This window comes from Buteo buteo, chromosome 1 (assembly GCF_964188355.1).
Source record: "Buteo buteo chromosome 1, bButBut1.hap1.1, whole genome shotgun sequence".
Classification (NCBI taxonomy): domain Eukaryota; kingdom Metazoa; phylum Chordata; class Aves; order Accipitriformes; family Accipitridae; genus Buteo; species Buteo buteo.
The window spans coordinates 72,700,603-72,844,781 of NC_134171.1; the positions used below are offsets into that span (position 1 = coordinate 72,700,603).

The 144,179-nt window shown below is 40.5% G+C and overlaps 1 protein-coding gene across 1 annotated transcript; it reads left to right on the plus strand.

Moving 5' to 3' along the window:
- The first annotated feature begins 59,054 nt into the window (after nt 1–59,054).
- On the plus strand, nt 59,055–120,796 carry SLC7A11 (solute carrier family 7 member 11). Its single transcript, XM_075036384.1, has 12 exons — nt 59,055–60,364; nt 63,299–63,425; nt 67,533–67,648; nt 75,450–75,575; nt 77,781–77,880; nt 80,995–81,039; nt 106,436–106,559; nt 107,741–107,844; nt 108,343–108,439; nt 111,453–111,602; nt 113,299–113,476; nt 118,585–120,796. Exons 1-12 carry the CDS (start codon nt 60,088–60,090, stop codon nt 118,650–118,652), a joined length of 1,512 nt encoding a protein of 503 aa, XP_074892485.1. The 5' UTR covers nt 59,055–60,087; the 3' UTR covers nt 118,653–120,796.
- Nucleotides 120,797–144,179: the final 23,383 nt, after the last annotated feature.

Below are 144,179 nucleotides of genomic sequence, written 5' to 3' on the forward strand. Positions count from 1 at the left end.
TTAAAATTTTGTCCTTTCAAACTGTAATCAAAGATAGGAATGTTTCATTCTTAGCTGGGACATAATTTAGGGCCAAAAGGGACCATTATGATAATCTTATCTAATCTCCTTAATAATTACTATTTGCTGCTGTGGAATGAAAAAAAAAAAAGAAAAAAAAAAAGAAAAAAGCAAGCTGTAGTTTCTTTTAGAAAGATCAGTATAAGCCAAACACATGTTAAACTAATTACAAATGCTGTGTGAAATACTTACCACAAAGCTGAAAACATGAATGTGCTCTGTTCTGGGCTTCATTACAAAAAATATTTCAGATGAGTCTTGACATTTTTTGAGATTTCATCAGATTTGTGTATAAAATTATCAAAGAAAGGGGAAGGGAAGGCAGAAGAAGATTGACATTTTCATCTCCTTTTTGCTGCTAATATTTTAGGCTTTTTGAAACATCAAGCTCTATAAAAAGGTAAAGATTGTGCACCCATTTGGGCCAAAAAGAGAAGAACATGAGGTTTGTGTGATATGAACTGATGCCGAATCATACACACTGGTGGTTGTACCTCATTCTAAACACTGTACAGAATAGTATTTCTCTGAGGAAGAGTATTTTTAACTTGCAAAATGTTGCAACAGAACATTTCAGAGCAACAGAACAGAAGATTTCTGTTGCTAAATGCTCGTTATAAAATTGATCTTTTTATGTATCATTTTCATTGGGAAAATATTAAAATAAATGTCCATCCAAAATTCTTAATGCCTTACCCTATAACTATTGGTTTATATACCATCAATTACAATGGAATGTGTATTCCACAGTAACACAGAAAGTGCCTTAAGATAATTCTTATGTGTATCATGTGCACATAGTGTCAAGTAGCAGAGATTAAATTTACATGCATGCAGTAGAATGTATGAAGTAATGCAATGTCACTAAATAAAATTAGGGTAAAGATTTATTCTAGGCCATCATCTTCTCTTACAATGTTTTCAGTGAGCTGATTTTCATTAAGGTAAGATTTTTGGCTAGGTCCTCTGAATTTGAGGAATACAATAAATGATTTCTTGTCATCCATACAAACCACTTAACTTTTAGCACACCTTTAGATGGCTGTTTTCTGACAATGCAATAAAGGCACATTCATTCATTTCCCACAAGATCTATAGATATGAGTTGCATTTGTGGGCAGAAGATTTCCAGTGGAAATATAAAAAGAAAATACGAGATTTTCTTGGTTATCTCAAGGCGTGGTGTCAAAGGACTATTTCTCTGTGAAGTTAATATCCAGGTGAAAGTTCAGTGGCGTCTGCACTAGGGACTGTATTTCATTAAAATTAATCAAACTGTTCCTTTTCAGATGCAAATCCTCATTTGGCAGTGTCACCCATCATAGGAAATTTTACGTCATTAGGGTTACTATCAGTTCTTTTTAAATTTTTTTTCCTGGCCATGTCCTCTTTTTCTGGAGCTCTGTTCGAGCAGATTTACGGGAGACTTGGTGCAATTGGGTATTTTACAATTCTCGTCAAAGGAAGGAGCCAAACTATAGCTTCTGTGGAGACAGCCAGAAAGCTGTCGGGTTTGTCGGGCTGTGGCACCCAATGTGAGGGCGAGAGGGTCAGCAGAAGGCTGTTGCTGTGTACGTGGAGCAGTGATACGGAGCTAAGCAGAAAGTACCTCCGGGAAGTCTGGTTGGAGAGGCACGGTGGGGAACAAGGAGAGGTGTAAGAGAGCCCTGTATTGAGGGCTGGGTAAACCATGCATTGTAACCTGACTGACAGTGAATTTTCAATTTGCTGACCTTTTCTTTTTACCTTAGTGAAGTCCAGTCCCCATGTAGTGTTCCTTCAGTTCTTGAAGCTTCCAGTCTCAGGTAGGTCAATGCTGGGTTTCATACACCCATTCTTGGAAACCATAACTGTGACCAGTGTTCCCAGGCTATGCTGGGTACAAGGCCACCCATCGCTCTCCATGGACCTGATGAGAGGGGGAAGATGGTGGTGTGAGGTAGTTAGTCATGGTAATTGTCACAGATGGCAATGGGGCAGTAGGGGACAAAGAGGGACTAGAGTGTTTCTACCAAGCTTTCAAAACCCTGCTCTTTACAGAAGGGTGAGAAAAAGTACAACAATGTGATTTAGAGCAGAAAATCACATATAATGTGAACGCAGAGGAAAGAAGCAGAAGGCTAGGAGTCACTACTGTGCTCAGAAGAGCAGAAACAGAGGAACACCACGGAGACACTGTGGGAAGGACTGATTTACTTGGATCCCAGTTAAGGGGTGGTTTGTCTTGATAGTCTAAGAATTGGTTGTATTATGTCTAGTTGACTTAGATCCATATTTTCAGATCCAAGCAAGCAGTCTTTCATCCTACTTTCACTCAGTTTTATTGTAAGGATGTCTCTTGAAATGTAGCTCGAAAAGTGAGTCCCTTTTTTCCTGCTGGTGGTTTCCACCTTCTCTTTTATGAAAGCCCACCTGATCAGTAGCTGGCCTGCATTTGTGTATGCAGTTACCTCCGCCAAAGATAGATCCCTGGCAGCCTTCAAATCCCTTCTTTCCTGAGTTGTCTCTGGTGAAGTTATTGAAATCCTGACAACTGTAGGCCTGACTCAAAGCCTCTTGCAAATGGTGTGGGTCAATAGGCTTGGGATCAGTATCCTAGAAATATCAGTTCAAAACCTCTTAGATGGGCTTATCTTCTAACTGTAGGTCTATGATTTAAAACAAAGTTGTAAGTCTAGGTTTAATTATCCCAAATACAATCCGTTATAAGTCATATAGATATAAGGTTAAATGATGTAACTTAAGATACAATATAAATGAAATCTGAGGTTAAAAACCACTGTAGATGGATCCACACAGCCTTAATTCTGGTCTATGGTGGCAACAGAAATAGCCACAATGTCCTTGTCATTCAGCAAGTATTGTGATAATTTAAGGAACTTGTAAGCAAAGATGCACAGTAAAACAGTCACCCTGTAATCCCTGTGTATGGGTCTCTGTGGAAAGGGAAGCTTCTGAGCTCATTTTATTCACCCAGACAGCATCATCTGCCAGCATTCAGGACAATAAGCATGAACTGGTATATGCAACACTGAATGTTTTTTAAAAATTGCCCTATTAAATAGTAAGTAGTTTTGTATATCATGCTGCCTGTGTCTACATCTTCATGTGTTCTCCAGCCTGAAATTAATTTTCTTTTCAATGTCATCCCAAGATTTATTTTGCAGGTATATATTTGTATATGTGGGCACACCGATTAAGAAAATATTTCCCCCACTGGAAATTAAGCTATTGAATACTTTCAAAATGTACAGTCAAGCATCTGAAAAACAGAGTAATTTGTTTTGACTTATTTATTAGAGAAATTGATAGAGTGTAAGTGAAGCATTTTAGCTTAAGCAGTTTCTTTAACACTGAAATGTGAACAAAGTACAACTCATTGCACTTGAATTCGGCATCCAGGTGTTAACTAGAATTGGAATTAGCCTTTATGCTGCTTTTTTGATATTACTGGAGAGCAGAGGGAATGGATTTTTTTTTAATTTATTTAATTCTGTTTTTCCTGTGGAGAGCTACACAGAGGCTTTCTGTCAAGCTTCACTACCGCAGCAATATTCTGAGGCACTGTCACAGTATCTGAAAATATGCCTTGGTCTAGGAAATAAGTGATGATTAACTCACTGGCATCAAGTTAGTCAGGAACTAGGCTACAAGGTCCATGAAAAGCATCCTTGGCATTTGTGTTTCTAATGGCTAAAGTGACGTAGATCAAGGAGTAGAGGAAACAGCAGGGTAAAGCAGAGGAAGGAATGGAGTGGAGAGCGTGGTACACTACTTGTACTTTCTTTGGAAAGTTATTTGCATTGGCTGTAAAACTATTTGGTTAGATGAGAAACTAAATGGACTGCTGAGAAATCTATGCAGCAGTGAAATTCGCTAGAATCTTTCCTGGAAAGATTGGAAATGCAGGACAAAAAGGGATCTTAAGAACTATCCAGTAAAGTTCCCTGTCATCACAGGCTCTGTCACTTAATCCTTTCTAATCCCATAATTAGTTTTCTTTTGTATTTAGAGCTTTCATTTTTCCACTAATTTGCTTAATTCATTGTTTGTCTCCCTGTCCCCAACACATTTATTACCATCTCTAATATCATAGGCACATTTTACTTGTAACTGGTATTGGGCTGCTGGGATTTATCCTTGAAGGTCTACAGTTAATTTTTATTCAGTATTTTTATTTCTGTAGCGTAACAGTCATTGCTAGGAAGTATATAGAGAAGAATTCTGATGTCAAATGGAAAAACTGATTCAAACAGGAGTTCTTTGTGCTCTGTAAGTTCTAAATTCTGTATATTATGAAGCAATTCTGTTTATGATACCTACCATGTGATGTGCTGAATTGCTTTAGAGAAAATTTAAATTTATAATATTATCTCTTGATACTTAGAGCTTCTATATTATGTCTATCAGTTACTGCTTCATCACCATCACAAAGTTGAGTGTATTTTCCAAACTCTTTTATTCTGTTGGCTGTCATTTTAAGGGCACTTAACCACAAAGCTATAATGTGTAAGACAGTATCTAGAAAATCTTTTTTCTGTTTTTCTACTTAGCAGAAATAATTGCCCCTTGATAACAAGTGCTGCACTCACACCCACAATAGCACAGGAAAGGAAGCTGTCTGCAACAGAAGATGAAGCAAAGCAATCGGTGACTGTGGTCTGTCCTTTTGTCATGGGTCAGGGATGCTGCCAGGACTGGAATCACAGATACCGTTTCCCCTTCGGTAACGTCTCTGTTCTAATTACTGACTTACTGTTGAGCAAAAGTTATGACACCATTTCCACTCGTTACCATTTCCACTTGTGGTTACTATTGGGCGAGCAAAGATAATTTCCATTTTTTGCTACTTGAAACTTAAAATTGCTTTCTGGCCACTTTTCTACTCAGCCTGCGCTGATTTTTAATATTGTAGCAAATTCAGAGTATGAGCAGAAAAATATCCCTGTTGAAAGCTCTTTTATCTTTTTTTTCAGTTTTTTTTGTTCTTCAGTCAGTGAGCGGAGAGGCACTAATTATTTGATGATGGGTGATGACTGGTAGGACAATTGTCAAAAGGAACAGAGTATCACAGGAAAGTGTCCACCAGTAAGGAAAGAAAGGAAAGAAGCAAGCAGCGAGGCTGATGTAGGGTTCAGAAGGGTAAACCATAATCTGAACTGGCTGAGGCAAGGTCAGATGTCTCTGCTTAGTGATGTCGTAATTAGTAAAGCTACTGATGAACTATGAGAGCAATACTGCCAGTCTGATGTTAATCACATGAACCTAACTCACTTAATTGGATTGTGTTTTGCCACTTTGCAAATCCTAATTATACAAAGAGGCAATTTAGCAGCAAGCATGCTTTAACTCTACAAAGGATTTTTTTTTTTCTCTGTCATGCTGATCTTCAATAAAATAAGTCTCTCAAGAAGTATGCTTCTGCTCAGGTTAGATGGCTTAAATGACAATGGCTATTGGGATTTTATTTTTTCATCTTAAATCAATATTTACTGGTAAAATCTGGCCAATGGAGTTTCTACAGTTTCTAAAGAGGTGAGATGTAAATGGAAGAATATTGTCACAAGGTAATGGTCTCCTGCCAGTTCAGAAAAACCAAAGCAGAGCAAAGTTATCGATTGCAAAGCAGGGAGAGATTGATTGTAAGACAGTGGTTGTAAGATACTCTTTGTTTCTGTTAGTTCAAATGAATAATATAGATTTATCCATTTTGTTATGGGGGTGTTTGTGCAGAAGTGATTACTGCACCATTACTATTTATATTCTTTTGGGGCTATAAAATAGACTGACTGACTTGGATTTGTAAAAGTAGAGGACCTAAGATGCTCCATTTCCACTGTGTCATTCAGCAAATCAGGCTACCTCCTTCATAAGGTTGTGTTAAGAAATTTATTACCATCATATCTCTTTAGGTTGTACATTTCTGTGGCATTCGAGGATCAGAGAAAGTTTAGTGGACTCTGTCTCTTCTGGGTTCCTGAGCTGGTTTTCTCTCTCGCTTTTGCTTTCTTACCTATCTGGGTATCTTGACTTCCAGTTTTCGGTCATCCTGGCCAGCATCTCTTATGTGGCAACAGCCCCAGGGGCAGGCTGTGAACTTTCTCTTCTTGATGATGAATAAAGCAATTTGGAGGGTATTCCCGGTGCCAGCTGTGTAGAAGAGATTACCTTTCTGACAGTCAACATGAAATCTTGTCTTGCAAATGACTGCAATTGTTTGTTCAAACAAATGTCCTGCTTGGTTGTTGCTACCTGCAGGGTGGCTGAGTTGGAGCTGTCCTTCCCATCTTCTATTTCTTTTTAAATTTTTATTTGCTCACGCTGACAGTGTTTGGTCCTAAATGTTTATATCTGTAGGGTGGGCTGATTAAAAGCTGCAAGTATTGGCGTAAACTGGCTCCCACTGAAACTAGTGATGAAGCTCCCATAGTGGCACCGGTGGGAATAGTTAAACTGCTTGGTAAATCATGCTAGTGCAGCTGCTCCCACAAACGTTTCCTCAGAAGTGACTACCTCATGCAATGCACCAGTGAGCAGAGTTCCCTTGAAGAACTATAGGCAGGTATGCCTAGTGCTGAACCAGAACTCATTAGCTCAGCTTATGGACACCATTTCACTGTGCTCATATGATTTTAAGGAAACCTCTACACAACTCTTGCTATGTCATTTGGTGCACTAAGTTACTTAGTACTTGCCTGGATGTCTGTAATGCAATACAGTGTGAGCTTGCCCCAGAAAGCTAGGTTTCATCACTTCAATATCCGTTTGTTTCTGGACAGCAACTGTATGTTTATTTCCACAAAAGGCAAATGTCTTTTTTTCTTTCCCAGAAACAAAAATGAAGATGACAGCTGCCATAGACAGCAGCTCTGATAGGCTGCTGCTGTTCTCAGTAGTATCCAAATCTATTTTTTTCATACACAAACCCTGGAATTCCTCTCTTAGATCTACAAAGAGGACTTGAGTGGATTGTGAATATTTATGAAAGAAATCCAGCAACAGTCAGCAGGTAGAGAACCACAAAAAGACTTCTGTTTCATTCCTGTCTGGTCAACACACTTTTTTTTTTTTTTCCAAAAGAAAAATGGTTCTATGAGTTCAGAAAGTTTCTTTTGTATTTTAAAACAAAATTGTTAAAAGTAATCTGAGGATTTTTCTAGAACAGATACTGGAAGAGTTCTGCATAAAAACAATAAAAGTTAGTAAAACAAACAAAAAAAATCAAGAATTCCACCCTTTCCTTTATTAATGGTTTAGCTTCACTCTTCATTTTTAAAGAAGGCCAGAAATGCTGCTTTTGAAAAACCACATTGAATGTGGTTCTTTTTCTATACAGAAAGTGGCCCTATACACACCTGCCTGCTGTTGCTTAGGTTCCTCTTTACTCTGGTCCTTGCCCACTGAGCTGCTTCTAATGGGGTTGTTCATCCTTTTGCTGCTGGAGATCTATAGCCTTAGACACATACATAACTGTACCCTCTAAGTACCTTAGGCTGGAACAAAACTGTAAGTAATATAGGGGAGGAGGAAAAACAGTGTGAATGGTGGATCCCCAGTGCACTCTGAATCTCTATCTCTTTCCTGACTATGTGTGTTGCCAATCTGGCCAGGGAATGCTGCTGCTCATTCCTAATTGAAGTGCCTTGATTTCCTGTCCCCGAAACCTGAGCAAAGTGAGGGCGTGGGAGGGAAGAAAAAGTGTCTGTTTGGTGCAGGAAGCCATCCACATCTCATCCTGGTGGAGGGGCTTAGATGTTGCCTTGCTGTCTACTGCCCCAATTATATATCCCCTCACTCCTCAGACAGCTGCTGGGCACCTGTGTCTAATTGCATTTTCTTCTCTTCGGGTATCTACCTTTCATTTTTCATCACCCATTATAAATCTAATCCAGTCCATGATATTTCAAAAGAATTTCTCGCTGAAGTGTTTGAAACGCCTTACAAAACTAGATGTGAGGAAGGGCCATGAGAGGTAATAATGGAACGAGGTCAATGACTTTGCACTTCCTTTTCTCTTTTTTTCATGTTATATTCAGCTTGCTATTTCTGGGGAAGGTTTCCTCAAAAACAGTGTGTGGATTTTGGTCTCTGAGAATGAAGTGCAATAGAGCCAAGTGTGATTTCTCTTGGCAGATTGCTTTGTAGCTAGGGTCCTGCTTTTGCAAATGATCTGTCATCAGATCATGAACATCTGATCATTTCCAGCTGTGGGATCTCTGAGATAAGTATGATGGTGTGTCTGAAATGCAGTGGATTAGCTGCTTTTGAGTTACTGATGAGCAAAAATACCAGAATATGCCCCCCTCACAAATCCCCCCCAACCCCATCCTGAAGAGAGGAATTTTTTTAAAAAAAGCGGGGTTAAAATTAAAAAAATAATAATATTTTTATGTAACAGTTTTATTGTAATATTGCTTAGAAAATCTGGCATTTTGAGAACTGTCCAGTCTCAAGGAACTTCAAGTCCACACGTACCAGATGAGAGCAGCCATGAATGCGGTGGGTAGGCTGGGGGGCAGCTGCTACTGATGACACCATTTCCGTCCTTAAGTTTAGTGCTGGGCTTGCTGCTAGAGGTCAATATGAGACAGACTTTACTGAGCCTTTAGGCTATGCCTTAAACTCTGGAGCAGGTTTAAGGGCAGTGGTGTGCTGAATGTAAATACTATATCATAATATTTTTAGCAGAGGGCAGCAAAGGAGTTAAACATAGCATACTACATATATTTCTGCATTAATCTGCTAGACTGCGGGAAACAAGATATGAATCAAAAGCAAATAAAGAATTCAAGCACGTTGAGAAAACAGTGTCTTAACCTAAAAGTAAACACTCCTAAATAAAACTATAAATAATTCTGCATTTTCCAATACTGTAAGAGTATTGGAATATTTTTTTTTATATAAATCTGTGTTGAAAACTACTGACGTGACCATACGCTTGCTCCTTCATTAGGTAAACAACCCTTTTTCGCTATCCCCAAAGCAAACAGGCTCTTGAAAGCGATGAATAATTTATGGCAGAAAAGCTGTAATTGTAGGTAACATTTTTGCCTTGTTAGTGTGAAAAAGGTAACCTGTATGTTAAGAGAAATGGGCACCCACAAAATAGAAATAACCAGTACCTTAGGAATTGTTGCAAATAGACCAGATACCACATACCAAGCATAGGAATAGGTACTTGAAAATTGTGGAACAGAAATAAATATGACCCTCACCCTGGCAGGCTTCTGGGCACAGGTGTAACTTCGTTCTGGTGAACATGTATGTGTAGAAGCACTTGCCTGGGTGGGGTCTGGGTTTGCAGTGCCTCCAGGGTGAAATATTTGCTATTCTTTGTATGGTGATGGCTAGGGACCACAGCCAGAGCCGTGGGCTCTCTGTGGGTGGGGTGGTAAAACACGAGCTGTAGAAGGCAGTCCAAGCTGGAGCGTTTTGTTGTTAAGTTTTCATCTCTTGACTGAATTCACTAAAATATGTTGACTTACAGAAGTGTGACATAGGATTACGAGGCACCTAGGGTCAGTTCAGTAGGGGTGGGGACAGGGTTTGCCCTAGCAGTCGGAGCAAGCAAAGTAGGGGGATGTGTTAGACAGTGACACAAAATAGCTCAGGAAATATTTAATTGGCGTTATCTAAACAGAAGCATATCTTTCTCCTAACCTTGAATGCTATGTTCAGTTCTAGTTGCATTACAGCAGAAGGACATGGCAGAAACAGAAGAGATTCAGAGGGCAATGGAAATTATTAGAGGCAGAGGGGCTACCAAGCAAAGAGATATTTATAAGGCTTGCCTGACCTAGTAAAGGAAGGAGGATGCAGTAAAAGATGTTAGCTGTGTATGAAATATGAACTGGTATGTAGACGCTCAATCAAATGCCTAGCTTTTACTCTTTCTCATAACAAAAGAACAAAGGGATATTGAAATTAAAAGACAACAAATTTAAAACAGATAAAGAGAACCACATTTTCATGCAACGTTTATTTAATCTATAGAAATTGCTGAGGCAGGATGATGCTGTTGCCAATAGCTCAGGTAATAAAAATGAGGAGACACACATGAAAAGGAGTTCACTTATACAAGCCAGGAAAAAAGTTACATTATATGAGCAATTAATCAGGCTTCAAGGGAAAACTAATGATCAACTGCTGGGTGTGGGAAGAAATATCTGAGCCTTGAGTTCTTAAAGAGGCAAAACTCTTAAATTCAGTAGAATTTGGTCTAATTAAGGCCTGCGTGACTGGCTTCATCATTCTGCCTTCTCCACATGATTGTATAATTAGGAAAAAGTATATTTCAATAAATACAGCTTGGTGCCTAAGCACAGGACTTAATGCTAAAATCTCTTTTGTTTCCATTCTTTGGGAAAATGTTCTTGTGAAAAAGTCAGCTAATGCTTGGCTTGACATACCACAGTTAACCTGCCCTGTGATGTTAAAGCCAGTTTACGCTAATAGCTTTGATGGGGCCATACTTTTACAGAACAGTTTTGGGCAAGGATCTGGGTATAAAGTCCTGTGTAGAGTCATGCTAATAGATGAGGCTTCCTGCAGGAATGCAAAGCCACAGGGGTTGTATGGTAAAAGCAGAATATTTATTAGCTTATTTTTGCTCCTGGGCTGCACAAGCTCTGTCATGTTGATATGATACCAACATTTTAATTAGAAAATTCCAGAATGGAGGCTTTTAGCAGTTATATGCTGTGGTATTATCCTTTCATTAATATATAAAAAAAAAGCATTTACAATTACATGCCCGTGATGTGAAATCCAGTGAAATTATATTGGATGAATATAGACCTGCCTGCCTGCAATGTGTTATTAATAGGTAGTGTTAAAAATGATTTTGAAAGGAAAGCCACAATATTCCAGTTTTTCACAATATACTTGGAATAAACCATTAAGTCAAAAAGACTCTGTCTCCTCTTGTCTCAGATCTCCTTTATATTACCCTGCCTAAAATTTGTTTAGAACATAATTGCTTCATACGGTAAGTATTTTTGAAGCTAAGCTTATATCGGTAAATCATCTTTAAAGTTTTTAAGCATTTTTCTTGTGATGATGTTATGCTGGCTGTTTTGCATGCCATGATGGTCAGTAGCAATTCAGCTTTCTTCCTCTAAAAGGACTTCTCAGGATCTCATTTTACATATACTTGTGAAATGAATGGATATGAAAGTTGATGTGACTGCTTGTGTGTGAACATATCTCAAAGGTAAAAGAGTCGCCACTGGATTTTCTTTGTAACACAAGAAGTCTCATATTTGACAGGCTGCTTACTTGCATCTGACAACAGATGGTTTCTTTTCCCAGCTCAGTCATGTCCCGAAGCCTTTATTATCCTGCTACTGTCTTGCAGGTCAGAGGCTACAGAACAAATTATTGTGATAAATGTCAATAGTTAATTTAACTCCTATTAAAATTTTCTGTGTCGTAAACCTTAAATTAAAGACTAATGGCATCTCTTTTATTATTCTCCATGGCAGTAAAACCAGTATTACAGCTGGCTTTGGCTCACAGGGAAAGGATGAAGTGACTTGGAAAACTACTGCAAAAATATAGGGACAGAGAGCGGTGGCTTGCTGCTTTTTGTGATTACCTGACACTCTGCCTAGCGCTTTCTGTAAGAAGACAACTGATCTGCTCAGCCGGATCCTGACACTGCCCATTGGCCTTGCAGCACAGCTGGTCTCCTTTGACACAGGGTGTTGTGCAGCAGTCAGACCTCTCAGAGCTGTTTGAAATTCCTGAAGGTATCGCTATTAATTGCAGTCAGCTATAGTGAACCACGCTGGAAGTTTCCCCCCCCGTTCCCACATTGAGAAGGAAAAGAGAACTAAATTTTTAATTTTTTTTTTTTTTAAATGACATGCACAAGCAGAATGGGCATCCCATTTTACAGATAACACAAAAACTCTAATTCATATTGGAGCTACTTAATTCCTTGTGAAATTCTAACTCCATTCACTGAGGCTGGACTGGAATCCATTTAAAAAATAATTTTTAGGCATTGCCTTTGTGCAGTACCTGCCTCTGTTTTGAAGAAGTATATTTTCAAGCTCTTTCCTTCTTAAAAGGAAAGATGCTCGAAAAGGGTGATCCCAAAAAACTGTGTAGAATATGGACTAGAATGCTTGTGTAGAGGGAAGAAATCTGCGAAAAAAACCCCAGACTAAGGGAGCTGGAGGAGATGGACAGGAAACCTATTTTCCCACTAGCACCTCTGATTTTGTGACCTCCCAGTAACTATAGCAAATTTGGAGTTTCCAATAGAATAGGAGGTGCTTTTCTCAGTTTAATAGGTAATTTTTTAAATCATAACATGAGGGTCTATCTAATTTTATTGTTAGTCACTTAGAAAATGTGAGTCTAAGCATGTGAGCAAGGCATTGTCTAGTAATATGCGCTTATTTTTCACTAATGGTTTCACTCACAGTAGGTACTGTGGAAGAGCCATAAGTCCATGATTCAGACTGAAGTCATGAGGTATGACCATAGGTCACTCTCTTTGATTAGGAAAGTGCTATGTGCTACTGAAAATACAAGCATATAGTGATGGATATTTGCGTGACTTGCCCTCCCACAAACTTTATGCAAACAGGCTGACAGTGCTGTTAGCAACTACAGTCAGCAACTACAGATACTAATGTTCTCTATCATAAGTATGTAAAAAAACAACCAAAAAACCACCAAAAAAGAAAAATCTTGAAAATTAAACGTTTACGAAAGAACAACAGAGGCATTCCCTGTCTTTGCAGACGGCAAACCCTGACCTGGCACTAGATGTCACACCAAGCAGATCATGCTACATGTCCCGTTATAACATTGCACCTGTACTGTCAAACCAGCTTTTGCCACCTATGTGGTCTGTAGTGGTGGTCATCTGTCACAAAATGGCTGGTTTATGCAAGCGTTTGTCCATCATCTCTTGATTATGTCATTAGGTTAGAGATGAATTATCTTGTGGTTAAGGTTTTAAGGAGTTATATTCAGCTAGTTGTTGACAGATGCAGATATTTTTGTTAGTAATTAACTGTCATTCAAAAGGAAATTTTAAGTTATCTTAGAGTTATCTATTTTTTTTAATGGGAAAGTGTTTTTTTTTTTTTTTTTTTTTTAGTTATTAAAGGTTTTAGGTTAGCTACATTGGCTTAAGGTCCAGCTGGTTATTATGTATTTTATTTTTCTGCCTATCTTGAGAAATAAATATTAGGCATAGCTGAAATCTTCTTAAGCTTTCTGTGTTTAATGTCACCCATGGCTAAGAACTTTGAGGATCCTTTGAATCTTTACTGAGTTTTTTAGAGTATAATAATTAAAACAAATGGTTGAAAGCTAAGCAATGTTCTGCATTAATCCATCTGTCATATTAGCCTTTAAAGTGTGTTTTATTTTTTACCGGGGAGATAATTTTAGTAGAACTGTCACTCTGTACTAATAATCTGTGAAAAGTCTTTACAAAGTTTGATTATCTCCTTGAGGAAATCATAAATATTTGATGATACTAGGTTTAACTCAGTGTCATGGAATCTTGATTTTTCTTCTCTGTTGAGATAGCATACTTGATAAAGCACATGAGTTCAAAGATAAAGGTTGAGCAAAAAGGCAGGAATAGTGTTGTGAATGGTTTTAATGCCACAACTTTACTATAACTGGAGTTATACCATTTTCTCGTTGCTTCTGCAAGTGCCCTGTGACAATGTGAGGTTTCATTTTTCTATTTTCCAAACCCACACATTCTTTTTTTTTGTCAGACTGCAGCACGTTCGTGAAATGAGGACAAAGCTCTCAGTGGAGTGTTGGAGCAAATTTGTTTTGTGAATCTGAAAGGTCTGAAAGAGAGGAGCTTTATTTGGCTCCCTCCAATGTGTCTCTATTGAGTTGCCAGCAGGTCTTTAGTCGGTGTTTTTCTATGTCTTTTTCCACCTTCAGTCTGTTCAGAGGTTCAGAGTACCCAGAGTGCTCCACTGGTGTAATTGATTTGTTGTAGAGTCCAGGAAGAGTTGAAGAAAATATGAGCAAAAAATCCATCCAAGAAAAATAATTATGGGATTTGGAGGAGACAGGTAGGGGACCTTGATTCCTATATGTGTGCATCCCATTGGCACCTCTGCTTTCTGTATTTTTTCCCTGCTATAAAGGGAGAGCCTCATCAGCTGAGGCTCTTTAACTTTTGGAAAGTTTGAGTTCTCGAGTATATTATCTGTGTAGCCCCTGTGTCATATAGCAGAACTGCTCTCAAACTGGTAACCTGGTCAGCTGGCTGTGGTTTGGGATTTTATTTTATTTTTTTTTTATTGGAATACAGGAAGAATTCTTACAAGGTGGAAAAAATATCAGTGGATTGAATCGTATTTTTTTCTGTTTGTTTTAAAATACAGTATTATGGTGCTATTAAATTTTCAGGATGCTTTGAATGTTTGATCTGAAAATGAGAAAACCTCATAGGCTTTGAAATGAAAGCAACTGATACTGGAAGGGGATGAAAAAATAACTACTACAGAAATTTTCTAAAATATTTTAATATTGTGGATGAAATATTTTTGTGAGTAGTAAGTAGGACTAGGGTTCTCTTGGGGTTTCAGCCTTTCATTTCTAGTGTATCAATTCTTTCTTCTTTTGAAATATACAGGGAAAGTGCTAAGGTAGCCACCTTACTGCACAATCTATTATTTGAAAATAGGCAATTAGGAGAGCAAATAATTTAATATTAGTTGACAGATCATTAGCCTGTAATACAAAAAGTGAGAAAAGGTAGGAGCCTAAGGAAGCAGTAGCTATATTTGGAGTTCAGGAAGAAAAAAGATCTTAATAGAGAAGCATGGTAATTGCTAGAGGATAGGCACAAGAAAGCAGAAAATTGCTGGTACACAAAAAATCTGGACTGTGTCTTGCCACTGAAGCTGAGTCAGCTTGAATCTGAACACTAATTGGCACTCATAGGCTGCTCTCTGTACTTCTTCATGACCTGGACCTGTCTCGGGTGATGGTATGCGCTGAGTACCTGAGTGAATGACAGCTGCGATGGGCAAATTTGGGCCTCATTTCCCAGAGGGCTGGGTCTTCATTAGGAAAAATGTGTTTTGAATGACTGAAAATAGAGTCAAGTCCTGGTGAAGATAAAATAGCTGGAAGATTTAATCTGCTAAGATTAGATTCATATGTTCTCCCATTTCAGGAGGGAGGAAATGGGAGGATGTGTTGCAGTGAGGGGGTACAGCCTGGAGCATGAAAGTGAAATGGGAATTTCATGATATTGAAATAGGAAACTGGACAGTCCCATGAGTAGCCTTCTAAAATAGAGATTTTCTTTTAAAGAGTGAGTTAGGGCCATCCCAAACCCACAGTCAAACTTCTTGGCTTTCTAGATCACGTAATTCATAATATGGGAACAAACCTTATTACAGATCTTTCATAATGAAGAAGGAAAGTATAGGGAATACCTACCCTACTTGTCAAATTGCTGCTAGGCCTGTGCGTGGTACTACACATACCACCTGTGTGAAAACCATTCCAGTAGATAACAGCAGTGGCAGCAACAGTAGATGAATGCCCTAAGACAGGGAAGAGTGCATTCAGCGGGAAAAAAAGGATATATGTTTTTCTTTCAGGCATTTATAATGAAATCACAGCAAAGACTCATCTGGAACTAATAACTAATCTTTCACTCTAGGCAAATCAGTAAAATGCATTCTATTATTCATTTTGGGGGCTTTAATTTTATGTATGATAAATCTCCGGCTGAACACTCACTACCTGAAATGCAATTTGCTAAATACTGCGTTGTGATTTTGGATGGCTTTTAATTATAACTAACTATAGTTAGAACAATAATTTTTCAAAGTATTTTTCTTTTCTTTCACTTTTTAAAGGAAAAAGCAAAAAACTTTTTAATTAAATTAAAATAGAAGAAAGTTTGTTCTTCCCTTTTTAGTGTTCATTCAGAATGTTTACCTTTTGTTAAATTTTCTTCTCTTCTCTCCCAATATTAAAGGTTGTCTTTAATTACTCTCCATTTCTTCATGGCAAATTATTAGGAAGTAGAATCTGGAGTGGTGATTAAAACAAATGTGAAGTTTTCTGTATTCTTTCAGAAACTTGGATTCTGAATAGCTTAGAATAATATGCAGTTCTTGAATATTATCCAATTATATGTGGGGCTTTTCTGTCTTTTTTTTTTAACAAATCCCTAGGAGAATAGAATCACTGGTCTCTTTCTAGTTTAAATTCCCCATCCTGCAAAGACATTTATATGCCAGTTCAGTAGCTACTCACAGTTTATGAACTATATACCGTTCTGAGTTTGAAGTGCATTTTTAGAGAGGCCATAGATTGCTGGTTAGATATCTAGGTATCTGAGACTATTCTATAGACACAGTTTAGTATAAATTTCATTAAAAATTATATGTATAACTCACATCCTTCATTTAAAAGAAGGACATGGAATTTCAATGACATGTTTGTACTGACTTTGCATTGAAAAATGGAGATAAATAATAAACATAGATTTATGGAGGAAAGACATCTTAGCTGGAGAATCAATGAAACAAACTTGATTATTAATGGAGCCCCTCCCTCCAAAATCTGAATATAGTGTAAATACAATACGGCATTTGCGGGGAAAAAAATGGGAGTGATTTTTTGAGTCAAATGGTAGCCAACAAGGCTAGGAGCTCTCAGCAAGACTATTCCCTCTGGTTATTCTGATTTCTTCTTTTGCTTTATAATCTCCGTGTGCACATTTGTGATTGTATCGGAGAAGTCCCAGATTCCAGCAACACCTTCTGGCAAGGTTCTCCTTCAGGCACTTATCTGTCCCTCCTCTCGGTCAGATGAGGTCCCTGCTTGTGGAGTGCATACAGGTGCTCTCAGGAAACCCCTTGTGCTGGGATTCGCCTCGCCTGGCTTCAGACACCTCTGGGGTCGATGCCTGAATCAGAGGCAGTCACCTTAAACTCTCTGTGTAGTCAAAGGAGAGAAATGTGTATTTTTAGTACATGATTCCCCCAATCCATTTTCAGTTCATTCTGACCTATGCCCTGTTCCTTTTCATTGACTCTAACAGAAGTCCAGGAGGGTATGGGATACCGGATGGAGGTATATCCCCCTTGTCAGGAATGATGCATTTCTGTATAGTAATTGATGTTTTTAGTGGGTGTTGTTCATGCGTATTTCATGAACCACTTTCTTTCGCTAATACAGGAGGGTGGAGTAGAGGAGGAGGGATTTTATAACACTGATTTTGGAGGAAATGAGATCATCTAAATAGATAGGTATACAAGTGGTTTCCCCTAGAATTTAATTTGAAATTGAAGTTTTCAAACACAACTTCCTTGGCTTGTGCTGTTTCTCAATGAAGAACTGCTTCTGTGCCCACGTACAAACTCTTTAATGCATAGAAAATGGCTTAGGCCCCAGTGAAATCCTACAAGTTCATTCTACAACTTTATTTTCTATGTGTTTGTCTGGGCCAGATTTTCTACATTATTTTGGGTTGCTCAGCTACACAGCACAAGTTCAGAGAAGTTTTGGAGTTCAAGGTACCCTACAGATATGAACTATAGCCACAAAACAGGGAACTGAGCTGGGATTACAGATGACTGGAACTTTCTAGTGAGTGGAGATGAACAGGGATGCTTTGTACTTTTAGTTTCAATTAAAGGTAATCAAAACTTCCCTGTCTGTTAATTTGTGAGCTAGAGAATTATATTTTTTATCTTTTTTTTGTTTTTTTAAAAGTTAAACAACTCTGCTGAAATACTGTCTCAGTGCTGGAACTTCCTGAGCTAGTCTATATGGAAAACATTAATCACAATTTTTTTAATTATAAAACTGATATTTCAGGCTGCAGAGGTTTACCCTTTGTGCCTAGAGTGAGCTCAATAGTTTATGCTTGAATTAGTGGCACCTGGTTTGGTACAAAACTCTGTTGTGGATCGTTCTGACTGGCTTATGCCAGACTCTTTGAGAGATGCAATTCTCTAGAGTTCTCCACTTTTTCTCTGTCATACATAAAAATTGATTTATTGTGTTTTAATTGTATCATGGATTTATACAAAAACTTTACAAAACTACAAGATAATTTCATGCTTATTGTAAATGTCATGGTACTCTTGTGTCCAAATTAGCTTCACCACTGGTTTCTTTCCACCACATCAGAGAAGTCTATGAGCTGTTGACGAGCACCAACATTTCTTCAGAGACCTTTGCAGTTTTCTGGAAGCCCTGACTTCTGGAGGGGAAACCCTCATCTTTTATTAGAAAAAGAGGAGAGTGTGTTTTAGATCTCTTGGCTCAGATCTTCTGCAGGGAAAAGCCTGAAAATCTGAGTTTAATTCCTCTTCACTGTCCAGACACCACAAGAAAAAGGGATCCATCACGAGAAAGATATTTTTAAAAAACATTTGAGGTAGGGGATTGTTTCAGGAGGGGTAAAGGCTGACTGATGAATTTATAATGCCAGGAATTGGCAAGACTGGCTGTGTTCTGGAACTGAATTTAGCCTGTGCAACTGGAGGCACAGAAATGACTTCTCCCTTTTATCTTCTGTGTGACAGCTAACAATTTAATCTGCTCTGTTTGTTGTGCAGGTCAGGTGCTCTTCCTGGTTAGTGGATTACAGGAACAAAAAAAGCCTGTGCTTGCGAAACAATTACTCTGATCCTCTGATTGTTCATGTGTTATAAAGCAAGATAATCTTTCAGATATTAAACAGATGCATTTAGATTCTCAATAATTTGATGCTCAGCAGTGTGCTGGGTGTTCTGATCACACAGTTGAGGAGGCCCACGTTTCATTTGGAGGTCACCTTAACACAAGGAGGTGTCACATGAACTATAACTCGGAATGCCTCTTTGATCAGTCACTTATGCAAAGTTTACTTCCCTTTCAAAGAAAATTCTTGCCGAAGTACGAGATGTGAGGTTTGCAGGAGACTTGGCTGATTCACAGTTAGTGATTGCGTAAAACAGCATTGGGCATGGCCACAGTCTCTTCTGATCGTTTTATCTCTTATACCAGCTTGTAAAACTTAAGTAGGAATGTGTGAGCGGGTGGGAGCGGACTGGAAGGGATGGGAGCTGGATTTTCTTCAGTGTTTGTTTGTCCCCGGTGGGCGGCTGTTTGCAAAATGAGCAGTATCTTCTCGCCTTTGACAAAGGGGAGATAAGTCTGTCTGTAATAAACGTTTGTTTCCTTTGAACTCATCCTCTTTGTCACTTCAGCTGGACCCTTCTCATCACATCCATCATTTTACAAGAGTTTTGTTTCAGTTTGGTGGTTGGCGGACAGAGGAGAGGAAATGAGCTCTCGTGTCAGGGAGGGAGGACCAGGCTGGCAGATGTGCAGCACCGCTGGTGGTGCAGGTTGTCCACACACTGTCAGCTGCTGCTGGCACAGCTGGAAGTTTTAGAGGGGCTGGTGCTGGTGGCGTTTCACTTCAGTCCAGTTGAAGGCTTAATCCTCATTGAGATGTGTGCGAGAACGGCAGCTGAGGCTGTTCCTCATCTGCCCTCCTCCTTCTCGAAGAGCCCTAAGGGCTGCTGCCATGTGAACCAAAGCCTTCCCTGATTACCCCCACTACTCGCTGATCCCCAGCACAGAACAGCTGCTCACGTTGGCTTGTACAGATGTGTGCTTGTGAAGAAGTGCAGGCCTCCTTCGTACCCTGTCATACTCTTTGTTTGGGCTAGGTGCTTTAAAGCTAAGTGCTTCGGTATTCATTCACTGGCTCATCCTTTCTGCATCTCTTTTTCTTGCTTTTTTTAAGGGTATCAGCTTGTATGAGAAGAGGAAATGGACAACTGGCCCTGTTAGAATTGCTGCACAAATTGGCACCGTATCATTTCCTTGTTTATGCTCAGGTAAACTTTGATTTCTGTCAGTTTTATTATTCAGATGGTGTGAATAAAATCTGACAGTGTAACAGAGCACTTGAGACATGAATAGTGTGCTTTAACACTAGCTTGAATTCACTGGTTCATTAAGTAAAGGATAAAAAGAGTGTGCCAGTCCAGAATCAGATTGTCATGTTTGCAGTGACTTGGATGCTCTGTTGCCTCTGTCTCTCTGTGCTTTTCAGGGAGTCTTTAAGTCACAGGAAAACCACTTTTACTTGCCCACACCTTGGCTTCCCCATTGCTCCGGATTTCTAACCCCAAGGTAGTTGGAGCTCATACACTCAAAGCCTAGCAAAACTCATTGCCTTTGTACCCTCATTTGTTCTTATTAGTATGTCTCTGATATACAGATTAGATAGTCACATAATTAGAAAGAGTCTCAGCTTTATGCAAAAATATTCCTTCTCCTTGAAGGGTGGTGGATTAGTGTTGTCTAGTTCCTTGGCTGGCACCATCTCTTTCTCCATCTTGTCTCGTCAGATATTGCACTGTGAGAAAAGGGAGTGCAGTGGGAACATCACCAGTTGAGAACACTTAGTCCGGATAATTTTGATTTTGTGGCTTAACATACAGTGGTTTTAGGGCTATGTATAAAACCAGTGAGGCATATAGACTGTCAGAGGTTCCGAAGGTCTTAGGATGTGGCTTAATTGTTCTCGAGATGAATCAGTTGGGATATGAGTGTAAATCTGTCTTCTTGTCAGTCTCTATAGTATAGTCCTTGTGCTTCTGAGGAAAATGTTTGACATTTCAGAGGGGAAAGAAGTCATGCAAAATGCAGGAAAGCTTGTTCGTCATATCAACTAGGGGATGTTGCAGATAAAGAAGGAACATGTTGTCATATTCATGTCAATTTGTTATAATTTTTGAAGTGGTAATATCCTTAAAATAAGTATAGTTGTTTCTAATTGGTTTATTTTCAAAAAGCTGTGTTCAGTTTCTCTCTTCAGCTTTCATGCTTACACCTCAGACACACTGCAGTGAAGAAACTTGGTTTGTTCTTCTAGACATCATCAATTATAGCCAGGATAGGATTCTGACCTAATACAGCATATATGCTAGTTCTTGATGAAATAGGTAACACTTAGCTATTTTTAGTAAGCCCCACTCATAGGCCCATTAAGTCTTTATTTCAGTAGTCTGTAATGAGGATCGGCTGAAATCACAAGACTAGGAGCAGAATTAGAAAGAGTATTAGGGAACTGAAACTTTTCTTATCTCCCTCAGTCGTACAGGGCTTACAAGGGAAGGATACCATGCTGAGGCTTTTTCTACCTACCTCACCAAAAGCAGTTCTGAAATTATTTTTATTGCGTTGTACTTGAAGACAGTGATTGAAAGCCTCTTTGCAAGTACATTTTGTTAAGCAGGCAAAAGGCAACACAAGGACACTCTGAAACTGCTTTCCATTTTGCCATTGGTAGGAAATGGGGTTGTTTAGCAATACAGGCAACTTACCTACACACTGTCTCTATCTTTCCACTACAATTACATACTCCCCCCGCCCATCTTGTCCAGAAGAACTGTCTGCATACAAATAAACTACAAAACCACTTCCAAAGCTATTGTAAGAAAGAAAAACAGTATTCACGTTTTATCTTGTAACTCCTTCATATCAATCACTGGCTTGCACCTCATGTTTATTATTCATACGAGAGGTTGTAAGGTAGACCATCTTTCCTTTTTTATGCAGGACAGATTCATTTTCTCGTCATGGATTATAGATATGAAGGGCTTTTGTTTATAAACCCATTATGTAAACTTTTTGCCCTGCTTGTAGTTTATAGAGCGTAGACAGCATGATTCTCTTCCCACTTATGTAAACCTTAGACTGCTGTAACTCATGGGAATTCACTTACGTTATTCCTGGTTTACAGTACTGTAAGGGAAGAGTCAGAGAATACTTAGCTTTAAGAAAATGGAACAGGTTTGCAGTTCACTAATAGCTGGCATTATGCATTCCTGGAACCTTAAAATTACGTATGTCTTGTAGGAAGGCATTTTCTTTGTCAGAACGCTGCTAATGGAATTTGTTTTGGAAATTTGGAATCTACACCATCCAAATGGTAACCTTCCAAGTCCCTGCTACATTGGATTTGAATCACAATGATGTCTGGAGAAGAGCACATTTATTTTTTCAGCCTGTACTGCTTGCTTTTGGAGCTTTTGGATTTCTACTACCAAGGTTTGCACCCCAGTGTTCATAGAAAGGAAACCTAGTCATGCAGACTATATCCAAATTAGATGCAAAGTTGTTATGTGCCAATAGTGTTTATAAGAATGCTGCTGTGAAATTATATGTGTTTTGTACAGGGCTCAGTTCTTCATAAGTCTGGAAACGGTGGGATATAGAGTGTTTTCTCAACTACCTCTGAAGCTGACTTGGCCAGTGGACATTAGTTTCTTTCAGAAATCCTTTATGAATCTTTTTGGCAATATCAGTATCTATTTGTTAGACCAAAGATTGCATTAGTGTGCAGACTGGAGAAACTGTTAGGGATGACTACAGGGTATGGGTGGCATCATCTGACTGACTCGCCGCTGCTTGTGCTGTCATTGCCATGTACAGGGAATCCTCTACTCCAGATCTGCCTGAATGGCACCATTCACATGCTCCCCTTCCTTTTCTCTTTTCCTTTCTCTCGAGTTGTCTGTTTTGACTGCGCAAGTCAGGGGTCCTTAAGGAAGGTCACCTAGCAAGATCATCAAAGCACTGATTTATGTTAATAATAAAGTAAGAACATTAGTTGATCTACTCTGCATTTTCTACCTCTGAAGGAAATACACGGGGAGCAGAAGTTACTGAACACTTGGAAGGATGTTTAGCTAACAACACTGCATCCTTTTCAGAAAAACGCTTCTCTGACTAGTGTCTCATCATTTCTTGCATGACCCCTGAATCCTACTGGTCGTCTTGGTATGTTTTTCCTACGTTATGAGTCTACACAGTGCTCTTCTGTTGCATTATTAATGGTAACCTTTTCCCTGCATGCTGTCTTGTTAGTCAGCCATTGTTTTGACCTTCTGGCCTGAGTTATCCAGGAGGAAAATGTCAGTGGACAAACTTGTAGCTTGTTTGGTGCCCCTTCAAGAATGCTGCTGTTGTTTTGTGAGGTTTTTTTCTACCTGTGGTAATTTATAGCAACTGCCACCCTTGAAAGCGCAGAGCACAGAGGTGAGCCTATAATTATGGCTAAAGGCAGATCCGATCCCTGAAATGTTGAGCGTTGCCTTTAGTGCTGTGGTTTGCATCAGAATTTCCAACAAGGCGAGTCCGTGATCTAGGAGAAATAAAACAGGAACAGAAACCCATAATCAACTAACCGACCGACCGACCGACCAACGCAACCCCCTGCTTGACCCAATGTGTGATGATAGAAATGCAAACACAAAAGCTTTCTCTGGAGAAATGTTTGTGGATGGCAGTTAGTATTTGTCTTGTGCCATTGTATCTAAGCATAACTGGTTGTTTCAGGTTTGCTTTTTTCCATAGGAAGTGTATGATTGCCTGATGTTCACCAGTGTTTCTTGCAAGGTAGCTGTCAACTTGCTGGGAATTCCAGATCAGAATAGTAATTGCAGGATTATCCTAGCTCTGCTGGACGATATTACTTTCCTAATGCTTCCCCTGAGCATTGTTTGAAGTCTTTTGTGAGTCTTTTTCTTAGACGGAGAAATGGCAAGAAATACTTGGTTTGCTCTTCTAGCAATCCCTAGATGGGAGAAGGGTTATGAATATTAAATTTTCTATCTGGACATATTTTCACTCATTTACTGTTGCCATTTTCCAATAAACACTTCATTGTAGTGAATATTATTGAAGGCTCTGGCATATAATCACTGGAAGTGGCAATAAATATTTGGAGCTTAATGTTGAGCCGGTCTAACGGAAGACAGTGTTTCTTGTTGACTCCAGTACCTTTGGATCACACTCTAAGTACTCTCTCAGACTTTTGATGTCTGCTCATCTTTCCAATGAAATCTGATGATCTTAGTGTAACTGAGAGACTGAGAGTGTTTGAAGAGTGAGAGTAAAAGGAGGAACTGAGTTATTTGACAGTAGATCTGATAGAGAAGGAAAAGAATAATGTTGTAGGAAAGAAGATGTAATCTTAAATATTTACTGCTCTGTTGTCGATGTCTCTGGACTGATTTAATATGGCATTATAAAAAAAAAAATAAAAAAAAGTAAATTGTGCCAGACACACTTTCATTTTATATGAAAAAATAAATTTAGCTGCAATCCAGTAAATGTTTAGGAAAGTAACAGATATTGTCTTGTATAAAGAACCTAAGATCAATATCACTAACTTTTTAAAAGGACCTAAAGTTGTGCTTTTATTATATGTTATAAATAATATTGTCCTTAGTATTGTGTCCTCAGGCAAACAGATCAGGAACACTTTAAGTAGCAGAATTTGAGTTCAGTGTGCTCAGGTTTTTGCTGCCTAAGTTCCACATAGTTCTATACCCTTATTGTGTTTGGGTTTTTTTCCCCTAAAAAAGTTTCCCTCCTTTTTTGGGGGATGGCTGTCTTTTCTAGGGTTACTTCTTTGACCCTGGTTCAGATAGATATAGCTAAAGATCAAAATATTGCCTTTGGAGTATTCCTTTTAGAGCTAAGCAAGGGTACAGTACCTAGGATAGCTACAATACTGTAATTTTTCAGTTGTTTTGGTGGAAGAACAAAGTGTAGTAGCTCTTGAAATTTTATGTGTAAATGATATATTTTGTGAGTGAAGTTACGTGGAAGCCAGGCCTTTTCCTGCTAAGCATGCAGCTGTTGAAATGAATGGGAAGGTTGTAGTTTCTGTACTGCTCATGTAAAATTTGAAAGCATGTTTGTGACCCAGAACACTCCGTAACTCAGTACAGGATTTGTACTAAGGCACAAGTGGGTCCTGAGTAGTTTTATAGCCACTATGGCCTGTGGTTTTCTTCTGGCCAGTGAGTGGTGAAGAGCCCACAGCTGGTCAATACAGGCAGAGCCAAAGGAGTATGATGTTTTTCCCTGACTTTTGTTCCAATTTTCTTCCAAGGCCTAATACCATGCAAAATTTGCCCAAGCTCTCACACATCTAAAGAAGGTCTCATATGTACATACACACAAGTGCGAATTGAAAAAGAAGGCCCTCCTGAAGTAGTTATTTAAATAGCCTAATAATAATTTAAACAAACTGTGAAGTTATGAAGTTATACAGAAATATGCATCTCTAGAAGATTCTTATTGGGCCTCAATTGATGTGTGGATACAGATCAGTAAGCATTAAATTTATTATCTCTGGCTAGTCTTAGAAATCCACCGAAACACTGAATTATAGCATAAAAAGACACATGTTTAGGGTCGCGTTTGTGCTTAAAGCAAGGGCTCAGCTCGCTGCCCCTGTGAATTCTTCCCCAAATCGCTGTCCTTTTTGAAGCCCGGAGCAGATTTGCCGATAAAGGCGCAAGTCGGTCCTTGTGCAGACCAAGCCGAACCAGCCCTCTCCGCCAGGGCTTGCTCCCAGGAGGGACCACATCCATCCTGGTCCTCCGGCACGGCTGGCCGCTCAGCGGGCCGGCGGCTTTGTCAGGAATGCAGCAGTGAATTAGCATCAGATGGCTAAAACTGTTACTGCCCGTAGCTGTCTGCTCCATCCCGCCGGTGGTAAACCAACTTTGATGTCAGGTTACCTTAAAGCGCCAGGCTGAAAAGCGGGGTGAATTAGGAGTTGATTCATGAGTGGATCAGACATCCCTGCCTTGGGGGCAGCAACATCTGTTAGGCAGGTGGGGAGGAAGGCAGGGAGTGGTAACAGCTTCGGCTGTCCAATTTTCATCTGCTGCTGCATGTCTATCAGAGCCCTGCGGTCACAGGTTGCCCTTGATTAAAATGTCCTTCCCAGGCTGAGAGTTGCTGCTTGTTGTTCTCAATGGGATTGAGGTTTACGGGATCAAAGGTTCTGGCTTTGCTTGACATATGGCCACAGGCCTATTGCAAAAGCGAACTCTTCCTACCAGATGAGCCTGAGCTGCGTGATGCTTTCTCCGGCCCTCAGCGTGGGGAGAGGGAGGAGTGCAGTTTGAAACTCCAACAGCTGCCTTTTCCTCCTGCTTTTTCAATTTTTCTGACATCTTCTCCACCTTACACGCAGGTAGTGACAAATCCAGTAATTTTACAAAGCTCAGTCATTTTCTCTGCTTACATTGCGCTGTGGTTTTCTAATGTGTTTCAGGAAATCTTTTCCCCATTCAGACCTTAAAGACAGTGCTCGTTCAGCTGCAGGCAGCAGCCATCCAAATTCTACAGGATTAGCCTGGTCAACGGTGTACTCTCTTTTAAGTTATCCCAGTTGTTCTCAATCTAAGGACAACATATCCTGAACAAAAATCCATAGTCAGTCCTGGACGTTGCAGCCAAAATAGTTAATTTTAAAAACTTGGGTGTAAATTGAATTTTTTTCTCCTTTGTTTGGTGGCTTGTTTTTATCTGTAGGAGTGTCTATGTAGTTTTATTAAAAATGATAACTGTCATTTATGATTGATTTCCTGATGTCTTGCAGATGATAGGCTGAGGAATGTCAATCACCTGAAAAGTTTTGCCAGCCTCTGAGAAATTTCAGTCACTGCCAAAGTCTTTATTAGTAAAGCAGCAGTTGCTGAAAGTTGTCAATTATGCTTGTATTTTCTTGACCAACCTCCCAAATTCGAGTAAGTTGGAAGGAGTTGGTTTGCCTGATGAAATTTATCTGGTGATGTACTTTGGGACTTTACCTAAGCTACACCTACATGCCGGGGTCAACTATGGTGTATCCAGGTGTTCTCTGTAGAGAAACTAGATTTCAGGAGTAAAAGATGGCTTGGGATGCATGCAGATGCAGAATTGGGAGAGGGTATGCACTCCTGTCTTGGAGTGGAGTGCGTGCCAAGCCTGGTAATACAGATGTAGCTCAAACCTCTTCTGGTTTTGCTTATGATGACAAAAATAGCCTTGCTAAATAGTACTGCCTTTCCTCCTGGCATGAAATCCATTAAAAAGAAAAGACAGACACTTGTTCTTGTCTTTTATGCTGAAGAAACTAGTTGCATTGGAAGTGGTACTGAAAGAAGGAACCTCACTGTAGCGTGTTCCGGCAGTACTTACTCAGCAGAGCTGAATAAGGAGGGAGAGCATTAGAAAGCAGAGGATATATGGGTAAGTGGGACAAACCATGTAATGAAAGGTTTCATTAGAAACTGAAATTTTTCTCCTTAGTAATTTTTTTTTCAATTGTTTTCCAGCCATTGCCTCATATGTATTAGTGAGAAACGCAGGAGTAGTACTGCTGGTGTTCAGCCCCTGCCAAAGTGTAAAAGCTGGAGCGGATCTCCTTGCAACTCCCATTCACTCTGAGCACTGGAAAAATCAAAATGCAGATGCCTAGAACAGGAAGGAAAAAAAAAAAATCAGTAGTCCCAGTGAAACACATCCTTATACTCTCCAAAACTTTGTTCTGCCAAAATCCCTATGCTTTTCCTACAGCCAGTTCACATCCCATTATTTTACAGTTATGAGATTATTATTCTTCTAAGATGCTGAATCAGATATATACCTTAGAATAGGAAAATATTAAGCCTGATGTATCTCTTATTTTTAGTCTGCTGATAGTGAGCCAAGATTGACTTGGATTTGTAGAAGTACAGGGCTAGATTCAGATTAGTTATACACTAAATACATTTGCATGATTGATAGGAAAAATCTGTTCAAAACCCCTAAAAGAAGTTGCCAGTTCTCTGAAATAAAATGTTCCCCTTCTATATTTTCAGCTGCTCACTTTCTTCTTTTCCTTTTGCAGACCCCCTAAATGAAGGAAGTATTGTTTGTTTTCAGTTAATTTGAACTATTATTTCATTATCCCAAGTTTATTGAATCACTCTGCTTCTAGAGTGAGTAAGAAAGATTTGATCAGGTAAATACATATAGCTCAGGAAAGTATCCATTTAATGTGGGAGTTGGCATGGGTTTGTGCCAGATTTTATTTTAGATATATATTTTTTTTTTTAGTACAAAAGGCAAGATGTGAATAAAGGTCATCAGATATTTAATCTGTTTCTATCTCTCTGAAGTGAGTGCTAGTGTTGCATTAGTCAGGTATGGTGTTGGGTGTGTTCTTACTCCTTCCATTGCTTTCCTTACTCCTTCCAATCAGGGTCTCTCTTTTGTTAGACCTCAGATTAATGGATGAAGATAACTGAAACAGATGGCGTCTACCATGGGCTTGCATACGGGTTAGGGTAGAAAAGGCACCACAGACATGGACAGACTTGCACTAGACCCCTAGCAGACTCCCCTGAACTTCTTTTCCACATAGTCCTTGCTACACAGCATGTTCCAATGTGTCTAATAGCACTGTAACAAGGGATTAAAATCCACAACTATGACCTGACTCAGAAGGAGAGTGGGAAGAGGGAAGGGGTTGCCAGTCCCAAGTCCCGAAGTGTCTGGTGTTTCAGACTCGTTTCCTCCTAGCCAGACTTCCCTAACTCCTGTTTTCATAGGTACAGCTTTATGTTTTTTTCAGCTTCCGTGTAAGACCTGCTACTAAGGGGATGTAAGTGAAATTGTCAACCAAATGTTTTCATTATCACCTTTGAAGCTTTGCTATTTCTTACGCTCCATCATTTTTCTCATTCAGATCTGTTATTCTGAGCACGCGCCTCCGGGAAGTGTTAAAGTAACACATTGACTTCTGCAGCTCCCGCCTCTCTTCTTTCTCCAACAAGCACATACACGAGTTTGAGACCCAGGCAGGGTGCACGGAGCTGTCACACCGACGGCTGTTGAGCTGGGTTCCCCTCTTTGACTTTTAACCGTGTCTGCTAGAGCCTGCTCTTGGACTCTGCCTCGCCGGTGCCCAGAGCGCAGGCAGTGCCGGATGGCTGCCCGCACGCCTCTGCCTCACCTCTGGTCTTGGGTGGCCTTTTCCATCAGGTTCTCAATTTCCTTCCTAATAATTCCTGGTTTCAAACATTTTCTCTACATTGTGATGCTAAGCCAGCATTTTCTACAGCACGTCCTAGTGGTACTACCTGGTTTAGAGCCACAACTGCGTGTGTGTGTTGAGGATTACTGTTTCCACATGTACCGCGAGGCACTTGCCAATGTAGCACTTATCAAGTGACAGGGTTATAATAAGTTAACATGATTTTTTTTGCCATTCTTTGTAGCCAGCTTCGGTTTTATTCACCTGAATGATTTTGTGTCACGGACAGAGTTTGGCACTTTGCTGTCCTCTGTCTTCTCAGGTTATTGATTTATGCAGATGCTGGGGATGCAGAATGGGGTGTAGCACAGACCCTGCTGGTAGCCTCCCTCTGCTGCAAAAACTGGCCCTTTCTTTTCATATTTTTTAACTGGTTATTAACCTAGGAAGGGATATTCCCTTCTCTCCTGGGTACTTTTTTTGAAGTTAACTGGAAGTTTGGGTGTAATTGAGGACAGAATGTAAACCTTTGGGTTCAGAGCGGGGCCACAAAAACGGTCAGAGGGATGGAACACCTCTCCTATGAAGAAAAGCTGAGAGAGTTGGGGTTGTTCAGCCTGGAGAAGAGAAGGCTCCAGGGAGACCTTATTGTGGCCTTTCAATACTTAAAGGGGGCTTATAAGAAAGATGGGGACAGACTTTTTAGTAGGGCCTTGTGTTTGTCTTTGCTTCTTCAGGAAAGAAATTGTGAATGGGGTAGAGCTTTCAAAAATCGTGAAGGAACAAGATGATATCCTGTGCAGGCAGAAAAGCATGCCTCCTTCAGATGGTTCAGTCTTTGTTGTGGTGTCTTGGAAATAGCATGGGTATTTCTGCTAAGCACTCTGCATCATTAAATACTGTACGCTCTTTGCATTATTAATTGTTCTCACATTCTGTGAAGCAGGAAAACAGCCAAAGGTGCATAATCTTAATTCCCAGTCCCTTTATATAATTTAACTAGTGTTCAGTGACCTTTAGCTGGAGAATGATTTTTCAAAAGCCTTTTCAAAATCTATTTTTTACATGACATCCATACTTTCAGCTATGCCTGAGATTTTGCCAAGCTTAAGGGAAGGTCAGGACGTTATATAAAACAGATCATCTTGCTTCTAGCCACACTCCAATAAAGAAATAAAATAGATCAATAAAGCATGTTGAAGCCATTATAATCCAGATTTTGGAAATTCCTGTTAGCAGAGCACTTGTGGGTATTAACAGAAAATATGTTTTCTTTAAGGATGAGTGGCTGCAATAGCTGCTGTCACTCAGTGACTGAGAGCTTTTTCTGCATGCAGATATCATGCCCAGCTCAAAAATGTGTCATTCAGGTGGCAGTCTTGATATGTGCCTTATTATGGTCAGATTGGTAAAAGGAGAAAGACGTCAAAATTTTGATCACCCTTCAAACTGAGCTAACCCCTTTTTGGAAGCTTGGAAAATTTTCACTGAGATGTTTGTATCTATGTAGTCCTGATTGGGCAACGACCCTCCTTCCCCTCTCCTGAGATAAAATGTCAAATTATTTAAACTTTGTTTGCTTGAAGATACCGATGGACAAATAACAGATACATAAATAATAACAAAATCATCAAATTCGGTAATCACCAGTGATCTGAACAGCAGAATTCATTGCTCTTTAAATAAAAGCAACCCCAAATCCTTCGTGTATTCCAGAGGAAGGCATTCCCCAGGAAAAAAGAAAATCCAAAAAGTGCTTAATGCTTGACTTGCTGTGGCATATTTCCTGTTATTATAATGAAAAATTCCAATTGTCACCTGCTGTATTTTCCAGCTATTCACCTTTTATATACATAAATCTTCAAGGGTAAGTTCAGGAAATTAAGATAAAGCAACAAGAAGAGATCAATGTTTGCTATCTATTTTAAAAAAAAGTTTTACTTGGTTTGAATGGATTGTGTTATAAAATATGGTCCATATGTTGCACATTTTGAACTACATCTTCCTAGGTTGATCATTGGTATTTCAAAGAAATGGAGAAGAGAACAGAAATGTGGGCAGGAGTGATTGATTTATTAATTTTTAGGGAAACTATTCTATCATACATTGTTCATGTAAGAAAGAAAACCCTAAGTGTGAAACAGTTGCAATACAGTGAAATTTCTTATCTAAAAAAAAATTCAGGTTTTAAACCAGCTTAATTTTTCTATAGAAGATATTCTTCCAATTTCTTTCCTTGTGATGCTCATAGAAATGTAGGCAAAACTGAATTACTCTATCCTGAGAAGGCCAGGACAGAGTAATCAGCAAAACAAATGACTAAAGTCTGATTAATTCTAAAATAGCTGAGATAAAGCTTCTGTAGGACTATGTATTTATTTGTTTATAATGTTCCTAGCCAAAAGTGTTTTGCTGAGCACTGACACGTTGGGTAACTTGAGTTGTAGGGCATGTGTTAGTTTCCTGTAGCTCTAGTAATTTTAAGTGCAAGAGATCTATAAAGCAGTAACGTTACTCCTTCTGCCAGGTGAGGATTGTTTTCCAGAGCAGATGTTACACTTTGTTATGGCATTTAGTATCTTAAGGGTTCAAGCTTCCAGAAGAGCATGTGAGTCCGTAACTGTGGTCACCCCCAGCTTCTCTGTGAGAGCTGAAGAAACTCAGCAAAACGAAAGAGAAGTCAACCAGCCCCCCTTGAGCATGTGGGCTGTGGGCAGGAAGTTTAATTCATTTTCCTGTTCTCCATTTTATCCCATTATTCTCAGTCTTATTTCTCATTACTTCTTGAAACTTAATCCTTACACATACGAGTAGTTAATCTTAATGGATGTCCAAAGGATGAAACATTATACGCCAATGTGTGGTGTCAGACCTTGAGGATATAAAGCGGGAGTATGATTCTGTCCTTCCTCAGGATACAATGAGCACTTGCAATCCTTTTTTTGTGTGGGAACAAAACACATAACTTTTATGTTTGAGTTCTAATGCCTAAGGCTAAATTTATAGGACTGACAGTTGCTATAGATGTAGTGCTGTTTGTGGAGTGATCAGACTTGTTCTGGAAACTGCTGACATGGATCTCTAGCTCAACAGTTTATGAAGTTAATTTTCTGAGTAAAGTCTCAACATAACTGCTAAAGCCATTAAGTAACTTCCAAAGAGATTTTAACTCACAACGAATCTGCTACAGTTTGGGGACATTCCTAAAGTAAACGCCATCTAGATTTTACATGATGTCACATCCAAAACATATTCCCTGGAAGTGGACACAATCTAACTTGAGGAAAAAAATACATAGAATGGACTTTTTGTTCGCCAGTTATTAATAACCTTAACCTCAAAACTCAAGCACTTTTTAAAAAGAAAAACACATGCCGCTCCAATAAAGAGCCTCAAGTAAGTCCTTCTTAATAACTATTGTTCCTACCCCCATTAGCACTTGAAGCGGATAGAAATGAAGCTTGTAAGTGCTGGAGAGAGAAGATCAACAAAACCTTTTCTGTTGAAGTCACCAGTTACAAAATGTTTCCCTTTTAAAGCACATCCAAGCATAACAGCAGTCTCTTTCTCAACAGATTACTTAATCTTTTTTCATTTGAAAAACTTTATTTAATTGTGTACTGTTAAAGGGTGATTTGTTGTTTTCCAATATTTGTTTATAGGGACTTCTATTGGATGAAAGTTTTTAGTTGTTGTTTTTTTTGTAGGATTTTTTTTATTATTATTATATTTTTTTATTCACTTCCAGAAAACTTTAAATGTGAGGTCTTGTAAACTAAGCTGTATTTTCATAAAGTGATACGTAGGATTACAGACTTCTATTTTAGAAGTGAGGTATAATGATCCAAGTTAACAAGCTGTCAAGCATTAGGCTTTTAAAAAAGTGAAACTATTGTTTACCCGTAGCTATCTAGAGGTACTGAAATACAGGCTTTGCACCAGTTTCCAAAAAGTCTAATTCTGCAGTACAAGGGGCATTTATTTACATTTTCTTGTCACATATTTTTTACTATCGTGAACAATATCTTTTTTTCTAGACACGTAAAATATAATTGAACCTCGAATATATGCCTGAAAGCATTCTGACAGCAAGTAGTCATTATGAATAGTGCATTAGTGGGCCTCACTTGAAGCTGAATAATATCAGATTGTTTATATTCAACAAATAGGAATAAGATTCTATATCCTGATACAGAGGAGCATTCCTTGTGAAGGTGGCTTTGCAAGCAGAGCTGTCTGGAAAGCAGAACTTACTGTCTTGAGTGCAGCACTCTGCCGCTCCTGGGTCCCAGACTAATTTTGCTGTGTGGCTTTCTGCCGCTGTCTGTCCGTACACCAGCTCGGTCACCTCCAGCTTGGGGATGTCCACCCAGCCCTCCAGCGGACAGCGGGAGCTTGCCCTTTACCTCTTTGACTGGGATTCATTTGCTCAAATGTAGACCTCTGTGGTGTGTCTCCATCTGAGGAAACTGCTAGACTCTATTTGCAGTCAATGGAAAAAAGGATGAATGTCTGCGGTATGACTGATCTCATTCTGAAGGTAGATATGTGAAATGGGTCAGGTGACCCCAGCCCTAAAAATGTCTTTGTCTCTGCTGTCTATTAACAGAGCCTATGGTGCAATCTACAGTTGAATATTATGAAGCCTACCTTACATGACCTGTCAAAGCTTAGTCATCTGAACCTAAATGTTGGCAGTTAAATATATATTTTCGGGAAATTCAGAATGGTCATAAACCCAGGAGAAGTAGTAGCCTGAGGAGCAGAAAGCTGTGCATGTGAATATTCACCTACCTGAGGTCAAGGCTTGCTTGAAAATGTTGGCCTTTCCCAGTTTACCATCTTGTAAAGTATAATAATACTCTTTTTTAATTGCAAATGATTTTTTACTCTCCATAAGGTAAACCAGGCCTACAGGCACAGTTATACAAGAAATATGACCATCAAGGTATGGCAAGTCTTACTCTCTTTGCACTGTCCATTAAAGATAACTTGATACAAAACCTGATATATTAATCCTGATTTTCATGTGTGTTATCATCTATACCTACCAGACCATAGGATATTAATTACTCCAATAGCTATTTCTGAATGTGCCCTCATTCTGTAAAAAGAATATTCGGTACCTCTTTCCTTTCACTTTCTTTGAAAGTGTGTGTATGGAATTGGTCATAAATAGCTCCATCTAAAGAAAAAGTCTGAGGGGTACTCTGTTTTAGGGTGTGTCAGTGCCTGTGGAATAAGATTTGCATCTGTGTGACATTTACGTTATAATGCAGCTCTTACGTATTGACGTTTTGGTTCTGGGCAATGTTAAAAATGCTGAATTGCCTCTTAGATGCAAAACAGCAGCAGTGTCTCAAATACAAGCTAAAAGCCCATCACTAATAAACAATCAACTGTTCTCTGTTAACAGAAAGAGTCTGAAGTGCTTCATCCAATTTAAGCTATACCTGTAATACGAGTTCTCAGTTTGGCCATTGGAATCTAAATCACGCAGGATGAAAGCATGTTAAAATGGCGAACTAATATAGCTGCTCGGGACTGTGAGAAGGAAAAATTAATAAGTGACCATGGGATCAAGGTTGGCTAGCTGTGATTAAAAATTAGAAGTGTTGAGCACTGTGTGATTTCTTTGGTGTAAATGGAATGAAAGCAATTTTGAAAGCTTAACAAATCTGTCTCCCTGTTGCTCTTTGTAATTCAAAGCAAGTGTCTTTGCTGGTAATTTCTGCCAGTCTCCTGAAACCCCAATAGTTAGGGAGAATTATTCTGTTTGTTTTCTAAATTCTAATCTTTCTTTCTTATTATTCCTTCTGAACACAGGAGTCAGGGTTAATTTTAGAGAGGAAATGCAATTTGAATGTTATAAGCAGTGGCATCTAGGTAACTTGCAGAAGAACTCTGCAGGATGCCCTGGAGTCAGGGAGCCCCTTTTGAGACGCCTGGGGGAATGTGCCACAGCTTCTGGCTAGTCCAGGTGCCTGGATTTTCTTTTGGTGGAGTTGGGATGCAGTTGGACCATGGGCATGGAAGCTGCAATTTGATTCTTTAAATTATGCCTTGTTCTGAAGCGCCTTGTAATGCAATCTGTCCCAGTCTTGTCCATTTGATACCTAAATTCGAGAATTAAATATACTCGATCTCAAGGGTGCTCTACCTTCCATCTGCTTAAATGCTGCATGCCTTTTTGGTATATTGTATTATACAAATGCAGGAAGAGGAAATCTGACCTTTTTCTAAGGTAAAATATTGAGTGTCCCTGTGCCAATGGGCTGTGATGGACAATGCAGTATCGGGGTAGTACTGCTATGAAGAATGGGTTTACAAACTTAGAGTTTGCAGGCAAAGACACATAAAAGAGAAACGATTCAGGTACTTAGTAGTAGTAGACACCTGTATCTGCTGATATAACTTCTATATGGTTAGCAGACGACATACAGGATCTATGGGATACCCATGCCTAGCTGGAACATCATCTGAGGAGGAAGGGTACCTGAAAGTCTTGCAAATGGACTAGACATCAGTCAGCGTCTAGGCAAGTGAATTCCTCTTAAAGTGGTGAGAATTTAACAGTGACCTTCTGGCCCTTCTACTTTATTAAGCTCCTTAGTATGACAGGTTCTGATCTCCTCTTCCCTTAATGGCGGAGTAGTACTTTATGTCTGCTAGCATTTGTTTTAAAAAATCAGCAAAGACAAATTTGGAAATAACGTTTTGGCTATCACCGTTACAAGGAAAGGATAGCTGGGTTGACACATTTTAACTGTAACATAACTCAGAACTCATAATTTCTGTAATAAATAGAAGGTTTTCATGTTGTATTGGTTTTCAGCTCACAAAGAGGGGCTATACGCTCTTTAAATTGTTCTGTGGCTTCTCTTAAGATGAGTATAAGTGAATAAATAGAAAAACATCACAGTAAGGTTTCCAGAAGTTGTTTAGACAAGCGCCTCTTTGGTTCCATGGTATATCAAATCTGCCTTATAAAATGACAGCTGCTACAGCTGATAAAAAAAAAGCTATGGTACAGAAAAAAGGTCATAAGTTACCTTAGTACCTGTACAATAGTTAACTACTGACCAAGAACTATGTCTGCTGCAGAGGGGTAGTAGTTTTTCCAGTGCATGGCCAACACAATCATTTACGACTTCGTGTAGTCAAAGCAAGTAATTCCATTTTATTTTCAGAGAAAAAGTGTAAATTTATGCCTATTTTCAAATTAATTATTTTATATTGAAATAAAACCAGCAAACATTGCTTCCCCAGATACAACATCGTCTTCTTCCTTAGGACAAGGTGAATGTACAGAAGTTGAGCTGCTGATGCATCACTTGATTTCCAGCAGTGTTTTAAGTGATAGTCTTGCAAGACTTTCTAAAGCTGGGTGAATTTTTTCATTGAAAATGGGGGAAGGAGGGGAATCTGGGACATAAATAATTCCTGGTTTTGGACAAACTCTTATCATGAGGACTCCTGTAAGGCACAACGTGGTCTAAAGTCATCACGCAGGAAATTTAGATGTGTGAGGGCCTCGTGAAAATACAGTTAGAAAAGTACTTCCAGACCTAGTAAGGAAAGGCAGAACTACTCAGGTAAAAGAATACTACTAGGACTAATACCTCAATAATTCTGGTTGATGATTAGCTGGGCATTTATTGGCAATTGTTGTTGTGCTGCATCCCCCCCTGCCCTGAACCTTCTTTGTACTTCCCAGTTTTTCTTTTTAATTAGTTCTCTTCTTTGGTCCTAACATGTAGGAGAATTAAACAAGGCTTTCCAGGCTGCTAGTAAGATCAAAATCTGTAAAATGAAATGGAAGATGGAAACAAAACTTTGTTTGAACATTAAACAAAGAAAAATAATTATGATGAAGATCATCATAATAACATGAGTCCTCAATTACCGCAGCAGTCTGGCCATGAAACTATAAAAAGGAAAAAGAAAAAAAAAATCTACCCTAGCATCTTTCATTTTAATTAATCTGTGTCATTTTTAAGTGCTGCCATAAATTTTACCACCAGCTTTATAAATTCTGACTTTGGGCCCAAGTCTGCTTTCAGATCAGGAGGTGCTATGTCCACGCAGGTTTCCATGGAGTTACTTCAGAATAACTTTGATGTAGGAAAGCACTTTTGCTTCTTGTGTAGACCAAAGCAAATATAATACAAAGAAAGCAGCTGCAGAACAACGAAGCGTCAGTGAGCCTGGATTTTAGCTGCTACAGTTAAACTTTTTCACTTTATGTGCCTTTCTTTAGCATGTCTATGCTGATGTTTAGTTGCTAGATAGGAGGGGGTGTGTAGACATGAATAATCTGTGAAGCCCACTGGAACTGGGTTGTGCTAGGAGCTTATAGGCTCTTCTGCCTGGAGCCCAGGAAAGGCTATTTGTAAAATGAGGTAGGCAATATTAAGAAAAACATACAGTAAAACTTGATGCAAGTTATCCTATTGGGAATTTTTCTTCTTTTATTGGAAAGTTTTGAATTTAGAAAGAAAAGAGATGTCCCCAGGACAGTCTAAAGATAATAAAGTCATTCCTTCAAGTGTTTATGGTGTCTTCTGAGAGAAAAACCTCATATTGATGTGCTTATTTTAACTTACTGAGTCTCCACAGCATATGGAAAGATGGTGCTATACAAAGTTAACTTTGACCACCCCTGAAATGCAATAGTCTCTTAAGAGTGTGCGACTGCATTGACAAGTTTCACAGAGGAAATGGAGAAGGTAGGGAGGGAGGAGAGCAGAGGGCCCGCAGGAGATGCCGGTCATTGAACTGCAATTACCTGAGCAGAAATTTAATTAGGGTGCTGTCACTGACACGGTTGATTTTATAAAGCTGCTACCTGATCTTTATTGATCCTAACTGGACTCTGAATTTATTGCTTCTTTGAAAGACCAGCTATTTTATGTAATGCCCATGATGTGCTTTTTGGAATAATCCTAGGTGGTGACTTTGGGATGGCGAAATGCACCTAAAGCATACGATGATCTTGGATTGTTCGTGTAGACAATAGACGGCTTCAGTTTTCTCTCTTAATAAGACACTGTCCTTTCCCTTATTTTCATGGTAGAAAACTGCCTCTGTGATAGTGAAGAGATGATGTCGGTAACTCTACAACAGGTTGGTGGAACGCAGGAAGGTTATCTCTTGGCTCACCACATCCCTCAGGTATGCAGGCAGTATTTTTTGAAAAATTGCTTCTGTGCTGCAATCAGCATGTTTGCGACCTTGCAGAATGAAAGAAGGCATACATACTTGTTCATCTTCAACAGACTTTCATTTCTGTGGTAAGAACAGCAGTCTTGCTGGGTCCAAATTACTGTTGCTGGGCACCATGAAAACTCTAGGGGATTCACTTTTTAAATCAACCCTTCAATGAATATACATGGAGGTTGCTTTTTTTCTCCAGGTATGAGACTAGCACATCCATTTAGACCAGTGAGAGACCTTTGTTTTAGGAAAATTCTTATTCTCCACAGGGATTTTGTTATATTTATGCCGTAACTTTTACTCACATAAAGCTACATTTAATTTTATGCTTTTTAAATTTTTGTCTTCTATTATAAGCCTGCTAATAGAAAGTACAGACCTGTACAGCTTCCTTTGTTTTTGTGCATTTGGGAATAATTGGAATTTTTCCATCTTTCTCTGTTGGATTTTAAGTGTGACACCATCTTTCCCTTGCATCAGTGCTGAAAAAGCATCTTATAACTGAGGTGCAACTGCAGATTTGAGTAATGACTTAATACCCACCCTCATCTCCTGTTACATTACCAGAAGAATAATGTAATTGAACTATAACATCATTTTGGAAACTTATCAGTGGGATTAAAGGGAGACCAGACATATTTTGGCTAGTGTGTGACTTTCAGAGATACTTCACACATTGCAGAAAGTTATTAACAGGTTATAGCAGCTATGGAATGTATTTTAAAGGAAAGCTAACTGTTTAATTATTTGGCTTTGATGAAGTTGCTGCTGGTGTCAACTGTCTAGCACTAATCTCAACACTACTTTGAAGCAGAATGTACATGGCTTTACAGTCTTCTGTTGTCCTACAGCTAGAAACACTGGTGCCAGTATTGCCTGATATCACTGTTAACACAAAAAAATCACTGTGTGCCATAGTAAAAATAATAATAATTAAAAAAAAAAAGCGCAGCCAAGTGTATTGGAGACTTCATTGTCAAAAGCTATCTGCAGGACAAAAGATCCAAAAAAGTTACTGCCATGTCCTCATGGCAGAGGTTGTCCTTTAGCAGTTTCCTATTTAACAAAAAAACCTAGCATTGGCATCCCCTGCCACAGCAGCAAGGTGACCGTGCAGCTTAGCCTTTTGCTCTGGTTATTCATACGTGGCTAAAGATTGCCCGGCACGATAGATTCTTCCATATTTTTTCTTACTGTACTTATTACAATTTTAGAGTTGCTGAATGTTTTGACCTCAGTTGCAGCCTAAGCTGATCCTCTTTCTTTGTGTGCTATTCTGATACTATTTTCCTCTTCTTTTGGCATACTGCTGAGTGTGGGGAGACGATTTTAAGTACCAAAAGATCAAGAGCTGGGAATGTGACTGTGACAATTAAATGTTCTTAAGATTCCCTCCTGCTATGCTATAAATTAGTGAAGACATTTCTATCAAAAAGGAAATATTAATCTTAACATGAAGCGGAGGTAGAACTAACAAACCCCATCTACAGTATTGTTTAATTACCTATAAGGATGATTAATAATTCTGTAATATCTTCATTTTTATTTTAAGTATGCTTGAGTTTGCAATGGACGAAGATAGTGCTAACAGCAAATTTGGAACATGTCGAAATGCTTCCTCATGGACCTCAAATCTTTTTGACTTGATGTTCACGACATGCAGTGAGATGAAATTTCCAGAAAGAAGACCTGAGTATGAGGCGGCTGTCGGGGGAGAGTGAGGAATGCAGGCATGTATTGTATTATGCTCCAACCTTCTAAAATGTCAGTCTCCCACACTTATTCATATAGAGAGTTTTCAGCAGAGGAGCAGTACAGAAGCTATTCATTGAACTGTAGACTTTAAATGGAAAAAGTTATCTGCTGGCCTGTTTTATGTGTTGTTGTTGAAGTAGACTTTAAACACAGGAAGAACCAAGCTTTAAGCAGCAGGTATATTCTGCAAAGTAATTCCGTAAAAACCTGAAGAATAAGGTGCTAGATTTGCCTCAGCTTCTGTTAGGTATTTGGAGTAATATGTGCTGTCCTTAGGGGAAAATGAAACATAAAATAACATAAAATTCTGCTAGCCCTGCACAAGTGACGAGTTGGGAAGGTGGGCTGTGTTGTACGGTGAAAATGGTCAACAGGTTTGTTTAACTCAGTGCTACTTGCTGTCCACATAGCACTGTTGTCGCAGATCTTACGTGGACTCGTGTAACTCCTCCAAAGTCAGTGATGTTTGCATTGACTTCCAATGTAATCAGTGGCATGTTTTGAGGTTAATGGGCTGGTGAGAGCAGAACTATTGAAAGAAACAGAGCCAAGGACTCTTTGCAAAGCTGGGAGCTGGGCTATGTGTGATTGCGTATACAAGATCAAAACGTTAGATGTAGAGTAGAAATGGAGCTCCAGGTCTTCATAAAGCTGCAAATGGTAATAAAAAGTGTATTTTTGGAGATGTTCAGGAAGTATATTCTAAAGCATGTTATTGAACATTTTTCCTCTGACCTCTTTTATGCATTGAATAGAAGTCCCTACTGTTGCTCTTCCTTAGTAACTGCATAATTTTTCTCATTTATTTTGTCCTGAGATGTTGCAAGTGTAGCAATTAATAACGTACCTCTGTTCATAGATAGCCTTTGCTTAGACTGTTTCATCCAGCACTGTATTGCCCCATGCTTTAGTATTGCCTTGACTTTAGAATTTTTTTTCTCATAATTCTTGCTGCTTCTGTGCCATCAGCAATTTTTCCCTGTTTTACCCCATTTCCCACTTTGCCAATAAACGCAGCAAAGAGCTTTTTTACGATTCCAGTGAGTGTATTGTAACTCAATGATTTTCTGCCTTAAAAAGCACTCTTTTTCAGTTTTTAATCTATAACAGAACTTACCTTTTATTTTTCTTAATTACTGAACTTACTTTATTGCACTGAATGTGAAAAATCTGTAAAAATCTTTTTGAAACTCTGAATCTGAATCTACCTTCCAGCTTCTGTTTCTGTTTTAGGAATTTCTTGCAGTTGTCTAGAGGAAAGGGATAAATCTCATGCTCAGAAATTTCCAGTGAAAATTCTCATGTAGGCATTTTCATGCTGTCTACAGCTCAAATGGTTATCATCCTACTAATCTTACCTCGTGTAGAGTTGTGTGATTATATATGCATCTATGTCCTATATAAAGTACCATGAATTGAACATTTTGGTAGAATTTTGTGCACACATTGTGTTCATACTCTAAAAACAAAACACAGAGGAGACTAACTGCAACAAATTTATTATCTCAGCATCTACCCACAGGGGTAAAAATGCTGCACTTTTCTGATACATTACAATGTTTCTCACTGTCACCTCTTGTTTTTCTGAATACATCTATGCACTATTGTGAAACCCATTAGAAAGCTGGGCTGTTTTTCAAACCTAGCTGCTCCCTTGCTTGACTGGGGCAAAGGCATGCTGCAGTAAGTTTTTTCTTCTGTGATTCTTTTTATGTTCCCAGGGTCTGCTAGTCCCAAGTGTGAGCAAATTGTGCCTAGCCATGCTTATATGAGTAATGACATATTTTTTGCCATCCAAGGGCAGCTCCTTGCATTTTTCTGCCTTAAACAAGCCTTTCTGCCAAATTTAGTCCATTGCGGTGTCATAATAATACATAGTGTTACATTTGTGTAGCTAGAGAGAAGCTTGCCGTAGGTTGGATCTAGCATAATAATGTCTTGACATACACTAGAGTACACACAAATACTTCAACTGATAGTTAACATCCATGGGAAAAGCTTTTGCTAGAGAGATGGAGCTTAAAAATAACCAGTGACCTCTGACTCTCCATCTGGCTACACTTGGTTTAAAGCTGGGCTGTGTAATGCTAGATAAGCAGAGGAACTACACCACCTTTTGTTGTGAGAGCCTTTTATGGCCCAGAAGGATTATATGGATGTGTCTGAAAAGCAGAGGAGCTCAGCGACAGGTCAGAAAGACAAGCACAGGAGGGGGAGATGATGCAATTTTTTCAAGATCCTCTTTTCCCTGTAATAGATGTGCCCTCCAAACCCTCTTTTCCACTTTTCCCGATGTTGTTTCCTCAGTTATCAGTATTTTCTCTGCCCAAAGATATGTCCATGCCAGTATACTTGGGAGACTACTGGCTTTACTTTAATGCTAGGTGTTGTTATGTGGATGGGTGGTCTCCTTTCTTGTTTTGTTATGCCGCCGTTATCTGACCCTGCAACATTATGAAGGGGCCTTGTAGCAGATATATTCTACTGTTAGTTTACCTCACCTCCCTTTACCCTCCTTGAGTGTTATGGGGTGGTTCATCTGGTAAAAACCTCATTCTGCCACTTCCTCTTCTGAAGGAGCTTGCAATTTATCCCTCTTGTTGATGCACATACACACACGTCTTAAATGGGTTGGTAGGTAATCATTATCTTGAAGTGGCAGGCGGTAATTGCTGTATTAAAATTCTATGTAGCTTATTTGCCATGCAGGACTGCAGCAGAATTGTACGTACCTCGCCAAGAAGTTGATTAGAGATGCCTTAGGCATCATCTTTTCCAATTTTTAAAAAATTAATCACACATAGTTTTCATATTAACTTAGAATAGGGCAAGGGGTGAAAACAAGGCAGTTCTTGCAGCACGCTCTGCATGTTCTGTGTCTTTTTATGAGCCCAGTCTAACCTCTGCCTGCCTCTGATGACCCATACCTGAAAGAAGAAAAGGAGAAGTATTGTAGTGAATCCATCTTCTCCAGGCAGGGTTTCTATTCCTCGTAGAAAAGAGGCAAATGAAAAAACACCAAAACATGGGGTGCTGGGCATTCATGCTGACCTTGCCAGCACTGGAATGGCTTTAGTAACATACGTTAGCATATGTCACAATGTTAAGGTGGCGAAGGTGAACACGGTGTCTAGCAGAGGTGCAGAGTATTTGCATAGTGCAAAAAATGACAAATGACATAACCTAAGCCTGCAAAAGTACTCAGCTGTTAATGAATCTGTTTCTACACCAGGGATTTTGCTATCTTTATTTACGTTGACAAAGTGATTTATTATCCTCTCCACTGCCAATGGGTGTAGTTGTAATGGCAAACCTTGTTGTATAGACAGTGTCCTCTCAAAAGAATAGGAATTCCTCTCAAAAGTATGGGAATTACAGCCGTCTAAAGAGCCGCTTTTGCGCATCTAACAATATCTGGGGGAAGAGACAGAGGCTAACACGGGCTTTCGTAGTCACCCATCATTACACAGTTGATTGCAACAATTTTAGTGAGGCAGTGATGATCTTGCTTAGCTTCCCGTGTTATGAGGAAGTCTTTGGTTCTGGTCCATCCATCGTTACAGCTGGACTAGGAGACACGTTGTACCACGTGGCTTTATTTTCCATGGCATTGGGTCCAGCTAGGTTTCGAGAACTGACCGAGTCTTGTTGATGTGTTTATACTACAGATGGGAGAGATGCCTGCCGCATCAGTGAACCGGTGTGGATGGACAGTGGCACCCAAGTAGGCACAGCAGCGTGAATACCTGGGAGGAGAAGATGCCTGCGTTTGCCCGTGTACAGAGTGGTCTGAGGAATTTCTGTTGTGTAGGTTGGTTTACATTTGTAAATTAAAGACCAAATCCCTGCCTCAAAGGGTTTGCAGCCTAAATCCTACTGAAATACATGGGACTACTTAGCAGATTAAAGTTAAGCATGGGAGCCACTGGGTAGGCAGTGGGACTCGTGCTGTTAGCTGTGAATACAAGAAAGGGGAAGTGGCAGGTGATGAAAACAGAAGTCCCAGTATTCTTCAATGTTTCACAGTCATTTGGAGGTTATAAATTGTTTTCCTCGTTTTTAAAAGCATAGTGAAAACTTCCCTCTTGTTTGTTACTCAGATGGGGGAAGTTTTGAGAAAATTACCAAAACTTTACGTTAGAAAACCTGACATCTACTCTAAAATAAGCCCATTTTGCTGTTTATACTTCACTAATCTGTAATGATTTTCTCAGCAAACAGTGATGCCACAAACACAAGATTATGATGAAAGTTATGAAAAAAGCAATAGAAGCAAATTACATATTAATAATGGATATACTGAACCCAACAGACAAAGGAGGGTGGACTGCTATCTATTTAAAACAAAATAAATTGCTTGATAGTGATGTAAAAAAAATGATCAGTACCATCAGCACCTCTGCAGTTACATGCTGAGATTAGTCAGCGAGTATTTCATTGGATGCGATTCTGGAATAAGTGTGGTTAAATCACATAGACTCAGCCATGCATTTCTTTCTGCACAGTAAATGCAACAATTGCTTCCTTTTTTCTTTCATGCAGTTTGTGTAGTACAATAAATAAATTTGTTGTGTTCTGGATTACTACTGCCAGCTGGTAGAGTTACTTTTGCAGTGGAGGTGGTTTATACTATAAGGTTCAGCATTTTCTTGATGGTTCATGACAAAGGTTGTCATGCAGCCAATGCACATTTCTTTGAACAAATGGATGCAAGAAGCTGCCTATGGACCTTCATCCCTGTCTCCTCCCAAGAGAACATGAAGCTGAATTTTTCTTCCTTTCAATTTGGTTTTTCTGTTTTTCACGTGTAACCTACGTACTGGCAGTAACAGTAGAGTTACCAATTTCAGTGTACAAATGTTATTTGGCTCAAAATGAGGATCTCCCAAACTTGCTCTGATCCTTGAAATCTGTCTGAATGCTTTTAAAAAAATAATTTATTTATTTTTAATTTGCTAGTGGATATATATTGAAAAAATTCAAGGCTGATAATCTGCTGAAGTGGTCCTTTTTATGCCTAGGAAACTCTACCTGAATAAGCAGGAGTTTAAGATGGCTCTGAGAACTGAATAACATTCAAATACTTAATAGCTTAAATACAGCAAAAAGGTATCTTTTGAAGGGTATTTTGTGCTCATTAAGGTCTGAAACATAGATAGACTCTCTGGTGTAAAGTAATTGAACGAAGAATATATGAATTATAAGAAATGAAACAACTACAGTGGAAAAAAATCCTCCTTATTTCATTCTGACATCCAAATTACCCTGTTTTTGGAGCAATATCTGAGAGTAAAGTTGGCCAAAATCAAATTCACTTGCAAAAGGGCATGAGAGGAAGATCCTGCACTAAAGCATTAATCTGTTGGTTTCTAAGTACGGGGAAATCAGTCTCTCATTGTACTAATGTATCACTTCTTCCTATCCACAGCTCAGATTGACTCAGCCAACTTCGTGCTTCAAAAGAGTTTTACTAAAAAAGTGAAATACTACTTGTTTGGGGTTTTTCTGGCAGAATGAGTTTGAAATATTTAAGCACTACAAAGGTTTCTGACCTAAATGAATAATGTAAGAGACCCAGGGGTCTCCTTTACCTTTGGCTTTTTTTCCACCTGGAGAAAACTTAATGTAATAGTTACAATGTGCTATAATCTGTCTCTCAGAGGTCCCATTCAGAAATTTATCTTCCTCGTCTTTTGGCATTTAAATCTGACCACTACTTCCTGAGGAATTTAAAAGGGAAATGTTGAGACGTTCATAGTTTAAGTGCGTACAGATGTCAAATTGCTTTGTGAATGATATTCAACAATGTTAATGGAAAAAAATCCTACGATAGCAATTAGTGAAGATCAAGATTTGTTGTTTTTTTTTTTTCTTTTTTCATACATTTCCTTAAAGTTGTTGAAAAATACATCATAGAAAACTTCTCTCTAAACTGAAAGCAAGGAATTTAAAGAGCACAGTGTGGTTTTGTTTTGGTTTTTTTTTTAGTATGAGTGGATGATCTAAAACAAAAGAAAACATTTCAAGCAGAAATATAGAAAACATCTTTTTTTTTTTTCCAGAGTTGAAGTATGTCTGAAAAGGGCTTATGCAAATTCATGGTGGAGATGTGTTTCGGCAAATAAAATAGTGATAATTCAGATGCAACATTTGTGTCAAGAAATCTTGGAACTGCAGCTGTAGTCAATTCTTCATGGCCCGGATGGTGTTTGTCGGTGAATCCAATTTGCCATGCCTTGAAGAACTGCTGTGGTGCTGGCATTGAGCTGGTATACGGCAGTTAATGAGGTAACCAGAAATGACTTCTTTGTTGTGAAAAGAACTGTTCCTAGAAGAGAAAGGTGAATAATACTGGCTCAGTATTAACCACAGATCTCTGGCCTCATTTTTTGCCACTAGAAAAAACCCTTTGTATTTTTTTCTTTCCCTTAACTTTTAGTTGAGAGTGCACTGAGGGAACACGTCAGGTTATCATGGAAAGGCTTCAACATGAAGTATATAACTAATTGATTAAACTATTCAAACCTGGAAAAATGGTAAGAGCTGTTAGTTACAATGTTTGTTTCTCTACTTTTCTTGCCATATCAGCCAACCTACTGTGTGTGAATAGTAATTCTAGAACTGGGCCAAACTGTGATGTCAGTAATGTTCTGGAGATGTAGATGAAGGTGAAAGCTGGCCAGCTGATGCGATGAGGCTGCACAACATCCAAAAGCAGCAGTGCTGCGTTCTGCCTTGGTGGAGGTGTCACTCCAAAGGCTGCCTTTTAGTGTGATTCACCCAAAGCATTTCTATTTTATTTCTGTCTGCAATGGCTTTGGATGCTAACCCAAAGGTGTTTTTCTGACTGAACAGGTTTTGTTGATATACACACTGGGGGCAGGAGAGAATGCAGAGATAAGCATGCAACAACTGAATTGTGTAAATGAACAGTTGTGATCCTGAGTTGTTCCAGTGGTTCTGTGATTTAATACTCTCTGCTTCAAGTAAGATTTACTACACGGTCTGCATCCTCAGAGTCTGTAGCACAGAATTTCGTTGTGCTAGATTCATCTGTTAAATGACTTCCAGCTTCCTTTATGCGTTATTCCAAAAGGGGGAAAATATATAGAAAAGGAGGAAAAAAAAAAAAAAAAGGTTTTATAGCAGGATAGAAAAAAAGGAGGATTAAAAAAATGGAAAGAAAGAAACTGGCATTTGCTAGTTGGCTGTTCATGTTAATCCTCTTTAACACACACGTGACTTCAGCTGGAAAACCTCTCACATTTTTCAATCTCTTGTGGAGCAGCAAGCTTAGTGACAGTCATATGAACCTTTAAAAATCTCTAAGCAGTTTCTAGCCCTTCTCGGTGTCACTCTCTGACTCTGTAGGCTGGCAGACTGGCACTGCTCAGAGACGTAAGATCAAATGATAAATACTAACCCTGTTTCTATATATTTCAAATAGTTTGTTGTACCATGACTAGTGGTTCAAAATGACATGTCAAAAATTGATGTGTGGATTTTAATGCCATTTTTTAAAAGGCACTTAAACAGAATTTTTAGCTTCAAAGTGGAATAAATGATTTGTAGCATGTGCCATAAAAAACATACCCTGGAATTCCTTGATTTCAGTTTCGAGATATTTTAGAGGAGCTACTACAAGTCCTGAAGGGACAAAGCAGAGCATAATTACGAAGGCTTTCCCTCTTCAATGACCATAAAGGTAAAAAATAAAATAAAATAAAAAGATCTAGTAAAATAGATCATTTTGTCTCTTGCGTTGTCAAAGTTGGAGTAGGTTCATACATTGTCATTTGCGGTACTTATCCAGATTAATTTAAGATGTCTCAAGGAGCTGGATTTTACTACCATATATGCCCAGAGCTACAGATACAGGTTTGTTTCAGTTGTTTTTTCTTTACTGGGAGATATCTTAAATGGGTTATCAGGAAATATGGGCTGACTGAGAACACTTTCACAAATAATAATGGCTCATATGGCCTGACAGTTTGGAGAAACCATATGACAACGGTATTAGACCTTAAAATAAAACTCTTACCTTTGACAATTCAGAAGAAAGTAAAAAAAAAAAATCTCAAAAAGAAAGAAAATGGTCAGGCTTGGGTTTTTTTCCCCACCATTAATTTTTCTGTATCATCTAAGCATAAGAACTGAAAAGAACAGCTGACTGCCTGAAATGCTACTGTCTGCTGAGCTTGAGCGGAGTTTATTTTTTTCTCTTTGGTGGAATCATACTGTTTATTTTGCCTAAATTTTTAACATAGTGATACTGATGAACTTTACTGATGATTCCTTTCATGTTGTAAGAAATGAGATATGTAACTGTCTGGAAACACCAAACAAGTCATTCAGGTCTTCACAGATCTCATCAATTACGAAAGTTTGGATTCTGCTGTGTATAAATATTTCCGTTAGATTGGTTGCCAATAAACATTGTAAACCTATAGAAACTGAATGAAAGGTGAAACATTGAGAATATATCTGAAAAGATCTATTTTGCATGATGATTGTGGGATGAGATGTCATGAATACGTATGAGGATGTATTTTGTCATACCAAGGTATTATCCTTAAATCAAATTTTGATTAATTGATGCTGACAGACTCTTCTTCCTACTTGATTTTCAGGTCCTAGCTAATATTAATGAGTGCAATGGCAATTTTAATGCTGTGTTTTATAAATATAAGTGTGTCAGTTACGGTTTCATGCACAGCTTCTTTGTTAACTCAAAAGGTCATCTGTAAAATTCACATGTGCATGAAAATTTAAAATAAATTTATTTTTTCCTTGTAAAATGATGCAGTGAGACTGATTAAAAAGCATCCTGGAAAGTGAGACATCATAAACAGAGGTAAAGCCCATTGGGAATGTGACCCTGAGAAGTCTGGGAGCCTGCTCCGCAAATCCTACTGCCACTAAAATTCTGATGGTAGGTAGTAAAACTCAGTGCAAATGTTGAATTGTATTTGAAATGATTTTTTTTAAATGAAGTAACAGTAAAGCAGTGTATGACCGCACTTAGATAAACCTTATGCCAGGTGATATTTGAAAGATAAAACTTATAAAGGGACAATATATGAATGGAAGCAGCAAGCCAGGCTGGGGGAGTGGCCATCAATTTATGCACACAACTGCATTTTCAACATAATTAGCTGTCTAATTGAGCATTATAATTTAACTGACACATTTAAACATGTAATTTATTTGAATGCACACTGCTTGTAATCTGTTTATAATGTTTTGCTCTTCAGGATGGTGTCAGACTCTAGAAGAAGAAAATATCCTTCTGATGAACAGAAGAACCAAAAAGAATATATTGAGGAGCCCTGAATGCAAATAAATTTCTGTAATTTCAAATCAGAAGAGTATGGAAGGAGAAAAGCCATGCAGATAAAGTCAAGTGCTGGGCATAACTGTAAGCAACATCTTAATTTTAAATACCAGAGATGATGTACTGCTTCTTGTCATAGGGCTATTGTGCAAAGCTGAGTAGTTTAGCTGGCAGCTAGGTAGGGAGGAGATTTTGGTAACCAGGGGGTTTAAACTGCATATCTGTCTTGTCTGGAGGAAAGAAGTGTCCATTTCTCAGCATGATAGATATTGCCAATAGGTCAATGTTTATGCAGGGGCAGATTCTGAACCTGAAGTTGATAGGCAACAGTATGAGGTAATCACCGAAATGGAGGTTGGGTTTTGTTTTTTTTTTTTTTTTTTTTTTTACTTCTGCACTAATCATGCTGGAGTGGTGCTGGTGCCTGCCTGCCATTTTGGCTTCTGTTTTTGTCTTGCAGTCCTGATAGCAACGCCTCAGGTTTGGCTGGCCCTTTTCATATCTGAACAGGGACAAGGGGATATAATCCCTAGGCTCTGTTAAAATACACACAGAGAGTAGCCTGTCAACTGGTCGCAGAGAAAGGAGCCAAAAGTGCCTTCATTCATGCTTGCATACTCCCTGGTGTGCCGAAATGTTCACTGTCTGGGTGAGAGCTGTACACCTGGACATTTATTTTCAAGGAAAAAACAAACCGATGCATACTTGGTTTTGTTCCCAGAATTTTTTTTTTTTTTTTTTTTTACTTTGAGGCTTTATTTGCTGAACAAAATAGTTGCAGGTTTCCTTTTAACCCAGTAAACTTTTGTACTGTTACACCTCATCATATATTTTGTGGTGCTGAGTTTTGAATCTGCTGCTTCGATTACAGAAACTGCCAACAGACATATGAAAATACAGAATATAGAGGCTGAAGCATTCCTGCTTTTTAGCTTTGGAATTACTTTTGCATACTCTGACAATTTTCCCTTATAAACTAAGTCAGCGATAGTTACAGTTATGGAATGCAAGAAAACTAATGCAAAATTTTACTGCCAAAATAGAGAAGAAAACAACTTTTTCAAACCAGAGGTTGGCACAATTCCTGGCTTTTCTCCCCACCTTTCCCTCTGTTCTCCACCCTCCCAAGTCAGTAATTATCAGAAGTGGAGAAGAGGAAGTAAATACAAGGCCATGTGAGAGGAAATAAAAATGTATGGGTCCTTTACCCCGAGGAGCTGCAGCTTGCTTTCTGACAAGACATACTGTGATTTCATGTCACTTGAGTTTCTTATGCTCAGTGTAGCATAAGAGGTGATGGAAGAAGTTCTGCCCCCTGATGTATGTGAGGTGAAGAGTTTTAGCTTCAGTCTCTAGCCTAAGTGATTGAAAATTGCGTTTATATTGTTTGTTTAAATCAAAAGAAAACGTACTGATTAAGTAGATGAAACATTGGACTGTTTGGAATGGGAAGATTACTTCATTTTCAGATTGAACAAGATGAATTCGCTTACTAGGAGATCCTGAAGCTTATGGAGGTGGATTTTGTATATCTGGATAGATAAGGCTGGGGTAGGACAAGCTCACAAGATAAAATTAAAACAGGGTATGTAAAAAGCTCTCCCGGATGTTGGAGAGACTCATCTGTCACTGTGGCTCCACTGTGTTGGTGCATAGCTTCCCAAATACATGGTTGCATGTGCGTGCCATGCAGAAGATAAGAGGAAAGGGAAGTCTTCCAGGAAAACTGGACTTGGTACCCTTCACGGGGAGACGCAGGGAGAGTTAGGAAGATGGACAGTGGCTCAGAGCACCGTTTCTTATTTCCAGTTCTCTGACAAAGTAATTGTCAGAGGTTGAATTTCTACTTTGTCGCCCAGTGTGTTCTGAATAACTTTTGTCAGGAGAAGCAATATTAGAAATATAATGCGAAATACATTCTATAAAATAAAATTCTTTACTGCTTTGACCTTTCAGTCCTTTGCACTGTGCTTCACGGTGATATCCTCCATGCTGTGGAGATTAGCAAGGCTGTCCATATGAAGAGGAGAGCCCATCAAAATACTCTGTACTCTGGCTACAGGATCCATTGGCACTTCTTGGTATTTTGACTGTTAGTGCCTCTTCTGTTCTTCCTTGATAAAGGAGCAATGAAGCCTTTCCCATCTGGGAGGGGAGGACCAGTGGAAGGGGAGAATCAGTGGAATTACTACCAAATTACCTGTAATAGAGTAGTTCCCATTTTAATGCTACTGTTCTTTCTTGCCGTGTTGTCTAGAGAAAACCAGAAATCCCTGTCTTTGAGTGGAATTGACTCTGCACTGAGGGGGAAGCAGATGTGGCAGCCCCCAGACTAGCTTAAGAAATGGCAGCAATGCTAAAAAGCAGTCTGGTGACTGCAGCTTCCCCACTGAGGTTTCTGCTTGGTTGTGCACTAGTGTGGACACACAAGGCTGGCTGGGCCTAAGGGGCAGACAGGGCAATGGAAAGCTCTGGATTAAACTGCTTTGTTTGGTGCAGGCTTACCTGAGCTGTCTGGGATAATGGTGCGTACTGGGATCAAAGAGTGAATTCCACATTATTCGTGGAGATTCACTGAGACTTGGACCTTCATTGCCCACTGGGAAGGGACATGGAAAAATAAGAGGAAATTCTGAATGGCTCCTACTTTAGCTCAGAATTTAGAGAGTGTGGTTTAAGTGGGAGAAAAGGTGAAAAGTAAAGATGAAAAATGAAAATGAAGCAACAACTAATGGCAAGATGTCCCTCACGTACCAAACTCATAACTTTCATGTCTGAGGCAGTGCCTTTAAATCTATGTTGTTTTCAGAAAACCAAATTGGGATATTTTCCCTAGTTTCTCTGAAAGGGTTTAATAAATGGAAGTTAAGGAATTATCGATAAAAAAATATACCTAGATGATTAGCATGATCCTTCTGCTTAGACTATACTCCTGTCCAAATAAACGCTTTTTTTTTAAATTTAAATTAAGAATAAATAAAAGCCTGCATTATGTAACCGGAATAGAAATTAATACAGGAGCAGGTCAAGTTTCCCCTGACTTAAATTTCTGTGGTACTTAGACCTATTCTTTGGTAAGTGTTCACATGATTTACAGTGCAGCATCTTTCTGTACTCCCTCTTTGAGCCTTCTGTTTGCAGAAGGAGTACCTTTTACAGGGAGGTATTGTGCTACTTGAAAATGACCATAGTTAACTTCATGTACTGTTTTTACTCAAGTACAACTTGTACTTTTACTTATAAAGCTGATGGGGTACCCTGTAATGGAGATATCTGTATACTCAGGTTTGTATACTTAAGGGGAAGGTCCCTTCTGTGTGTGACAGGTTATGCAGTGGGCAGGATTTGCTTTTGCTGTAGAGGCTGACTATGTATATTTTTTACTCTATATATTGGCTCAAAATTTCAGCAGTGTGTGTGTGTGAGAGAGGGGTAGGAGTCTTTCATCCCACTGAACCCCTCTCTGCCACCCTTCCTACAGTGAGGGGCCTGGACCTTCTGGAAAAGTGTGAGCAATACTGATTATATTGATTTATTTTAAGGCAGACAGTCCTCAAAGTGTGCTCTTAGAGAGTCCTCTCAACTCTCGTCCTTGAAGTGCAAGCAACATACCAACAAAGAATAAAACACTGTAGTTAAGCATCCATTTTATTGTAAAAGAGCCTATGATAGAAGTGGAGGCATTTGGTAGAAGAGATTTCTCTCTTAATCTTTGGACTAGATTAAATGTGGAAGGGATGGAAAAAGGCTAGAATTGGTGCGTTATACACAGAGGGGGTTGAGCTGTTGGCTGTAAGCTCGTATGTGAAGCATGAATTTGAAATGTACTTAGAATCCATGACACCACTTTCTGTTGTCCTGGAGACTTGACTTCTGACGCTCTGCATAACCTGTACCTCCCTGCAAATGTGGCGAAGGGGAAGAGGGCAGATTTCTGACATGGCAGCTGTGTTGCACAAAATTTTAAAGTCTAGAGTAGACAGAGATACCCTCATCATGCCCATGCACTGCATGCATCTGCTGTACATTGGCTTCATAATCATCTTAGTAAATGTCACAAAACATGATAAAATTACTATGCTTGAATAGAGGGTGTCTCTGAAGAATATAATGTGAATGTGGGAAAGAGGAACTTTGCTTTCAAAGAAGAAACAGAGGCTGACCTCAGTACTAAGATGCTCTTCTCTATTGAAATGTGGGAATAATATATGGAGCTGCACTAGTACAAACTGCTGAAGTGCCTTGGCGGTGCTCCAACGAGTGCCCTTTCTGGTGGAGTTTTTAGTACTTCAAGAAGACGTAGTATGCGCATTTAGATGCCAATAAAATGATTCCCTGTAGGATCCATAGGCTGCATTTCAAGGCTAAATTACGATGACAGTGTGAATGATTGACCACCACTCACCAGTGAACCATTTCTGCACACACGTGCTTTTGCTTTTCTGCAGTTTAATCCCTTCTTGTGGTAAACTCTGTCACCGCTTCAACCCTTAATTGAGATGTTTCTGTCCATCTCTCTCAATTCACATGTTGTGCCACTGCTGCTGAAGGCTAAAGAAGCCCTAACCACCTGGCAGTTTATTGACTGGAGTCTGACCTTATTGTGTTCGCGACCTGCAAGAGGCCACAGCCAAGACTTGTTTGGTCTCCAGACAAAAAGCTACATTAAATGAACCAAAAGAGAAATCCATAGATGCGACTATTGCTGCATCTGGCAATCGAGAGAGGAATGAGAAGGGAACTAAAAATCCCATTACAATTATTCTTGGGTAAGAGTGTAGTTTTCTGTTTCAGAAAAATCAAATAACTTTGAATGTATGCTCCATCTAGTCTAAGCTGTATGCAACAGGAGGGGAATGAGCTTGCTAAACCTAACAGGAAAGAAGGGTGACCTTCTGTTAAGGGTGAGAATAAGGAACTGGAGTTCAAATTAAGACGAGGGATCTAAAAGATTTCCCCGTAGGGTGGTCAATAAATTAAAACTTAAGCAAAGTTCTTGAAATTCCCTTTCCCAAGATTTTGGATAGATTATTTTGGTAACAGAATTCAGTGGCTGAATCTGTCTGTCACACCTGTGAATTGGGATAAGTATCCTTAACCCTTTTAAAAAAAGAAAGATTTGATTCATAGTGGAAAAACATGATTCACATGAAGTACAGCGCCTGGCCAAATAGTGGAGTAAGGCAAATGCCCCAGGAACCTGTTTCTTGTATACCTGATACTGTATAAATTGTATGAAAAATACAATGAAAGCAAACAGGGAGTAGTTCAACAGCCAAGCCTAAATTTGATAATCTAGGCAGCTGTTATACGATTTCTTCACATTATAAGCTTTTTATCTAGTGTGAAGAATTATCAGGAAAACAGAGAAATGAGCTAGGAAAGAAAATGTTCTTAGTGCTAATTCTGTCTCGATCTTGATTTTTTTTATTTTTTTTTTTTTAAGAAATCCTAATTTTTTTCAGAAGTGCTGATTAATTCTGTTCACATGCCCAGCCTAGCCTGAGACAGCTCAAGGAAAATCCTGACTCCCTGAAGCCGACAGCAATCTTGCCATTGTGCCAGGTATCTGGCACACGCAGTTTTGACGGAAATTTACCCTGAGGTCTTGATTTCTTGAAAGCCATGGGGTATTTCAATGTTTGCATCCAAAAGCTGAAGAACAGTGACATAGTAACTCTGCAAATTGTTGTCATTCTGCTGATGAGAAATGCAAACACAGAAAACTCAAGAATAATATTTATGCACAGCATTGCTTAGGTTATAATTGCATATATCCTGAATATGAAAAATGTGATGGTATAAAACACATACACAGGGCTTCAGTAAGAATTGGTTTGCTTTCATGTGGAGCTTTCTTACTTGGTACCAGGCATTAATGATTCTTGTCCACTTAAAAAAAAAAAAAAATCATTAAAATGTCAAACTGTTCAGCTGAAGTGATCATGCCTTTTGAAATAGAGCTTTAATAGTGAGAAAAATAGGAGGGATTTCTGAAATCTTTTTTTTTCTTTTTTTTTTTTTCTTTTCCAGCTGAAAATTGACTGGCAGCTATCAGCAAATTGGAGACAGGGAAACTTTCTGAAGTATTTGCCTTCTAAACTGTTATCGTTGTCTGCAGTCTTCTTGGAACCAGATTTCTATTTGCTGACTGCATAGCATTTTGTTGGAAGCTTTTTACTGAAAATACAAGAAAAAACATTTGAATTGCTTTTGGATTTCTTATAGGATTTTGTCTTATTTTTAAAGCCTCTGAGCTGGATGGGTATTTCATTCCTTCTCATTTTTTGTTTTTCTTCTAAATATCTTCTTTGTTGTCCTGCACAAAGTGGAATGTAAAATAATTAAGCAAGTAATTTGTGAGTCTCTGACTACAAAATAACACTCCCCCCTGACATTCTCAGTAATTCCATTTTTAACTAAAGTTTTGACCTGTAGTAGAGGCAATAACAAATTGTTTTAGTCTTCTCGTAGTTCTAGGTTTGCATTATAACCTAAAAACCTGTCCCAATCTACTGAGATTTTTGTATACTTCATGATGATACTATTCTCACTTAAATCCCAATGACACCTTAGTTCTTAAATTGCTTACAGTTTATTGTTCCCACGCCCGCTAATTAATCTATTTCTCAACGCTACAAAAGGAGCAGAAAATCCCCAGTCGAAAATTATCAATGCTATATTATCTACATGAAACAAATACTTTTAGGTATTTTGCCCTCCTTTGACATTTGAAACCAGACTACTGCCTTCCTACAGGGCTGCTTTCCGAGGCTCACAAACAGCTCGGCATTATACAGAGAAGACTCAGCTCGGTTTTCTAAACAACTTTTTCATGCCATGCCACCCACACAAAAGAGTTTGGGGCTTTCCTCGCCTCTTCAGTCTTGATATACTTCCTTTTTTATTCCCGTATCTCCAGTCAGTGTGGCAACCCGTGGCCTGGAGGCTTGGCTTGTGACTCTTTGGATTTGCTCGATGCAATAAGCTGATATACAGATGCCTGGAAGGATTGTCAAGGTATGCTTGCTACACCTAGAAATTAAGGAGTTTTTGTGGGCTTGAGAAGTGGAAACTCAAGTCCAGGCTTGAATTTTAGGTCCTTCACTTTGCTGTGGGTGTGTTTTAGCATTCCCATAAAGGGCAACGCTCTGTGTGTGTGTGTGCGTGTGTGTGTGTTTTGTAGCATTCCCCAGGGGAAATATCAAAGTGTAGCTTCTTTGGAATCAGACATACAGCTGTGTCCAGGTATTTGGCACACAATCTACTAGTGTGAAAAACGGGGTACCCCTGTATCAGGCGTGTTCAGTTGTGAAACACTGTAGTGTCACTATTCCCTGTGATGCTCGAGTATTTCATTTGCTGGTGTAGTGCGGTGCAGCTAAGGGAAATGTGTTATACACATCATGAAAGGTCCCAGCAGCAGAGCTGGTGCTGGTCACCAGAGCCCACCGATGGCCACAAGCAGCCAGCACGGGGACCCGACTCCTTCGGTTAGTGGTTTAGCTCTTTGCAGGGTGTAGGCATAGGAAGACTCGCAGGCTTGGCCAGTAAGGATTTCTGTTTGAAACAGACAGTGGGTAGGTAGTTGAGGGCTGATGGTGAGATTCAAAAGGAAACCATTTCACAGTGATGATCTTGGTTGTGCTTTAAAATGTTTGTTCAGGAGAAATTGTGTATGAATTGGGGGAAAAAAAAACCCCAGCCAGAGAGAAACAATAAAAGGCTGTGCACAATGCCAGCTGCTATTAGAGGTTGAAGGTTTATTTTTCAAAGCATCGTTTTTAGAAACATTGCTTCAAATAATTTCATCGGTCTAAAGAAAATTGCACCTTACACCTTTTTGTTCTGTTTTCAGAGTGGATTTTTATGGAAGAACAGGGCTGTTCTGAGTGTTGGACAGGTTAAGCCCTGTGCTTTCAGAAGAGCTCTCTGAAAAGACACTGAGCATTGTGTGTTGCGGTTGCATAGTGATACCATGGTCCTGGCTCTGTGATGAATAATTCAAATGAAAGTGGCTGGTGGGCTACAAATAATTGGAACAGATTTTGTGAGTATACCATGTAATGAGAGGCAGCAGTCAGTAATGGGCCTTTTCCAGCTCTGTGCCCTCCTCGGGACTGGGATCAGGTGATGGAGAATTCTCATGAAATTTCCAGAATATAAGAAATAATCTCCCAACACCAAATAAGTATTCCCTGTCCTGGGTGAACTGATAATTGGAAGTAAGGCTTGAACTCAAAGGAGAAAAAGGTGCTCCTATTTTTTTGTTTATTTTTAGTGGTTAGCATTGAGAAGCAGTGTACCCAACCATACTCACTGTGAAGGCTACAAATAGCATGATCACTAGCAAGCTGCCAGTATTTAGGAAAAAGAGTTTTCTGCATCCAGCTTTCCTTAGTTCCTACTTTAGAAATATCACTGGGAATTTCACGTGGTCCTAAGCTTTGCGTGCGTGTTATCCCTATACCACAGAAGAAGTAAGCACCCTTTTCCCTGTGTGGGAGAGCATTAATAGCTATGTCCAAGGGGCAAACACACATTCTTCTGGCTAGTGGTCAAATGAAATTTGAAAGCCATTATACCATCCACTGTTTTTACTGAATAACTGATGCAGACAGCTGGATTGCTGGGAGCTGCCTCAGGATCATCTGGGAGGGTACTGAGCTTTTGGTTTGATCTTGGAACCATCTTCCCGTGTAAATAAAGGGTAAGCATTAGTTAAGAATGATTACCTTAAAATATTAGATGTTTTAAGATGTCATGTGTTTCTTCATTAAACAGCCTTTGAAAAGTAAAATAAAGGTCATCAGCCCAACCCAGTTCTGTGGTTAATGCTTTTTCCTGGTTTGATTTGATCTAGTCACTTACTTCAGGCATGTATAATCCTATGGGGGGGCAGCCTGTGAAATGTATATCGGGGAAAACAATTCTGCATAGCACACCTCCTACTCGTGGCTTTGCAAGTAACTGGTGCCGTGAAAATTGTCTTGGTTTGGACTGTGCGGTGACCAGAGGAGGTCCTGCCCGCAGTTGGTCTGTGCAGTCACCTCTGGCACACGCCGGAGGGGCAATTGCTTCCCCGAAAGGTCGGGCAAACGGTGCAGCGACAACGGGAGCATAAGCTGTACAGAGAAGCGAGGGATCAGCTGCTGCGCACATCAGCAGGTGGAGGGAGAAAGAAGTAGGATGTGTTCGGAAAATAGGCAAGCACTATCAGTATGTAGTCAAAAGCTACAATCACTTTGGTTTTTACCATTTAAAGCAGATAAGCTTTTTTTATGCCTTCACTTATCTCATTGCACATTATTACGGGTGAGTTATAACTGAAAATATGATGCTTTAAAAACACTGAAGTTTTACAGCTGCAGTGTGTTGACACTCCAGGATCTCCTCTTTCTCACATAAATTTGAAAGCACAGTAGTGCTCAGAGCTCAGCGCCTCCTTTTCAAATGATAAAAGGTTTTAACTTCTATCTTTTTTCCCCCCCTCAATCCTAGGTCCTAATTAAGCAGTAACTGTAAGAGCAGTAACTGCAGTAATCATTTCTCTTTGCACTGATCTAATCTGAAGCCATGAGCAGCTGCAATAGTTATGCTACGAAGGATTTTTCCCCTTTGGCATATATTGCACAGGCTGTCCCTCGATTAGGTTACAAGTGCTTGAAGGCTACTGATTTTTGCTCTGTTTTATGAGAATCCTCCTCTTTTTAACAGTTTAATTTCTCAGGTTTGAATTTGAATGATCTAGTCGTAAACCAAAAGTATTTATGCATCTGATTACCTGTTTATCTGGTCAGGGAAGCTCTACAGCAACACAAACCCCCCCTTCTGATTCCCGAGCAGCTGGAGATCCCATGCTCTGGGGTTTTGTCCTCCTCCAGCCAGATCACGCACGCGAGGTGGCTGTAAACGGTAATAGTATTTCTCAAGGGGAAGTGTCGTCGCGGCGTTGCTTACCGACGTCCTAGAAACACGCTGCGCGTATGAAAATGACTGTACTGTGGAAATAACCCCGGGTTTTCGTTAGGCTGATTTGGGTGTGTTGCTAGGCAACTCGGGGTAACAAGGGGTTGTATGTATTCTTTAGGTGGGTGCAGGTCCCTGTAGAGATTTCCGGGTAAGTAACATAGACGTGAGAGAGGCTGATCAACTGCGACACAAGAAGTTAAGCCCTGCAAACTTAACTTTCGTTAAGAGGAGTTTTTCAAGAAAGAAATTGGATTAGACCCAGGGATGACGTATCCTGTTTGATTTCTTTTCCCCTTGCGCTCTGACGAGCTTTGTGTTTAGGCAGGCTTTTGTTTCTGGCTCCGAGTTGCTTGAAAAAAATTTGGGAGTGTGTCTCGGGGTGTCGAGGGTGATGTGCTTAGCTTGATTGGCTCAGTTTTGCTTGCGAGTGCTTTGTTCTTCCCACCACCCTCAGGTCAGTTGTGCAACATGCCCCTACTGTTTAAAAAGAAAAGAAAAAAAAAAAAAAAAAAAGAAAAAAAAAAAAGAAATGCTGAGTAATGCCAGAGGTTTCTCAAATGGCTGATGCAAACCTGGAGAATTTGCATCATCATTCAGCTGGAGTAACTTGGTATGACAAGAGCTTAAATACAAGTCCACGCGGAAGCTGAGCTGGTTTCCAATGATAGGGCAGTACCAGCTCGCAGTGTGAAAGCGCAGGTGTTCCCGAGCAGTGCTCCGATCGCAGAAAAGGCTCAAATACACTTTAGGAGCTTGCTACCTGTGCGTAGGAGCAGCTGGAAAGATAAGAGAGGGCAGAGGAAGAGGCTAAGTAGTTGACTACGCAGAGAAGAAAAAAAAAAAAAACCCTTGAGTTTCTGCTGCAAACTTTTTTTGCCTGTGCTTGCTGTCGGTGTGCTGGTGGCACTGTAGCATGTTTAGGAAAGCTGCTGTAACCACGGTCTCTAATGGAAGCTACTTGCAGGGGCAAGCTAATGGCAGGTTGCCCTCTATGGACAGCGGACAGCCGGCCCAGGAGGGAAAAGTTGTGCTGAAGAAGAAAGTGACGCTCTTGAGGGGCATATCTATCATAATTGGTACTATCATCGGAGCTGGCATCTTCATCTCTCCCAAAGGCATCCTGAAGAACACGGGCAGCGTGGGCATGTCCTTGACTGTCTGGACAGCGTGCGGGATCCTCTCGCTCTTTGGTAAGTTCCTTAAAATTTTCCAATTTGGTCCAGAGGGGCGGCCGGTGGATTATTGCTGTTATTTGTCTGATTTTGCCATTGGATAGCAAGGCACAGTGTGGAGCTTGAGGACCAATAGGGCTCCAGAAGGTTTTTTGCTGTGTGATAGGTTGCGTGGAGGGCGCAGAGGTATGCAGCCCCTGTTCCCCCGGCGCTGGGTCAGTAAAGATTGGAAGCGTAAATTATTGTTTCTTATGGGTCCCTAAAGGAACAGGAAACGTAAATGTCCATTTTATGCCATACAACGTGCTGTATGTATAATGTTTTTCTTCTGGCTGTAAGAGCTAGTTTATGGTTTGCTTGTAAGGCTCCCAGCAGCTGGGGATGCAGGTCACTCCGCTCAAACACCGGTGAAATGTTTAGACAGCTCGACTTAGTTCCCTAGAGGCTAGAGCAAGATCTGAGAGGAATAATTCTCACTGGGCGTAAGCTGTATTGGCATGAAAGGGAGCAAAATAATAACATTAATAACCCCTCTCCCCAGTCTTGTATTACTGCTCTTCGTTCCTCGCTCGTGATGTTGCTTTGAAAGATTGTGCTGCAGAAGACAGTGTGATGGAAACAAATTTGTAATACGAGTTTCATTGCTTGCCTGCCTATTGTGACGGTTTTTACTAATTTTATGTATTTTTGAAGAGTAGTAAATTCTGAAGAATGCCAGTTTGTTCTGTACACAAAGCCCCCATTCAGAGTAGAAAACCCCACCCTGGCCTCTGCAGGACAGAGGGTCCATTGACCTACTTAATGAGTTAATCTCAAAGAAGCTGAAGGACTAACATGAATATTGGCTTCATTTAAAACAGAAACGACTTGTTTTCTGGCAGGAGGTAAAGAGGACAAACACGCACTAGCGCGTGTCTGCTTAATAGGTGGAACATGCAAATGCCACCCTGTGTAAATTGGCTCTGAGCTTAAAAGAAACATGAACTGTTTACAGGCTGAGCCCACCCAAGCCAAACAGACGGTGCAAGTAAGTTAGGACCCGTTCCGGTCAAATGTTAAATGTATTGGTACAATGTGCAGCATAATCTGTTGTACAAATGTGGAAGTCCTGCCTGTAACCAAAATTCCACTGCAAAGAAAGATCTCAGATACAATTTGTAACCCTGTCAGAAGACCTTGGTCTTTAGAGTTAGTCAAAACAGAATTTGCTTAAGCATTGCGTTAATAGTAGTACTTTTCTGGCTGTGAAGTAAAGTCTGTAAAAAAAGAAAAATAATCTCTTTTATCAGAAGGATTTTCTAGATCATTTTCCAGACTCAAGATACAAAGAACCATGTAATTTGGCCCAGCAAAAGATACTATCTTTTTTTCTGAATGTATCTGTTACACTTATTTTTTCATATTTTCTTACACCGTAAGTGTTTTTAATTCCCTGTGTGACTTAAATATAGTAAAATCACATGCAAAGATCACTTAAGGTCTTGCTGAGGCTGTGAGTATAACATGTATCGAAACACAATGTCATTTCAGCCTGAACAGAAGAGGCTGGCATGGGAAAACCCATCAATAGCTTTTTTTTTTAATGTGGCTGTAAAAATTCCTTTAAGTACTTTTTCAGGTAAGCTGAAGAACAGCAGATAAAAGCTGCCACATTTTTGCAAAGCCCCAAACAAAGCAAATGAACAAGGATGGAATTTGTCATAATGTGGTACAGCTTTAATGGGCTTGTACACGTTATGTGGTTTTGACAACTGTAGTTTTCATCTTGAAGTGCTGCAGCACAAAAGCTCGCAGGGAACAGAGCCGAAATGAGTTCATGTATGTTGCTGATCTTAACTCTATGTGATGCAGTGTTTACAAACTTTCTTACTGTTTTCATCTGGCTTCTCAGACTCTTCTAAAAGGGCTGCCTACATTTATCGGACGTGGTACGCTTCTCTGCTGATGTGGTCTACCCGCGGAGCTGAGAACCCACCGTCTTTGTGACGGGGTGATGGCTCATTAAGCAACAGTAGCAGATGGTGCATGGGTGAAGAAGGCTTCATGCAGGTCCTCATGGTTGCAGCATGCTGTTGCCTGCTCCGTAATGGCAGAGGCTGCCCGTTGTGCCGGCAGCAGTCTCGGGGAGCTCTCTGAGAGCTGCTACTTGCTGGGAATGCCACTAGCACTTGCTCCAAAGGGGCCTGAACCACTCCTGCATGAGCTAATGCAGCAGCGTGATGATGTTTTGGGGTTTATTTGAGTCGCTGTAAATTCACCAAAGGATGAAATGAGCCCCCTGCTATGAAAACGTGAAGTGGTCTGTATCTAGGGCAACGCAGAAGTGAAGTGAGCTTTCATTGCATTAGTAGTATACAACAACACTGCACCAGTGTTGAAAAGCCAGGGCTAAGCCAACCCCCGAATTTTGTATATAAGACATTGGGAGTACTATTTAGGAAAATTCTTAATCTGCAACACCTGCTTCCAAATTTTGGCCAGTTGATTGCTTTGCCCATGGCTGAGGAGAGGTAATACAGTTTTCAGGCTTTTCTTCAGGGACTGAGCCAGGCATCTCTGAGGCTGAAAGGAGCTGATCATCATTTGGTAACAAGCAAATGTGCCGCAAGACTTTCACTTAGCAGTGCAATCAGGCTGGCTGAGGAGCCAGGATAGCCACCATGACACAGTGTTCTGTTGTCCCTTACCACGAGATACAGAAGAGTGATGAAACATGTTGATAGCAAATAGTTTGTTCAGTGGCTTTACATGTAAATGTAACTGAATACGTGTACGGTTTTGTTAACAGCAAGTCTAGCTGAATGAATTAAAACTTACAAAGTTGCTTGAAAAAAAGGATTAAAATATATCAAAAGTAGTTGTGATACCACAGCAGCTCCATTGTTTAGTTTATAAACGTTTTGAAAAGTATTTCTGGATATCTCTCGTGATGCCATGGTTTAACTTTCACAGGTGCCCTCTGCTATGCTGAACTAGGAACATGCATTAAGAAATCTGGTGGTCACTACATCTACATCCTGGAGGCCTTTGGCCCATTACCTGCTTTTGTGAGAGTCTGGGTTGAATTACTCGTCATTCGGTAAGTGTGTTGTGGCTTTTTGGTAACTGTATTGTGGCTTTTCTGTGTTTCTTTTCTGATGCCAATACACTTTTCAGTCTTAAAGAAAAATCTCCAATACGTGATGGGCAAAACAAATCAAATATAACTTGATCAATGAGCTGTGTTTTTTTAGTATGGTTGCTTCAGAGAATTTAGTAATGCTATTTTGCTCGTTGGCATTGAAACATTCAAGAAGACGTATGTGCATGTATGGGGGGGGGAAACCTATTCTAAGGAAACTGCCACACAAATTCAGCTACTAGCTTTAATTTTGTTAAGCTTATTGTCTCCATTAATGTCACTAATAATGCTAATACCCATGCCTCTATATAGTATAGTGGAAGAGGAAAGTCACCTTTACATTTTCTCAGTCTTGGCACTAGCTTTTGGAGTGGTTGCTGTTGTCTGTGGATACAGGAATAACTCCCGGTGAAGCTATTGCCTGGTGGTTTTCAGATTTGGGGGCATCCTGTATTCTTTACATGTCAATTCCGGTCCCCATTTTTTTTGTTTTTGTGGGCTGTTGGAGAATGTAACTCTTGATTGCTATGAAAAGCACTAACTGGCCAAATAAAGGAACATTAAGTCCTTACATATGTAAAATGTCCAAAGTATTGTTTTGGTCTGTAAGCCTGTGACTCATGCAGCCCTTGACATTGTATAGCTGAATTACAATATGAAGATGCTGAATTATCGAATCATATCAAATAAATGTTCATAATGTAAATGGATCTTTGTATCAAACTCAAATATGGCCCTTTGAATTTTTTATATATATATATATATATATTTTTTTTTTTTTTTTTTCAATATTGCTGAGGCTGGAGAGCTTGTTACACGTAGAACAGGGCAACTCACTTATGCAAAATGACTTCGGAAATGCTCCATTCCTGCCTCAGGCTAGTTAGCACTCCTTTCCCCTCTCTTCTGCAATCAGCAAATGAGTCACAAAAGCGCAAGCCTCGTTTCAAATCACAACTATGTTTACATAATATTGACAAGTTCTAGCATAGACTGTTGAGTTTAAAAGTACTGACAGTGCTGAGTCATTATGAATCCATAAATTCTTATCTTGTTTCCGGAGGAATTCATTGTGTATGTCAGATGGTCCCTCACATCCTCCCCACCCATACATAACCTTTGAATTAACTGGATAATTTCCATCAAATGTGATGAAAGAGCAGATGTCTTAACTGTATTAACTTTTTGCCAAAAAGGAAAACCAGACAGAGGAAACAGACCTATATTTTCACTGTGAGCAGCACGGTGCTGTGAAGGTAGCTATGTCACTGCACATCACAGAATCAACAAAAGAGAGTAGTGTTAGAAATCCCGCTCTTAACCTGCACCTTACTAGGCAGGAGAAACTTATTAACCTAGACACAAATACCCACAAGAAACCAGTCTTCACAAATTCCTCTCCTTGCAAAATTATTATTTTTTTACGTATGACAGTGTCCCAGGAGCATCGCGAAAACACTCTTAGTCATTGTGATCTGCCCCACACCCAGAAAATAATCATCTTGCATGGGAAGGAACATCAGTGGATTCTTTAATCATCAAATCTGAGAGGCAGCAAGGGAGGTGTACTTGTTATAACTTGTGATGATCAGAGCAGTGCTGCTGAAACCCTGTGTAGAGTTTTATATCTGACTTCTGCATCAGTAAACTAATTGGCTGCTGCTATCAAAGAAGTTGAGACCTAATATGTATCTAGGTTTTCTTCAGTAGATGAAGTTGCACACACGCTTCTCGGCTAAGCCATTTTTAATTCTGAAAGACTGCAGGATTATCACACCCATGGGCTGGTGGAGCAGCCGCAACCAAAATAAACATTTCCTGCTCTTGTATGTCTTTTCAGCCACTATTTTACTGTCTAGGACACGCTTAAACTCTGCTCACATACTGATTAATTGGTGCCAGCATCCCTTGCTGTTTAGATGTGCCTTACACTGTGCTGCTCCTCATCCAGTATAAGCAGGAACTTTTTTTCTCCCCAAAAGTCAAGTTGGAGGTATATTACATACTTTAAAAAAACCCAACAACTAGTTTTCGAACAAGTGAAGATGACTGCAGCGCTTAACTATGGGGGTTGCTAAACACAGGTTGGGTGAGAGTGTGATGCCAAGTGACTCACTCGCCTGTGGTATATGCTGGGGCATTCTGTCTGCTCCTTTCCCGGTGGCTTTTTGTGCTCCTTGTCCTTCAATGAAAGCTGCTAATGTGCTTTCTGTCCGCTCCTGAACACGCAGTTTAGGGAGTTGCCAGCCTGTCTTTAGAATTACAGTCAAAAGGATAAACGCCCCATTCCTTCAACTTCCACCTCCATAGATTGACTACACTGCCAGCAACATCTCCCCCCAAACATGGGAATATGAGAGAGACAGCTATTTATTAGAGGTATAATTTATGAGCTGTGTTTTAAAAACCACTATGTTTTTAAAAACATAGAGGCAGTGACTGCTTCTTTAAAAAGGCTTCTCTTAAAATGAGAGGGAAAAATCCAAATTCTGGAAAAAGGAGCTGGGACTGAGGAAAAAGGTCTGGGAAAGCTCCAAAGATCTGATCTTTGATCTGATCTAGGATACTTCAAACTACTTTTTGGCAGGCTGCCATACTTAAAACTGGAGGCCCGGTGATCTTCTTGAAATGTAAATTAGAAATATTGCACCAAGGTAAAGTCAGTAAATGTCTGTGTAAATCCAGCACAGGGGTCACTTGGTCCCTGAGCAAAGGCAAAAGTTGCAAAGCCAACTGTTGGCCAGCGAGAGGAACAGTACTCGTGCACGGGGGATGCACAAGCAGCAGCACTCATTTGTCCATGCAGAAACTTTCCAAAGAAGATACTTCTGTTCTTTGCTGCTCTGCAGTTTGGACCAACACAATGTGTGACATTTTGGTTGAGTCATAGCGCTAAGAAAGTGGGGTTTGTTTCAAGGGCGAAACTCTCGTGTGGAAAATTCTTTTATCGTTCAATGGAGAATCGTAACTTCTCTGCAGAATTTTTACGCTGTTCCATAGCATTTTTAGCAACTATATTTTTATTAAAATTCTGTAAGGTGAGGCATTATTTTATTAAATGCTGTAGATTTTTTTACAAGAAATTTGCATGGACTCTTGTTAAACTCAAAAATTCTTTGAGGCAGTCATATGCCCTTTTGTCCTTACTGTGTGTGAGAGTGAGATGAAGCACAGATGCCACCAGCTCTCCTAAGGAGGGTGAAAGTGTCCTCCCAAACAAAACGTGAACAGACCACTGGAACTGTAATATGCAGACAGTGTCTGATCCGAGGCACAGGGTAATTTGCTGTTAATATGTGTCAGTGGTAAGGCTTCTGGCAAACATTTAGCTTGCCTCAAAGAGAAAGGCTGTATGAATATTATGAGTATTTCAAACTGGTAAATGCCACAGCTGTGTGCCTTTCTTCTCATTTCTCTGTTTCATGGGAGATGCTTTCTGTACTGTGAGGATTTTTGCTCTCACTTGCAGTGTTAGGAAGTTGTTAGTCACTAAAAGGAACAAATTCTGTTTGCATTTTAGGAAATCCCATTTTCATTCATTTTTTGCATTGTCTCAGGTTTTAATAACAGACTTGAGTAGATTTTGGATACTTATTTCAGTAAAGCAGAACTCTCAGCTTGCTTGAAATTAATTTGCTTGTGTCTCTCAGGGGTGAGATATACCTGGCCACTAAAATTAAGTCCTCAGTGACTCAGGGTTTTGCCCACGTAATCTAATTCTGGCCATGTTCACTTCAAGCAAGTGAATGAAGATTTCTATTGATGTCTTTCCTTTCTGTTTACGGCTGCTTCACAACATGGAAGTTGTAAGAGCGATCCTGGTAGGAAGTGTTGCTCTCAAGATCAGAACCGCTGAGCAAAGCTAAACAGCTCGTGGTTTCCTGCTACAATTAGAAATCATGGTACATGGCAGCATAGTTACAAGCAGGCTCCAAAATTAAGTACGGTTCACAGTTCTGTGATAGTAAAGTTACAGCACGATCTCATAAGAATATTATCTATGTACTATTGCAGATTAATTTTGTGATTTTTTTGTTGTTGTTATTGTTTTTGTTTTTACTCTAGCCCTGCTGCCACAGCAGTGATATCATTGGCATTTGGACGTTACATTTTGGAACCTTTCTTTATGCAGTGTGAAATCCCAGAACTTGCAATTAAACTTATTACAGCTGTTGGCATCAGTAAGTATCCAATTTTAGGTTTCAGAGAGGGGTAAAGATGATGTAAATTGAAAAAAAAAAAGTAATCACACACTGAACAGGTAGTCGTTTGACGTGAATCATTACAAAATGACTGTGCATCCAATGCCAAGGGCATCGGCGTGACTTTTTGCCTGGGTATGTGTGTTTGTGAACATACGCAGTAGTAAAAAGAACAGTAGACTTTATTAATGGCAGGGAAAATCTATTGCCAAGGCTGATTCTGTTGCCACTTGAATTAATGGCAGAACTCTCATTACTTTTGTGGAAGCAATTTCAGTCCCTAAGAGATGGTGAGCCAGTGCCAGAGATATGGAAGAATGATTACCTGATTTTAAGTGCTTTGCTCTACCTCTGTTTTAGGAGGCAATTGAGTGCCAAGTATGATGCCATGAAGAAATGTAGTTCTCTGGAGTGGAGCACAGGCAACATGAGATCATCTTCCCTAGTCCCACACTGTCCTTCATAGCAATAAAACTTATTGAGGTACTTGCGGTTCAGGAAGCAGGAACCCAACTGATGACTTTGGGAGCAGGGTGTACAGCCTGGTGAAAACGCACGTCTGTTACCGGCAGCTTGTCCTACCCTTGCTAACTTGGCAATTAGTGTAAAAGGGACCATTTAGGGCTACAGAGAACCAATAATTGCCAGTGGAAGGAGGGAGGCTACCCCGAAACCAGGAGCTTTACAGTGTACCTGGGCTGGTGTGGGAGCTGCATGAAAGGAGAAGGCAAGAATCGTGATGGGAGTGGGACCCTGGAGCCATGTGCTTGTGGTGCTGGAGGCTCGTTTCCAGTTCCGTCTGGTCACTGGTGATGGTGCGCCTTGCACACGTGCGCACACATTCGCATTCAGCTGTGCTGGGAGGAGAGTGCAGAGTAGACCTGAGTAATTAGGAACAGATTGTTCCTTTCAATCTGGTCAGTGCGTGCACGTATCAGAAACAAAAGGACTGGAAAAAGGAATTAAGACATGCAAAATGATCAAAGGCACACTGGAGACCTCTTCAGTTTTGCACAATAATAGGTTCAGATGACTTTTTCTTTCTTTCGGGTACGGAGTTCAATTGACATTGAAATTTCCAGTCTCCAGGTTACTGTGGCTAGTTGCCTTCTGCCAGGAGTGTTAAAAAAAATCAGTATGTGACCGCATTTCTTTCTAACTTAATTATGCACAAACTATAGGTTTCATAGGAATAATTGAATTAAGGGCTTGAATTTTGAGGTCAATGACTTTTTATAGCTACATCTGTCTGAAATATTTCAGTGCAAGATAAGGGTGAAACAGATGTTCAGTAACTTCAAGGTCACTGAGACAGAAGGAATGTTAAGCGAGGACTCCATCAAAGCATTTTGTTAAGTGCATGTGATTCAAGCACAATAAGTGAACAATTTGAAATGGGTTTTTATTGCTTTTAATTTAATTGAAAATCTGTGTGATAAGCCAGGGCTTCGCAAAGTAATTAAACAAAGAAGTAGCATTGCGGGGGCGGGGGGTGGAGTTACGCTGAAATAATTACAGCCTAAAGGGAGAGAGGAGTTCACAGCAGCTCCTATGGTGAGCGCGGGTCTGTACAGCGCAGGTAGGATGAGCTGTCATTTCACCGAAAGAAGGGATTCTCGTAGGAAGTTTGTAATGGTGAATGGGACAACGCTGAGGAAAACAGTGATGTGTCAGACTGAGTCTTTATTCTTTGCAATGTCCTCTACAGTGGAGTTTCATTTGTAGTAGGTTTTGATCATAAGCTACACTTAAGCTCAGGGATCCCAGGGTGAATAGCTGTTGTTCTTGTATGGTAAGAATTAGCGGTTGTGGTGGTAATTGTTATGAATGTTTTGTATTGTGCATGTAGGCAGAGTGATAGGTAAGATTAAGGTGTTGTTGAGCTGAACAGACACATTGGAGCCCCGAAGATCTTATAATCCAATTTAATGGTGCCAAAGGTAGTGTCTGCTTCCACTGAAAATTTTTTTAATAGGAAAGTGAACTGACGTGCCTTTTGTCTTCTTACCCACTCCTGGTCCCTTGTCCCTCCTGTGCCTGATGACAGAGTGCTCACCGTGTATTGTCTTTATTGCGCAGGGGGAAAGGTAGTGGCAATCACCATTAAACTCTGTCCTTGGGTGAGACTTTGTTCTGTAGCTTTACCTTGTCATTTCTGATCATGCTAGAAAGGGCAGGAAGAGATTTTTGAAAAATCTCCAGGTGATCCCCTGCCCCCAAACACAATCAGCATCTCTGAACAATTTCTGACAGATATTTTTCTAAGCTGGTCTTAAAATCTCTTGTGAGCGAGTTTCTAAAGCCTCACCTAATACTGTAGCCTGTTTTTTTCTATCCTTGTCACAAGACAGCTTTTGTCATTTTTTTTTTTTCCCCACCTAACCATCCTTTTCTGCACTTTAAGCCTATTATTAAAAGGTTGCCTGAGATGGATGCAACCAGGATTATGATGGGGAGTAGCAAATACTGTTGCTCCTCTACCAGTTGCAAGTGAGTACTTTTTGTAGAGGAGCTACAGCCCATTCTGCTCTTCACCACTCCACCTCAGTGCCTCTGTGGTGAAAAAGGAATGACAGTGCTGCAGAGAAGACATAGATCAGATGAGAACTAAAATGGAACTGACCTTTAAAAAACCCCCTCGTTTTTGGTTTGCTATTTATAGGGGAAAAGCATATGCTGGGCACAAAATTCCCCTTGAAATCACATCTGTTCTGAGGAATTTTGAACAATCTGTAGAAGCAAATTTTCTGTTCCACAATATGGTGCTTTCATTTTATTATTTTTAAAATTTTTTTAAATTAAAAGCAACCAACCCAAAAGTCCAAACGTTTCAAAGGCTCGGTAGAGAGAAGGATGATTGTGTGGAGGTACTCTTCAGATACCCCAGCTTTCTGAACCTCTGAAGCAAAGGCTGTCTGCTCTTTTCAAATTTAGAAATCACTTAATTCACTTGGTATTTCTCAAGCAAATCCCCACAAGGAGAAAAACCTAGGCAAATACTGGATATGCATATCTCAGTCTATCTGTCAGTCTGCCATAAACTTTTTCTAAACTCAAGTCAATTTAACTGTACCTGAAAGGAGAGCAGACATCTCAAAGAGAGCTAACTACTATAATTTTTTGAAAATAAGTGGCCAGGTAGAGCAGAGAGAACCTGGATGTGCCCCAGTATAGAAAGGGACAGCTGAAGAAAATGCAAACAGGAGATGAGGCCTTTTAAATGTCCAGCTTTGTTTGAGTGGGACAAAACAGCTGCAGGACACAAAGCAGAAGGGATGCCGTCTGCCTTTGTTCTGATGATGAAGATGGTCTTTTTAGGAGAAAGAGTTAAAAATTCATTTCTCTCTAAGTGAAAGTTGGTAGACTCCTCCATATTTATTGTTTCTTCCAATGAAGAAACATCCTATCACCATGTCTATCACCATTGCAAACCATAGTGATAGACAGTGCGACCCCCCCATATTCATATATTGCTTTATTTATATCTTTTAATTCTTCTCCTAATGGCAAGCTTAAATATATTGGTAACAGGAAGGGATAAATTTTACTGTGTGAAGGTATTGAACTGTACTATCAATATGCAACCTGAATAGATACGCAATCTTAACTGAGCCTGTTCTAATCTTGTCTTGGCTTCCGTATCAGAAAGCAGATAAACAGGTTTCAGCTATTAAAAACTGTGAGACTGAAAGCAGGTTACCAACTCCCACACGTTTTTCAAGTTTCTACACTCATCCATGCTTATTTTGGGCATTTTACGTTGCAATAATGTACCATTTCCCCCCTTTTTTGGAGCTCTGCCAAAAAAAACTCAAATACCCCAAACTATGGCTGTTAGAGGTAACGCTGTGCTTGAAAACCAAGGTCAGCTGTACAGATCTATCAGTGCTTGCGGGCAAATACTCCAGCCCAAAGCTTTATTGGCATATATTTGGTGTGTGAGTCTATAGTTAGTTGCTTCCCCCGCCCCCCCACCTCCCACCCATGGCAGATGTTCCAGACGTAGCTCTCTACCGCTGACAGTTTTCAGACAAGCATTTTAAATTAAGACATCTCTTGGCTTGCAGGGATAGCAAAAGCTGCTCTGGTGGGTGCTTTTGTGCCTCCTGTGACTTCATTTTAATTGACGCATTAGGATCTGCAAATTGAGGGTATTTTTTGCTTTGTGCAAATGCCTTGACCCTAAAAACCTGACAAGTTAGGGGAGGGCAGTTTCCTTGGTTTCCTGCTGAGGCAATGGTACATATATTCTTAAAAAGTAGGCCAGGATGTAATGCTTACTGCTGCTTCTCCCATTAGATTTTGTTATCCATCTATAGCTGTGGCTGTGTGAAGGCAAGAGATTGTGAAAAGCAACATGATCAGTGTTACCGTTGTGTTTGATTGTTCGTGGTGTTTGATTGTTCATGAACCCCATTTTGTTCTCCCTCCATACTCCCTTCAGTTAGGATTCATCTCACTTTTAGCTAGGTGTTGAGTTTAAGGTAATTTTCTATGCTCCCCATAGAGTTAGTGGAGAAGGAGGGAAAGAGACTCTTCCTGAAGGCAACTCATCTCATCTGAGATAGGCATCTGAGAGAGGTGTTATTATTCATCCTCTGGAGGTAACTGTCTCTTCATTGAGGATGCAGCCACACTAGATGCCTGACTTTTAGTTAGCAAAGTTAGAGATGAGTCCTCCTTTCACTGTCCTGTTGTCTGGGGAGTTGCTGCCTCCTTCTGATCTTTGCTGTGATCCTGTATCATAGCATCTGCAATCAGTTTCTTGAAGTATCTCCATAAGGCCCTATTCATAGAAGAGAGGTGTTGAATAATGACCACAGTCCCAAGATATAATTTCCGTCTTGAATCCTGGCACAGTTGTCATCTTCTTTTCCTGCTCTTTAACAGCTTTCTTCATGACTTCTCCGTTGCCTTTCACTATCCAGTTGCTAACACAACCAGTGTGGTGCTGATACGTGATAGCAGTATAAGCCCCACATCCCTATGTGTCTGTTATGCACATAGAACTGCTAAGGCTAAACATTGTAAGACGACTAAATTCTTATAGCCTATTAAGTCCAATAAAATGAAATTCCAAAAAAATACCAAATTAGTCTTAAATATTCTAAGACCTTAAGTCTCAGCCTTGCAACCTGACCTACTATATTTGTGCAGTCGTCCAACTCTGCAAGAGACTTACTCTTATAGAGGACCATCAAAACTAACGACACGTGCACTGGACTGACTGCAGTTGTAACATCCCTTCAGCTTGCCAATTAAATGAAAGTTCTTGCAGTGTCCATTTTGCTTTCGCTATTTGATTAGAAAGCCTCACATGAGACATTTGGCTGGCTTGAACTCACAGTTGGGGATGGAGAAGGTTTTAACACAGCCTGCTCACAAGCAGGCTGAGTTCATGAAAATACCAGCCTGCATTTCTTTCTTTGAAGCTGGTGTAGCTCTTATACAGAATTGGGGCTTGTGATTTGTGTGTGGCTGGTGAGCAAGGAAGGTTATGAGTTTCCGTGTGAGTTGATGTTAGTGTTTGTACTAGTTTGCCATCCAGTGACATTCTCATATGTGTATCAGGAAGGTGAAAGCAATACATTAGAAAACCTCGAGGAGGGCTCTCTGCAGGGAGGATGCTCACATTACCTATTCTGACCTATGCAAGGTAACAGACCGATTGCTGCAGTCAGCCTGAACTCTGAATAAGCTGGATGTCAAATCGCAGATATTTTCTTACACATAAAACTCTTCCGTGACATTTTCTTGTGGTCTGGTCCCTGCCTGAGTTTTGTCTTCTGGGAAAGAAAAGTATGATATCCCAAGCTTTCTAGGAAATTTGAAATAAGCCAGTGCTTGTTTATGGTGCTGGATTTTCTTTATAACTTAAACGCTGTTGGTCAAATGAATATTTTAAATATGTTTTGCTTAAATGACTGTTGTTAACCTTCCTGGTAATCAAGCCTGAGGCAGAGAGGGGGAGCCTCGATCATGGTAATATTCAGCCTCAACCTTAAAGGCATCTTTCAACATTTAAATGAGTGAAGATATGTCAGGGTAGTATTGGGACGATGGAGTAATGAATCAGCCCCCTGGGATTTTCTGTTTCCTGCCAAGTATAGGCATACATGGAAGTAGTAAAGCAAAAAATAAGTATTTGGATCTCAAGTGATACTTTGGAGAAGTCCACATCATTTCTTTGTGACTTAGAAAAGAATGACTCAGTTCTGAAATCTGGTGAAATACTAAACTGGAAAAACATTTTGACCTTTAAGATCTTTTTTTGGTAAAAAATTCACATTAAACAAAGTTGTGGGCTTATGTTGACTTTGGTAATTTGTTCATTTGAGAGTGGAGCCCTCACTTTCCCAAATGAAAATTCCAGAAAATACTTTTAATTTTTTTTCCTGGAATTTTTGTTTTATTAAAAATATCTAAAAAACACATTGGAATCCAGATTACTTGGAATTTTCTCCCTTTCCCATTAAACCAAAACTACTTTCAGTTTAAACTGAGAAAAATTTTTTATGATCTATTTTTTGGCCTTGCTGGTGAACAGAATCTGTAGAAAAGACTTGGGATAAATCAGTGGGTTTTGCTGCCAGAAAGCATGTACCATGCCAGATTTGCAATGCTAGCTCATACAAACTCCCAGACTCTGGCGAGAGATAGCAACTTGTGGTTTTATGTGTCCCAAGAAGTGCGATATGGCTGATGATACAGACAAACCAGTGCTCTTGAGAGAGTTTGAAGTATGGGAGGACTGTGATGAGGAGCTAATTTATTAGCTCCATAGGATGGCAAGAAAGAGAAGACGAGAGAGCAAGCTTGTTTGACTATGTTCGCCTTTCCCGGCAGCAAAGGGACTTTTTATCTAGTGAAATGACTCCCATTTTCCATTCTTTAGGTATTTCTTTCCTTTTTTTTTTTAATATCTAAACTCCTTTATTGATTCTGTTTTGCCAGGGTGATGGTTTAAATAAGCTAGAATAACTGGCACTCAATGATAAGACCTACCATCCTCCTGTCAGTCAGTGCTGTAGTAAAGACCAGAAGATGCCCTCCCTGACCCAGAAGGAGATGTGAGCTGAGCAGGCAGGACCTAAAAGCCATTCTCACTTATCTCTCTACGTGTTGGTGAGGCGCAGACCTGGGCTTTGTTTTCAAGAAGTAGAAGGCCTCTGTTTCTTCACCAATTCCCAACAAGGATGGGGCGGTTACTTTTACTCTGGCCCTCCTGCATCTCTGGCGGTATGGCAATAAGGATGGAGAAAGAGTGCAAAAGAGGAGCGGGGGTAAATAAGGTAGTGACAAAATTATGCGGGGCCTAAATGGGAGTGAGAAAGTTTAATATGATTATTTATTGTTATTGTTTTCTGAAAATGCATATCTCTACTCAAACTGGCACGGATATAGAAATCTGGAGTGACAAGGGTTGGGCAATTAATTTCTTTCATCTAAGGCAGGGTCCTGCCAGCCTGTTGTCTACCAACAGCTAACAATTCTGGGTAAACAAAGCTGTAATTTGGTGCAGAGGGAACCAGGCAGAGAACGGAGAGACGGATGGGCCGCGCAGTGGGTCAGACAGAAGGGCTCAGCTCAAGCGTTTCATGCGGTGTCTGGAAGGGGAATGTGAGAAGTGGGAGGGCAGCAGCTGGAGAAGGTTATCGGGGTGTATTTCCTTTAATGCATCAGGATCTATTGTGTGTGTGGCCTCTCTGCTGGCAAAGAGTTTTGTGGCAATTTCAGCAGCATGAGTATTTCTTTCTGACTTTTCTTTTTCCCCTTGCAGCGCTGGTGATGGTCCTGAATAGCACGAGTGTCAGCTGGAGTGCCCGCATTCAGATTTTTCTTACCTTTTGCAAGCTTGTAGCAATTCTGATAATTATAGTCCCCGGAGTTATCCAGCTAATTAAAGGTATGAAATGAAAAGTAAATGCTTTTAAAGTGCTTTTATCTTTACCCTCCCCAGTCTTTCCCCACCTGCCTCCACCAAATAATGCTTATAGCAGCAAAATCTCTTAATTAGTCTGTGCTTGCTTAACTGAAGCTCTGTACTGTCATGTAATTGATTAGAAGTGGAACTACACTGGGGTGAACTGGTATTTCCTTCAGCATGCCAATGAGTCTCTTCAGATCAGACTCTGTTTTCAAATGAGCGAAAGGATTGCCCTTCTCTGTAATTTGCCTTTGGCATGAACTTTGTAAAAAGGGCAGGATGGGTTTTAATGGCAGCTGGGCACAGCCTTAGTCCAGGCAGAATATGTCTCCTTTAACTGGGCTAGTGCCTAGTCCGGTTTGGTACTGGGTATGTGGTGGTGGAGGGGGCTCAGAATATATGAAAGAAACAGTATCATGGATGCTGTTCTACCTCTTTGGTGATGTAAATTGTGCAGTTAAAGGTGCTGTACTGGCAAGAGAAACTGTAGTTAGCTATTGCTTTCATGGGCTTCCTGCCTACAAGTACTGGATTCTTGTGCCGCATGCGTGCTTTACTTCTTCCAAGTGAAAAACTAAAGCATACCTAAAAGCAATAGTCTGGGGCTAACCCAAGCATAGGAAAGGAAAGCAGAAGTGTTTGCAGGGCCAGAATTACTCTACGGACTTTATCAGTGTTGCTGCATAAGCAAGGAGCACGAAAACACACCACTGCTCTCCCCAGCAGCGCCCAGCACAGATGTGGTGGCGCGGGCCTTTCCTTGGCTCTCTGGAAGTCGTTGCGGTGAAGCCGTGCTGGCAGAGAAACTCTTTCCACTGACATATGCTTACCTACCTGAAGAGGCTTTTCCATTACAGCCCTATCAGCAGCGGGTGCGAGATGGTGACGAGCCCCTGCTCACTCTCGTTACAATAACGCTGGGCAATAACTAACAAAGCACAAGGAGCCGTTCAGCGCAGAGGGTCAGAACGGGCAGCACTTTTTAATGAATTGGTGGCAGATTAAAAAATTATCACGGTTCTTGGCTCTGTCCCCGGGGATGCTCTTTTATGATGCTTCACAAAGCCTCCCATCTGAGTCAACAGCACAGCATTAGGCTCTGCGGTGAGCTCAGTTTCTCAGGGATGGGCGGCTCTCTGTGGTTAGAAATAGAGTCTGAAATAAAAGTTTTCCTGTGTAGCACTCTGCTGATTCACTATGTCTGTTTTCATGTTTTTCACTTCCTCTCTGGCAGTTGCAATGCCTCTTCTCTCACCTCCTTTCATGTGCAAAATTTCTCTCTCCTCCCACCCGCCCCATTTTTCCTAGACCTTTGGAACAGGCCAGACCCAGGGTTGGTCGGGATTTGCTGCCCTTAAGTAGCTCAGATAGTGTCCCTGACTCCCCACTGGGACCCTCCTCTGGCCACAGCTCTTCCTTTACCCAAAAAACCTCTGCGTCAGTGGGAATTTTGACTGAGGGCTCAGTAAAAACCAAGTAAAGGATAGGATTTGACCCATTGCTAATTTAAGTCTGAATGAATTCTGCTTCTTTCTGTTCCTTTTCTGTGGAGGATCATTGCTTCTCAGGAAATTTGGGATATTGTAGGGAGGTCTTACAAACCACAGAGCACCTTGTAAATAAATAAGAGCATAATACAGCTCTTACATGTTTTCATTTAGAGATACATAATTCTTACTTGCTGTAATATTAATACAGTACTGACTGTAATGTGGTAGGGAGTTACTAAATTTTTCAGTGGTAGAAATGTTTAAGATACTGGGTTTGTTTACCTTAAAAATGTTGCTTGTGAGTGAAATGATAGCAATGTTCCTTCTGATTAGAATGTTAAACAAGTAAAATTTGCCACAGCAAAAACGACAGAGCTCATTCTGCTCTTTCATGTTGATGTAAGTCACTGCCGGACATGACAGTGCAGTGAGCGTCATTAAGCTCAGAATGCTTTGAAAAAAATTAATAGGTCAAACTCTGTTACTGCATGACTTGGGATGCCACGAAACCTTTTACAATTGCTGGCAGATTACAGCTGCAAGGGTTGGGTCAGAAATTAAGGTCAAGGGCAGAACTTGAAGTTAGTGAACCGTTGGGTGATTAAATGTTCCTTGGTGTGATATATTTATTTGTTTTAAAGTGGGAGGTGACCAAAGAGCTTATTTTTCAATATTGTTTTTGTTCACATTGCAGGAGAAACACAGCACTTTAAAAACGCCTTTGCGGGGAATGATGCCAGTGTTATGGGATTACCACTTGCTTTTTATTCAGGAATGTATGCCTATTCAGGCTGGTAAGTTGTTGAAACCTATAAGTATTCATCCTGAAAACAAGCACTAATATGCTTTAACAAAGACATTTATTTATATGAAGAAATGAGTAGCACTTTCTACATCTTTTGCCAAACTACATCATGTAGTAAGGGTAGATCTCACCACTGTTCCATATGCTCAGTAGTTATTCTGCAAGCAGCTCTACAAAGGACAGTTTTTTCTTCTCCAGTGTACAATAGGTAAACATGCACTGAACAGTAAAGAAATCAGACTTTTATTTCTGTTCTTAAGACTAGAAATAAAGGCAACAAGAAAGGAATGTTCTTATTTTTTCATTAGGCATTTTGATAAAAGGATAAAAGGGATAATGAAGCTTTAATTTTTGTTGAAGAAGTCAGTAATTACACGAAAAACAAATCTGTGAACTGTTACAAAGTTGCGTTGACCTCAGCCTTCGCTTTGTAAAAGCAGTGTTTGAAGAATAAGTGAACCATGATAACATCAGTATAGACCACAAAACAAGGTAAAACCCCAGATTCTTATGCCTCTTGCTCTGAGAGAATTGGACCTCACTTAACAAGAAGTGCAACTGGCTCCCATAGAAGTCAAGTGCTATTGACTGTGAGCAAAAGTATGAGAATCTGCCTTCAAGTATTCTGCTCAGAACTTTCTTTCAAGTTCTTTCCCTCTCCCCCACCAAAGTACACAGCAGCTGATTTGAAAGGTGCCACCGCTCTCTGAATCTGCCTTGCGATTTATTCATGCTTAGTGAGGGTTCCGCGTTGCACAGCGCCAACGTGCTTTTGCAGCAGTGGTGTGTGTGTGGAGGAAAGACTACAGTGCACAGAGTGGGCTTATTTTGAGATAGCTTTGTCTGCAGGTCTTCCCTTTCCTTTCCATAGCCTCACAGGCAGCCAAGTTCTTTACCTTGCACAAAAGGCGAGGGCTGAGAGATAAGGGTTTTATTTATTTAATTCGGAGGGACAATGGGCCGAGCATTTGAGTTCTCTGCCTGTCTGTAACTCCCTGGTTGCAGGAGCATTATAAACATGCACACTGAAGTACTGAACAGAACTTTTATATTAAAAGGGGGAAGGGAGGGACCCCAAGACAGTCCAAAACCTTTATCTGTGATAGATACATAAGAAAAGAGCCTGGCATTTTGAAGCCTCAAAGAAATGGAACTCATTATGTAGACGGTCTCTACTTTCTTCCCTCTCTCTCATATAACCGCCTCTGTTTCTCATATCCATACGTGTGATGGTTTCTCACTTTTAAAATACTAACCTAGCAGTACATTTTTCTATGAAAGCAATTTTAAAAGCTCTTTAATATTATTCATCATGGAGGCAGAGTTTGTTTACTGTAAAATGCTACATCAAAAATACTGTTATTCTGCTGCTTCTTTCCTATTTCTTTCATTTTCCACCTAACATTCCAAACCCCTACAATTAAAATAATCTCTTTTTTTCCTTTACACCTTCTGACTTTTATTTCAAGGTCCTTATTTGCCACTTATAAAAGGAATTAGCAGGAAAAGACCTAATTTGGCTAGTGGTTCTTCCCAGCTGCCTATTTGTCTTTGTCACCAGCTCAAATTGATTGCCGCAGAGCACAGAAGAGCAGACCATTAAGTAGAGTGTCAATACCCTTGCACTATCAGTTTCATGGGGCTAAATCAATCCAGTAAGCTGAATGTGAAGGAGTGTTGCAAGTGTTGGTGTTGCGTCCCAGGACGCAGGCAGAATTTTATGCATCGCCTATGAGGCTATTAACTTTTAATGATACAGCTTTAAAGAACAACACAAAGGTAGTATCTGTTATATGTGTGGGTTCATCCTGCGAAGAGCAAATGTAGACTGTTTGGTATATAAAATGCTGGGTGAGAAAGGACAAGTAGAGAAAAGAATGCAGGGAAGCGTGTCTTTGCATCAGTAAAAGGACTGATGCAGGGCTGTCAAATTACTTCTTTCTAGACGCAGGACTAAGACCACAAAGAAGTAGCTGAACATCTTACTCATCAGAAGCCATCTCTCCTTTGAACTATCCCAACCTCTTCTTTTGTGCTCTGTGCACTACCAAGTTTAGAAACAAGTACTGAGGTGGTTGTATAAGATGGCAAATCTAGTTTTACAGAATTTCATGCTCGGTCACAAAATCCCACTTTTTAAAACAGCGAGCCAGTGCTAACTCGTTCTGCTAACCCAGATCTGGTCCAAGACTTATGATGGAGAAAAGTTCCCAGACTTTCTGCCAGATCAGGTACCATTTGTTTATTCACTGTAGCACTGTTGGGTCCGATATCATTTGTCTTCCTGCATGAAAGTAGAAAGCCAGCATAAGCACTGTATTGACTGCTCTGTTTAATTAGCCAGGATGTGACTTTGTGCCCGTATCTGAGCCAGGCACATCTGTGTGATCCAGCGATGCACAGACCTAGTGCTAATAAATGCAGAACAGAGGGTTCAGTGACCTTGAGGCTTATGGTTGCTTTGTATGCAGGGCTGTACCTGGTGAGTAGTTCCTATGAATTCCCATAGGTAGCTGTCTGTTGCACGCCGCTGGAATACGACCAGAGTGCAACCTGTACTGGAGGTTGTGCAAGAGCACGCACGACTAGCAGCCTGGGTTTGTGATCGTATATGACACGCTAGTGTCAAAATCCTGGTTTTAGGGTTTTTTTTTTTTGAGGCTTCATTTATTTTTATTGTTAAGAAGTCCGTGCTGAGTACCCTGACGAGAATTTTTGCCAATATAACCCTAAACTGTGAAAGGCTACAGCCACAAATGGAATATGAAGCTTGAGGGTGCATGTGTGTTTGTGTATAGGATTAGGGTAAACCGTAATTTGCCTAGTATGCCGGGGGAAAAAACCCTGATTTAATTCCACACTGACATTACATAGCTTTTGACTTTTTTTCTGCTTTGCTGTCTTTTCTGCAAATTCCCTTCATGAGTGTGGGGATGAGGGAAGGTTAAATCTCACACTCTCCTTAATCCAAACACGGGTCTGCAAAGTTTACTATAATTAACAGCAGTGCTTCACTAAAAGCATCACCTTGATTCTTTGGGAAAGAAATACAGAGTCAAAATCTACCAAGCCCTTTATAATACGTTTTATAACTCTTTTCTAGGTTTTACCTCAATTTTGTTACTGAAGAAGTGGAAAACCCTGAAAAGTATGTAGCTAATGTTTTTCTTGACTTTTGAAAAATGGTCGTAAAATTTAAAGTGCTATAAAAGTAGTGATCTTCAGAAATTCTGCATGCTGGTCAAGTTGCTTGCTTTCCAGCAGATCTGGTATCTATTTGAATTGCAACTGTTTGAAGATTTGCTATTTTTGGCCTGTCGTGACCTTGTTATGTATTCTGCTTTTATGTGCACAGAAAGCAGAAAACTAAGTAGATCTCCGGGGCTCTGATTCTCCCCCTCAGGATACAAGTAACTATCAGTGGCTCCTTTCAGTGGAAGTTACTGGTATCCTGTCAGGGAAATCTTGCCCAAGAAACTTATCTGCTGCAATATTTGGCAGTTTTGCTGTGTTTAAATATTAATCAAATACTTAGTTCTACTTCTTTTAGAAGTCTGAGAGTTGCAGGATCTTGAATACACATAGCACAGCATCCGATCCAATTAAGCCGAACAGGGGATATTGGTGGGAGTCTGTTTCAAACCAGAGATGAATACTCTCACAACACCTGTCTGTAAAATATGGGAAGAAAAGCTGTCCTGTTAGGGAGAGTTTGATTTGGCAGATCTATTTTGGTAGATAGGTTTTGGTACGTGCGGCCAGTAATAAAACAATATTAACCTTTTCTAAAAATTAAAGAAAACATGCCTTGTCAAATCAAATTGTGGTCTTTGAGGAAACTAACAATTTACTTGATTAAAAATTGATGGGTAGATATAATTTTCTTAGGTTTTTAAAATAAGATACCTGGCTGGGTACCAAATAACTTAGTGTTTAAAAAGACCCTCAGCACTGTACATTCAGAGAATAAGAAGCTACATATCTGAGATATGTAGAGAAAGAAAAAAAAAACCCCAACCCCAAACAGCCATCGATGAGGAGCATGTAGAAGGTTTTTAGTTGGTTTCTTCAAAGTCTGAACCAAGCCTGGTGCTGTTCAGTATTTTCTTCAGAGACCTGAAAATAATTATAAAGAAATTGATGATAAAACATGAGGATGGCAGAAAGACTGGCAGTTTTCCATTGTTTCAGTGCCTTTGAGGTGTCTTGGGTGTTAACAGGCTCTTTAATGTGATCTGGATATGTGTATGGAGGGCTGGATGCTGAAACCAGACAAATGCAGGTAGAAAATACAGCATTAATATTTAATAAGGTGGTTGACTAATCATTAGCAGAGATACCCATGTACAATTTGGTTTTTCACTGGTAGTCTTCAGTTCAGACAGAACACCTTTTTAGAAGCTGTGCTTTAGTAAAACACAAGTTATCTGGCTCAGTGGAGAGCAGCTGGCTAATGCTTCCCAGGCCTGGGACACGCAGGAACTCAGGCTAGATGATCTAGTAGCAAATCTGGGTTTAACTACCAAGAATATGTGTGCTTTATAAAGTCAGGGAGGCAGAGATTTAAAAAAAACCACCACATATTTTCAACTTCTGAAAAACCGTTGTATGGCAGGCTGGCTTGAAAGGAGTGAAGTGATTCTGGTCCAAGATTTCTACTCCTTCAGGAAATTCTGGGGAGATGCGTTAGGAGCCAGAGTCTTGGTGAGATGATCAAAAGCATTTGCTAGAAGCAATATAATTTGTAAATTTTCATGTGGTTACCATCAATACTGTGTGATGTTTTTAAACATGCACATGCCTACCACCTTTTGGGACCTTACATATGCTTATGTGTCTCTGCAGTTCTCTTAACTGTATGGTGATTAATTGAAATTATTGGTAATTTTCATTGCAGTTGGTTTATACTGACTTCTTTTTTCTTGTGGTTTGAGTCAGAGGAGTGCGTATTTTTGAACATATTGCCCTCTGCTGTGTAGGACAGAAAGGCATAGTTCCTTTTCTTTTTTAACTAAGCACCCATCGAAGGATGTTGTACCACAGCTAAGAAAAGTGGTGCGGGTTAGATTTCGGGGTTTTCTTCCTTGCAGCTGGGATGGGAGGGAGGGAGAGACTCTCTCCTCTGCCCCCATCTCGGGAGAGCTTCTCTGTTCTCCAGGTTACCCTTGGAGAGCTGCTGAAGTTAATTGTGCTGCTAGTGGGGATGCAGGACCAGGGGACAAGCCACACAGCCTGGCTGGTTTGGTGTATTCCAGGACAGCTCTGGAAAAACCAGCTCAATGTTACACATGCAAAGTTGTCGCAAAGCTGTTAAAGCTTCCCTTCATCACTCTTCTTCTTGGGGTTGCGCTTTGAGGGGAAAAGAAGGGAATATGCCCAGTCTTTTCAGCAGGGTGCCTGGGGTCACAATCTCCACACAAAGGTACAAACATACAGTAGAAGAGATTGGGATTTTAAATGTTGCTAAATAAGTGGCAGGTGATGGCAGGACAAGTGGATTGCTACTGGCTGTGCTGATGGAGACCCCTGCACCACCCATAAATGGAGATTCTGGACTCCATTAACCCAAACCAAGCAATTAAACGAAACAGTTGGAAAATTATTTTTTTTTAATCCAGTTGCCACCTGTGACTGGCTCTGTTGGAAAGATGTCCTGCTGAACGGGGATGTGCTCCGCCACCATTCCCAAAGATACAGGGCAAGGGAATAATGTGGACTAATCCCAGGGGCAACTGGCTCAGCTCCCACCAAACTTGGCTCAGGCATTAGGTGAGCCACTAGTCGTGCTGCTGTCGTAGGCATTTATTAGAACTCAATTGCTGTGGAGGTATTACCTTAGCTGTTTTTAAAAGGGAAGAGGAAAGTACGGGCTTGAACCACTTAGGCTGTAACAGCTCCAGGTGTGCAATTTGTAATGTTTGTCAATGGTTAGGGATGCAAATTACTTACAACGACAGAGGTGAGCATGGTGATGCCTTCTGCACTGCGTGTGCCAAGGTAAATGTTTGCCTGAGAATCAGTCACAGTTGCAAATTTCCAGGTGTGCGGCAGCTTCTAAAGTAACTGACAGCTGGTGCCGAGATGAATGATCGGCACCGTCCCCGTGTTAGCCGGCCTGCTGCAAACCCGCAGCGAAGTGTACCGAAAGAGTTGTGGGGAGGATAGCAGTTACAGCAGGGGGAATGCAGAGAGGATCTAGCGGAGAAAGGAGTTGAAGTGAAACTGCCAAGGGCCCACGTTTGTTAAAATCTGGCTTTAATCCCCCTTTAATCCCCTTTTTTTGTGGTGAGTCCTGGACTCCCTCTCTGCTGATGTGGTGTTTTGGAGGGTAAGAGAAAGAGAGAGATGGGTCAGGGCCCTAGAATACATCCCGAAATGCACAAGAAGGTGGAAACATCTACTTTTAGACATTAATGTTTTCCAGATAGGGATTGCTTTGTTTGCTGGGGTGTGCGCGGCACCAGGAAAGCTTGCTGGGGTACAGCAAGTGCTGTTGGAAATGGAGGAGAGAGGCAGGGGAAGGGGGGATGCTCGTGACCTTGCCTAGCTGAAAGCCACCTTTGTGCTCCAGCGGAGTGGCTGTTTGTACAGGCAGAAAGGGCTCCCGAAGGCTGTGGGAGTCTGTGTAGGTGCAGCAGTCTGCCCAGGCGCAACAAATTGCAGATTTAGGTCTATAAATAGGATAAATACTACGAGCCTGAGGCACTGAGATACTTAGGCGATATGAAATCTTAGAGAGAGAGCGAGCTGACACAGACACAGTGGAAATGAGCCAAGTGGAGAAGAAGCGCCCTTTAAATTATAGAAGGGAGCATGGAAAAAGGAAAAAAAAAAATCTGAAAGTGAATGGCACTACTTTTTGAACAGATTTTTGGAAGTAGTGCTGAATTCTCACTTTGGAAATGTCACAGTCCCTTCTTTTGTATAAGAAAAAGGACATTATTATAACCCCAGTTATCGTGAGATGTAAAAGTAGCTGTTTCTGTCTCCTGCTAAACCCCCTTTTGATGTCTCATTTTTAAGCCTGGACTCATTTCTTTATTCCTCTTTGTTAAAGTGCTTCCCTCATACAGCATTAGTAGGATCTGAAGCAACACGAAGTTGGTGTTTGTTTTACAAGGAGCTGTGGTTGCAGTGTTCAGCTGCTTTAATGTACAATTTTTTTTAAAAGAGCCTGAAATAATTTTATTATCAAGAGTATGTGGAACAACGTTGCAGTGTAATAACAAATTTCTTTTACTTTTGAAAATTATGCTTTGCATATGTGTGCTGGATCAATAGTGATCGCTGTTTGAAGTGAAATATCTGAATAATCCTTGAAGCAGAGCTTCACCAAAATAACCTCAAGAAGCCACGTCACGTGCAGCTTTGATCTTTTTGATTTTCTTACATTATAAGGATCAGCCCTACTCAAACTGAGGTCGTACTGTATTGTCTAAATAATAAGTGAATGAAAGAACAGCCGGGTCTCTCAGAGAGAGAATTTGTCACCTGAAAATTGACAGGAGCTGTGTTGCCTGGAGCAGTAAATTTAGAGGACTGGAAATCAAGCATGTTGAACTTTCAAACTCATTTCTTATACATAGTCTTTGAGCTCATCTGTATTCTTGAGCACCCACTCTGTACTCTCAAGAAAGAGACCAAGTTTTTTCAATCAAGACCCTAAAAGCAGCTCATGCCCAAATGGCACTTCCCTCCTCCCTTCCCAGGCAGAGCAGAGTCCAGGATCAGAGCTTTAGTTTGTCAGGAATTTTGACGGACTCCAGATGAGAAAATAACACAGGAGTGTTTCTACATTACAGCAATGTCTTCAGAGCCTCGTCAAAGTCGGGGCCAGATTGTGTCAGATGCTGGCCAAAGAGAATCCTGCTTTAAAAAAATTATGTTCTGCATCCTCAGTATGAGCAGATGATGAGCCCAAACACTTCACGTTATAAAGATTAGGCTCTTGTTAGAAGAGAAAGAAAATATTATTTCACTTTAAGGGAAGGGAAACAAAGACTTGAATTCCTTAAGGACTTTAAGGAAGTCTGTGATCAAGTGAGTAACTAGAGGTAGTAATTCACAGTCCTACTTTAACTCAAAATCATGTTATTTCTTTGGCAGTGTAAGTTTTTGTTAGTGTTGAACTTCAGAAATATTTTTCCTTTAGTAGTCTTCAATTTCAGTTATATAAAATGATAGGAGATTTTTAAAGGACGTGCATTCTGAAAATATTTTACAGCAAAAAGTTAGATTCCTTTGCAGTTGCAGTTAAATATAGCTGCTATTTGGCAAAAACCTATCTCCCTCCCCCCCCCCCCCCCCCGCCCCCTTCCCTTATTGGGCCATTTCATTTGCAAATATTCTGTTTCTGTTTGTAAAATAACTTTGGTCCAGCCCAGGCAATCTATCATTGTTTAAAAAGTTACACAGTGCAAAGAACATATTATTGAGATGTATAGTGTTTATAAGCCTGGTCTCAGATTGATAAATCATGTCTTGTACTGTTGAAAAGCCAAGAAATGAATTGCTTTGCTATGACCTTGGGGTCTGAGATTAGTCAGTTTGTCTATTAGATTTTTCCAGTGTTCTTCTCACTTCATTTATTCCTCTTTTCTAAGGAACTGAGAAGCGGTAGATGTATAACAAGTCACCAAGGCTTGATGTCATCAGACATTTTATAAAATCAGGATATCAAAATGTTTCATATAATCTGTTTTTATATTGGGTTTAAATAATGTGAGTGTCATGTCTAATTAATCTAATGTGTACCACCCATTTATATTAATTACAGTTTAAAGTCACACTTTGCATCTATGAGGACTGAGTGAGAGAAATGTGATATTAGAGGTTCTTTTCAGTGTGTCTAAGCATTACAGAGATGCAGATGGATGGGAGGGGAATGGTGGCTAAGACACTAAAACTCTTCCAGCTCCCTAGCTGTTTGTAGTAATCTGATTTTGGCACTTCACGTTAGGATGCACCCCCCTTCCAAAATCAATCAGAAACTTGAATTGCACTGTTACTCACTACCAGTCTAGTCCCTGACTAGTTATTCCTGGTAATCATAACAATGAAAAATATTTTTAATGTTAATTGAGAGGATGCAAGACTTGCCATTTCTGCCTCTCTGCTTCTTTGTTAATTTTTGTTATAATTTAATGACAAGCTGTACTCTGAGGATGAATATTGATATTGATTATCTTAGGCACCAGAAAAGGAACAAAGCCAGAAGTTTAGCTCCCTTGCGGCTGTGCTGTCTATCATTTCAAACACACCTCATCACTGTTTTTTATTCAGGAAAGACAGATGATGTAGTTGAAGCACTGAACCAGGACTCAGGAGAACTGGCTCAGGCACAAACTTGCTGTGAATATGGAGGGTGTTACTTCATCTTTTCTCCTCCTCTTTTCTTCCCTTCTCTCCTCCCCTTCTTTTCCCTATCTACTTTATGGAGTGGGAGGTATCACCTCCTAGCTTCATTTTTGGAGTATTTATGTCCTTCCAAGGTCAGAGGTAAGCCATGGGCTATGGAGAATTAAAAAAAGTTTATTTGGATTTAAAAATCTACATGCCTACTTCTTGAACCGAAGGCTTTAGCAGATTTATTAAACCCCAGGTGTGGCTTCTGTAGGTCCCAGTCCTGTAAAGTCTCATATGGTATCAGGAGAACAAGGAAGCCTGTGTAGGTCCCTATGTGAGTAACCAGCACCTGGGGGTGTTCCCCGTGGGGACGCAATCTTATTTTAAAATAAACTTTGGACAAGCCTTTCTCACAAAGTAGCAGGGCATAAATATAGTTCCTTCCTTTTAAGTCTGACGCTGGATGCAGGTATCCTACCTAGATGCAAGCAGAATAGCTTCGGTACCTGGAGTTTGAAATCTTTCTTGTGTTATTCTGTTCCACTTACTCATAAAAGATACATTTGAGTCCAGTTCGTTTTCTTCATGTCAGGCTACAGTGCCAAATATTCAGTTCAGAAGTTATAGGATTACATTGTGATGTTTTATCTGAAGATAATCAAAAGAGACAAATGCTAATCTTTCAAATATCTTGCAAAGCCCATTTGCTCATGTGAATTCATCAGATTCCCTTAAAGGCAAAGCCAGGTCTGTTAACTGAGCATTTGCATTTATTCTTCGATATATTATTTGTGTCTTGGGCTATTTGTCTATTTGAATACTTATTCTCCATCATAGTATGAGGATATTCTAATTACCCTCCCCCCAGCTATTTTTATGTGTCACTTCAATGGAAATCTTATTCTTTCTGAATTTTACTGTACCTAACAGCACAACAGGCTACCTAAATTCCCTCAGTTCTCTGCTAAGCATCTCAGAAGATGAGATGTCCAAACACTGGTGAATCCAACATCACTCTCCACAGCTTAACTGAGTCCTGTGTGAGGGATAAAATGATAGATTCACAATCACGTCTTCAGAACTATAAAATCCTTTAACGGGGAGCTGAATCTGCCAAATAAAGAAAACAAACTAATTTACTAGATCAAATATACTTACACAAAACCAAGCATGGGTTTTGTTATTTGTAAATTGTATGAAAAAAACATTTAATTAAGAATTTAATTCATTAGTATATGTGTGCATTTGAGAGGGAGAAATAGACAATTACTAGCTCATAGGGGAGCTGGCTCACCAGCATGAAACTGTTCTTGATAAAAGGAACTTTCCTTTACTTTTGCTCTCTCACTAACCTTATTAACTACTTACTGCTTACATGCCTCACATCATCAACTCATTCTTTATAGGTTTTTTATAAATGACTGATAATTCATTTCTGAAACTAAGTATTTCAGTCTTGGATGCATGTTTTTTGATGGGGTCAGACTTCTGAAACCTCAATAAAGGAACTAATTTTTTGCACTTCATGAAAAAATATTAATTAAAGGATGCTGCTGCTTCTCTTGCTGCAAGCTGGAAATTCTCTTATGAGTGGGTTCCAAATGTTCTGAGTTGCTGTGCTCTTATTTATAATCTTTTTTTTTTCTTTTTCTTTTTTTCCCACTAAAACTCCTGGTTCGGGAGACTTTAATTGTCCCATAGTTTGGTACGCAGGGGTTTCCCAGACTCTGTCGCTTGAAGATCATGGGTACAACATCAGGCTCAGAACTGCTTGACAAAATATTATGTGGGAGGCAATGCAGGCATTAGCTATGACATGATATGCTTCATAAATACAGCTTTCCAGTAGGAAGGAGTAATTATTACTTAATTTTGCACCCAATCTCAGCTAATTTTTGGTGATAGTTTGAGGCAGCTTGGCTTCCATTCAAAACCAATTACAAAGCCGGTGGGGAGAAATATTGAAAATACTTTTTGGCCAGCTATGATCTCAGCTTAGACATAGTAGTATTGCAGTCAGATTTTCTTGCAATGCCTCCTAATTCCTAATGAGGATGCCGGTAAATCAATAAGGAATAATAAGCTTTTATAAAAAGCCAGCAGACTTCCTTCAGGACATACTGCTTTTGCTGCTGCACTGTCTTGCATGTCAGCGAGTGGAACTTTTTAGAGTCACAGGTAAAAGAATCTTGAAAGAAAAGTCCATGCTGGAGCAGCAGATGCTGTGGCAGGTTCCTCTGAGTTCTGTCTCCAGCTTCTCCTTCTCTCTCCCCTCTCCATCCCACCCCCTGCGAGACGTGCTGTATATGCCCTAACCTTGACAATCTGTTGGTTCTGCCAAGGAGGGATGCAATTAAACGAGCCACGTGTGAGACGTGCAAATGTTTCAAGGGCTGCAACTTGCTTGTGAGCCGTATTTGGGGCCTGTCTGTGATAGGATTTGGTGAGGGTCACTGAATCCCCAAAATATTTCCAACTAGCCGGAGTGAACAAGGAAAACTGATTTTAACTGTGTTAGCAGCTTGAGTTAAAACAGGGAAAAGGTCAGGATGGAATTGAAACTGGTAACCCAAATTAAAATCCAAGTAGTTGGGTTCTTTTGGTTTTTTTTTTTAACTTCAATTACATTGAACTGGATTTTTGGATTTGATAATGTGGATTATCTCATACTCTTGTAGTGCAGACTTTTCTTTGGCCCTGCAATTTTCGAGAGTTCCAGTACACTAGCTACTATACATAATACCTCCTAATTAACTGAGGGTGCGGAGTCAGTCCTTTAGTTCTTATTTTCCCTGTTCTACAAGTTCCTCCTACCACACCTGGGTGTCCCTTCCCCCACAGGTGCAGTGGGTCCTTCTCAACAGCACTGCTGTGTCATGAGAGAGAGGAAACCGAGAGCACAGCTGGAAAACAGAGTGTGCCATGCAGTTTGAGCCTGGAGTGATCCGGATGTATGCAGAAAGACACTCTGCAAACCTGAATCCCCTGCCTCGTCTTTGACACATGCACTTTGTGTCTGAGCGGTGCTTTGAATTCACCAGGGCAGTATACGCAGAGAGCAGAGGGGCTGGGAAGATGACTCACTGCATGAATTCACCTGTCGTCTGGAATAGGGATCACAGACAGCAAAGGCTTCAGCAGCAGAGATAACAGAAAGGCTGCAGATTTCATTGGGCACTATTCCTCTTCCTTACCTCTGCACGTACTTGGAGGTAGCTGCTGTGTGTCTGTACTGCTTTCTAGAGGTTGCATGTTTTCCTTACGCATTTAGTTAGGAGCTAACCTAATGGATACTATCACAATCTAATAACGTTCAGGAGTGTGTATGTGACACATACTCAACATATGTTATTATTTCTTTTTCCTTTTCCCTTGTGCAGTTTCTTTTTTTTGTTGTTGTTGTTGTTGTTGTTGTTTTTGTTCTCACCCCATGTTTTTTGGTGCTTATATCAGTGCTGAGTCCTGTGGTACAATTCCACATCATGAGAGAGAGAGGTGATCCTTGGGTGCAGTTTTCAGGCACCAGTATCTTTTTGTCTTTGGCACCTGCTTTCTAAACACCAATTTAGCATTTGAATTGGTTCAGCTGACTTCCAGTCTTTCTATGTCTTTCTTCCACTTTATTATCTTTCTATTTGAATATAAAGAAAAAAAAAAAAGAAAGCTGAGGTTCTGTTTAGAGATCGACTGCAGTGAAGAGCTACCTGTGACAGGGTTTAAACTGATATGCCAGTCAATATGTGTAAATTAGAGAAGAGACTGATGTAATCTATAGTGTCTGTAAAGGTTTCAAAGATGTACCTTGATCATTAATTAAGACAATAAGGATGTCTCATAAAATTACAGTTGAGGAGACTAATAATTCACTATCGAATGAAGAAAGGCAAGGTCACTTGTATAATTACCTGCTCTAACATTTATATTCCTTGTATAAAATGCTCCTACTCACACAAAAGTCAGGCTGATGGCTGTGGAAATATTCAGGACTAGGAAATGCAGATCTCATACCTAAGATTTGAGGGCATACTAAAAAAAAAGAGATGTAGTTGTCTATTTCTACTTGTTCTGTTTGATTTTGTAGTATGATTTATTATTTCATGCAGTCAAAGTTAACTTATAGCACATGCCTGGCATGGGTGTTTAAAGAAGAATGAGTGGAAAAATGCAAGAACAAAGATGAATGCTATAGATGCAGGGTTAGATCAGTATTGCTGTGCTGGGTTTTAGCTGTGGATATGTGTATTGAAATTAATAGTGCTATCACTATTCTTTTTCTCCTGTTTGTCTGATATAGGATCTGATTCCAATTCCTTTTGTATCTCAAGAACGTAATAATGATATTGCAAAGATGCTAGTACAGAAATCAGGAAGGTAGTCAGCTACCTGAAAAATCAAAGCTATTCAGCAAACGTAGCTGGAGGATGGAAGGAAAAAGAGAGGCGAAGAGAGAAATTGCAAAGGCAGTGGCCATAATATCATGCTGATATATGGCAGGACAGAGGGTTCGTAGTGGTTCTGTTCCTGTGCGTGCTGTTAGGAGGGAGGAGGGTAAGGCAGGGTGGGAGAGCAGGCTGCCTGCGTGGTGGTCTCCCCATTAAGGCAGTGTCCGTGCTGCGGCAATACTTCAGAAGCCATTGCTTTGATATGTTTGTTTCTGTTTACGTAGACTGTGGTTTTAAGATAAAAGGCCCAACTTGAAATGAAAATGACTGAATGGAATCTCTCAGAATTCTGGAAACACTTGAGATTACTTGTAGTTCTGAAAAATGGTTCGTTCGGGCAGGCTCCTGCTGAAGGAGAGGTGTCCGCTGGGTGGGAGACGTTCCTGTGGGCTGACTGGGGGGGAGATGAGTGGGCAAGCAGGTGCGTGGGCTGCCGTGACACATAGCCTTATTCTTTCTGATCCAAGAGTAGTGGAGAAAAGGGGCCTGAGCTAATCTCTTCTGCAGGGGTTGAGGATATTTCAACATTTTGATTTTTACAAGTGACTGCCTTTGTCAATTTAAGGCTCATGACGTAAGGTGTCATGACCAGGTACGGGTGAAGTTACTGCCCAGAGCGTACGTGGAAGAGGCAAACATCTACACAGAAGTGGACGCTTAAGAGGCAAACCCTCAACCGGGTTTCTCATCCTCTGCCAAGCCCCTGGCACCTCTTTCGAGGAAACAAATTTCAGGGAACTCTGTGGGAGCTTCCTGCCCTCCCTCCTCCTCCTCCTCCTCTGCAGGGATGAAGGTGCCGAGCACCCCGCAGGTTTCTTCGGAGCTGACTGGCTGTCACAGAGAGTCTTGCAGCACCTCTGGCTCGGAGTTTCACGGAGCTTTGGGGGCTCCAAGGTGTAAGGATGCGATAAGCCTACGCGCTGGCTTCATCTCGGGGTGGTGGCCTCCCCGGCTGTCTCAGCGGTGGCTGTTCAGTTTGTGTTGTGCAGCGTCACGTCACTACAGAGAGAGTCGCTCCTTTCCAGCCCTTGCAGCTTGGTTTGCTTGCTGATGTGATAACCTGCTGAGCGTGAGGTGTGTTTGCTTTCCCTTTTTTTTTTTTGTTTGTTTATGTGAATCATTGTTACTATGAATCAGCCCTGCTAAGGAAGTAAAACAAATGTTTATTCACAGTCTCACCCGGGTAGTTGGCAAAATCCTAATCTGCTTTACCAGCAGGCTAATGTAATATAGCAGCAAAACAATGTAACCTTCGAAGTTTCCACTGCCCTGCGTTTTCCTTCATTTTCACCATCTGAAACACATGCGAGACTAGTTTAACATCTATTTCCCTTGCACTGAGGGACATAGCAGTACCTGTTCCCTCTTTATGGGAACCCTGAGCGGCTCAGCAGAATATTCATTGCGGGAATAAAAATCTCTTGCAAGACTGATGTACTGCGAAAGGTCCAGAGCTGTAAAACATACTGTATTTTACTGGAGAGATCATGGGTCTCTCAGGGCTAAGCTAGCTCTTCTCTTTGCTGCAGTGAAGGTCCCAGGCTCTCATTAGGCATTTTCATTCTTTTTTGGTGGTTCATAAGCAGGTGGCCTGACTGAATTTACTGGAAAAGAGGTGAGACAGCAGTGCATTAACGGTAGACAGGAAAGTGAGTAAACTCACCAGAACAGTTACAACCAGATGGGGGGAAAAAAAAAAATTGTCCAAGCAGAGATCAGATAAAGCTGTGTCTATACACTTACAATGTCAGCCACGGCACTGAGTCCTTCGTGCCAAACATACCGTGCCAAATCAGCAAACATTGTGTCTACGTAAGAATTACTGGCTTGAGAAGCATTTTTTCATCGAACTATGATGTATTGCCTCTTTGTATGCTAACCCAATGCCTGAAAACCCTGATTGTACTCGGCTGATAACCGCTATCAGACCATGCTTTGGGCTAACAGCTGGGTAAGGTGACAAAGTGTGTGTCCACGTGAGGTGGTTCAGAGCCTTCCTTTTCTTACAGAGCAGGCTCTGAGACTCCCCCCCAGCTCCACATTTATCACCCTGGGCCCTGTGGGGGTTATACTCTTTGTGAAAGAAAGCACGTGTGGTTTATACAACTTTTGGTGTTGATGCTGCCCTGCAGTGCAGGCAAAAGTCTCCTGGGTTTTCCCCTTCCCACTTTAAAACAGGAGCCTGGGTTCCTCTGATACTGGTGCTTTTATTTCCTTATTTACCAATGGCATTAGCCACGGGGGAAGTGATTCTGAGCACTCGCCTTAACCTTTCGGTCTGAGATTTAAATCTGGGTTTCATATAGCACTGAAATCTCACTGTAAAACCCAGCAGAAACCAAGAAATTCTGTATGAAATTGCATAGGTGTAGAGCAGGCTTTGCTCATGGGTACTGCCCGCGTAGGTTACACCCTGTCTGTAGAAAAAAAGGAAGTCTTACAGCTGTTTTTCCTGTTATTTGTAAAAGCAAGCCAACACCACTACCTATGGGTCGTTATATATGGCAGAGACTGCTAGTTTAATTCACAGCATGATGTTCTGACCTGGACCGTGGTGCATCCCTTCCTGGCTGCAGAAGAGCATGAACCTCTTTGTGTCCCTTTTGTTTCCTTTTCCCTTAAATGCTGAGCCTCGAAAATGACAAAGTGCAGAGTGCTAAGCCAGTGTTAGGTGGGCACGGTGTTATACCAGAAGCTGTAGCAGCACCTTGCACGCCATTAACAGTAACCTTTTATTAGAGCGCCATCTAAAACTTCTCTAGGCTGATGCTGGCAACTGGCTGACAGAAAGTGAGATAGCATTTTTTACTGGTATAAAACACAAAATGGGAGAATAAACCACAAAGGAATGGGCTACTAAAGTTGCAAGAGTAGTATGTTCTTTATTGTACTTGTGTGCATCAGATCAGAATTTTATAACTGCACAAACAGTTATTAACACATGCCATGTCATCGAGAGTACTTATCCTTTAGAACAGCATGATCAAAATATCAACAGCAATGGTGTTATCATACACAAGAAAAGAAATATATTCCACTTGGTTCAGCTAGCAGAATAACTTACTCAACTTTGACACAGTCTTTTTGGATGAGACATTCAATGGGGTTGTCTTATTTGGGTTGTTCAGCTTTAATAAGTAGTGAAATTGCTGACTTGTATTTAAGATACGTAATAGTCGTATCAAAACAAGACAATTTGGCTTTGTGCACCTTTCCTGTAGATAAGCATATCCCTTTCTGTGTGATCATGGAATTTCCATCAAAGAAGGCTGTGGGTTCTTCTTACTCAGCGAGTGCTCGGATTCCTATTCCCCAGCACACCTCTTCCCTACGTGGTAGCTGTTTTATGTGTGTGCTTATGGGTGTACTGATGTTCCGGAAGCTGGCTGCTTACAGTGTAGCTTATACTTTGATATTTGGCTGTATGTTGGAATTTTAAATATGTAGTGACAGTGATATTTTATTTAAGAAAAGAATATTGTTAACTAACAACCCATAAGGGTTTTCAATCATTTAAATTACAGTACAGCCTATATCCATGAACTGTAAACTAAGAGGATTTATATAAGATTATAATGGCTCCAGAGGAGCTGTGAAGTGAATAATCTGCATTTTACAAGTTGCACTGCTGTGGTCTATTATGTCAATCCTCATTCACTTGTAACACTTGTTGTTGAGCAAGTACTGTTATTTGCATCTTCACCTTGTCATTATGTTTTGTTTATTGCAAAAAATTGGACTATATAATAATAGTGTTTAATTTTTTGAAGTATGATGGAATGAAATGTCCCTTAGAAGAGTAGTTTTGATATCATCATTTGAAAAGATCTAACAGCAATGGAGACACCTCCTCCATAGATCATGAGAATGGATAGAGAATAGGAACATGCTGGTATGACAAGAGGTTTAACTTCTGTGTGGGGTTATTTTAGAGAAAAGAAGAACTACATTCACCCTACAATGAAGGAATGACCAGTGCCTCTATTTTTTTCATATCTGTTTATTACAGGAAAAAAACAGCTGCTAAGCAAAACCAGATGAAAGTAAAGATTTATCCACAAAGAGTATAGAAGACCATGAAATTCCTTTTCCTTGGGCAGAACTTTATTAGAGGATGAGCTTCTTGTGGGTCTAAGGACAAAATATTTCTATAGATGTGAAAAATAAGCAGAATCACTTTTGGATTCTTGCTTGGTACTTGTGAAGGCCAGGAAGAGAGTCTTTTTCTTAGTTGCAGGCTATCCCAGACACAAGTAGGTCCCAACTGTAGGCCACCTGGGCATGGTGTTGACCGTTGTCAGAGTCAGGATGCCGTCCTGGAGGAACTACTGTGGAGCGTAATGAATTACATATTTTCTCTGCTCCTAAGAAAATAATTTCCCCCACAGCGGCCCAAATCCTGCTATCTGCTGTGTGCTTATTTTGGCTGCTGAAACAAGCCTTGCAAGCACTTTTGCTAAACTAACAAATAAATTTGCCCTGTTCCACAGAGCTGGTGTTTTCTCTAGGCTTACTTTCAGGTGCAGGTGTCAGGGAGGCTGGTACTGGGCAGTGTGCTATGGAGTGTCAAGATGCAGGGCTTTTTGATGGCACCAGTACATGGTTTTCATAGGTTGATTTTGAGTCAGAATAAGAGACAGTGCAGTAAGTTCTGTATAAACCATCATTATCACTTTCATTTTAAGATTTTAGCATGGAAGAGTAGCACATCATTGACAGAGGGTACACTGAACAGTGTACAATTGCGAAGATGAGCCAGCCTTAAAATCCTAAGTCTTATTGACCATACTGTCCAAGATCATTGAAAAAGATGAAAAATTCTGGATGTTTCATGTCACTATCCAAACTGGAAGGAACTTGATTTGCAGAAAGGTTTCAGTACTAACTCTCTAAGGGTTATGTTTAAGATTTCTCAGCTTAGACACAGAAAGAGGAAAATCCAGCCTTACTGGTGATTTTGGAAATTCTCTGTGTTTCTCTTCATGATATCACTCCCCCCCCCCCCCCCCCCCCCCCAAAAAAAAAAAACCAAAACGGATATACTCTTCTCCTATGCATGTGATTGTAGTTTAAGTATTATGAAATTTTAGTGAGAGAGGATTTCAGCTTACTGATATTTCCTTTCTGAAAGCACTGAAGGTAATAAAAGAGAAAAAGTTGATATTCCCATTTGAACTCAATTCAAGCGCCTCCAGTTACTGCACGCTACAAAGACATATTTCAGTTCACACTTGGAGTTTTCTGGATTTCTCTTCTGTGTCAGAACTTAGTCATTTCTTACAGAGTTATTTCAGTGTGCTATATGGGCTGTCCCACATCTGTAGCCAGTCCGCTAGGCTGTCCTTAGCAAAAGCCTCATTTCCTTGCTTTCTGCAGAGAAAACTGTTTATCTGCTGGACAGCCCCCTACAAGGCAGTGCAGTATTGTTAAGACATCTCCTTTTAATTTCATTTAAACCCTTTTATATCTTTTAAAATGCTAATGCTTCAAGGCACCCGCAGTTACCATTTTTCTCATTTTGAATTCCTTCAGAAGAAGAGCCTTTCTTGGTAAATGATATTTCAGTTTCCATGGTGCTCCTTATTATAAGTGGCTGCTCTTTTCATCACCAAATGGTGCAATTTTCATTCATGCCAAAATATCAATGGTAACATACAGCAGCAAATTGTTCCTTTATGATCCTTGGCATTGTGGAAACTCTCCTGCTCAAAATTAAATGTCAAGGAATTTAACAAGTATGAAAAATCTGACTCCTTTTATGCACACACACACACAGAGACACACGTTCCTCTCTCCATCCCTCTCTGCACCTAAGCGTTTGTCTTCCCTCGTTAGCATAACGAGTCATTAATATGCTACCAGCGACGCTTCCTAAAAAGTTCAGCTGCGGGGCCAAGGGGGTGGCGTTCCCTCCTGTACCCTCTGCTGGAGCTGAGCAAAGTGTTTTGTATTCAGGCTGCTTGTTCCCAGGCTCTGAACTTGAGTGGCTCATTTTGGGAATGATCGCAGCCTCGCCAGCCTGCTCCCTTGCATTACTCAAAGTGTTGCTTTGCCATTTGCCGTGCCGTAAATCAGAAACATATGTCCTCCGTATAGACAATAAAAATACATACAGATCAAGGCAGGGCATCGCTTCCACCCCAGACCCGCTGCCAGCAAATGCTCTGGTCCTGGTGGTGTGTGGGAAGGATGCTGTGACAGGCAGCACGGTTTTTACTGGGATTCCTTTTGTAACCACTGTAATCTCTTTCCCGGGCCATGACATTATTGTTATGTGGTAGCTGCTGTCTGCCAGCTTAGGTTTCCCATCTATGAGGCCTGATCCGCTCATTTCCCTCCTCAGGTTCCCTTGTTTATACTGCTAAATATTCCCTCCCAACTGCTGCCGGTGCTCTGCTGACCGCTGTCTTTGTGCTTCACGGGAAAGTGGCTGTGCGGGACAGCCACTCTGCCTGCCTGTAAGTCTTCAGGGAACCTCAGAAGACTCCGTCTTCCCTACGAAAAGTGATTCTGCGTGGGGAAGGTAGACCCTGTTTGTAAATCAGGTGCTCAGGGAATGAATAATTTTACTTTCCCAGAAGAGCCTTCTGTAAGAAATAAGACTACTTTTAATGCGCAATTACATCACACCCTTCTTTTTACATTTATTTTAAGTCTAGCAGTGAGGTACGCGTCCATATGGAGCAGTTAAGAGTAAGTTAGACCCGCTACCCCATGCTAGATAAGGCAGCTTGGAGGGAGTGCTTTCAATCATGCCTCTGCCCCACTCCCCTTCATTTCCATACCTGAGCTTGGTGCAGGCAGGTGTTTTGTTTTTACAACCCCATGTCAGGTTTGTGGTTATGGCTTCCTTGCCTCCAAGCAAGCACGGTGATTTACTATCGCTTCTCACCACAATCTACGCTACTGCAGTGCTGTAAGCACTTCCCACAAATAGGCCTCGGAAGAAAATAAAATGCTGGAACTTGTGAAAGAGCAGAGGTGCTCCCTTCATCTCCTGGTTGAGCGGGAGCTAGGCAATAAAAGTCAAATCTGAGTTTTTGCATCTCTGGTGGAAAAGGTCACAAACTTCCCAGAGTACATGAATGTTTCCCATAAATGAAATAAAGGAGGGATATCAAAACGCTGATGTTAGGTAGAAGCATGGAAGTCATTCATCAAGCCCAGGAGTGACAATATCTATGTATTTGAATCCTCTAGATTTAGACTATGCTGCTTTTAAAAGGCAAGCTTTGTGAAAGAGTGGCATGTCTGACCTAAACCACACTTCAATTGCAATACTCTAGATAAATGAGCATCTTCATCCAAGCATCTTCACTGTTATTTTAGGTTCTGAAATGCTAAATGCAGATCCTTTGCTAAAGAACCTGCTCAGCTGCGGCCCACATTTCCAGGCACCTGACTTTTCTCCAGTTAAGCCTCCCAGGCTCCCTGAGGACAAGCATGCCTGAGTTTCCAGGGCAAGCCTAGCTCCAAGCAGGGTTGGCGAGGCCTGATTATTACAATGGGAAAGAAAAGCCATCTTAGGCCCTTGGGACCTTTAGGTCCTTGGGAGGGGTGTGTCTTGGGGTCAAGTTATAGTGCAAAATAAAAGCCAGGTCTGATTATTCATATGTCTCTTGGAAACAGGCATAAACTTTGTACAAAAAGTTTGCAAATGAGGTAATGTGAAGATGTTGGATACTGGCACTTGATGGACATATGGAAATGGTTTATCAAAGAGTTGACTGAGAAGTCGCAGGGGATGAATTATATCTTATGTTTCAAGACTGTGTTCCATTTCCTTTTTTAAAGAGATATTTTTAAAAATTAAGCCCCCATTTTACTTGCATTTCATATTATTTCAGCAGCTCTGCGTACTGCCTCTTGTACTCGCTTTCTGGCTCCTAACAGCACTTGCTGTAGAAGAAACTTGCATGGCTAAGCAGAGATAGTGTGACTAATATTTAGTGTTGTAACCTCGAAAGTCCTTTGTAGATTTAGCTGTCATCTTTACTACCTGCTGTCTGGGTTTAGTTTTCTTTGGGAATAGCAGGAATGCTATCCACTCCATGTGGAAAGGTTCAGGATTCTGCCTGAACACGAGAAGTCTCTCTAGCTGGTAGTCCAAGTTGCAGAGGAATCCATTCCTCTCTTCAAAGAAAGGTGTTTCATAAAAGGCATTGGCTTGACAAGTTAGGGCTTGGGCTGTGACGCAAATGAATACAGCACCCTGGTGAGATCTGGCTTGCCAACCTGAGTGATGTGACTGTAGCCAGGTTTAAATCTCTATTAAAATAAAGCAAATCGCCTTGCAAGCATAACGATTATCCTCAGTCTTTCAGGGGCTGTTGACAGATCTGCTTCTGCTTGGGACTTCAGCTGGGAGGGTTTGCCTAGAAGGAGATGTTATGGAGAACAGTGTTCCCCTGTGCGGTTGGTATCTTTCTAGGTCTTAAATTTTAGCTAAGAGAGTGTTTATGCTAATTGATTTTTTAGGAAAGCCTGCTGAAGAGGATATTGAAAACATTTGAGAAGTTAATAAAATCTACGGCTCTTCCCAGCACACTTGTAGTGCAGTTTGACCCTTTAAAGTCAGTTGGTCATACAAGACCCCTTTTACGAACTGTGACCAATTATAATCCAAGCTAGTGAAGTTAAACACCGGGAAGCAAGCAAGTAATTAGGTACAGCAGAAGCCTTTTTCTTCTCTTGTTAGGTGATAGAAAGCAAGAAGGTTTTTAAATGCAGACCATGGCCTGATTCTTCATTCTGTTATCCCAGTGTCATGCTGCTGTGACTCTGCAGATGTCAGAGGTTCAGAACCAATGCATTGAAATGGAGAAGGGAGCCCTTTAATGCGCAGTCCAGCAGTAACACCCATGGAGCATGTGGTGGCGTAAATGAGAGCGTAGCTTAATAGCTAGTCTTTCCTTTTTTTTCATTTCTCCCCTGGAAAATCGCAATCAAAAGAAGATGAAGAGAAGTCACGTAATTTAATAGTGTTTGAGCTGCAAGCCCACAAACAGCAGCTCTGTCTGGAACATAAGGCTGGAACATACTGGGTGGCAGTGAAGGGGGAAAAGCGGTGATCTGCTGAGAAGAACCTTCGCTACAATAAACAAAACAATAATAGCTCATTGCTAAAGCCAGTCGTTGCCGAGACCCGTATTAGCATTTACAAATACATGGATTCAAGACGTTCTGTGATGATTCCCAACCCTTTTGTCTCTCTATTCCTGCCTTTGATCCTGTCCTGGGAGGTGGCCTCCTTTTAAGTTTTGCACCCTCCTTTTCTCCTAACAGATGGGCGCGATTGTAATTTTTTCACACGTTGACATGGTGAGAACCATTTGATCCTTTCAGTGTAACAGGCTGTCTTGTAGGCTGCTTTTCACATAAAAAACATGCATCAGAGATAAGGAAGTTTATGTTAAAAAATACTGCTTTCCTGTTCAAGGTTTGGGATTGCCGCAGCTCACAGAATGACCACCCGGGAATGGCAAGAAATATAGATTGGACTCTGGAATGCAGCACTTACTAAGCCAAGCCTATACCTCTTCTGGTCTTGCACTGGAGTCCTGGGAATATTAAATTACCAGCACTCTCTTGCTGCTTTCTGTATTGTATTTGGTTATTTTTTCAAGTGTCAGGTTATCTGGATAAATTTGCACTTGTGACTTCTTCTGCCAAGCTTTAGCCCTATGGACAGTGCGATGAATGATTAGATTTTTTAAGAGTTCCAAAATCTGGAAACAGTTCATTTGGAAAATTGCTTAACAGATTGCAAATGGTGAATAAATTATTGCACAAGGGAACTTTTGAAATGGATCTTGAAACTCCTGTGGTGGTAAATTTTCAACTCAAGAAATATAGCATGTACAGGCTCATGCTCATGAAAACCAAGCAAATCCTTGCCTGGAAACCATGTGAAGGAGTTAGGACTTTTCCTCTTTCCTTTTTTCTTTTTTTTTAAAATTTAAATGTAACAGAAAACATCTTTCACAATTTCTATAGCACAGTAAAGATGTGTTTTTTCTCACCTAAGTTTACCAGTAATTAGTTGATTTGTTTAGAACTTCTTATTTATGTTTCCTGGCTGGGTCCCATTGGTGCAGCTTTTTCCAGGATAGTCGGCTCAGACTAAGCATTGTAAAACCTGCATTTGCAATGGATGCAAGGAAATGATTTTGGCATGGCCTCTAAAAAACAACGAAAGTGGCGACAATGTGTTTCATACTTGTGAACTCAGCTGATTCAGTGGGGCATATTTGACTGCGTGCTGCTTGTTTCATAGAAAGTACAGCCTGCAGTGGTCACAGCTCTTAGCGCTCACTGTTTGTTGTTATAAAAGTTGTCATTAAGCTGGGATATGAGCTGTAGACTTCTGGGAATGTTCCTTGGCTGATTTATTGACATCGTTGTTCTTATTCTCAGGTTCTCGCTCTGGCTTCCTTTCTCCCCCCCCCCCCCCCCCCTTAATCTGCTCTGTGTTTTTTCTCTCAAAAATATTTGTAGGAGGTAGTGCAGTATCAGAGCAGATTATCAGAAGATGTATGATTCTGCAACACTGAAGGTCAAATCCAAAACCCAGTGGATATCCTGATTAACTGAACCCTGTGCCCTAGCTCCGGGGCCCTTTACAGGCTCTAGAAGGAGGGAATTTGCTTCCAAGTTGTATACAGCATATATATGGCAATGCATTTCGGCCCTGTATAGGCACAGGATGGACTAGCTGTATTTCTAATGCTAAATTTCTCTGTGATGGCAGACTCCTCGGTGACTCTTTTTCTGAGAAGTGCAAGGTAGATGTGCTCTTCGTTTCAACTGTTGTGATTCTTTGTTACAATTGCTTTGTATATAGGGAAGAAGGGGAAGATTTGGCTTTGAATACTAGCTAAGGTTGGGTAAATCTTAAAATGTGTGGAGATTCAGTTCAATTTTTATCAACATTCAGATGCTTAGAAGCTACCCTAATTGTCTCTCATCTGATTTTATAAAGATTTTTTAATTATATTGTCAATATTTTCCTGATTCAGGTTTCCTCAGATTTTTTTTTTTCCACCCCTTTTGATACTAATTTTCTTCAAAGTTCTGGGAGAAGAGATGAGTATTGCTTCCCCTTCTACCTGAGGAGCAGCCTGCTTGAATATCATCTTAGCAGTAATGCATGAGTCACTTCCAAATCATTGTATAGGTTTGGGGCTAACGTCAGTGCCTCAAGGTCTACTCAGAAAAACAGCTGATATGAAAAGGATTTTTCTTGATTTTGAAATCTCTTGACATTTCACTTTGAGATGAAATGCAAAAGGAAAGCACTGCCCTACAGTAACCAGTAGGCACTTCAATGCAAGCTCAAGTCCTGGGCCTGCTTTCAGTAAATAAAACATTGCAGTCTCCTGTATCTGAGCACACACAATGCTACGGTTTTTAAGCCATTGGTCATTCTGAGGTCTTTACTGGTTGGACAAGATTTCTGTCTTGGTTCTAAGATTTTTTTCCTAAGAAATGTCATGCTGAAATGGTCAAGTTTCCCATCAGAAGTTTTAGCTTCAATGAATCAAAAATCTTAAAGTGAAAAATATTTTTTTCTTGAATTTTCTGACTCCCTCTAGTCCAAAATGCTCAGCTAGCTGTGTGGCAGTTGTGAATTTGCATTATATCAGAAACATGGCTTATCGATGTGCTAACACCCTATGTTGTGTTTGATTCATAGGATGTAGAAATGAAAAGGTGAAATCTGCATCGATAGAGGCAATTTAATGGAGAATAGAACTTAGGTATGATTTTTCCTGATTTAGAGAGAAGATTTGGAAGTCTAGGAGAATATCTAAAATATAAGGAAATTGGTACAGTGATCCTCCAAGGAAAGGAGATAATCTTTATTGGTAACGGCATTACAGTTTTTATTCTAGTGCAGTGACTGTAGTTCATAGCAGAGAGTTTGATAATGGGATCCTGTTGCAAATTGGGAACTGCCTCTTAAATTGGATGGATAGAAAAGACATGATTGAAGGTCTTACTTAGTGGTTTTACATATGGTTCGTACCTGTCTGTCTGTGCTTTCAGATGATTCGAGGACCAAGTGTAAATCTGAACTGAGATGTCAGTGAGAAATGAACCGTACGGTATTACTCATCCCTGAAATCTTGAAACTGGCCTTTCATTTTTATCTAAATCTGTCACCGAAAGCAGTGGCTAATAAGCAGCACTCGGAGGAGCCGTGTGCGAACGTACGGCAGCCGCCTGAAGGCCTGCCTCTGCCAGGAGACAAAAGGATGCGCAACCTGAGCGCTCGCTTCGCTCAGAAGACGAGGACTCGGGAGCTTAGAAGTCACAGCATCCCTTGTGCTGCTCCAGGCGTGAGTTATGATCTGCGGGCTTTTTAATGAACAGTGCTTGCTGACTAGTTCTGGCTTGGTTTTGGGGTTTTATTCTTCTCCCGAGGGTTTTTTTTTTGTTGTTGTTGGTATTAGGATCCAAGGGGGTTAGTACTCTTCAGCATAACAAGACAGGACCCACAGTGCTCAGAAAATGGTCATGTTTGGAAGCATGATTTCTCCCCCCGTCCCTCTTAGTTTTGAACTGCCATTTTGTTTTAGAGGAAATTAGACTGGGATTTAAATGAGAAGCTAATACAGCAAGCAGGTGTTTGGTAAGAGTTAGAATGGATGAAGCTAGTTTGTTAAGTTTAACAATGTGGTTTCAGTCATTCAAATGGTATTTGTTAGAAGAGTACAAATTCACTATTTTTGGCTGGAAACATTTTTTTAAGGTTGGGCTAAGTGCTGATTTATCCAATAGCTTGGATTCATCTGTGATGCAGAAGATATGTTTAAAATCTCTCTTCTGAGAGGCTTTGAAACCATGTATCCCTACCTTGAATTAGATGCTAAGTAGATTGAATTCAATTTAGACCCAGGTTAGGTAAGAAGCTTAACCAAACTGGTTGCAAAATATCTGGCAACTGGCCTACAAAAACATTTTTTTGCTTTAGACATATTATCAACACGCAGTTCTGTGGTTTTTCTTGAGTCAGTAACTTTGTGGTTTTTCCAGCAATACGGCACTTGTATTCTGGGCTGTTCGCTCTGGGCCTTGCCGTTGTCTTCTCCATCAACAAGCACATCCTACAAGCTGACTGGCTCCTCTCCTTCCAGCTTCTTCACCTGAGACCGTGTGTGTGAGGTAGCAGCGGATTAATGCAGTATCATTGCGTCTACCCAGATTTGGTGCTGCAATATGGCATGATCCTCTTACCTACCTGTGTGTCTGGGTTAATGACAGTATTTGACACCATGGCTTCTAAGGTGGGCAAGATACGCAACAGTGATACTGTCCCACTTGATTTAGTCTCCGTTTAGCGTGTCTTTTCAGCTCTATACAGGTATAAAAAAGTCAAGGATTTCTCTGAGCAATAAGTACTGGTAGTGAAGAGGATCCTTAAATTCTGACCCAGCTGTGCTTCTTTGAGAAAAATATCAGAAAATAATGGATCTTTGTGTTGGTTTTCAAAACACCTTTTCCTTTGAGGTAATTGCAATAATCCTTTAGGACAGTGCTTGTGGCCTCTTCTGGGACACCAAAATTCCTCGTTCTGTCTCTCCTTCTTCCTACCTGATGGGGTGACCTCCACAGTAAAGTTCTTTAAATACGGCAACCTCTCCATCTCTTCAAAAGCAATCTCAACATAGACAGCTGGAGGGAACCGGCCATGAAACAGGAGCTCTCAGCTCTCCTCAGAGGGAGTGCACATACTGCATCTTTCCAACCTCAACTCTCAGCCTTGGTATTAAAGGACCAGACATTTGTTTCAGCTCTGAGTCTGATCTTGGTGCGATGCAGGTATCAGTGATATCTAGCAATGATATCAAGTGGAATGAGACTAGAGTAACACTTGAAGCATCTGGGTTTTGTTCCTAACTCAAACATTTGCCTGCAGTGTGGCTTCGGATGAATTCACTGTGCCTCTGTTCCTCTTTAAAATAGAAATAATTCTGCTTTTCTGCTTTGCTGACCTGGAGGACATGCTATATAAAAGTTTGGTGTTATTATTTACTTGTGTGTTATTGTTCTGTCTTTTAGCTAAGATGTCAGGGGGTTTGTACTGTTCAGTACTATTTGTGCTGTGCTAACAGTAGAAATTTGCGCTGTTCCTAGTTCTGTGTCATATTCTGCCCTCATGTATCCCTGAATAGAGAGGGAGGTAATTGGGATATGGTAAGGTGTGTGAGCAAAGAATTGCACAGAGGAGGAAAGGACAGAATTTCACATGCTAGATGGTTTGGCATCCAGGGCAAGATGTTGAACCACCTCCAGGTGGGCAGGCATGGAGTGCCAGTAGGTATGCCGGAGATGCCACTGCGATTGCTCTCCTGATACAGAGCTGGATCACCTGCATCTGTCATCTGCCTTATTGCTGGTTCAAGCACTGATACCTGCTGCCTTCCTATTGGGCTCAGCTGGAAAGTCAATATGGGTAGGCAGCTCAAATGGGCCATGCTTCTTGTATGGGAAACAAGGGGACCACAGCCTCTTGGTGTCCCCAAAGGACTCCTCCCTCAAATGGTTTCTCACCTCTTCATTATAAACCTATTTGCTTTGTCTAGATGGTTTTGTTTAGGTGTGTTATTTTTTACTGGTAGTTTCTAATTATGATATTTCGGGATCACCGAATGTGCTTTCACCATCATTAGTGGCTTCTTCTCATGTTATTTGTTTCATGTTCAGGGAATAGCAACCAGATTGCAAAATAATGAGCTACCTTGTGTATTTCAGAAACATACCCCTCGCAATATGCATTTCAATGATTATCGTCACAGTTGGCTATGTGTTAACAAACGTGGCTTATTTCACTACAATCAGTGCTGGGGAATTGCTGCTTTCAAAAGCTGTAGCAGTGGTAAGTTACAGAAGAAAAATACAAAGCTATATCCCTGCTGCAGTTGTGTTTGTTGATATATTCTTATTTCCAGGGGAAAAAATCGGGGGGACACATCCAATCAGGCTTTTCTATGGCTCCTTTTTTATACCACATACCAAATCAGCATTCCGGTGAAATTAGTCTGATTTTTGACTGATGAGTGGGATTGCACTTAAGGCCATCGATAGCATTTGTAATGTAATGTTAGACCGCGTTTATTTACCTGATATAACGAAGTCAATAGGACTTAATTTTTATAGCCAAGTACACGCTTGAAAAATTCTGTGCTAAATTGTAGGCTGAACTCCTGGGAAGCAGGAAATACAGATATTTGTGGGAGTGGGAGCTCTGAACTATTTTTAGTAGCAAGAAGCGGTAACGCTGTCTCCGCACAACGTGCGTCCCGAGTACTTGGGAAGGGGGTTGCTGTGAATACTGGAGTTCACTTGGGAAGGAGTTGCAAGACAACGTGGTTTGGAAATACTGCTTTGATTGTTCTTGCTGAATTGTGGTGATGACACTGATTTTTATGTTTATGGTATCTGACTTGCAATGAGGAAATAAAAATTTCCACTTATTTTCCAGTAGTGACACTGCTGTGGCTACTTCAATTGACGTGGCATTTAAAAATGACCAAATTCTGTAGCTCATGGAGATTTAGAAACAAAACATTTTGCCAACCTGAAAGAAAATTGTGCATGTGTCCTGTGGTGCCCCAACCTCCAATTAAGGCTCTTCTGGTAACCTAGAACAACAAAGCGTGAATGGAGGGACCGTAGCATTGGGTAGCATCAGCTAAGTAAAATGAAGGCTGTAGGAAAAAAATATTAGGTATACAGATCAGACCTCGATCCTTTCAGAATGGGTTATCTTTTTTGGAGTCATAACGGTCTAAACTACACATAAATCAGGGCCTGATTCCACCTCCACAGCATTGCCTCAACTGGCGATCTTCCATGCGCAGTCAGGAGTAAGGGTGGGAGACCTCATCTGCAGTAGCCACGGTGTCACAAAATAAGAGGTAACAAATGCACAGCACAACTTTCAGCGAGGGATGCAGAAAAGGGGTATAAAGAAAACTTACCATACTTATTAAGAATTTGTTAAATTTCTTTCATGTTTTATGAAAAATCAGTGTATGTTTCTCTCTCCTCTAACAGACCTTTGCGGAACGACTAATGGGGAACTTTTCTTTAGCTGTACCAGTATTTGTTGCACTCTCCTGCTTTGGATCTATGAATGGTGGCATTTTTGCAGTCTCCAGGTGAGCATCGCTAATATTACTGGGGGTGAAGGGCATGGGATACACACCGAAGGTAAGGAAGCAAGGGGAAGGGAGAGTAGGATTTGTTCCCTTAGCAGGAAATGAAAAACGACTGTAATGTTTACCAGGTGTGGGGCATTTTCTCACTTTGTTCCTGTTGAGTTTAGTACCTTATTTTTAAAACCTTTTGAATTATTTGGAAATGGATCCCTCTGAGCATAGCACTTAATTAATGGCTGCTTCGTTTCATGTGAAGGAGGGAAATCGGAGGGAAAATATTAACTAATTCCAAATAGCAATCATAGTGTAAGGTAAGGAGGGGACACCTTCAGAGATGACTTTGATTTCTGCATATGGGCTTCTCCTGCTAGCCTGTTCATTCAGAATACCTCAAACAAGCCTAAGAAGTGCTGCTGTGCTCTGTGACTTTTATGAGCCGCTTTGCCTAGTCACAGTAATGAGCACATTTAAAGTCTGTCCACATTTATTTCCCACCAGGATGTTCTTCGTTGCATCCCGCGAGGGTCACCTTCCGGAAATTCTCTCCATGATTCATGTCCGCAAGCACACTCCTCTGCCAGCTGTCATTGTTTTGGTAAATCATACAAACAAATGTTCCTGCACAAGAATTCATATTACAGGCTTGCTCTGGAGGATTCGAACAGAATTTGGGCACTGCTTGAGTCTCATTTATTAATGTGTACGTGGGCTTTGGGCAGGGCAGAGGACAGCAAAGAGAGGAATGAGATTTGGGAGTTGTTCTTATTCTATCATCTCCTCCTTACTATCTTGTCGGTAGCACTTGACTGCCTATCGCTGCAGCCTAATTCACGTCTTATTGCCCTTTATTTCTAAGGACCTGCTAGTGATGAGCTAGTTCCCTTTCAGAGAAACAAATTCCAGTTAAACAAACAAACAAAAAAGGGATTCATTTCACTGGAAGTGCAGCTAAACACCAGCATCTGGGAGCACCCTAAAGGCTCGTTATACCACCTTATAGTGAAAAATGCAAACAATTATGCAGTAAGATAATGGAAGGGGAACCCTCAGAAGTGCCGTGTAGTGGTGATTAAAAAATGAGAGAACGTGTGCCTGGGCAATAGTCTGTGAATTGTCTAAGGAAAAACACCAGTATTATAGTGGAAATCCTATTACTGACTTCTAAAATAGAGGCAGAGCTAAATGTTGGCCATGTGTTTGCATTGCAGACTAATTTGTATGGTAAAATGTTAGGACAAAATGTCAAAAAACCGACCTCAAACCTCAGTTTGCATAGTGCCAAGAAGATTTCCACTTGCAGTCTTCATAACCATGGGTGTTCAACCCCTCTTTTGGGACCAATGACTGTAATGTATCCGGACAGACCTCTGCGTCTCTGGGGCGTTCTAGCCACAGCAGAAGATGCGACTGCATCTATAAGTGTACGCTAGTAAGATCAGATGCTTGTACTGGAATTTAAATCAGTTTTTGCGATAGATGCCTATAAGCTCACTTCTGAAGTGCCAGCTGAAATGTTGAATTATATATGTGCACATAAAACCGTAGGCTTCCAAATTTTGAAAATTAGGCAATGTGATTATGGTGAAAAGTTTTAATGGAATTCATTTTATATAAGCATTTACTTTGCATTTTATTTCTTTGGGCTGAAGTAGTCATACCTTTCGGTCAAACTGCTTTGACTGTTTTCTGTGGAATGAAATGCATAAAATGTATTAACATATTATTTTTTTCTGAATGTCTTTTTCTGCTATTGCATCTGGTCCTGTTACACCAGTGCATTGATTTCCTTTGAAAAACTCGGTTTCTCATATGAAGATGGCTTTCATTCAGAGATTGTAATTTTTTTTCTTACCTTATTGCAACTAGAGTAGGTACAGGACATATTCTGCATCAATAGACTGCATTTTAGCATTTTCCTATTTTATTTTTCCTGCCAAGGTCTACACACTGTAAAAAAGGAAAGAACTCTTGAGGAGAAACTGAGAAAATTAACATGTTCAGTGTTTGAGGATTGTTAAATAAAAAAGCATTTTTAGGAATTAAGAAATCTGTTTATGTAATGTATGTCCCGGTATTTGATAGATGTGTGTGTAGCAGCTCCAAGAAATCATGCAGTCTGATTGTAACCCTACTTTATTTTTTTTTTCTTGATAGCTTTTCTTCACTGTCCGTGGCCCTTTGTTGCATTATCATGCTTATAACATAACTGAGACTTTAAACTTCTAGGGGCCGAGTCTATATAGAAGAAATGTCGCCCAATATAATTCAGTGGTAAAATTTCCTTTGACCTTTACAGATAAGGAGTTTGCTTAATATCCGTGTGTAAAGAATCAAGCACTTTGTAAGTCATTAGAGGTTGGGAGCCAGAGACCCATATTTGAAATATTGATTGTGCTGGTTCAAATCCATGCTGTCTTCACTGCTTTAAAAAAAAAAAAAAAAAAAAAAAAAAGAGAGAGAGAGAGAAAGAGAGGCTATGAGTCTAGATAACTAATACAAGTTAGTTTTCCTTACATAAAGATTTAGCCCAGCATTTTACTGCATCTGCAGCTGATTTGACCTGTTGCCTCGTTATAAACTTAGAGAGGCTATCACTGCCAATATCTTTCCTCTTGCTGAACAAGAAGGGCTACAGTGAAGCTGACTCCTTCCTTCATCCCTGAAAGCAAGGACTGTGTCATTGCAGGCACAGGGTGTCTCACGCAGGAAGTGTGAACTACCCCACAGAGTTGATCCAAGCGACAAATATTCTGCTTTTGTCCAGAGATTACCCTGAAATAGATCCCTATAGCCTGCACCAGTCATCTAACCCGAGGTGCGACACTAATTTATACATAAGCTTTTGCCTGCCTCACAGAAGCCTTGTGTCTCGGAACAGCTTTTTAATGAGGAAATGTATTTATTCCAGCGTCCCCTCTCCTTTTCGCTGTTCAGTAGCCACTTGAGTGACAGCTAAATGCTTCTCTCTGCTTTGAAATGTTTGCATTTGTGATGTGCAATAAGTCTACACCCTGCAAGCCCGAAAGGCATACCGCAAATACAAGCTGGGGGTGACCTGGTGTGCCCAGCCGGCACCCCGTGGGGTGTAGCTACTTCTTACCATGCCCTCTTTGCTGAGTTCTCCTGTCGCAGCCTGGGGGACTATAAGACTTCTTCCTTCCACAAGACACCTACAAACCTCTGCTTTCACATGATCACGTGTGACCAAAACGTAACTGCTCTTACCATTTGCGTCAGTGACGAGCGAGTAAAACTGCAGTGGGCTAAGGTATTTGTCGGGTCCTGCGAGAACGGTCCCCAGGATGCTCAAGCGTTTTGGTGATGCAGTGGGCCGTGTGCTTGTGTGTCTGGGTCGCAGGGGACAGATATCTATTGATCACGTGTGGCCGTATGGGACAGATATATATTGATCGAACGTGATCTCGGGGCAGCTAGGTATCGATCACACACCTGACTGCATGACAAAGGCAGGCCTGAAGTCTGTGGCCCTCAGGTGTCCCTGCAAAAAGCTGTGCTGTTTGTCCCCATGGAAAAATTTGACATCCCTGCTGTAAAATAATAGAGATCAATCCACTAAACCCCTCTTATGCTCTGAATTTCTTTTGCAGCATCCTCTCACAATGATAATGTTATTCAACGGGGATCTCTACAGCCTCCTGAATTTCCTCAGTTTTGCCAGGTGGCTTTTTATTGGACTAGTAGTTGCTGGGTTGATTTATCTCAGATATAAACGTCCTGATATGCCTCGTCCTTTCAAGGTAACCTCCGCTTTCTACTGTTTTACATGAATCCTTCTCCCTCCTATGTATTCTGTAGTCAGACAGTAAAAGGAGCATTTTTGGATGTAGAAAGCTAACCTCTTTTTTTGAGAAAAACAGGGTTAATAGAAAATAGTCTTTTGCACTCCAAGTGTTTTCCTGCAAGCTCCCCAGCGCTACCCCAGCTGCGTTCCCTGCTGAAAGATAATTCTTGCCTATTCCCTGCTGCTTGGGGGGCAGCAACTGAAGGTGCTGGGCCAAAGTGAAGGTGTTTGCTCAGTTTTGCCTGTCTGTCACATCGAGGCAGTGTGATGCAAGCTGTGTGAAAATATGTCTAGTCCTGTGTAGTCACATAGGGTTCTGACTGCAAGTATTGGGGTTACATGTGCCAACCTGATTTTCAGCCAGTCTATTTAATGTCTCCTTTGATAAGGCCTGAATAATTTTGCCACCAGAATTCATGTCAAGTGTAAGCATTAATATTAAGCATTTATTTAATTGCTTATCCAATATCAAATACACCAATTTTATGTGCAAATAAGTTGTTAGTGCTCTTATTATGATATCTGGGGCTTGCAATGGATTTGCAGACACAGTTATTGTGAACCCAGAAAGAAAATGCTAATAGCCTGGCCTATTGAACAGTAGCTGTTTTGGCCTTGGTTCTGCCATTCTTGCTTATTTTAAGTAACATCTTACAAAGTTGTCCCGTTGTGTATCCAGAAAGATAAAGTCCATCATGAAAAAAAATGGAGGAATCTATCCCTATTTATGTATTGCCAAGAAGGCTATTTTATGAAGAACTAAGAATGTGCGCTGTTGCATTCTTGTAGGTGTATCTGTAAATAAGGAGGTCAACAGCACAACCTATTTTGTTTTGATTTAAAACAAAAGCTTTGACAGTGCACAAAAGAGGAACAGTAATGCTTCAAGGCATGAAAGGAAGAGAATAATCTCCAAGGAATTCTCCAGTTCTCCGTTACACCAAACATCTCACAAGCCATGCCTGTAGGCGTTTCCTTCAGAGAGGTGCTAACATAGTGATTGTAGTGGTGTTCTTGAAAATCAAGAGAATTAATTTGATATTGTTATTTTTTGTACTTTCAATAGTGACACTAATAATGCTGTCAGTCATACAGTCAGAAAGTGCTTTTTCAACAGCTATCAGTTGCATAATGCTATCAAATATCTTTATCACTAGTCAAATTGGTGTTTAATTTGCTCTCTTCCTGCTAGATTTTGATTTTTACCTTAGGAAGAAAATCAATATGTTCTTAATAGTTTTAAAAGGTGACTTGAGCTCCTGGTTGTGTTTTAAAATGTTTTCTAATAGGTAATTATCAAAGAGGAAATCTTTACTGCGGTTAGTGCAGCTTACTTATCTACTGGGGGATTAGAGCAAGGACTTCCACAATGTAACTTATTTACAGCCCTTACATTTTAAAGGATGTAAAACTGTAGTGTTTTAGTGTGTAATTAAAAGACTTCTCTGGTACTCATTGCATAGCACTCTGTGTAGCTTGGTTTCTGCAGTCACTGACATTTTGTGTGCATGTTCTAGATACCTATATTTCTCCAGAACTATCCTGTACTACTGGGTTTTATCCAATTTACGTTTCATGGAACATTAAATGCCACAGTCATTCAATAACAAGGTCAATGTAAAGTAATGGTTCTTTGTGTGGTTATGTTTCAGGTGCCTCTATTTATTCCAGCGTTGTTTTCCTTCACCTGCCTCTTCATGGTTGCACTGTCACTTTACTCTGATCCAGTGAATACAGGGATTGGATTTGCAATAACCCTGACAGGAGTTCCTGCTTACTACCTCTTTATTGTATGGGACAAGAAGCCAAAGTGGTTCAGAAAGCTCCTAGGTAAGTCCCGGTGGGGCTTCTCTCCTTCGTGCAAACTCTGGGGATTTCTCAGGGCTCCCCATGTTGTGAAATCCTTCCAATTGATCCTCTCAGCTGCTCCGAGCTGGGGATGACAATGCAAGTTTCCTTCTGGTACATGCTATAGCATCGCTCCGCCGGTTACAGTCAATGTCCACTAACTAAGGAGATCCGTTTACAGCAAGCCTATTCTTCAGCTAGTGATTGATTTTAAATGACTGGATGCCTCTCCTCCTCTTCCCTTCTCCCCTCCCTCCCCTTCAAACATCTGATTCCTTTTAAATCACCCACTTCCAAGCCCTGGCCATTGGCCTATGCTAATAGACACGAGTATTAACACTCCTAGGAGAATCGGTTTGGAAACTTAAACACCGCAGTTGTGATGACAGGATGGGTTTGGTGCTCCCTGCTGAGACGATGTGTCTATGGACCACTGAGGAGCGTTTGGAATGGGACAGGATCAGGCAGGCTTGGTGTGGGGATATTGTCCTGAGCGGTGGCTCCCGACAAAATGATATCAAAATATACTGTGCCTGACACACCTCTGTGGAAATTGTTTCTGTGCTTCATGACAAACGACTTCTGCGTGACTTGGCTGTAGTATTTCACACCTAAAATACACTGGGAATCATTTTTATACCATTTCTGAAAGTTTCTGAAAGCATTTGTGGAAGTTCTGATGTGTTGGAGAAGGGTTATTTGGAGCATTTCAATTAGAAAGAAGTCAGTATCATTTATTACAGCTCCCCATTCTTCTCTTTTTTGTTACTCAGCTTGCTAAGTTTCCAAAACGGAAGTAATTTTCAAACCGTGAACCAAGAATGTAGGCAAAATATTTGAGGAATGATGGGTAATTTATTAAACAAATCTGAAAGAAAATTTCTTCTGCTGCAAAAGAAAAACTCAACCCATGAAAGTTTTCAACTAAAAATAGTTTATCGGTATAGGTGCCAAATCAAAAATGCATATTGTCTTCTGTGCTTCAGCCTTAAGGGATGATTTAAAATGAGCTGCTCACAATAAAAGAATGGGGGTTTTATATGTATTTTGTTATATTATTATCTTTTATGTGTATTTTCTCTCTCTCTCTATATGTTACATAGTTATGACCTATCTGCTGCAGGATCTATGAGTTTCCCTCTCAATTCATGCTGGGAAGTCCATAGACAATAGGGCATAAAGTATTTACAGAAAAAGATGTTAGTTTAAGGCTAGCACACTCTGGTCATCTTAATTTTATATCCATGAAGTTATAAATTACTTGCAATGTCCTGGGAATGGGTAGAAAGCTCCAGTGAAAATGAAAACAGTTGTATGCAGAAGCACATTCTATTAAATAGTTGTTTTTTTGTCTGTTTATAATTTCTCAGCCTTGACATTTAGGGACTAGGAAATTTTCCCTTATGAAACCCAGGAGATTTTTTGCATTTTCTGTGAAGTCTCAGAGGTTTTGGAATACAGATACTTGAATCTCTGGCCACAGGATGCCAGTGTTGAACTACATTGCTTGGGTGAGAGAAAAAATATTCTCTTTAAGGTAGACTGGCTAGATGTGAAGCTTTTTCTGCCAGCTGTGACAATGAAGGTGATTCTTCTAGCTTTTCAGATAACACAAAATTCTCCTCCTAGAAAGAAGGCCTGGTGCCTGTGTAATAATACCTATAGATGGACACGGGGTAGCGGCTCAGAGGGGAAAGCAGCAAGTGCCAGTCAGTGAGTGAAACAGCTTGTTTGCTTTGCAATTGTTATTCCCAAAATAACAACAGTAATGATGGAAAACTGATGCTTTGACAGTTTTGGGGTGGAGCAGAGTGGAGATTTACTTGTTAAATAAAAAGTTTTTTGTTTTTTTTCCATTGGAAGAAGCAATAAACCTTCTGTGTGGAGTCATTAAACTGGCATTATTTTTTGAGTGTTAAGGGAGCTCCATTGTATAGCCTGAGAGCATTTTTCAAAGGTATTGAATGAGGATAAATTCACTTAAGGTACCTCTGTGAGATACAGAAAAGTCAAGTCACTGGGCAGCTGCAAGCTTGAAACAATATGCATTAGAGGTACATAGGCATGAAAAAGTAATTCCAGACATGAGGTAAAGGACAACAGGAAAATATAGGATTGTCATTTAAAAGGTAGACTTTTGCCAGCTTAACTGGGTAACTTTCTTTGAGAAGATAACTGATTTTTCTAGACAAAGGAGAATGTGATAGATCCAATCTACTTAGACTTCGACAAAGCATTTTGTGTAGTACCACGGCGAGTCCAAGCCCGTTAGTCTGAACGTAGCACCGTGCTGACAAGGCTGTTCCCAAGCTGCTTCATCTGCGCAGCTCAGTGCACGACCAGGGTGGTGTGGGGCTCCCCTTACCCATTTGCAAAGTCACCTTGTTGGGGAACTTGACTTGTTCAGCTACTCAGATGTGCTTTGGAGATGAGAGATGACCGCTGCTCGGAAACCCTGTGTGGAACACAGGCTATTTAAGTAAAGGACGGCACTGGTGCAAAACCACATGGGTGCAGACCAGCCCCATGTGAGATTAGACTGGATATTCAGAATAAGTTTTGTAAGGATCAGAGAAGAGGGATGTTGAACAGCCAGAATGAGTAGTGGGATAAAAGATGGAGATGAATACATTTATGAGGGGAGTTTCAGGCTGGTTACAGTAGCAGAGCACTCAAATGGATTACCCAAGAAATTATCTTCAAGGCTGAACATCTTTGCTTTGCACATCTTGACTGACCTTAATGGCATTTGCATTACCCATTCTCCTTACCAAATTACTGTATTGAACAAAAGGTAACTTCACAGTTTGTGGGGTTAATAGGGTCTGCGTGGTATTTTGCAGTAAGAATAATATTTTGTTCTCTCCTTTTCCAACAAAATTTTGCTGTAGCACCAGATGTGCTGGGACAAATAATTTCCAGCTAGTACAGGCTTCATTTGACCTCTGCTTTCTTGCTTTTTGTAGAACTAATGTGAAAATGAAAAAAAAGTCAAGCCTAGCAAATCCTAAAAAGAAGATCAATGTGTAAAATGATGGGGCACCAGCATGAGAATGCTCCTATTTGGACTTCCTCGGTCGAAAACCCAACCTTAGACTCAGATTTAAAACATCTATTTCTTTACAGTGGATTGAATTGTGAGGAACTTAAAAGTCGAATCCTGCTTTCCTCATAGCCTGAGCCCATGCTGGAAAAGAGATCTGTTTCTATAACAATACGTCTTTTTCAGGGTTATTTACAAACATGAGAGGGTGATACTTGCTCACTCAGGACGTAGTGTTATACTCTCAGTTTGCTTCTCTTTGTCGAGTTTGTGGTGTTGGGATCCACAGGAAATCATCTCAGCATTTTGCTGTCACAGATTTTGTGTCCAGTCTTGCACATATGCAGTAAATTACTGCTTGCTTTCCTCACCCAAGCTTTATGTGGTGCTCGTGTAGATACCAGGTCTGTGTTTTTTATAAAAGCTTGTCCCCTGGGACCTATTTCGGGCGATTTCTCCTCTTGAAAGGGAAAATTAGGGTTTAAAGTTGCAGGGTTGGGGTGGGGGGGAGTAAGTTGTCTTTACTGTCACAGTATGTTAAGTTATCTTGTTATGAATGTGAATCTAGTCGTGTAACTCCTGGTACTACTCAAAGCAGACAATACAGAGATGCTGACTGGAGACAGATTGGAACATTTTTTTTGGGAAAATACTCCTTACACTCTCTTATCCTGAGTATATTGCAACCAAAAAAACCCAAGCAAGCACCCCAGCCCCCCCCCCCCCAAGTTGTCTGATTGCTCCTCCGCGGCTTCATCCCAGCGCAGAGCCAAACTACCCCGTGGAAATGGAAGAGTGGCAGCTGTCTCCGGCCACAGCGAGGGCAAGGTCTTGCTGCAGGTGCCTCTGTCAGGTTTGTCGAACAGGATATTAAAATCACAGCCAGCATCTCGAGATGCCCAGGCTTTCCCTCTGCTGCTGTGCCCTTTTCCACGAGCTGTTACACCATAGCTCAGCTTGACAGAAAGTCTGTTTTATTTCTTCTTCCTTTGCTCAGCCTCAAACCTGGAAGGGGTGGGATGGCAGGGGCAAAGCCGTGCTGGCTTTCTGTTGCTGGCTTTCCTCCTGCCCTTCACCCTGGCCATGCTTAGACCAGCTCCAAAGTCCCCGCTGCAGGTAGGGGAGGGAGATGGGAGGAAAATGCAGTCCCTGTTGACTCTCAGCCTCTCTGACCCCATCAGTTTATATTGTAAGGGTAACCTGGCTTTGCACTGAACCGGTGACCTCCAGAGAGAAGAGCAAAAGATGGTTGAGTCTGCCTTAGGAGAGCAGGAAAGTAGTTTCAGTTTGTATCTTCTGTGAGTTGCACTCTTTTACCCTTCTTGCTTTACACTGGTGTAAATGCCGACATGTCATTCTAGACAAGGAAAATCAGAACTTCTCTTACAACAACTTCCACTTGTTTAAAATGGGTTACTAAAAAAAAAGTGGCAAGCGAAAGGAGTGTTAAGAAAATGCTCTTTTACTATTCTATATTTATTTATGAATCAGTACCCTAAAAAGAAAACCACCAAAACCACCAGAAGGAAATAAATGTCCAGAGAAACAAAAAGGCAACGTGAAGCTGCTTTGGATGTGTGACATTCTTAGACCTGTGAAGCTTTGTAATCATTGTTTCCTTTTATTTTAATGTTTTTTTTCTTTTTTTTTTTTTGCTTAGGCAGATCTTGGCACAGCTGAATTAACTTGTTTGAACCCTTTCAGACTTTTATTTCAACATTGCAACTTCGTTAAAACTAAGCAGTTGTGCAGAGTAGTCCTGCTTTAAGATAGCCTTTAAATGCATGCAGACCTTTATTGAACAAGTTTATATGTCCATACCCTTCCGTTATTATTTTATATGCATAGCCTTGGATCAGAGGCAAAGAAAACATAGTAAAAAAGAAAAGTGAATCAGACATTTAAATGATATATGCATCTGGTATATAAGACCACTGTGAACTGTATGTGCAAGTAGGCTGTATAGCAGCTAAAATAATTTTCCTGGCTGCTTCTGCCTTCTCCATCCCCACCAAAATTTCCCATGTGTATGCTTTTATCTTTGCAGACAGGGTAACCGTAACACTGCAAATCCTCTTGGAAGTTGTCCCACCAGAGGAAGACCAGAAATCATGATCTTCATGTACAGCTTTTGGCTTGGTGTTTCATTTCAACCTGAGGAAGAGGGTAGGGATGTTTCTCCCTCTACCTAACATTCTGCAAACTGGAGGAACAAGTCACAGCTGAGATGGATACCGAGCAAGTCAGTTACCAGAACTGTATTTTATGATGTTGCAAATTTTTTTTTATTGTGGTTCGTTTATATGTAGAAAGCAAGAACTCGTGCTACGAGGGAACTCATCTCTTCACTATTTCTTTTGTTACAGTGTCATATTTTAACAAACCGTAGGTTCGTTAAACTAGGATTTTGGTTGCATTGTCACTGAAAATAGGTTTAAGCAATGTGTAAGTAATAGTCAGGTGTACTGTGAAGAATGTATCCTGCTTGCTGTCCCTGAAGAACCCAACTCTCACCAGAAAGGGCGAGATAAAGCTCTGCTGAGTTTCACTTACTATTGTTTTTCCCGTCACTCCATTTGGCAGCCCGATGTGACTTCTTTTGCCTCACTGGGAGCACCAGCACACTGATGCAGAAGCACAGCAGTTTCTTCATTCTAGAGTTTTTATACTATAGCTGATGGGAGCATCTTCTGAGAATTAGTATTTCTGCCAGTGGGCTAGGAAGATTTTAGCCTGGGGGCAGTAATTTCATACCTGTTAAAGTTTCTAGCAGTCTGGAAATGATTGCTGTTTTTACCAATGTTTCTTTGTCTACATATGTATAGGAAATACAGCAACTGAGTAATCATCTTCAAATGAGTCAAAACATTTGAATGCAACCCTCCGTTGCTGTATTAATATTTTCTCTATGGAAGCATATGGACCTGCAGCTATCAGTCAGGGAAACCTGATTTTAAAGTTTTATATCATTGTTGGTGGGCAGAAATGAGTAATAGTCACTGGTGGGAATACTGTATAGACATGGCAATAAATACAATACCTTTTTTTGAATAAGGTATAAGGCAAGCTACAACAGATTTGTTGATTGGAGTAGGGTATGCGCCTAATCTGTGGGCTTTTCATTCAAGCATACTCCAATTAACCGGGCCTTGAGACACCAAGGAAGAGGTGCTCTGCCAACGTCGTCATCTTCATGGTTGCATCTCAGCAGAAACAGAGAAAGGCCATCAAAACTTATAAAATCAAATGCAATTCATCTTCAGAATGATGTTTGAGCTGAGATTTGGCTCAAATATGAGCTGAAGTTTTGCCCTTTTTTTTAAGATAGTTGTAGATAAAGAAATTTTTTAATGCTTAGAAATTCAATTTTATATTGTTAGTTGAAGACTACTCAACCTTAAGATTAAGGTTTGTTATCACTCTGTTAAAAGAATATAATGCTTAAATATCAAATGCACTACTTTCTGAGCTGTTTGCTATCAGCAAGTCATATGTTTCATGAAAACTTTTATGGAACTAAGCAACATTAAACTTCCTAAATTGGGAGAAAAGCACAACTAGTAGCCAGACCACTACAGTAAAGGGAGACTGTGTGTTGTATATGTGTTGTATATATCCAGAATATTTACCATTTTAAGGGTGTACAGTCAAATGTCTTAAATTTATACATGTTTTTCTTTCTTGTATTTCTATGGTGGAGTTTCATAGAAGTAGGGAAATGGGAGTAACTAATTATGTAGAAGAACAGTAATTTAAGACACAAAACATTTTGCAAACAATTTTTTCTTTAAATGTTTTCTCTTTACATTAACTTAAAGTATTATTTGAAACTCTTTTAGGCAAACATTTTGAGAGAGATTTTTTATGTTGACAGTGCATGTGTTTAATTACTATTTACATTTGGGTCAGAATTCTACTTTTGGGGCCATCTCCTGCCATCCCAGGTCACCAGGGTTTGGCCCGTGTCATCGTGGAGCATCTTCAGAGTACACAAACTGCATTTCTCTCTGATAAAAATAAACTGCCTGATGCCCTCCAGGAGAGCACCTAACATACTCCTCCGCTAATGGATGCTGAGTGCGTGGGATCCCACCAGAGCTAGTCCAAAGCAAAACCTCCTGAACATGTGGATGCCTGGTTTTCAGCACCAACTGTTTCATTCCATGTATTCACTCCTATTGTGCCACGTTACTTGAAAGTTTAAATGTGGGCAGTGTTAACTTGTACAAATAAATGGGCTCTGTAAATATAATTGAATGTTGCTTTATTTTCCCGTCATGGACTATGAAGTTTAGAAATGTTTCTGAAGCCTGATTCCATGACCACATTTTACTAAGCTTATTTAATGTAAGGGGTTAATTTGTCCCAAGGGAAATCCTATGACTCTTTGATTGTGAAGTTGTATATTTTAGGAAGAAAAAAATTACCTGCAAAATCAAAACCTATTTTTTTTTTTTTTGAAAATACAGGGGAATTCTAATTTTAGGTTCAGTTTCTTTAGCACATACAATCACAACACAAAATATTGTAATTGGGTTTCCACTGCATTATAAAAGTCAGTATTAAGGACTTTTATTACGCCTGGAAGTGAAGCATGTCCCCACATATGGAGGAAAAACACTTTACAAATATTTTTTTAAAGCATCGAGGGTTTTTTTGAGACTTTTTAAAGTATTGTCTTCAGAGTCGTAAAGGAAATTCTTCTAAAATAAAGAATAAACTTTATATGTAACTTTTCTTATTGGAGCCTGAGGTGGTCAGGCCAATGACCACCAAAGACTACTTCTATGGCAAACTTTAGCAATCCTTAATTTTTTTATTCGTTTTTCTCCTTGCCCTTTGCACTTTTATGAACTGGACTCTGTCAAAACATCTCTGTCCTTTTGTTTAGGTGGGTGCTGCTGTTTTTCATCTTTGAATTTGTTGCCCTTCTGGGGTATAGGCAGCAGTGTCACCGAAAAGGCAATAGAAATGAACATTTTATGTGAATAGCAAATACTGTCGAGGTTTAATATAACACCTTGTAGAGACACAGTTCAGCGTCCGAAGCCTCCGAAGATGCTGACTTATCTTTGCAACTCCTGATCTGGACTGCTGTGTGGCCTAAGGCATGATTTTATCAGAGGGGCACGTTTTGATTTCTGAAGCCAGCTCCCAGCTCTGCATGGGCAGAGCGTGGTCGACTTTTTCTCTGGTGCCACATGCTGCAGGTCTGTCCCTGCCATCCCCTCCCAGCCCATAAGTCTGCCGTGGCTTTCAAGGGGTTATCGGATGGGAGCCAGAGGGTCCCCTCTTCCTTCCCTACATCAGCAACACATTCCTTGTCTGGACCGAGAGCTTTCACGATTCATTTCTGCTGCTCCAGGTAATCTCCTTCATACACAGGAATCAAAGTGGGTGAGAGAGAATCTCATTTTTTAAGTGAGGTGCCCATGGTCTGATAAAATATGAATTGTGTATGTCATGTGAAATACTTCCAGATCCACCTTATGGAGCTTTTTATAGGTACTGTGCCCTTTTTACATCGTTGTACAGGGACATTTTTGGTACAAGACAAAATACAGTGACACGACTGGCAGCTGCAAAGTTTTAGGAGTGCTTTTTGTCACGACGGCGCGGGGTTTGCGAAGCAGAGGTGCTGACACGCCGCCGCCGGGCAGCACCTTCCCAGGGACGGCGCAGCCTTCAGCTGTGGCGGAGGAGCGAAGATGCTTTAGCGTGATGCCTGTCCCCAGCTCCTCGCCTTGTCAATCAGCTCCCCAGGCTGCTGCTGTTTGCGCCGCAGTGTTTTAAGTTAACCTGCATTGATTTTGGTCTGCCTTAAAATACTGCGCCATCAATCACGGTGTTTTAGAAGCTGGTTCTGGAGCCTCTCCACAGTAGAGAGAGGTAGGTAGCTGAGAGCTGTGAATTCAGCAGCTAAATATCTAATATCTCGTAGGGGTGTGGGTATATAGATGTGTTTTATATATTGCCGGAACATGTATTCAAGTTATATTTTTATGGGAAAACTTCTAAGTACTTTTGGAGAAGCCGTTCAAAATGAAGCGACTATCATAACTTTTATGCCACATTTTAAAATTTTCAGTATATTTTTCACTTTGTACAGGAATTGTGGCTTATTTTTACTCTCACTTGTGCATTTTAAAAGTTGTCTTTTAATGCTAGTGTACAGTAACAAAGGCACTTAATCTGATTTGATATAAATATGCATCTGATCGACATCACAAGCTAAGGGCCAAGCTGGCTTAGAGAAAGACAAGCCTGAGAAAACTACGCTGCCCCAGGACATGATGCATCCCATGCTAAGACAGGTACTTAAGGTAGGGGAGATGAACTGATCTCTGGAATTGCTCATAGCTCTGTTTTTCTTGAAGGAGGAGATGGGATGACTAGTTTCAGCATGCTTAACATGTTAGATAGCTGAGCAGGAGTGAAATGAACCCGAAGTTACTGCAGCCAGTATAACAAAATTACTGAAAGTCCTTATGTTCTAAACTGATTGATACCGAGGATCACAATTACTCACTAAGAATTACTTATTTTCAATTCAAATTGCAAGAGAGGTTTCTTTTGACTAGGACATACTACATTTTCCAGATTTTCCAATTTGAATTAAAATCAAACCAAAAAACTTTGCTTGCAAGAAGTTCATCTGCCTTTGACTATGTGTGTATATAAAGATCACTCTTTGGCTGAATGTATATGCTCTTGCTTTTTGATTTTCAGAGGAAAATGCAGCCTTCAATTTAAGAATATTCTTCAGACTTTATTCTACAGAAAAAGGTAGAAGTTACCTGTATCCACAAGGTAGGTAGCTAATTGTGTTGATGCAACAAGATGAAAAGGACTTTCCATGACGTTGAATACCTCCAGAATTTTTGGTTCAAGCATTAGACATATATCAGGATCTAGACAGATTTTAATCAGTAGAGGTCTTAGAAAAATGGGTGTTGATCTTTCTTCAGGAGGAAGTAGATATTTCATTTTTTCCAACATACCTATCAAACATTGTGTTTAATGACCAGCAGAGAACAGATGGCTCGTATAGCAGAGCCTGTAGCAGGGAACACACTGAAATCCAGTGCAAAAAATGTATTTATGTCTGGGAAGGATGCGAATGACAAAGTCTGGCATTTTGAACCTGGGAAGAAGCGGTCAGGGGAAAGTGCAGGACAATGTGTGGTAGCCCCTGTTTGGTTATAGGGCTGCTTCCTAAGACAGGAGTCTTTTCTGCAGCGACCGCAGTGTCCATACGGCTGCTGGCCCAGACAAGGCCAGTAACAAACGCCAGTTCAGGAACATCACTGGACCTTCAGCCATCTGAACTGGCTTGCACTCTTAAACTTATACACAGTCTGTAAAGGTGGTTTTTTTTTGTGCAAGCCTCATAACAGTAGTGAGGACAACCATCCTAAGAAAGTGTGCTTGTGCCCATGCCAGCTTGTGTCCCCCCTAAGGTGCTGTGGACTCCCCCTCAGCCTGGCTCTCCCCTCCCCAGCAGGATCAGTCCCCAGGGAGGGCTGGAGCTGCCAAAGGGAGATGGCAGGGTTGAGATATCCCTGTGCCCAGATAGGAGCTCTTGTCTGCAGAAGATGGCAGCTGTGATTATTTTTTTTCTCCTCGGACACCCCCCCCTCCACTCTTTTATCCAGTTCTCTGTGGTGATGAGGCTGGAGTAATTCAGGAAAGTCTCCTTGCCTTACTTAAACACCTGCTGGTGACTCGTTGGGACTTGGGAAACTGATGTTGAATTTCCTGCTTGCCTTCAGAAGCCTATATATTTTTCTTGCATGTTAGTCCATGTCTAATTTAATTTCTGTTATTGTCTTTTTTGCCAAGGATCTGCTGGGGAGTGTGTCTACAGTTGACACACCAGTTCTGTTTACCTTTGCTTTCTTGTTTCCTTTTTGTTCAAAGAAACTTTTGAAAAATATTTTTCCTTGAAGTGCAAAGACCCAAATGGATAAAACACCTTTTCCAACAAAGGCTTGACTTTATGAAGAGAGAGTTTGGATCCTCTTTACATTCCCTGTAACAGGAATGTCTACAGTGTTGTGACCTAAACCAAAGCTTTGATATTTTCTAAATATCGTATTGATGATGATCCAACGTGGTTATAAAAGCGCTGTGGCTACAGTCAGTTTTATGCTTCTGTAGCTCTTTCTCTTCTCACAACGCAAGCTACAAAACTTTCCCACTGCTAAGCTTTTCTGCAGGCCTTTTTCTGCTCCCAGGAATTCAGCTAGATCTCCTTTGAAAGGGAAATACCATCCCTTCCTTTGGGGTGCACCTCACTGTCTAGAGTCGGTGCTTTGGATGTTAACAAGTGACCGTAGCTGCAGACAGGCACCTTGCTGAGCCCAGAGCTTGTTCTGTTCAAGGGGAGCTGGACTCCTGGGTTTTATAAAGTAGCCAGCTTTTGCAATCAGTGCTCATACTTTTACTTGCAATGTTTTATAAAATTGTTACCTAGGAATTTTGGTGGGGTTTTTTGTTGTTTTATTTTTTTTTTCCCCACCTCCCTGTTTGTTATGAAAACCTTAGATGTGATGGGACAGTTTTCTAATTTTACTCCGTACTGTTGGCTTTGCCTCAAGAAAGCCATTTGACGCAGTTTTAGCTGCCAATATCACTTTGCCACTCAGTCATTACAGTGTAATTGGATCTAAAGTACGTGTATAATTTGCTGCTAGCAATGTTGGCTTGTCTTAATTATGATATCCAGCTGATTTCTAAGGATACTAATCAATGAATATGCATAGCATAGTAGACAGACTTGTACAGATGAATGAGTAAGTCTTTACAAGAACTTGAGCTTTCATGGTACCTACGTATCAAGCTGTTTAAAAGCATTGAAGCAGGATCTCTGGCTTAAAGTGGACAGGGGCTTTCAAAAGGGCTTGTGACACAGGCCAGGACACAGTGTGTGCAAAGCCTGAGGTGTTTTAGACTGTGTATATCTGTGCGTTCTGCTGCACTTGGCAAAATTTCTGGGAGAAAATGAGGAAAATCCTAGAGGGATAAATATGAACTCCTAGGCAGATGATGTTTCTTACCATTTCCCCAGTGCTTTCTCCTACATTCACCCTGACTGAAGGTTACAAATAACTTTTCACTGAAAGCATTTCCTTTCAGTGTCTCCTCTGCAAGCCAGCTTTTTGAGACATCTGTATTTAATTTTAAGCTGGGTGCTATTCTTGCCCATCCACTTTCGTTTTTTTAAGCCTCATATTTTTCCTCATCTGAAAACTGTCATGTCATAGAAAACCAGCTTTCCAGGCTGTAACAGTACTTTTTTAAAAAAGAAGTAACTTGATCACGAGTTATGGTTGCATAAGGATCTAAAGCCTTTTCCAAGCAGCTCCTGCCTTACAGGCTCGTATAGTTTTGTTTGCAGGTGGCAACGGGAGGATCTTGAAGCTTATCACATCAAATACTCGGCTCCTCTAGGGTACCTCAGATGTGCTGCAGTGTTTTAATAGAATCCTTGCACTTGCACTCCAACACCCCATTAGAGGTCCTGACATGGCCAACTTGCGTTAGAAAACTCAGACGCATGACGAACCCTGCTAGACATTATGAAAACTCCGTGGGGATATTGATAGATTTGGACAAACTGAAAGGCTATGTGCACAGCAGTGAATTTTATGATTAGCCATCCATGTATACTTAATTACTTGCATATTTTCAATTACCAACAGCTTCATTTAAAAATATCTGTTATCCACTTCTAGAGGGACATTTCAGTTTTTCTGGGTTTGTTTTATTTTTTTCTTTTTTTTTTAATAATAATACTAGAAAATATTTGGAGATTTGGAGCATTACATTCAGCGCAGCTCTCTTAGGTGTTCTGGTTACCAGAAAGCTGGGAGAGGCAAAGGAGCTTTTAAGGGAGTTCTTGCTGTATTTTTACTTGACATACTGCACAGTGCAATTCAATATTCATAAATTACTTTTGGCTGCTGTTAGTATTTCACAGCTCTGTTTGCTAATTCATGCGCCAGATATATTTAAAATGAATCATTAAATGCCAGGAGATTTGATGCTTGTTCCACATGCAACAGCTCACTATTGAACAAAACTCCAGCACTTTGTACTGATGCTAAACCCTAGCTACTTTTGATTTTATAATAAATATATGAGTCAGAGGCAGGATAAATCAGATCCCGTACTGTCAGCTTGGCAGAGATGATTGATCATACCTTTCTGACAGCACTGCATTTGACTGCAAGTCTCATGCAGCCCTACTTTAGATCATACAAAGGCATCTGGATGATGAAAAGCACGCTAGCTTAGAAGATAGCATACAGTGCTGCACCAGTGTCATATTTATCTAGTGGTATGTGTACTCTAAAATGCTTCAGGCTGTAGCTCATGCTAATAATTATCTCTTGTGTTGAATACACCTTGACCCATTTTTATTCCTTTACCCATATTTTAAACAAAAATTGTTTTCAAAATCCTTTCCAAAATGGATATGTAAAGCCTTTATCTAAAGCAGACACATGTGGGTAATAAAATACCTAGTCTCTGCGCTCACTTAGAGTCGCTACTTTTAGAAATGGAATCATTATAAATTAGTCAAAAGGTTAGGTGGTCACCCAAACACTCCCCTTATTCCTGCTTTAGGAAAAAAACCCCTGTCTAATCGGGTATCAGAAACAATCTAGTCCTACAGATTCGGGTTTGATTTGTTGCCGTTTGGCTCTTGACGATGGATGTCTGCACCAAAACTCTGTGCCTGAAATACTGCCTGAAACCCAACAACTTCCCTGGGCAGAGGGGGCCAGGGGGAGCAGCGTGTGGCCATCTCCTCCCCTTCCTGGGCTTGTGGGTGAGCGGTTTGCGTAGCTGTTGTTACACCGTGGCTCATTTGGAAGCTGCACTCGTGCAGAAATTGTATTTCATTCATGTTATGAATGCGCCCGCATACAAAACACAGGCTGGTGCAGTACGATGTTGTTGTTGGTTTTTTTTTTCCCCTCACAATTTTTCAAGATGTCATTTGAGATGTATTCATGTTCAACTTGTATGGCTTTCATCGGGCTTTCTCTTATATTATACATGTCATTTTCTGTATATACATATATATGTATGGTTTAGGGCTAGTGACGCAGAGGTGCATTCCTGTGTTGCAAGTTTAAGAAAATCAATAAAGTATTATTTAATGCACGTCAACTTCATTTTTAATACTATTTCTAAAGTAAATTGCAGAAAGCATATAACCATCCACCATGGAATAATAAATTGATATAGAATGTGTGGGGAAAAGGCAATAAGCCAGAATCATTAGAAAGCTCAGTGCACCACTCCAGCAACACAAAGCAGTCGTAAACCTGAGGTTGGAATTGCACACAGCAAATGGTGTACACCAGTAAATCTGGCCCTAGTAATTTTATTGCAAATGACATACAAGCCAGAAAAACATTTAGATAATTGAAATTAACGCTTTTAACAATGATCTATAAAGCAGTGAATAAAAATGAGGAGGTTCTTTCAAGCTCTCTGTAATAAATCTGCAGTACTTCAGAATCTATTTTTCACCTATATCAAGGAGACAAAACAAGATGGACCCTCTTTTCCTTATGCATGAACCATCTTTATTGGTAAGGTATCATACCAGCCCCCAGTTTGCCAAACTCTACAACTGTGCATGAAGTGAAGGCTTGTTATTTTGAAGTTGGAACAAAGCTAGATGGAAATGGAAAAGATAATAAAAGGGAGCTACTGGAAACACATAGCACAGATTATTTTTTTTTTTGATTGATGCAAATCTGCACCTGTGTTTACTCATATCAAAGTGGCTGTGCATATTGGGTTATGTGAACATAGCTCTTGGATAGATACAAATGCTGCTGCAAACTTTGAAGTCCTTTGGAGGATGTAACTGCTCATGTAAGGTTTTGGGTAGTCTTCCAATACTCTAAGAAAGAAAAAGTTTTCTGTTTTGTATTTTATCCGTACCATATTTTTCAACATTGCTCTTAAAATACAACCATTTCTTATCTTTCTAACCAAACTGATGAAAGAGAACATTGAATCTGTCAGGTAATAAATCAGCTTTTTGATGCTGGATCAGTTGTTTGAATCACACTTTGACCATATTATCGGTCACTGTCTGTCATTATGCTGCCTTTGAAAGGCACCGAATGCAGAGCCTGCTATCCGACAGAGCCCAATCCAGGTGATGAGCCTTTAAAATAAGCCTGGGAAGAAGCCTGGGTGTCAGTGGGAACCCTGCCTCGCGTGACGTGCACATGGGTGAAATGTGGCTCTGTGGATTGGAATGAAAGCCCCAGCTGAACCCCTTTAAAAACTGAGCTGCTTCAAGCAGTCATCGCAGCCAGTCTGAAATCAGTTTTGCTACCTGGTTCTGCGTGGAAATCTGGCCATCGCTTTCCAAGCTATCAATCTGAGCTCTTTCATGAATACCAAATTCATTTCAAAAAAATCAGATTCAATAAAACAATTTCTGTAGGGGAAGCAGCAGTGCTAGGAGAGCAACTGAAATATGGTTTTGCATTAAATTCCCTTTTTTGCCGGATGATAGGGATGCCTCAGAAGTACCACTGCAAACATTTTAAAAATAAAACCCAATCCTCCAGACTTATATAAAACCTTTTCACTCTAATAAAAGCGGCGAGGGGTGTGTGTGTGTGTGTATGAGTGTGTGTGAGAGAGGGAATAAAGTGTTACGGGTGGAAGCAGGGCGCGAGCGCGATGCTCGGCGTACTAACGCTGAGCTGTTGGCCACCAGCTGCGGGGAAGGAGCGAGCGCCGCAGCGGGAGAGTTGTGCTGCTGCAATTTTAGGACGCTGCTCTGATATTCATGTCTCTCCACCCGAGCACCTCCAGCGCCAGCCTTTCAGGTGCTGACGCCAGGCAGAAATTTGGCTGGAGCGGGTTTTCCCCCGCTGGGTGGAGGGAACGGGAGGCTCGAGCCGCAGAGCGTCAGCGGATGCAATGCGCCTGGGAAAGGCATCGGACCCCGTGGAGAGGTGGCCTGTGACCTGTGCCGCGTGGTTCCTGCTCTCACCGTACCCGGGGGAACTGTTGAATTTCATGAGAGCAAAGTCTGGGGAAAAACAGGTGGCTTTTGAGAGCCCACCCAGAAACCAGTGTTTGTGACAAATGTAAGCTACTGGAAGCTTGCAAACCATAATGTCTTTTATACCGAGCTACAATAGGCCGTGTAAAAAGAAATAGGCCCCAAACCCGAACATATCGGTGCTGCCAGTGTCGTGCGTATTTCTGTGCTCCTGTCTCCGTGGGGGATAATTAATTCAACTCTCTGGAAAGGCAAGCAGGTCTCAAAAAAAAAAAAAAAAAGAAAAAAAGAGCACCTCATTTCCTGAGGGCAGTTGCAAAAGCTGGCTTATTTTAGGAGGCTGGAGAAAAGAAGAAAGTTAACAGTAGGGAGACAGACTAAATTGAGGATCAGGGCAATACACTGACAGAGTCATTGCCTGTAAGAAAGAATGGGCAGAGTTTTGTCCCCATGAATTTCAAGTCACGGTGACTTGAAGAGGCAACTACAGGCTTAAAGTCCTCCTAAAGGACGATGCCAGAGAGACAGACCTATCTTTCCTTGCCAGAGAAAACTGATGGCTGATGGATGAAAACTGAAGGCAGGTAAGAGATGCCTGGGAAAAATTATATGGACTAGCACTGAGCTGAAAAGAGGTCAAAGCTGTTGTGGCATTCCTTTGTATGAGTACAGGATGAACATTCATATAAACTTTTCAAGTTCTCTGATTTGCCTTCCATACTTTTCCCCTATTTATGTTCAGGCAACAAATGTATTTGAGTTCGGGTGATTTCCACTACGAGGCCTGCTTTGTCTGTGTGTATGTGTGCCAAGAGCCTCCAGCCACCAGATGGGACCAAAACAAGCAAGAAATTGAGACCCGGGAGTTTCTTTGTATTCTGTGCAATCTAACCTTTTTTTTTTAAATTTCTTTTTTCTTTTTTTTTTTTTGTTAAATAGTGCAAATGGATGATACAGGTCTATGAATATGAAAGTTGCTGTATCAGCTGAGATCAAAGATCCATATAATATAGTGTCCTGTCCCTGCCTGTGGCTTTTCTTCTGAGAACAAAAAAGTATCAGAAAGAGGGACAGACATAGCTTCCCCCAGTGACCGGGGGGAGAGGAATCCCCGAGCCAGCGACTGCATCCGGACTAGGGTGTTTAATAGCTATGAGGAACATGGTCTCAAAAAACGGACTCTCTCTCCCTTTCTGAACCTACCTAGGAAGAAAGTTGGATTGCCATTTTTTTTTACACTGTTACTGTGTAGTTTAAAGAATACTAGTTTGGGGTTTTGGTTTTTTTTTTAACTTTAATTTTTTTCCAGGTCAGAACTAATCATTAGGACAAACCACATATTTCCAAGTTTCATGAGAGGCAGCAATGTTTTTTAACGAGTTGTGTAACAGATGCTATTTTGGCCCTGGCTAAGGAAGAGACACCTAACAGATAGCTGTGCCATATGCAAGGTGCTTTAAAGAAATAACCGAGCGTTAATGAGTTCCCACCAAAACGTTCCTACCAAAATGTTCCTAATTAGACTCCAAAATGGCTGAGCCGTACTTCACAAAATGTCTTGACTGCAGCAGGTCCCTCTGCCCACAGCCGTGACCAGAGTCAGTCGCTTCATCTTGTGAAATGTTCGGGCAAGAGGTGAAGAAAGAAGCAACACTCTGGACATGAACGTTCAGCAGGTACTCACGCAAATCCCGCTGAGTTCCGATGACAAAGGTGACACGTGGCCCAAGACGGGTTGCTCGCCGGTCAGGCATCCCCCATATTCCTCTGCAGGTGCTTCTGAAGTGGGGCACGAATCACCTCTCCTCTTCACTTGTCAAAGTGCGTTGCCTTCCCCAGGGGGGTAAATCCCCTGCAGTACTGCTTTTTTGAAGTTGGTTCTGTCCCGCCTTCCTTCACCACGAAAATTCAGCCTGGTAAGATTTGCGGCTCTCAAGGCAGATGCATCTAATGCAAATTAATTTCTTGATGTGGTTTGTTACTGATACATGGACAATGCATTTTTTTAATTGATTGTTTTGACAGTTGCATCTCCTTTTTCTGCTAATATTGTATCAATTAACAAATTGTGGTTCCCTGAGAATCATCTGATATTCAAGCATATTCAAGAAATGTTGTTTTGAATTCTGTAGTCTACATGTGAGGAATTATATCCATAAAACAACTGTGATTGGTTAAGATAGGCACATAATATTGTTTCTGTTCTGCTAGGGCACCTATTCCAAACATTTCAGTTCAAATGATAATGGAAAGGGCATACATAAAGCACTTCAGTTACAATTATGCCTTTGAAGTAATAAAAAAATATATTAAAAGACAGCAACGGATTTTGGTTGTCTGTGTTTTGGAGCATCTAATTTGATATATTTTGAGCTTAATTTTCAGACTTAAGAGGAACTTCCAGAGCCTTAATTTAGAAGTTGTGGACTCTATTTGGAGCAATATTTTTTTTTTCCCCCCTGGAACAGTGTGCATATCGTTCATTGGGTTCCAAAAGTGCTTAAAATTTTTGCCTGCAAAGCCTGCAGTTCAAGTCCATTACTAAAAGATTTTGTTCATTAAAAAAAAAAGGCTTTGTTTTTATTGTCTGAGCTCTGGATACATTTGATATTCTTGTATTCTTGGCAATGCTAGGAGCAGACTAGGAGCTATCATTCCAGAGACAGTTATCTGAAGTCTAGGCACAGTTATGGATTTTACATTAACAGCCTATTTTGCAGAAATCCTTTACTCCTCATTAACAAAATACAGGTCCGATGGGTATCATGATACTGCCGCTCTTTTATTTATGTTTCTGTTATTTCCAAAATTGATTGTAACTCTGCTTCAGTTCGTTTTCCCATCTATTATAATATGCCATATTCAACATGCTTCTTTCAGACAACAATTCATGTTCAGAAGTTCTGGTCCAGGAAAGCTTATCTTTATTCAGTTCTGTCTGGTTTTCATTAAGTTTATTTGTAGTAATTGGTAATGCCGAGGGTCCTGCATTTGGTTTCCAGTTGTCTTATTGTCAGAAATCTTCAGTATCGTTCTGCTTTCCTTGGTAGACTGTGTTTGTTCTTGTACACTGCTCCAGGGTTTCCTTACAAAGAGATTCCTACCTCAGTAGAATACTTTTATAAATATTTATCTATGAATTCCATTTTCTTAATGATATGTAGCTGATTCTACCATTAAAACCCATGAATGATCCTGTTAAATATCACTTTACAAAAAAACATTAGGAAGGGCCTGTTATTATATCCTGTTATAACTTCATGCCTATTTTTCCTGTAAGTTGTTTTAAATGTGATACCTCAGGATATAAATATTCAGCCATCTTCTCTCTGTGGTGCTCAAATTCTTCTGTATCCTCTAATCCTAGGGCATACCAAACTCCTTACTGAATGTCTCTGTATCAAAATGATTGGTATCACTTCACAGAGAGTACGCTACCTTCAGACTGGATTACAACAAAACTCTGTATCTTATGTGCAACGGGTCAGAAATTGCTGGTACAGAGAGTACCTCTTAACTTTACCAAAACTTTACATAGTCAAAACTCAAGTTTGCTTTTTTTATCTACATACTTTATTGTGTCTTTTTTTTTTTTTTTCATGTCCTATAGCACAAGAAGATTTCTCTTGGCAATTCCATTTATTTTCTCTTTTTGTGTTTTAGGAGTCAGACAGAGAAAGGTAAAGCTGTGCAAGGGCTGTCTCCTTTTTGCATACGTTTATTTACATGTATATAACTAAAAATGGGGAGTGCTTACTCTTGCCCCTCATTTTTTTTTCTCATTTAAATGGATCAATCTGCAGCAAACAAGTTATATTCCAGCTGTGTGAACAGCCTTCCAGAAAAAAAAAGGGATCAGATTGAGAGCTAACTTCACAGCTATGGATGCTGGATCTTCAAAGCTGTATTTGTTTCACTTGCTTCTAACCATCTGAAAACTAAGCGTTTAGTCAGTGCAAGTGTTGAAGATCTCTGTAGTCACTGGAGAGAAACTGGTCCTTCCAGGGGTTGATGTGAGCTATTCTGGTGTATGCGGGATGAATTTCTATCTGCCTGCCTTCTGCTTTTAGTGGAGTTGTACTTTCTAGTCCCTCCAGTACTGTTGAACTTTGCTGCCTTTCACACTGATATTCTTTGACACATCTTAGCTCACTGCCATTTGAGTATGGGGGGGGTTTTCTCATCACTGCCTCTGGAGGAGTGTGTTTTTCCCCATTGACCATGGAGAATAGCCTTAGGCTATAGAAGAACATAAGCTACACATTGGACTGCAGGGCAGCTGAAAATAGATGAGGTAAATCCCACTCTTTGAAGTCGCAGTGATAAACCCAACGAGATTATCCGTCCACCTAGCAGTACATATGCCTGGGTAAGCAGCCAGGATAATGTGCTGAGGGAGGAGAGCATCTCGCTAGCTGAGGGAATGCAGAGAAGGGGGTACTTCAGCCCCACTCCAAAAGGTGGCTTGGTGCCTGTCACGGGGGCAGAGGGACTGACCTGTCTTCTGCGGATTTCATAGTCAAGGACTTAGGGAAAAAGTAGTTTTTTCTTTCTTGCGGACAACCTCAAACCCAAAAATTTAAAGCATAAGGTGCCAAATATCCAGTGGTCAGCGCCAGCGATGGGAGCCTCCAGTTCAAATCTTCCCTCTTCTTCAGTGCTGCTGGGGACCCGCTCCGTCCCTTCGCCTGAGGCTGCTCCAAACTTCATCCAAACCCCTTACACGGCAGGCAGGGGTAGGAACAAGGGCTCTGAGAGGAATGCTTTTACGTTCAGGGCCGTCGGTGATTTTTACTCCCATACTCTTTCTCTCAGGTACCGTTGAGTGCAAAACGGTGCAGACGATTGGACGGATAGTTTGTCTTCTGAAACAAATAAGCACTTCAGAGAGAAATCTACTGTTTTGTGCAGAAGAAAGGTCGCATTAAAAACACACAATCAGTAAGGATAAGAGGAAAACCTACTGTTTGTATAGAAAAAGAATGCTTTACAGCCCTAATCTGTTACTAAAGGTTCCCATTCATCCTTGGCAATGAGATCAATTTGTGCTAAAAATTTAGTCCTATATGTGTGAATTGGAAGTGATCTTATTAGTGTTTTACTACATCAGGTCTGATAAACTCCCCTATCTATTTCAGTTAAGCTTCTATTGATCCACTTAGGAGATCAATTTGGCTTTCATTATTTTTGGGGGGCGATTTTATTTGTCTCGGACTGAAGTAATGAAAAAAGTGTAATTTAGCAACTGGTGTGTGTGTGTGTACTTTCTCACGTGTGCACACAGAGACACACACACATGCGTATTTTTGTAGCAGAGCTGCCTGTACAATGCTTTGAATTTACCCTCTTGGTTCTTCAGTTCCTGATACTGTAGTTGGATCCGACTTTGGTGGCTGAATTGCAATACAACTATGAAAAGAAAAAGTTAATGGTTAACAGAGACTTTTCTAAGTTCAGCTGCAGTCAAAGCTCCATCTGCAAGTCAGAAAGGGCAGTACAAGTGAAAGGTTTCATGTTTCCAAAAGAGAGCGGAGGGTGGCTGGAGAAGGTGACAGATAGGTATGATGTTTAAACCCTGGGTAAATGTCAACTGCAAATAAAGTCATTGCTGTCAGGAAGGAAGATGCTTTCTTCTTTTCTATATAAAAATGATGAGAGGGCTGGAGCACCTCTCTTATGAAGAAAGGCTGAGAGAGTTGGGGTTGTTCAGCCTGGAGAAGAGAAGGCTCTAGGGAGACCTTAGAGCAGCCTTCCAGTACCTAAAAGGAGCTTGTAAGAAAGATGGGGACAGACTTTTTAGTAGGGCCTGTTGTGATAGGACAAGGGGTACTGCCTTTAAATTAAAGGAGAGTAGATTTGTATTGGATATAAGGAAGAAAATTTTTACAATGAGGGTGACAAAACACTGGCACAGGTTGCCCAGAGAGGTGGTAGATGCCCCATCCCTGCAAACATTCAAGGTCAGGTTGGACGGGGCTCTGAGCAACCTGATCTAGTGGAAGATGTTCCTGCTCATTGCAGGGGGGTTGGACTAGATGCCCTTTAAAGGTGCCTTCCAACCCAACCCATTCTCTGGTTCTATGATTTTTATCGGGTAAGTTAGGCAGTGCCCATAAGTGGAAGGGAACAAGGAGGGAAGGGCTGTGAGAAAAGCCCCTTTCTCCAAAGTATCTGCCAGTCTTTTTTTGGTCTACCTTACGCCAGTGAAAACAGAAATGGCTCCTGGAGGTGTAGAATAGAGACAAGGTCTTGGCCTGCATGAGGGTTCACATCTTGCACTTGTACGAAGTACTCCCCATTTCCCATGGGCAACGCATGGATCAGGACTGTGCCTCTAGTGGCTACCAATATCAGGAGAAAAAAATTGTACAGGCAAGAGACTACACTCATAGTGAATTTGAAACAGTTTTTTAGTACTGCCATGGCAACTAGGCATCGCTGCACTTCTCTGAAGTGCATGAAGTTGAAGTCATTGAATAATCACGAAAAGAGGTGTGAGAAAGGCCGTAAGAAGTACCCCTGCTGTGTTATTTTTCTCTGTAGACATGTCATAGACTAGTTCCATTTATTTATAGCTACATTAGCATAAATTCAACTTCAATTTTTCCAAACCTATTTTGCTATGAGACTACTCTGTGGCTTTACTGTTGTTGTTCGCATTCCATAGTCAGATGAAGTTATTAGCAGAAGGCCTGTAAATTCAAGTCATTAAACTGAGTATCTCCCATGCAACTGAAAGCAACTCAGGGTAATAAATTGAAAACATAAAAAACCCTACCAAATTGAGAAGTAGAGCTCTTGACCACAGATTTGAAGACTCTGAGTCACCAAGCAAAGACAACTGGCACTCTCCATGCACTGTCTTGCTTTGTGAAGTAAAAACTGTGAACACATTTGTCATGGTGCCCACTGAGGCAAAAGAAGACTGGTGGGAATGGTGGATCTGACCCTATGTGCAAGACTCTCAAAAGAAGTTTCTAAGTGACTCAGGCGGTCAGTGCACTCCCTGTGGTCAGCTCTCAACATTTCCATGGGTGCAAGTATTCTGCCTGTGCAATACAGCTGGGCTAATGTCATCACCCTATTTCTAAGAGGCAACAGACGTTACAGCCTTGCAAGGAGTCTTTTCGTCAGAGGGAAGGCCAGAGTTTCCTTGTGAAACCAACTTGTTTATTGCTATAATCTCTGCTGCAAAGCTTATAGGACAACATATGGAAAATTCCCTTTTCAGGAGAGCCTGACGCTGATGCAGATGCTAAATTCTTTGGAAGCTACTTATTCACCTCAACAGCTGTCAATAGATGAAAAGCCTAAAGCAGAGCGTGAAATATCTTGCTTTTCCAACACCATCATTCCACTTGGAGAGACCCTTAGTAGCAGAACCGAGTGCAGTCAGTACTGCTGCAAGGATGAATCCTGATGGATTCACAGGGAGCAGGAGATGACCTGGCGTGGGATCTAGTAGTACCACCAAAATCATGCTTGGGTGAGCCTGAACTGTTGAAATAATCTGATGTTCAGCGCTCTTTAAAACATGGCATTAAGCCTGCCTTACCTTGAAATATTGCTCTTTATAGTGCAAACTTTTGTGAAACTTCTAATCTCAGAAAAATACTTTCAAATCAAAACACTGGGGTACATTATTACTAGTTATTCATCATTTCCATTGATTAAAATACTAATAATAGTGATTATCATTACCACTCTGTATATTTCCTTTCTCGTGGTATGGCAATACGTGCACCATATGCATGCTATTCCTCTTGTAATACTTATTCAGATTCGCTGATAAATGTGCAATTTGCAAATGCAGTCCCCAGCTGAGAAGTCCATTCCTAGTTAGCAAACTACTTCTGCCACCCCAAAATAGGTATGTGCTTAAGTGCTTTTCCAGGTGTGACTCAGATACACAATATTGGACAGTGTGGGCCTAGTAGAAGGCAAAACATTTTAACATGCTGTGCAGTAAGTCACCATTTATCTCTCTTGTGTGTAACCTTTTTTTCTGAGGGCAGAATTTCTGTTTAGCATAAGTGACAAACCATGTTAATAACAAGCAAAAGAATAATGTTTCCGTCTTGCACTGCTGCTACATTTAAACTTTGCAAAATTGGCTTTTTGGTTATCAAAAAAAGAACAGATTAGGAAAAGGAAAGGGAAGAAAGAACATTGTAGGACTATGCAAAGATAAGTCACACAGCTGCTATGAAAGAAGAGCTCTCTTGCTAGGAATGTCAAATAAAAAAGAAAAAAAAAGAAAATCAATGGAATCAATTCTAAAAGCCATCTGGTCCCTATATGGGAGGAATTAGAGTATAAATGCAACTATCTCCCTCAACCTTTCATCTCTGGGAAAGGTGAAATTTTAAGCCATGATATCCTCCATTACTCATCTCATTAGTCATCTTAGCATTATAATTGGTATTGCGAGGCTAGATGCCTGCATTCCAGCTTTTAACCTACCCCCGGTGAGCAGGGAGTGGAATTAATCAGCTTTCTCAGGGCTGGTTGTCCCTCTGCGAAATGTCATCAAAAATCCGAGCACATTTTGTGAGAGGGGGAAGGATGTTGTTCTGGAAGACTTCTTTCAATGTCAGTGCATTTTATAAATGAGCCTCAGGAACTGGACAGTTTCCTAGTTGTGTTTATGAAATAATTGACCGTCTCAAATGGCAGAGGAATTCAGCTCAGGATTAAAATTTCCCTGGTCCCCTCCCTTTCCTTATACGTCTGCCTGTTGATTCGCACGTTGCTCTGTTTCTTTAGGACTTTTAGATTTGCAGACCAGAATCGCAGAAAAAAATTGAGTTGGAAGGGACATCTACAGGTTGTTTTGTCCAACCGCCTCATCTAAGCTGGGCAACTTCTCCGCTGGACTAGGCTGCTCAGGGCCTTGCCCAGTGGAGCGTTGAGTGCCTCTAAGGATGGAGACGGCACAGCCTTTCTGTGGAGCCTGCTCCAGCGTTTGACCACCCTCGTGGTGAAATTCTGTTCCTTGGCTCAGCTGGTGTCTTTTGCCTCTTGTCCTTTCACTGTTCGGGCTTTCTTTTCCGTAAACCCACTCACTGGACAGCTGAGCACTTCTTGCCTTCTCCACACTTGAGTAGCTCCGTCAGCCTGTCCTCCCCAGCCATCTCATAACCCTTCGTTGGACGTGCTCCGGTATGTCCATGTCCTGCCAAAACCGGGCACAATACTCCAGATGTGGGCTCAGAAGTGCTAAAAAGAGGAGAATAATCACTTCCTTGAGCTGCTGCCTCCGGTCTTAGCAGTACAGCCCAGTTTGTGGTCAACCTTCATCACCATAAGAGCATACGGATAACTCGCCTTGGAAGAGAATAGAGAGAAATTAAATTGGAACTACTAGAGAGGAAGAAACATAATGCTGAACGAAGGAACTGTTTCCGGCACAACTTCCTTATTTCAGTTGTCTGCCATTGTTTGAAGCTTCCACTTTAGGCTGAAACCTTGGAATAATCATAAAGGTTAACTTCAGACACTAGCTACACTTGGGGGGATATTTCCAGCGGTGGGGGTCAGAACAAGCAAGCAACCCCCACCTACAGGGCTTGAGATAGAATATAGAGGGGCATTTGCAACTTTTGAGCTGAATCAGTGCCTTTGGGCTTAGTCCTTCATTGTATGTACAGACAAAAGAAAGATAACCTCTCCCCGTGAAGTTAAATGAACGATGCAACATACCCATCCACTCCCTCAGATATCTTATATGAAACTGGATATGTATTTTCTTCAAAATGTGTGTTTTGATTCTCACTCTTTCCTCCAAGGCACTACAGTGTTTCCTTCAAGGTGCTACAGTCCTTTCCTCTGCAGGGTAGATATTCATGAGCAAAGGTAAATTTAGCCTTAAATCAGATATTTTCAGGTATTTTTCTGTCTTACAAGTCTAACTCTGCAAATGACATTTTAAGAGGAAAAACAAAGGGAAGGAAGGGGCAGGATGCATTTAACATTTGCTCAAATATGTTAGAAATGTGGGAATCATCTGATCACTATCACAGACAACTGCACTATTGATGTCTGGGTTAGAAGGGTCTGCAAAACATCTATTCCACTTGTCACCAGCCTCCACAGGTCGCAAATCACTCTGATACCCAATAAGCAACATAAGACTTGTGGTAAGCGAATCAAAGGCAAAAATAATAATGAACCACAGGAAGTGGCACTGGAAAGAAGCCAGAGACAAAAACAGAGAAAGACTGAGATTAGGTCCTATGTATATGTATGTATATGTACATAAACACCAGTGTCCTATGTCCCTATGGCACAGCCTTTTGCCCGGTAGAACGCCCATCTGAGCCTGGGGATTGCTTTGTACTCCACGCAGTAAAGAGCTAAAGCCCCCATCTTTTTGTCCTGGCCAAGCCCACATGATATACAATACCTGTCTAGACATGAAATCTGGCTTACAGGCTGATACGGAGTGTGTGAGTAGGGAACTGGGGACTTTAGAAATTATTACCACTAAGAGTCTGTGAACCTTTAGACAGTGTTTGCAGCACTCCAGGGGAAAGCAAACATCTCCCTCTGCGTGGCATGACGCCACACATGCCAGGCGAATGTGGCCAGCAAATAAGAGGATTAAAATGGCAGAAATAACAACCCAGGCACCCATTAGACTCGGGATAATAATAAAATAAAACCTTACTTTTAGAATTTGGGATGTATAAGTGATCTTCTAAAAAAAAGCAGGTGCTACTGCTGATGGAATAGTTAAGGAAAGTTTGGATCTTAAAACCAGAAGAGTATAGTTTCATTTGTAAATATGGCTGTCAGCACCACCACCCCTGCCCCCAACTGTAAGGCAAATTTTCACATCTCTTGAATTTTTGGCTTGTTTAAGAGGTTTTTTTCCAACACAGACGTATGCGTGTTTATACATCCAAATGGTGAATTGTTTTTATGGAAAAGTATTTGTCAGGAACAATTAATTACTTTTACCCCCAGGCACCACTGCAATGACCAAACTCAGCTCCAGGGTTAGAGAAACTTAGACCTCAAACTTCTAGTGCTCCTAGGCAAGAAAAAGTATATATTTTATCACCGGTTGTTGAAATTTATGGCATTGAAATAAAGAGCTAGCTAAAGGCTGACTCAGCAGAATGTACTTGAGGCATGGGCAGAAGAACGCGTAAGTTATTTTTGAGGGGGAGAGCATGTCATCTAAATTAATATAGAGGAATTGCCTCATAAGTCATCTCTACAGTTGCACTGCAGTACACTAGTGAGAAGACCAGAGTTCAATGTTGTACTCATTTTGCAGATGTAGTACCGATTCATCTGTTTTGGATCTTCATGTTGTTTCACACAGGCGAGTTGTAATGATACTCAGATTAAGAAGAGAAGCACATTAGCTAGACCATTAAACCCACCATTAAATCCAAGCTAACTCTTCAAGGAGCTTACTTCCTGTTCTATGAGGTTGTACAGTGTTGCCGATGACTCCAGTGAAAAACTTGAAATACAGTGTATTCCACCAAAAGAGAAAGAAGTATGAGAAACACATAAGAGCAGGCAACACTGCACCATTATTAGTGTGTTTTTCCTCTACCTGTAGGGAAACCCAGGCAATTACATTTTAAAGCATATGCTTACCCCGAGTGTTGCATTGTGTAGACCCGCATTTCAAACTTACTATGAGCTCTCTGAAGAAGTCAATATTGGAGAACGGAACTAGTGGAAAGCAGAGATTTCTTTTTACAGTCTTGAGGTATTCAGAAGCCCTGGAGCATTGGATTTTTTAATTTTTTTTTTTTTAATTTTTAGGGAAAAAAAGAAGTATGTGTGTGAAACTTCCAAGGAAAAAACTAGGGAAAAAAAACTCCTTGAGAAATTATTGGAGCCCCTTAACTGTGGCAGCCTGCAAATGGGATCTGCTCCTGGCCTGTGAATCATGGAATGATTGCTGGACTCTCGACAGCAAAGATGCTTCCAGGACAGACCCTGGGTTCCTGAGGGTTGCTCCACCTGGCTGGAAACCAGTCATACTCCTCAGGGCCCCTCGCACCATAATCAGCATGTTTCTGTTTAGTATTTCGTGTTTGAGGAACCTGATGCATTTCAATGAAAAGTCATTTTGCTGGAAATTTTCTGGCTCGCTCTGTCTGGAGTATTCTCTCGGACAAGCTTTGGCATTTATTAAGACACTTTTCTGGTCTGGCTTTGCTCCAGCAAGGCATGGCCTCGTTCCAGTCCGCTGTTAATGACAGTACAGGAGTGACACATACCAGTCTGCTCATTATTGTGCAGAAGAAACAAACTGCACAGAATAGTCTATTTAACAATAGGGAAAATGTAAACTTGACAGGGTTTAGAAGTGCACTAAATATAGTTAGGCACTGGCAACTGTAAGAAGCATAATGTAATCACACGTTCATGCTTTTATTGAGCAAAAAATTCGTTTGAGAAAGAAAAGTGGAGAATGCTTCACTCATAAGTATTGCTTGTAAGGAGATAGCTGATTTCTCCAGAGGGTTGCTTGATGAGGGATTAGTATTTTGTTCCCTCAGTTTTATTTTATTTTTTTTTTTAGAATAGAAGGTCTTTCTGCTATAAATTATAACCTTCCTTTCCTAAGCAGATGTTTCGTTCCTTCTGATAGGTATTCAAGGTTTTAGCACTTTGTGACAACACTCTGAAAACTAAGAAAATGCCCTTTAGCTCCCAGCATATCTATTTTGAAATTCATTGCTTGCACTGTTTGTATGCTGACTGTAACACTACCAGAAGAGAAGCGAGATGCTGATGACAGGCTTGAGCAAAAGGAAATCATATAACCCAGGATACTCAGTACAGCCCTGAAAATGACTGAAGTGCACCAGAGAAAGCAACAAGCTGTAGCTGTCTTTTAGAACTGGTTTGCTTTTGAGGCTCTTTTTCTCAAAGGATTGAGCTGCCAAAAGACCGGGAAGAGCACTGTTATGAGTCAAAGAAAAGAAAACATCTCTACAGGATCTCCAAAATTTGGACTAATTCCTGTGTGCTGTTTTGTTGGCTAGTCTCATAACAAAAGTTGGAAGGTGGTACTTAAATACTGCAGGAAGTGCAGAGAAGGGCAAAAAGTGTACTGCAGGGAATTAAATGAATGTGTTATGTATGAGAAGAGGTTTTGAGAGTACAATATCTCCAGGCCTAGAAAGAAGGTGACAGAAGGGGATCTAATTGCATTATATAGTCCCTAAGGAGGTTCATGTAATAATGTATGACAGAATGTGTTCACACTTGAAGGGAACAGATAAATAATCCATAGACCTTGTTTGAAAGGAAGGAATGAAAAGTTCAGACTATCCATGAAATCCCTAGTGCTTCTCCCAGAAGGCTCTTGACAGCATAAAAACAGGCTAACAAATGAACTAATTATACCAGGAAATATATATGTATATATACACACATATAGGTATATTTCAAGAAGTGGATGTACTAGATGACCAGAGATGAAAAACATTTGTTAGTCCATCATAAATAATGCACAAGCATAGGTATTTCTGCCTACTTTTTAATCTACATTTTTTTTCACTTCCACTATGCATGTGCGTGTCTTTCCTTCTTTCCCTTCTTTAATTTTCTTAAGCAAGAAAAAGGGCATAGGAGCTCACTTTTCCCACATGACACAAGGTTTCATGACCTGGTGCTATCCTAAGCCCTTTTTTCTGTTCTGGTGCCTCAGAAATGCTGCAGGACTGTGAGAAAGAGGTGGCCCTTTCTGCCTCCAGGGAGAGGAACTCTGTGCTGTGGCTCCCAAAAGTCTCCAGAGGAGGGTCCCCATCGCCCAGAGCGGGAAGGGAGATCTCCCAGTCAATGGTGACAGTCATCTTCACAACGAGCGAGCGTACCTGTGCTGTTCTTCCAGTGCTCCCAGGTGAAGACCAGTGCCCAGGGCTGGCCTGAACTGGGAAGTCTATGGGGAGAAATCAGACCTGCCCTTCTGGGGCCGGTCCCTCTGAACAGAGGCAGATACCAGCTGAGCTTTAATGGCATGTTTGCCTGAGTAAAGATTAAGGGTCTCAGGATTGGTGGAAGTTTTGTTACATGCTTTTTTTTGCTTGTTTATTCTGCCCAAGAGGAAAAAAAAAAAAAAGCCCAAGCATGTGGAAAACATGCTGCATGCAGGAGAACAACAGAGCCAAGATAGTCCGTGACAGCAGGGTCACGCCATTGCAAACTACACATTTTTTTTCAAAGTGTAGACAAATTGCTATTGTAATTATGTTCAGCTGCAACAACGACAGATATGCTTACAGAAGAGATAACAATGATTGCTGCAGGCAAAGCAGCAACACAGTTGAGATTTTTTCACTGTGAGGTTACGCTGACTTTGGACATACCGATGTATCCCCCAAAGTCCAGCTGAGCTCAGGGGACCCACCAGTACGCTGTGTTTCAGGCAAATCAATTCCTGTAGCCAGAGGCACACAAGGGGGTGAGTGCACTTGGCATGGCATTTGCTTTCCATCTTAAATCACCTATTAAGCATAAACCAGGTGAACCTGCCCCTCCGTGAAGCACGGCAAAGCTCCTCAGCTGTCCTAGAGGGTTGTGCTTGCTCAGCTGCTGTGGTGGCCAATCTCCAG

Excerpts from the sequence above, each read along its gene's own strand:
- SLC7A11 (XM_075036384.1), top strand. The coding sequence starts at position 60,088 with ATGTTTAGGAAAGCTGCTGTAACCACGGTCTCTAATGGAAGCTACTTG. Across the intron at positions 63,426-67,532 it reads GTTGAATTACTCGTCATTCG|CCCTGCTGCCACAGCAGTGA; the intron begins GTAAGTGTGTTG and ends TTTTTACTCTAG. Across the intron at positions 81,040-106,435 it reads GAAGTGGAAAACCCTGAAAA|AAACATACCCCTCGCAATAT; the intron begins GTATGTAGCTAA and ends TGTGTATTTCAG.